Genomic DNA, 144,179 nt, shown 5'->3' with positions numbered 1-144,179 from the left:
AATTCTTCCAGTTTTCCTTTTGTTTAGCATAACGTTGGCTATTCTTGGTCTTTTATAATTCCATATAAATTACAGGATAGGTTTTTCTATTTCTGTAAAGAATTTCATTGTTATTTTGATAGAAATTGCATTGACTCTGTAAATTGCTTTGGGTAGGATGGACATTTTAACAATATTGGTTCCTCCAGTTTGTGAACATGCAAGATCTTTTAATTTTTTTGTGTCCCTTTCAATTTCTTTCATCAGTGGTTTATAGTTTTTATTATAGTGATTTTTTCAGTTTTTTGGCTAAGTTAATTCCTAGGTATTTAACTTTATTTGTGGCTCTTGTAAATGGGATAACTTGTTTGATTTCTTTTTCAAGTTGTTTCCTATTGGCATATAGAATGCTACTGATTTTTGTATATTGACTTTGTATCTTATAACTTTACTGAATTTGTTTATCAGTTCTACAACTTATTTTGTTGAGTGTTTAGGTTTTTCCAAATGTAAGATCATATCATCTGTAAAAAAGGATAATCTGACTCTTAAATTCCAATTTGGATGCCCTTTATTTTTTTCTTGTTTGATGGCTCTAGCTAGGCTTTCCAATACTATGTTGAATAACAGAGGTGAAAATGGGCATCCTTGTCATTTGTCAGATCTTAGAGGAAAGGATTTCAGTTTTTTCCCATTCAGTATGATACCTGTTGTGTCCTATATGGCTGTTATTATGTTGAGGTATGTTTCTTCTAGCCGCATTTTTGTAGGGTTTTTAATCATGAAAGTATGTTGAATTTTATCAAGTGCTTTTTCAGCATTAATTGAATGATCTTTCTAATGTATTGATGACTTTGGTTTGCTAATATTTTGTTGAGCATTTTAACATCAATATTCATTAGGAATATTTCCCTGTTTTTCAAATATATGTTTTGGTATTCGGTTAATACTGGCCTCATAGAATGAGTTTGCAAGTATTTTCTCCTATATATTTCAGAGTACTTTGAGTATTGGTATTAGTTCTTCTTTAAATGTTTGGTAGAATTCAGCAATTAAGTCATCTGGTCTTTAATTTTTCTTTACTGGGAAAATTTTTATTTTGGCTTTGATGTTGTTATGTGTTACTACTCTGCTCGGGTTTTGAATGTATTCCCATTTTAATCTTTGCAGGTCATATGTCTCAAAGAATTTGTCCATTTCTCCTAGATTTTCCAATTTATTGGCATATAGTTGCTCATAGTAGCCAGTAATGATTCTTTGAATTTCTGCCATATCAGTTGTAATGGGTCCTTTTTCATCTCTGGTTTTATTCATTTGGATTATCTCTCTTTTTTCTTAGTCTAGATAAATGTTTGTTCATTTTGTTTAACTTTTCAAAAAGTCAGCTTTTGTTTCATTAATATTTTGTACTTTTTTCATTTCAATTTCATTTTTTTATCTTTATTATTTTTTCATCAACTAATTTTGCGTTTGGTTTGCTTTTGCTTTTCTAGTCCTTTAAGATGCATTACTAGGTTGCTTATTTGAAGTTTTCCTCTTTTTAGATGTAGACACTTATAGCTATAAACTTCCCTCATAATACTACTTTTGCTATATCCCATAGGTTTTGGTATGCCATGTTTCCACTATCATTTGTTTCAAGAAATTTCTCAATTACTTCCTTAAATTCCTCATTGACCTGCTGGTCATTTAGGAGCATAATGTTTATTTTGCATGTATTTGTATAATTTTCAAAATTCATCTTATTATTGCTTTATAGTTTTACTCCATTTTGGTCACAGGAGATGCTATATATTATTTCATTTTTTTTGAATGTCATAAGACTTGTTTTGAGACATAACATATGGTCTATCCTTAAGAATGATTCATGTGCTGAGAAAAAGAGTGTGTCTTCTGCAGCCATTGGATAAAATCTTCTGTAAATATCTATTAGATCCATTTGGTCTACAGGGCAGATTAAGGCCTGTGCTTCCTTGTTAATTTTCTGTCCAGAAGAGCTGTTCTATGCTGAAAGCAGGGTGTTGAAATCTCTAGTTATTATTATATTAGAATCTGTCACATTCTTTGGCTGTAATATTTGCTTTATATATCGGTGCTCCAGTGTTGGGTGTATATATATTTAAAATTGCTATATCTTCTTGCTGAATTGACCCCTTTATCAAATATAGTGACCTTCTCTGTCTGTTTTTATAGTTTTTGTCTTAATATCTATTTTGTCTGATATAGATTAGACATAGCTATTCCTGTTCTTTTTTGGTTTCCATTGGCATGGAATATCTATTTTCATCCCTTTGTTTTCAGTCTATGTGTGTCTTTATACTTGAAGTGTGTTTCTTGTAGGCAATAGATAAATGGGTCTTGTTTGTTTCATAAATGGGTCTTGTTTGTTTCATCCATTCAGCCAGTCTATGTCTTTTGATAGGAGAATTTAGTCCATTGGCATTCAATGTTATTACGGACAAGTAAGAACTTACTCCTGCCATTTTCTTTCTACTCATTTTGTGGTCTTCTCTTCCTTCTTTCTTCCCTTCCTGTCTTCCTTTAGTAAAGGTGTTTTTCTCTGGTTATATGATTTAGTTTATTGCTTTTTATTTTTGTGTATCTTGCAAATGCTATTTTATAACCAATTATTTTAAGCTGATAACAACTTAACACTGTTTGCATAAACAAACACACAGACACACAAAAAGAAAACTAATACTCTATGCCTTAAATTTGTCCCCCCACTTTTTTACTTTGCATTGTTTCTATTTATATCTTAGTGTACTGTAGTGTCTTGAAAAGTTATTGTAGTTATTCTTTTTTATTGGTTTATTGTTAATTCTTTCTTCTTAGGATAAAGGTAGTTTACATACTGCAGTTACAGTGTTAAAATGGTCTGTGTTTTTCCGTGTACTTACTATTACCAGTAAGTTTTGTACCTTCAGGTGATCATTTATTTATTGCTTATTAATGTACTTTTTTCTGGTTGAAGTACTCCGTTTAGCATTTCTTGTAGGATGGGCCTAATATTAGTGAAATCTCTCAGCTTTTATTTGCCTGGAAAAGTATTTCTCCTTTATGTGTGAAGGATATTTTTAGTACATATACTATTATACCATTCTAGGGTAAAAGTTTGTTCTCTTCATGTGTTAGTCTGTTCTCATTCTGCTAATAAAGACATACCCAAGACTGGGTGATTTACAAAGGAAAGAGGTTTAATTGTCTCATAGTTCAGCATGACTGGGGAGGCATCATGAAACTTACAATCATGGTGGAAGTAGAAACAAGCATGTCCTTCTTCACATGGTGGCTGCAAGGAGAAACGGATAGCAAAAGTGGGGAAAGCCCCTTATAAAACCATCAGCTCTTGTGAGAACTCACTTACTATCATGAGAATGGTGTGAGGGAAACCAACCCAATGATTAAATTACCCCTCACTAGGTCCCTCCCACAACACATGGGGATTATGGAAACTACAATTCAAGATGAGATTTGGGTGGAGACACGGTCAAACTATATGATTCCACCCCTGGTACCTTCCAAATCTCATGTCCTCACATTTCAAAACACAATCATGTCCTTCCAACAGTCCCCCAAAGTCTTAACTTATTCTGTCATTAACTTGAAAGTCCAAGTCCAAAGTCTCATCTGAGACACGGCAAGTCCCTTCCACCTATGAGCCTGTAAAATCAAAAGCAAATTAGTCACTTCCTAGATACAGTGTGGGTACGTGCATTGGGTAAATATGCACATTCCAAATCAGAGAAATTGGCTAAAACAAAGGGCCAGCTGGCCCCATGCAAATTGGAAATTCAATAGAGCAGTCATTAAGTCCTAAAGTTTTTAAATGATCTTCTTTGACTCCATGTCTCACATCCAGGTCACACTGATGCAAGAGGTGGGCTCCCATGGCCTTGGACAGCTCCACCCCTGTGGCATTGCAGGGTACAGCTCCCCTTCTGGCTGCTTTCATGGGCTGGCTTTGAGTGTCTGTGGCTTTTCCAGGCACACGGTACAAGCTGTTGCTGAATTTACCATTCTGGGGTCTGGAGGACGGTGGACCTCTTCTCTCAGCTCCACTAGTCAATGCCCCAGTGTTAACTCTGTGTGGGGGCTCTGACCCCACATTTCCTTTCTGTACTGCCCTAGCAGTGACTCTCCATGAGAGCTCTGCCCCTTTAGCAAACTTCTACCTGGACATCCAGTCGTTTCCGTACATCCTCTGAAATCTAAGCAGAGGTTTCCAAACCTCGATTTTTGACTTCTGTGCACCTGCAGGCTCAACACCATGTGGAAGCTGCCAAGGCTTGGGACTTGTACACTCTGACAAAATGGCCCAAGCTGTATGTTGGCCCCTTTTAGCCATGGCAGGAGCTGCAGTGGCTGGGACACAGGGCACCATGTCTCAAGGCTGCAGAGAGCAGGGGGACCCTGGGTTTGGCCCAGGGAACTATTTTTCTCTCCTAGGCCTCCAGACCTCTGATGGGAGGGGCTGCCATGAAGGTCTCTGACATGTCCTGGAGACATTTTCCCCATTGTCTTGGTGATTAACATTTGGCTCCTAGTTACTTATACAAATTTCTGCAGCTGCTTTGAATTTCTCCCCAGAAAATGGATTTTTCTTTTCTATTGCATCATTAGGCTGCAAATTTTCCAAACCTTTATGCTCTGTTTCCTCTTGAATGCTTTGTCACTAAGAAATCTCTTCTGCCAGATACTCTAAATCATCTCTCTCAAGCTAAAAGTTCCACAGATCTGTAGGGCAGGGGCAAAATGCTGCCAGTCTCTGCATAGCAAGAGTGACTTTACTCCAGTTTCCAACACGTTCCTCATCTCTATCTGAGGCCACCTCAGCATGGACTTCATTGTCCAAATCACTGTCATCATTTTGGTCAAATCATTCGGTTTTTGTTATGTGAGAAGTATGGCAGATGTTAGGGAAGTTCCATGGGTTACTGCTGGGACAAGTCTCTAGGAACTTCCAGACTTTCCCACATTTTCCTGTCTGTTTTGTGTGTCCTGTAAACTGTTCCAATCTCTGCCTGTTACCCAGTTCCAAAGTCACTTCCTCATTTTGGGGCATCCTTATAGCAGCATCTCACTCTTGGCACCAATTTACTCTTTTAGTTCATTCTCATACTGCTAATAAAGACATACCGCAAAGTGGGTAATTTATAAAGAAAAGAGGTTTAATTGACTCACATTTCAGTATGACTGGGGAGGCCTCAGGAAACCTACAATCATGGTGGAAGGGGAAGCAAACACATCCTTCTTCGCATGGTGGCAGCAAGCAAAAATGGCAAGCAAAAGGGAAAAATAGCCCCTTATAAAACCATCAGACCTCATGAGAACTCAGTCACTGTCATGGGAACAGCATGAGGGTAACCTCCCCCATGATTAAATTACCTCCCACTGGGTCCCTCCCACGACATGTGGGGATTATGGGAACTATAATTCAAACTGAGATTTAGGTAGGGACACTGCCAAACCATATCACTTCAGCACTTTAAATATGTCATGCCACTGTCTCCTGGGCTGTAAGGTTTTCACTGAAATGTTTGCTGCCAGACACATTGGAGCTCCATTGTATGTTATTCGTTTATTTTATCTTGCTGCTTTTAGGATCCCTTCTTTATCCTTGACCATCGTGAGTTTGATTATTAAATGCCTTGGAGTAGTCTTTGGGTTAAATCTGTTTGGTGTTCTATAACCTTCATATACTTGGGTATTAATATCTTTCTCTAGGTTTGGGACGTTCTCTGTTATTATCCCTTTGAGTAAACTTTCGACACCTATGTCTCCCTTTACTTCCATTTTAAAGCTAGTAACTATTAGATTTGCTATTTTGAGCCTATTTTCTTTTAGCTCCTATAGTTGTGCTTTATTGTTTTTCCTTATTTTCTTTTGTCTCCTCTGACTGTGTATTTTCAATTTGCCTGTCTTCAAGCTTACTAATTCTTTCTTCTGGTTGATTGATTCTGCTGTTAAAAGATTCTGAATTTATTCTTCAGTATGCTAACTGCATTTTTTTTTCAGTCCCGAATTGTTGCTTGATTGTTTGCAGTTATTTCAATATATTTGTTAAATTTATCTGATAGAATTCTGAATTCTTTCTCTGTGTTATCTTGAATTTCCTAGAGTTTCCTAAACCCAGCTATTTTGAATAGCTTTCTCTGTCTGAAAAGCAACATATCTGTTTCTTCATGGTTGGTCCCTCATGCCTTATTTAATTCATTTGGCGAGGAAATATTTTCCTGGATCATTTTTATCCTTTTAGACATTCATCTGTGTCTGGGCATCAAAGAGTTAGGTATTTATTGTTGTCTTCTCAGTTTGAGCTTGTTTGCACCCATTCTTCTTGGGAACACTTTCCAGATATTCAAAAGGACTTAGGTTTTGTGATTTAAGCTGTTTCTGTTTTAGTGGGGACCCCAAGTCCAGTAATGCTGTGGTTCTTCCAGATTCTTAGATGTACCACCTTGATAGTCTTGAACAAGTTCTTGAAGAATTCTCTGGATTACACAGGAGAGATGTTTGTTCTCTTCCCTTACTTTCTGCCAAACAATCAAAGTTTCTTTTCCTGTACCGAGTTGCCTGGAGTTATGAGTGGGATGACACAAGCACCTCTGTGACTACCACCCGTAGGATTGTGCTGCGTCAGACCTGAAACCAGCACAGCACTGAGTCTCACCTGAGACCTGCTGTAATCACTCCCTGGCTACTGCTCGTTTGTTCAAACTTCTGGGACTCTACAGTTAGCAGGTGGCAAAGCTAGTCAGGCCTATGTCCTTCCCTTCAGGGTAACAAATTCCACGAGGCCTTAGGATGGTCAAGAGGTACTGTCCAGAAACCAGGGACTAAAGTCATAAACCTTAGAAATCTAACCTGTGTTCTATTGTATTGTGGCTGATTGACACTCAAACAACAAGATACAGTCCTTCCTATTTCTCTTTCCCCTTTCCAAAGGCAGAGGATCCTTACCCCATGGCCATTGCCACCTTACACCCACAGGGAGTACTGCAAGACTACTGCCAATCTCCCCTTATGTCCCAAGGGCTCTTCAGTCAACTTGTGGTGAATGCTGCCAGGCCTGAGTCTCATCTTTTAGGGAAACGGGCTCCCTTCTGGCTGAGGGCATGTCCAGAAATGCCATCCAAGAGCCAAGTCCCGGAACTGGGGACCCCAAGTGCCTGTTTGGTACTCTACCACCATGTGGCTGAGCTGGTACCTAACGTGCAAGACAAAGTCCTCTTTACTTTTCCCTGAACTTTTTTTCAAGTGAAAGGAGTCTTACCCTGTAGCCATTATAGCTGGAAATGCGCTGAGCCTCATCTGAAGCCACCAAGACTCAGAGGCTCACCCAAGGCCCTCAACATAGTACCTGGGTATCACTGCTGGTTATTCAGGACTCAAGGACGCTTCGATTAGCAGGTGATGAATTATGCCAGGACTGAGTTCTTCCTTCCAAGGCAGTGGGTTCTTTTTTGGCCTAGTGTGTGTCTAGAAATATCATCCAGGGACTAGAGTCTGGAAAGGGAATCTCATGACTCTGATGGGTGCCCTATCCTGTTGTGGCTGAGCTGATATCCAAGATACGAGACAAAGTTCTCCCCACTCTTTCATCTCTTTTCCTCAAGCAGAAAGAAGGGGTCTCTTGGAGTCATGAGTTATGCATCCTGGGGTTTGGGGAAGAGTGATGGCAGCACTCTCTTAGCCATCCCAGATAGTGTCTCAGTAGTACACAAACCCCCCAAATCCACTGGCTCTGGGTCCATTTCAAGACTAGGACTCCCTTAGGTGTTGTAGCCCTCATGGTATAGACTGCCTGTCAAGTTTATATGAGGCCCTGAAGCACTTTAGCCCGTGATGTCAAGACTTGCGAGCACTCAATTTGGAATGGGTGTCAGCTGAGTTTGGTCCAGTTTTACTTTCTGCTATAACAAGGTCTCCACTGAGTTCAGTGCCTCACAATTGGTATGTTCTCTCTCCTCTAGCATTCAGAAATGGTCTCTGCACCATGCCACCACTTCTGGATAATGGGGGAGTGTGTAGCCAGTAATTTAAGACTTTTTCTCACCACTTCAGTGTCTCTTTCAGTGATATGAAGTTGATCTACCTACCAAGGGGTGGAGAGGGAATGATTGGTGGAGCTTTCTATTCTGCATTTTTGCCCCACCCCTCCTCTAATTTGTTTTAAAATGTTTAGTGCACTTGCTAGGACTTCCAGTAAAATGCTGAATAGAAATATTAATACTAGGAATTATTGTTTTGATCCTGATATTTAAGAGTATAATGTTCCACTCTTAAGTTTGTTCTAAGCTTAGTTATTATAGATATTTTCATCAGTTAAAAATGTTTCTTTCTATTTCTACCCTAATTTTTTTGTGAACAGCTGTTGAATGTTCTTCAGTTTTATTCACATGTTGATATATTCATATTATTTTCTTCATAAATGTTATAATGTAATGAAACATATTACATCTTACTATATTGATCAATAGAGTTTCTAATATTCACCCAATCTTTTGATCTGAGAATAAATCTAACATGGTCATAATGTATCATTTTTAAAATTGTATTATTGTTTTGTTTGGCTAATATTTTAAGATTTTCCCATTATATAAATAAGTAAAATGGGCTTCTACCTTTTCTTTTTCAAACTGTCTTTACTTTGATATCCAGGTCCACCTAGGTTATAACATTGGTTGTGGAGTTTTCCTTCTTTTTGCTGTTGTGGAAAAGCTTATCTGATATTATAATTATTTGGTACTTTATCATTTGATAGAACTTGTCAGGGAAGTCATCAAACCTTGGAGTTTTATTGTGGAAAGGCATTTATCTTGCATTATTTTTAAAATAAGTGACTGCAAGCCTATTCTGGTTTTCTGTTGATTTTCACAGGGAAGATTGTTCAGGATATCCAATTTATCATATTATGGGAAAAAGAAGTCACTTCCCTACCTAGAAAGTAATGCCTCCTCTTCCCCACTGAGAATCACTTATCTAATGTAAATCATTTGTATCCCTATAAATGAGTTCATACCTACCCTTATATTGAGGAATCTGAAACTTTGGCAGTGTATTAACTTGTGCATGGTGTTGGAATAGACCATGTGTTTCTTGACTTTTAATCTATTGTTCTAGGTCCCAGTGATTTTTTCAAAAAACTTTTGTTTTTCTTTGATTAAGAAAGTTTTTCATTTTCTATCTTTAGTCACAGAATGTAAAGGTGTGGCACAAATTAACAGAAAATTTTAGCCTAAGTTGTAAAATAATTCTTCCTTTTATCTACTGTTGTGAAGTGGAAAAACTTTATTTCTTAAACTTTCCGTTACAATGAAGAAAGCTTCATAGTGAAGAAAACTTCTTACTCCTTTTCAGGAAAGGAAGATTAGCTTAATTTTACTGTTAAGTTTGAATAAACAGAGCCTTTACATCCCTAGCATTTCCTCTATTATTTTCTTAGAAGTGAACATATCTACAGAGAGCAGGTTTTCTACTCTCATCCTTCAAATATTCTAAAGGGGCCTGCTCCTGTGAGGGAAATGTATGCTAGTGTAACAGCACCAAGACTGGGTAGAGAAACTTGTCTAATTCAATAATAGGAAATCAACTTGATGACAGATATAAGCTACATTTTTCAATATAAGCTGTAATAGTAACAAAAGTAACATTTTGAGTGCTATCTGTCTTACAATCATTTCTCTTCACATGTTCAGATTGTGGACAGAAAAATGCAAACTAGAGCTTTCTTCAACCCCAATTTTGGTGTGTTAGACTGAGATCCCAGAGAAATTTTGGGACAACAGAATTGTCGACCAAAATAACATATTTATAACAAGGTAGACAACTTTGGCTTTAAACTTCAGTGTGTCGACTGGACATTTTACTTTGGCAGCTTGTAATGGCTTTTATTGGGACACCTTTTTTAATGATCCCCACCTTCTAATATTCATACCCTTGCGTATTCCCTCATTGCATGATTTTGAGCTGCACCTAGCAATTATAGATATAGAAAAAGTGATAGGACGTCATTTCTGTGATTAGGTTACAAAAGCATGTGGCTTTTATTTTGCTAGCATTTTCCCTATTGGTTGTTGTCTTGCATGTTTTGAGAAGCAAGCTCCCATGTTGGGGAGGTCCACATGGCAAGAAATTGAGGGAAACTTTCATTTAACAATCAGCAAGTAACTGAAGCCTTGATTCCAACAGCTGACAAAGAACTGAATGATGCCAATGACTATATGAGTGAACATGGAAATGGATGCTTCCTTAGTTAAACTTTCAGATGAGACCACAGCTTCATTCAGCATCTTGATTGCATTTTTGTGGGACACCCTGAGACAGATGACCCACTCAAGCCATGCCTGGGTTCCTGCTAAGCAGAAACTGTAATATAATAAATGGACTGAATTTAAGCCAAAAATCCAAGAATAATTTGTTAAGCAAAAATGCATGTTGAGTTCCATGAGTCACCACAGTTTAGGCAGCTTTATCCAGATGCAAGATATGCTTTTTATTAAAATAGCAGCCTTGAGTGAAAAGTGAGTCTTTTCCACCTTAAGGAAAATCAAGCATTTCCACAAAGTCAGGTGTTGGCAGCAATGTGAGGCCAGCCACAAGCCTCAACCAAGAAGCAGGCCAGGGAGATTTAGTCTGATATGGTATACTACAGATGGTCTTGGTCAAATGGCAATGGTGGGAGCTTTGCAGTCTATGCCTATTTGACTCTGAAGTATGCAAACATTGGCTAGAGCACATGTATGGGGCTTCATGTGATCTTCAGCAGATGCATGAGTATTGCAGAGGCCTTAGTAAGAAAGAACAGCTGAATCAAGAATTCAAAGTAAAAGAGAGTCTTTCTGGATATCATTTGTTTAGACAAAGATTATCGACTTCTATTGCATTGTTTCTCAGCTCTTTACAAACAAGTATATTAAATGCATATGCATTTCAGAAGACTAGTGTGTTTTATTCTAACTTTAAGGTGCTAGTACCAAACTCATGGAGGCTAGAGTGCCACACTGACTTCTCCAAATTGTTTTCTGTACGTGGGGTTAAGAAGGAAAGTGTGATAGTGGTAACCTTGAATTCATATATTGGGCCCACACTAAAACTCAATTGCTATCTTCCCATCAAATTGTCTTACGTTGAGTCTAGATGTATTATTTTCTTACATTTAAATTATGACTTTAGATTACAGACACAACTTGAGACTTTACCTGAAGAAAAGTGGTAGGTTTTTTTACTAAACCAACAAGTGAATTAAAAAGAAAGCATGCCATCATAGTTTGAGCTAGAGAAACAAATTAATGAAATGATTAAAAATAAAAATATATGAGGGAAACTAATAAAGCTCATTCCTGAGATTGTGTCTATAGGAATTAGAGTTGTTTAGGAAATCAAGAAGTATTTAGAGTGATTTGAAAAGTGTGCTTGAATTTTAATAACAGAATAAGGGCAATAGAAGAATAAAAATAAGTAAAAGATTTACTTAGAAGGTAGATAAAGCTCATAGCATAACAGACCCTATTTTTGTGAAAGGAAAACTGAATTCTCAATGGCCAGAATAAAATGATATAAGAGGGAAATAAAGATTGCTTCATATCTAACTTCTCTGCACAGCAAATTTCTGAAGTAGAAAGTACCCAAGTTTTAACCAGACCAGAAAGAGTGACTAGATCCCAGTAAAATCTAGTAGAGGAAAAGATGAATGTTTTCAGACAACAATCAGGTGTGATTCCCCAGTAGGGGGCCAGAATCCAGGAGATTATTGAAAGGTTGCAGATAAAGAATCTGGGTGGAAGGTGGGAAGAGTAATTGGGGAAAGCAATTTACAGTTAAGGACAGCTACACCAAGTGATTACAGAAAATCTGGACATTTTTGATGAGACAAAAGTAGAAAGATCTGTGTAAAATAGTATTAAAGAATCATTAGTGGAGTTTCAAGGCAGCACACTTATTTGAGGTAAAAATTTAGTTATAACATGTATTCCAAGAGAAGAAGCTTGAGAAATTTAATGAATTAGGACTCAAAAGAAATGTATATAAAAAATGAGACATGTTAAAGGGGATTGAAATAGGATAATGATAGTTCAAGTTCAGACCTGGGTTAGACATTGATCTGATGGGAGAACGTCTCTTGAGTACTGTTATTTAAGTGTAGAAGGTGGAAGTGGACATGATTTGTCTAAAGAGTAGATGCATTTGACAGGCCCAACTTTTGTTGATTTCATATCTTTCACTATGTGAAAAATGAAATCTAGATGAATATGTTATTAAAACAAATATTTGTACCAGAAATCAAATAGAAAACAACAGAAAAGAGAACGCCTAAATTCAATAAAAAAATACCAGTTCTGTATATGTTAGAAAAGAAAATGGACCAATTTAAGAAGCAGGTTAAATTGAGTCTTACTGAAAGGCATAGAGAAACAACAGAGGGAAATATAACCGGGTCATATTCTGCCCCTGAAAAAAAAAAAAGGAAATGTTAGACATAAATGTATTTGTGTCTTAGAAGATTCAAAGGCAGAGGAAAGACATTGACTTAGGAAGCATACAAGAGGGTTGCTAGTCAAGCTTAGAAGTGCTAACATTAAGGGCTTGGGTTTTTATATCATGCATGGACAGAAAATTAAGCCTTAATCCTCCATGAGGTGAGCGCTTGGACCCAAGACTCCCGAATAAAACTGAATTTTGAAGAGTTGTACTGTAAGTGACAGGGAAACTAGAAACGTTTTTCCCAATGCTCCTGAGAGAGTGCAAAATTACTTGCCTTACCTTACCTTAGACTCTTGGCGGAAAAATGTACTATACACTGACAAACTGAAACTATAAAGATGATCTGCATATGCTAACTACATACACTACTAAAGAGCGAACGTACTGTTTCCCTAAAGTTAGAGAGTCACCAAAATTTTAAAAAAAATACGTAGAGATAAATCTCAGGTCAGACATATCTCAAGGACATATGGAAGAAGAAGCTACACTCATTTCCCATAAATTTTCTATAGAAAAATTATCCCTGCTGAAAATGAGCTCAAAACAAGGAAACAAAAAATGACAATACACACAGAGCAATAACATATCTTCAGTTAAAGTCAGCAGTCACAACAAATTAGGAGGATAAGCACAGAACATGAGATAATAGGTCATCTGAAAAAACATAAATTAAGTGCAGGTTAATAAAAAAATTAAAAAGAAACCACATGGAAAGAAGAAAACATTGTGAAAAAATAATAGTTAAATTTGAAATAAAATACTACATAGAATGTTAAAAAAATGAGATTCAGTGGACAAGCAAAATAGAAAAAGCTAAATAGAAAACTATTTAATCAGAAGGTGGATAATAGAAAATGACCCACAGTGCATCACAGAGACATGAAAATATGAAATATATGAAAGAAGTTGAAGAGATATGGAAAATAGATGGGAAAATTATAACATACCTAATAGCTCCATAAGGAGAGAAAAACTAGAATGGATTAAGGATAGAAGGGTGCTTAATAGAATCAAATAGTTCTAAAAGGTATCTATTATTTTGGAGGAACTTAAAGGTGTGCATTAGCTTTAAATATTTAAGGTAAAATATGACTGTTAAAAATTTTAGATTAAGCACAAAAAAATTCAGAAGCTTATTAAATGGCTATAAACTAAGGGAAGAGAAAAAAGGGCCTGAACAAAGCTTGATCAATTCAATAGAAGGCATAAAGGAGGAAAACAACAATAAAAAGGATAGCATGAAAAATAAAAATTACAAAATCAAGTTGGAAAAATAAATCAAAATATGTCATTAATGAATATGTATAAATGCATTTATACAGATATAAGACAGATCATCAGGTGGATAAAGAAACAGTATCCAGTTATATACTGTTTATAAATGACACACTTAAACTTTAAAACCGTTGAAAGGTTGAAAACAAATGGATGGAAAATATTTTTAAAATTATGATAAAGCTACAAGAAGAAGTTGACAAATCCATTACCATCACGAAATATTGTAATGTTCTTCTCTAATTGAATGATCAAGTATTTTAAAAACATTGAATCAACCAAATCTTAACCACATTTTAAAGAGTTTTATTTAATGCATATACATATAATCCTATATCCAGCAATTAGGAAATATACATTATTTTCAAACACACATGGAACTTTTATAAATATTGACCAAATATTAGGCCATATCAAGTCTCAACGCACAACAAATGTATTCTCTGACCATAATGCACTTACATTTGAAATCAAAAATAAAAATATGACCAGCTTACTGTTACTCATTTGAAAAGAAAACACTTCTAAATAATTCATGGGTGAAAGGAAATATCCTATAAGGAATAAGAAAAATGTAATTTTAAAACAATAATAATACTCGACATCTAACTTTGTGGAAATGAAAACTGTACTCAAAAGGGAGTGGATAACTTTAAGTGTATGCAACAGAAAGTAAGTTTTAAATCAGAGAATTAATCATGCAATTCAAGAGGTTAGAAAAACAGTATGAAAATAAACTGAAAGAAAAAGGACTAAAATGATGACAGAGCAAGAATTTAGAATGTGATTAATACAAATTAAAAAGAGGATGAGCAAAATAAAAGTATATATTTGAAAATAGTAGTAAAATAGACATTTTGAAATATTGATGAAGAAAAAAGAGAAGTCACTGAAGAGCGGTATAAAAATAATTAAGAAACATAGGTATAAATAAATCACAGTTGTTTAAAATAAGAGGATAATGCTATGGGAAGTTTTTGCCGGTTTATTTGAAAATATACACAAAATGTACAAATGTATAGAATATTTTATATTTTGAAACCAAATCAAGAAAAAATAGGAACCGAGTGAATCCATGAGAGAGTCATCAGAAACTCTCCAAAGAAAACCCTCGAGGCCTACCAAAGTTTTAATGAACATTTAATTCTTATCTTCTGAACATGGTTTTAAAGCATGTAAAAAAAAGAAGGAACTTTTTACGACTCATTTATGAAACTATTATAACCTACAGATAAAAGCCAAAATGAGACCAACCTAGTTTATGAAAACAGATGCAGACCTTTTAGTAAAATATTAGTAATCTAGCTGCATTAATATATTTAAAAACATATCCTAAGTGAGGTTTAACCCAAGAATATAGAAATTTTTAATATTAAGACAAATGTTATTGTCTTTTTATTCTCTAAATATGGCTTATCAGATACACAGGGAAGATTCTTGGTGTAGAACATCTAAAATTTATGGAAGGTAGATAAAATTCATTTGTAAATACATGGTTGATGGATCAGAAAGTAAGTGAAATCTGTTAAGGCTAGATGAGAAAATACAGTTTTAGAGAGGAAAGGAAGCAGTGGAGCATGCATTTGTCTCTGGAGCTTCTGATTTCTGGAAATAAAATTTGGGTTAAAATGTGCATGTTCTCACTTATACATGGGAGATAGACAATGGGTATACGTGAAAATACAGAGTAAAATAATGGACATTAGAGACGCCAAAACATAGGAACAAGGGAGGGGTGTAAGGGTTGAAAATTTATCTATTGGGTACAATGTTCACTATTCAAGTGATGGGTATATTAAAGGCCCAGACTTCGCTACTATGCAGTGTATTCATGTAACAAAACTGCACTCGTACCCCGTAAATCTATAAATATAAAAAATAAATTTAAAAAGAACTTGATGAAAATAAATCATGTCATGCAGATTTAGAAAAACTGCGTCTATCGAAGTTAACATATATAGAATAAACAACATATCCGCTTATTATTTTTAAAGAAATAAAAGGAAGTATTAAGCGTATAACAAAGGAGTAGGTGACTTTAGAAAAATGACTACGCAGATTTGAAGAACGAGATAGGACTCCAGAAATACACCCATGTATATATGTACATATGAAATTAGAAATTCAATGAACTAGTTAAATCACTGATTAGGCGCAGAAACTATAAAAAGCTGCAGATTAGATATGAAAATCATGAGACAATGCAGTAGATAGAAAAAATGATGGAAATATGAAAGAGAGATTAAGGGTCATAAATGCTAGAGTGAGAAGATTCAATACACATCTAATTTGAGAAACAGAAAAAGATAATAGATAAGTTGGGGAGAGGCAATATTTGAAAAATAATTGATCATTTTTTAGAATTGATAAGAACTGTGAATCTTCAGTTTCAAAGTTTCAAAAAGGCTAATGGATTCCAAGAAGAATAAATGAAGAGAAATCCACAATTTGACATTTGATACTGAAACTTCAGGATACTAAGGAAAACAATGAAGAAGCCAGGGAGGCAAAAAAAAAAAAAAAAAAGTTAGGGCAATAAGATTGTCAGATGACTTCTCGATAGCAGCACTGTAAGCTAGAAAGCAGTGCAATAATATCTAAAGAGTTAAGAGTCAAGACAATATATAACTGTCGACTTAGAATTTTATACCTAAGCAAAAGAATCTCTGAAACATTGTAGCAGAATAGAGGTATATTCCAACAAACATAAGATTTGAAGTTTACTAATAACTCTTTTTCCCTAAGGGAACTTCTACGGGCTTGTCTTTATGAGGGAAAGTGATCCCAGAAGGAAGGACAAGTATCAAAGAAACAGTTATAAGGGAATAATAAACATAGGCATAAAACTAAACAAACTTTGACCATCTAAAACAATAGTAAGCAAATAGTTTTTTTCTGGAGTTAACCACGCCCCCAAATTTCAGTGGCTTACAGCACAAAATATTTATTTCTCCTTTGCAAGTCCATGAGTGTTTGAACCTATGCTCCTTATGTCTTCTCTTTCTAGAACACCAGCTGAAAAATAGCTCCTATCTTGGACATGCTAGTCTCATAGTGGAGGGCAGGGGAGAGAAAATCAAACAATGTGATTGCATGTAAAAGATCTTCTGTCAACTTGCATGTTATCACTTCTGCTAAAATTCCATTTACCAAAGAAGTATCATGCAAAATCCTCACACTGTGGCAGCAAATAATATTTTATCATTTATTCAATTTTCTTCATGTTTTAATTGCATAATTTAAAAATAAAATGTGCATTTTTTGTTTTATTAATTTTACTTTATCCTATGATATGTAGAATGAAGTCATGATATGTGTGCAAGAATGGAGGTCAGGAAGTCTGATGTATTACCTCAGTATCATTACTGGATAACTTGGTTAAGCATTTTAATCTTTCTGTACCTGAAACCGGTTTTTTCTCTTGAAATCACTCAAGTGAGATGTTTGTCATCAAAGAAAACTAGGGAGTCTTCTCTGGTCCCCAGATTAAACAAATAGACAAACAGTACAAACAGTCAAATGAAAAAATGGAAAAAAGATTACCAGCCAATATAAATGTTAATTGACTAAGTGCTCAGAATATAACCAGAAATATTTACTGGATAAGCAACAAGGATTACTAGTAGACTACACAGCAGGTACACAGTTTTATAATAAAGCCATGCTTGTAAAATATTTCACACTCTGTTGACTTGTTAACAGAGAATTTCACACTTCATTGAAAAGTCATTAAGACAATTACCAGGTCATTAGTGTACACTTTAAGTCTAAGCTTTTAAATTTTATTCTATAAAGAATTCCTTTTGACAGACAGTTTAGCTCTTAGCATGTGCTGAGTCAGGATGAGATCTGCACCATCTTTTCTACCCACTAACAGCTAGCCTTTAGAGACTGCTGAAGGAGTCTTTCTGGGACTTGTTCAGAAAATCCAGGAAATGTATTTAACTGTTTATGACTTGCAGATACATTCAAGTTTCCTAAACGGAAATCCCTATAATCTGGTACACTGGATTTCTGGCCTAGTGAGACTCCTCAGTGACTGTTAATGTATTTTAAAATATCGATTATCAATGTTATTTTTAACATATAAAATTGTAAAGAAAAAAACTTTATAATTTAATTGCCCATATAGCTTATCTTAATACAGTGTCATTTATTTATTTTTAATTGACACATGATTAATATGTAATTCATAATTGTACACATTTATGGGGTACAGTGTGATATTTCAATACATGCATACAATGTATAATGATCAAATCAGGGTAATTAACAATTACCCCAAACCTTTATCACTTTTTAAAGTATATATCATTCAAAATCGTCTCTCCTAGGGTTTTGAAAAAGTACAGTAAATTATAGTTGACCTAGCCACCCTACAGTGTTATCCGAAGCTAGAATTTATTTCTCCTATTTAGAGTAATTTTGTATCCATTAACCAATCTCTGTCTTTTCTCCCTCCCTCTCTCTTTCCAAGCCTCTAGCAACCATAATTCTACTCTATGAGATCAACTTTTTTTAGCTTCTACATATGAGTGAAAACAGGTGCTATTTATCTTACTGTGCCTTACTTATTTCACTTAATATAATGTCCTCTGGGCTCATACAGGTTGCTGTGAATGACAGGATTTCATTCTATTTATGGCTGAGTAGTATTCCATTATGTATACATACCAAATTTTCTTTATCCATTCACCCATTGATAGATAATCAGGTTGATTCTATATTCTGGTTATTGGGAATAGTGCTGCAATAAACATGGGGGTATAGGTATCTCTTTGATACATAGTTTTCTTTGCCTTTGGATAAATGCCCAGTAATGGGATTGCTGGATTATATGGTAGTTCTATTTTTAATTTTTTGAAGACTCTTTCTACTGTTTTCTATGTTGCCTGTGCTAATTCGCATTCCCACCAACAGTATATGAGGTTCCTCCTCTACATCCTTCCCAGCATTTGTTATTTTTAAATCTTTTTGGATATAGACATTCTAACTGTGGTAAAATGATATCTCATTGTGATTTTGATTTGCGTTTTCCCTGATGACTACTGATGTTGAGCATTTTTTTCATATTTTTTTGGCCAATTGTATGTTTTCTTTTGAGAAAAGTCTGTTCAGATAGAATTATTTTTTAAAGCATTACAAACATATGGTGAGAAAATTTTGTGTATATAATATTTTTTAACTTTTTACAAAACTATATATGGCATTTTACATACTGATTTTCACATTGCACAAGGTATCAAAATTATCTTGAAAATTGTTCTATATCAGTATATACATATATTTGTATTTAATAGCTGATTATCATTTTACTTTACAAACTGATCTCACAAAAACAGCACCAAAGGGATAGTCCTAAACCATTCATGAGAAGTTCACCCTCATGATCCAACTACCTACCACCAGGCCCCACCTCTAATACTGGGGACTACAATTCAACATGAAATTTGGTGAGACATAGATCCAAACCATAACAAAGACATAGATCCATATCGTAACGTATTTAATGATTCCACTGTTGATAAATACTTAGATGGCTTGTCATTATGAATAATACTGCAATGAATATGCTTATACATGTATATTTTGATGTACTTTTATAAGTATATTTATATATTCTTCAGTTGTTGATGTGTCCTCTAGGCCCAACAGATGATGATAAGTTTTGTCATGTGTATAAGGAAATTACAAAGACACATTTGGAGCAGCACAAAAGTAAGATGACATTCTTTATAGAGAAAGAAAAATGCGTACACATTCAAGCCAGAAAGCATTAAGATAGAGTTTCTATTATACTTTTGTGTCATCTTGCAAGATTTCTTAGTGTTGTTAGGCAGGTGAAACTTTACCTGTGATGGCTTCTTTCTACTGAAATATAAAACTTGCTGAATCAAAGCTATAGTACTTGCTAATCTGTGTGAAGAGTGAGTTTTGTATTTATAAAAAAAACTATATTTATATTTTTCAAAGACTATATCCAGTAGAAACATAGTAAGAGTAAAGTGTGCTTGTAATGAATTTATGCCACCACTCCCTTACTAATGTTTTAATGTTTTCCAAGTGTTAGCCTTTCCAAACACCAAAAAATGTCTTTAAGGTGTTCCCATATACAAATGTTGGGTGAACTGTGTTGCTTTCTAGACCTCTTTTAACTCTGATCTTAATTTCCAAAGCAAAGTACTACTTGGAAAATTAGAAGAAGAGATGAGGCTGGGATTTGTTGATGACACAGTCCTAGCTAACTGTGACAGTATACTAAAAAATAGTAGCCATCATTTATTTGTTGAATATTTCAAAATTATACCATTTGAATAAGCTGAAAGGATACTATGAGTGGGTAGCTTATTTTTGGAGGGATTGCCTTCTTTTAAGTAAAGGATCTTGGTGTAGAAAATGTTCTGAAAAATTTTAAAATATGTATTCTGAATTCTCTCAGTCTTGCAAGTACACCCCAGGATCCAAAGTATTGACTACTTTCCAGCTTAAAAGCCCTTACTTTAGTAATGAGCAAAGAGTTCAAAGAAAACTCTACCAGAAAATGAGGTTAGAAATGAAAGATTGTTTGTACAGTTCTCGTGATATTTTGGGGATCTGTGACTTATCACAGTTTAGTCTGTATCTGAATGGGAATAGACCTCAGTTGCAAGAGATCATATTGACTCTAGCAGAATGCCCCAGAACTCCTGATTTATGACACTACCATGTAGCCACTCACTGAGCTGAACACAACCTTGCTTGTTGACCCAGCACACAGCTAGCCCTGTATGATCTGGGTAGTTATAAGAAGCTGCCCACAATTTAGCATCTAGTGGTTCATGAAAAAATCTGCTGCTGTTAGGAAAAACTTATTCAGCCCTGCAATAAATAAATAAATAAGTAAGTAAATAAATAAATAAATAAATAAATAAATAAATAAATAAATAAAACAGGGAAGCCTGGGGATACAGCACTACTCAAAAGCACTGAGTAGAGAAAATTATGCTTTTTGTTCTTCGTGGCTGTAGTGCAATTCTTATTTTTCTTCTGACACAGCTACAGACATGTATATGAGGTCGTTGTAAGTGACCTAAGGTGACCAAAACAACTATCTGTATAATCTTACTACTTTCTGTGTTATTGTTCTATATTAACACACAATTCTCTGTCCCTTTTTCCGTTTCCACCCTCAGAGTTTCCAGTTATTCCTTCTGGGTGGTGGTGATATAGGTGTGCGGTACTATGTGGCACTAATGTATAGGTAAGTTTGTCCTACAGCACATACTTCTTTTGGTCCCTGCTAGGTACTGCCACCAACTTCCTTTAGCATGAAGACCAGTGTCATGCTATATTATGGAAAGAAACCTGCACTCTAGACCTTGAAGTTGTTTTATTTCATTTAAAGTCACATGAAACAAATATCCTTTGTGACCAAAAATCATGCCAAGAAACTATTACTGCAAAATGATTGGCTGACCGTCTCTGAACCCAGACATAGGATATACTTCTGTAAAATTGTAATTTGAAATAACCTGAAAATTAGACTGAACGAGGGAAATACTACATCCTGTGAGAGTGCTATAACAAAAAACAAACTTTTTTTCCAAGTGTTTGAAATGCTAAACCAGTTACTACATATGGTCAGTGCAATAATTAGTCACTAACAGGGATATCTTCTGTAATAGAACAGTTGACCGTTAACAGATGAGCTTACTTACACTATGCAGAACTCAAGAATAGAATCTAAATATTAATCACATGAAATATAAAATCCTTTCCTTTTTAAAATTTTTAAATTTTAGGGGTACATAGTAGGTGTATATATTTATGGAGTATATGAGATATTTTGATATTGGCATGCAATATGTAATAATCACATCAGGGTAAATGGGATATCCACCACCACCTCAAGGATTTATCATTTGTGTTACAATTTTTTTTATAAGTAACATGCCCATATATTTTAATTTAAAGTGTATGTTGATTAATTAAATTTACTTATTTGATTTTTATTATTGTGACTACCTACCTATTACTTATACTTAAGTAATTTTTAAAATAAATTAGGTGCTTGTGCCTTAGGGTATAGAGCAGTTAATATAGTTAAACACAGTCAATCCAATAAAAGCATACTGCAGTGTTTAAGTATTAAAATTCTATATGGAACCTGTTTTGTTCTGAGGCGGAGGTAGGGAAAAAGATTGCATAGATATGGTCGTTTACCAGTAAACGTGTCAAAAACAATAAACAGTGACTACAATTTTCACCTATATAGTATCTTAGAGTTTATGAAGCTCTTTATCTTATTTTTGTCTTTTTACCCAAATGTGAACTTAAAAATAGTTTTGTCTAATTATCTCAAGGAATAGTTTAAAATTAAAATACATCTTCTACTACATTATGAATATTAGTAAAATATTGCATTTTCCCAGGAGGCCTAATGTGACCGCTCTATGGAAAATAATCAACTGCTCCTTTCCTGAGGTGTAAACCTGGAACATCTTAGTGTGAGTGCTAACTTGACCAAACTATCAAAATTCATGAGGAAAGAAACACTGTCTTAATCCGCTAAGGAACATTATCTTTTATTAGTTTTAGATCTAATTCCTAGATAAATCTAGTTAGATTTAGAATTTACTAGGACATAAATCCGTCAAACATAGTTGTATCTTGATAAACATTTAGAAGGCTTCAGCTAGATCTCTTGGGACTCAGGGGTCTAAATTGTGGTGCAAAGCTGGCTGGGCTTTATAATTATGGTTCCAGTTACTGTCTTTTGTCTTCCAGCAGCAGAACTTACTTTTCCCCTTAAATACAATAGATTCAGGTTTTTAAAGATGGATTTCTGTTGGATTTTGGTTGAGAGGGAATATGTGTTCCTTGAATATACTTAATTTTTAAACAAAATCTTGATTATAAATATAGTCCTTAATGTCAGTGGGCCACATATAGGACAGTAGTCCCCTAAGATTATAATGGAGCTGGGGAATTTCTACTGCCCTACTGCCTAGTTATGTTGTAGCTATCATAACACTATAGCACAACCACTTAATTTTTAAATAAATTTAGTAGCCTAAGTGTACAGTGTTTATAAATTCTGCAGTACTGTACAGTGATGTCATAGCCCTTCACATTCACTCACCACTCACTCACTGACTTACCCGGAGCAACTTTCATTCTGCAAGCTCCTATTCTGGTAAGTGCTTTATACAGGTGTATCAGTTTTTATCTTTTATACCATATCTTTACTATACCTTTTCTATATTTAGATATGTTTGGACACACAAATACTATTGTGTTACATTTGCCTCTGTTATTCAGTACAGTCACATGCTGTACAGGTATGTCGCCTAGGAGCAATAGGCTATACCATATATCCTAGGTGTGTAGTAGGTTGTATCATCTAGTTTTGTGTAAGTACACTCTATGATATTTGCACAACAGTGAAATCACTTAACGACATACTTCTCAGAACGTATCCTCATTGTTAAGCAATGCATGACTGAGTTATATTCCATCAATATACTAACTCAAATTATCCTTATAGCTACTGGGATGCCATTCACAATTATTGGGTTTTGATTAAAAGTTAATAACCATTTCTTTGTTGTAAAGATCTAGCTCAGAAACACACTCATAACCTAATTTGTTTCCCCAGGGTGTATATGTTGAGGAAGAAAGAGAGGAATAAAAAAAATCAAAAATTGAAAAGACCCTAGAGGGTATATATTAGAGCTTGGTTTGACATACATTATTGTACCAATACAATTCACATGGGAAGCTAATGTGAATCTGCTATCAAGAATCTTAAGAAGTAATGAGGTGCTTGTTGCTCTTGGGACTCAATTCCACATATTGAGGAAGTGCCTCTTTATATGTGGACATGTCCAGAGAAATCCTCATTGTGGTATGCCTTTGTAAGTAGTCTCTTGGATTGTTTTGGATATCTGTAGTCAAGGTCTTTCAGCCCTACTTCTGTATTTTGTTGTTCTCTTCATTCCAATTCATGGTTAGTATCTTCTGATGATCCTGCAAACTCTCTTTTTGTCTCCCATAATCTATGAAATTGGAATGGGGAGGACATTAGAATAGCAGAGGAATCTTAAAGAAACTTGTCAATTCCCCCATCATTATTTTTAGTGATATTCTGTTTTAAGACTACCACATTTTAATTTTATACCCTTCTGGAGCCTTATCAAATGAGTATAAATGGTTGAATAACTATGTTAATCAATTTTCTCACCACCCAATGAGTATTCAGACAGGAATAGTTCAGTTATGCAAGTTCAGATATTCCAAGGACTTTAGCTTTTTGCTAATAGTTGTTTATGTAAGAGATTTCATTTATTCTCAATCACCTACATTTAAAATTCATTTTCCTGTCTAAGGACATAATTAGAAAAGAAATTGAAGTGTTTGCTAGTTTTATTCATAATTTATTTTGAAAATGTCTTCATTTGCTGGCAGAATTTTTTCCTCATGTATATCCTTAGTTTTTATTGTTGCAATATTACCGATCTTCAATGTTTACTGAGAATCTATATTACATTTTGCAAAATACTAACACATATAAAGACAAGTTCATGCATTTGTGTAGATTTTATCTTACAAATCTTGGTAATAAGTAAGTTGCTTTTGGACTTAATTGTGATAGATAAAAGGGCCTAAATGTAAGGTGAGCTTTCTGATAATTTTATGTATTCATTTTATTAAACCTTTTTTTTTTTTGGTTTCTTTTGTTTGACTAGATATTTTTCTTTTCTTGTTTTACTTTATAATACAGTATACTTTATTACTGTTCTTAATTTATACTTAGAGATGTACTAGTAAAATATGAATAGCATGATCTTTGGTAGCAAACAAATCTGTGTGCAAATTCTGGCTCTAAAGATTATGGAATGTATGGCTTAGTGTAATTATTTAATTTCTATAAATTCTTATTTTTACCTGTAAATAAAATAGTATTACTTCTCTCTTGCAGGGCTATTGTGGATATGTAATAGAATAATATACTTAGAATATCTGGCATGATATCTAGCATAGATGAGAAAATTTAAAAAACTGTTAGATATTACTGTATCATTCTTTCCATCCTGACTTGTTTTTTTTTTAAATTTTCAGAATTTCAAATTCATTGTATTACGTGCCACCACATATAATAACATTAATTATAAGTATATAGCTTCATAAAATCTTACAATCATATACAGTGATTTTGCATCACATTTCTATTATGTCAAAAGTTCTCTTGTGCTCCTTTGCAGTCAATATCTTCCCTAAAGCTGTGTGCCTTACAATTGTAGACCCACTTTTTGTCACTATGTATTTTTTAAAGAATTTAATTTAGGAGAATTTATACAGTATATAGGCTTTTGTGTCTGCCTTATTTCGCACACCATGGTCCTATTGAGGTTAATCTATGTTATAGCATGTGTCAGTAGTCAAGCTCTTTTAACTGCTGAATAGCGTTTTATTGTAGAGTTATACAATTCTTTTCTTAATGTAGGCATTTATCACTAAAAAGTCCCTCTTAGAACTGCTTTTGCTGCATCTGGCAAGGTTTAGTGTATTGTATTTTTGTATTTGTCTCAAGATTATTTTTTATTTCCCTTTCTGATTTCTTCTCTGAAAAATTTGTTGTTCAGGGATGTGTTATATAATTTTCACATACTTGTGAATTTTTCAAAATTTCTCCTGTTATTCAGAAAAGATGCTTGATATAATAATTTCAATCTTCTTAAATTTGTTAAGACTTTTTTATAGCCTAACATTTGATCCTGTAGAATATTTTATGTGCACTTGAGAAGAATGTGTTTTCTGCTCCTGTTGGATGGAATGTTCTTTAAGTTCATTAGTTTCATTTCATCTGTAGTGGTATTCATGTCCACTGATTGCTTATTGATTTTTTGTGTGGATAATCTATCATTTGCTGAAAGTGGAGTACTGTGGTCACCTTTAATATTTATTTTATATATTCAGGTTCTCCAATGTTGAATGGAAATATATTTACAATTGTTATATCCTCTTGGTGAACTGACCACTTTATCATTATATAGTGATGTTTTGGTATTTTTTCATAGATTTTGACTGAAAGTCTGTTTTGTCAGATATAAGTGTAGCCATCTCTTATCTCTGTTTCATTTTCATGCAATATCTTTTTTTATCCCTTCACTTGGAGACTATGTGTATTCTTTTTTTTCCTTGCTTTTTAAAAATTATACTTTAAGTTCCAGGGTACATGTGCACAACATGCAGGTTTGTTACATATGTATACTTGTGCCATGTTGGTGTGCTGAATCTATTAACTCATCATTTACATTAGGTATATCTCCTAATGCTATCCCTCCCCCCTCCCCCTACCCCACAACAGGCCCCAGTGTGTGATGTTCCCCACCCTGTGTCCAAGTGTTCTCATTGTTCAATTCCCACCTATGAGTGAGAACATGTGGTGTTTGGTTTTCTGTCCTTGTGATAGTTTGCTCAAAATGATGGTTTCCTGCTTCATCCATGTCCCTACAAAGGACATGAACTCATCCTTTTTTATGGCTACATAGAATTCCATGGTGTATATGTGCCACATTTTCTTAATCCAGTCTATCATTGATGGACATTTGGGTTGGTTCCAAGTCTTTGCTATTGTGAATAGTGCTGCAATAAACATACATGTGCATGTGTCTTTATAGCAGAATGATTTATAACCCTTTGGGCATATCCCCAGTAATGAGATGGCTGGGTCAAATGGTATTTCTAGTTCTAGATCCTTGAGGAATCGCCACACTGTTTTCCACAATGGTTGAACTAGTTTACAGTCCCACCAACAGTGTAAAAGTGTTCCTGTTTCTCCACATCCTCTCCAGCACCTGTTGTTTCCTGACTTTTTAATGATTGCCATTCTAACTGGTGTGAGATGGTATCTCATTGTGGTTTTGATTTGCATTTCTCTGATGGCGAGTGATGATGAGCATTTTTTCATGTGTCTGTTGGCTGCATAAATGTCTTCTTTTGAGAAGTGTCTGTTCATATCCTTCACCCACTTTTTGATGGGATTGTTTGATTTTTTCTTGTAGATTTGTTTAACTTCTTTGTAGATTATGGATATTAGCCCTTTGTCAGATAGCAAGATTGTAAAAATTTTCTTCCATCCTTTAGATTGCCTGTTCACTCTGACGGTGGTTTCTTTTGCTGTGCAGAAGCTCTTTAGTTTAATTAGATCCCATTTGTCAATTTTGGCTTTTGTTGCCATTGCTTTTGGTGTTTTAGACATGAAATCCTTGCCCATGCCTATGTCCTGAATGGTATTGCCCACGTTTTCTTCTAGGGTTTTTATGGTTTTAGGTCTAACATTTGAGTCTTTAATCCATCTTGAATTAATTTTTGTATAAGTTGTAAGGAAGGGATCCAGTTTCAGCTTTCTACATATGGCTAGGCAGTTTTCCCAGCACCATTTATTAAATAGGGAATCCTTTCCCCGTTTCTTGTTTTTGTCAGATTTGTCAAAGGTCAGATGGTTGTAGATGTTTGGTATTATTTCTGAGGGCTCTGTTCTGTTTCATTGGTCTGTATGTCTGTTTTGGTACCAGTACCATGCTGTTTTGTTTACTGTAGCCTTGTGGTATAGTTTGAAGTCAGGTAGCATGATGCCTCTAGCTTTGTTCTTTTGGCTTAGGATTGTCTTGACAATGTGGGCTCATTTTTGGTTACGTATGAACTTTAAATTCTTTTTTTCCAATTCTGTGAAGTAAGTCATTGGTAACTTGATGGGAATGGCATTGAATCTATAAATTACCTTGGGCAGTATGGCCATTTTCTCGATGTTGATTCTTCCTATCCGTGAGCATGGAATGTTCTTCCATTTGTTTGTGTCCTCTTTTATTTCGTTGAGCAGTGTATTGTAGTTCTCCTTGAAGAGGTTCTTCACATCCCTTGTAAGTTAGATTCCTAGGTATTTTCTTCTCTTTGAAGCAGTTGTGAATGGGAGTTCACTCATGATTTGGCTCTGTTTGTCTGTTATTGGTGTATAGGAATGCTTGTGATTTTTGCACGTTGATTTCGTATCCTGAGACTTTGCTGAAGTTGCTTATCAGCTTAAGGAGATTTTGGGCTGAGATGATGGGTTTTTCTAAATATATAATCATGTCATCTGAAAACAGGGACAATTTGACTTCCTCTTTTCCTAACTGAATACCCTTTATTTCTTTCTCCTGCCTGATTGCCCTGACCAGAACTTCCAACACTATGTTGAATAGGAATGGTGAGAGAGGGCTTCCCTGTCTTGTGCCAGTTTTCAAAGGGAATGCCTCCAGTGTTTGCCCATTCATTATGATATTGGCTGTGGGTTTGTCATAAATAGCTCTTATTATTTTTAGAAACATCCCATCAATACCTAGTTTATTGAGAGTTTTTCACATGAAGGGCTGTTGAATTTTGTCAAAGGCCTTTTCTGCATCTATTGAGATAATCATGTGGTTTTTGTCTTTGGTTCTGTTTATATAATCGATTACATTTATTGATTCGCATATGTTGAACCAGCCTTGCATCCCAGGGATGAAGCCCACTTGTTCGTAGTGGATAAGCTTTTTGATGTGCTGCTGGATTTGGTTTGCCAGTATTTTATTGAGGATTTTTGCATCGATGTTCATAAGGGATATTCGTCTAATGTCCCTGAGACTATGTGTATTCTTAAAGCTAAAATGAGTCTTTTGTAGACAGCATACTGTTGGGTCTCATTTTTTAAATCAACTTACATTTGAAGTAATTATTAATAAGTGAGGACTTACTGTTGCCATTTTGTTAATTATTTTCTGACGATTTGGTAGTTTATTCCTTTCTTTCTTGTACATTGTCTTCCTTTGTGGTTTGATAATTTTTATATTGGTATACTTTGATTTTTTTCTCTGTCTTTTGTGTATTTACTAGAGGTATTTCCTTTGTGGTTATCATGAGGTTTACATACAACATTTCATAGTTGTTACACTCTATTTTAAGCCGACAACAACTTAACTTAAATCCTGTACATTTTTACTTTTCCCTCTTCTCTGCATAGTATGCTATTAATATCACACTTTACATCTTTTTCATATTATGTATTGTCTTGTCTTTTTCTGCTGCTGTTACAAAATACCACAGACTGAGTAATATATAAACAACAGAAATTTATTTCTTACAGTTCTGGAGGCTGGGAAATCCAAGATTAAGGCACTAGTATTGGTGTGTGGTGAGGAGTACTCTCTGCTTCTAAGATGATACATTGTCACGGTATCCTCACATGGAGGAAGGTGGAAGAATAAGAGAACTCTCTCTTCAATCTTGATCCCTTTTACAACAATGTTAATCCCATTCGTGAGGAGAAAAGCCCTCATGGCCATAGCACCTACCAAAGGCTATATCTCTTAATACTGTTGCACTGGGGATAAAGTTTCAACAAAAATTTTGGGAAGGACACCATCATTCAAACCATAGGATGTATCCATTCACAAATTGTTTTACTAGACTTTTTAATAATTTCGTTTTTTAGCTTATGTACTGGTGATTTTGTACCACCATTATTATATTGAAATATACCAAATTTGATTATATATTTCCCTTTATCAGTGAGCTTTATGCTTTCATGTTTTTATGCTGTTACTTAGTGTCCTTTCATTTCAATTCAAATAACTCCCTTTAGCATTTTTTGTAAGGCAGGTCTAGGAGTTTTGTTTTTATGTGAACGTCTTTATTTCTTCTTCATTTCTGAAGAACCACTAGCTGTGTATAGTATTACTGGTTGACAGTTCTGTGTCATGATGTGGTTTTATTCATGGTTTTTATATTTGTGTTTCATTGAGCCATTGATCTCTTTAGATTTATATTTTTCATCAAATTTGGGAAAATACTGTCCATTTTTCTTCAAGTATTTCTTTGACCTTCACTGTCTTTCCTCTGTTTGGGACTCTAATATGTATGTTAGGCTACTTGATATTGTTCCATAGGTAACTAATGCTTTGTTCATTATTTTCCCAGTCATTTTGTCTTTGTGCTTTGTTTCAGACCATTTCTATTGCTATGTCTTCAAGTTCACTTATATTTTATTCTACTGTTTCATCTGCTTTTAATTCTATCCAGTGTACTTTTCATTTCAAATATTATATTTTTATTCTATTCATGTCTTTAAAAGGCTTTAATATTTATCCTCATGATACTCACATTTTTCTCTGTCTTCTTGAATACTTGGATCATATTTATATTAGCTGTTTTAATATTCTTATTGAAGAGTTCTATAATCACCATAATTTCTGTGTTTGTTTATATTGATTGATTTTTCTCCTTGTTATAGGTCAGACTTTTCTGGGTTTTTTTTCCTGCTTTTTAACTTTCAATTGGGTGACAGATATTGTGAACTTTACATTGCTGGGTGCTGGATTTTGTTATATTTCTTTAAATAATGGTGAACTTTGGTCTGGTATGCAAAGTCCTTGAGTTTAGTTTAATCATTTTGAGGTGTGCTTCTTATCTTTGTTAAAGCAGATTATTTCCATCTTTCATTCCAGAGCTCATTTAGCCCCCATACTAAGACTTTCCCCTTCCAAAGACTCTACTTGATGCTACCTGATTGCAAGATCTTCTAATTCTGAAGATTTTGAACATATATTGTCCTCAGCTTATGTGTGAGCTCTGAGAATGGTTCAGTCTAATACTTTACAACAATTCTTTCTCTGGACTGAAGTAGTTTTTTTCTTATGCATGCACAAAGCAGTATGAAGGCAAAGACTCACAGAGACCCGTCTGGAGGTCTTCAAAGTGCTCTCTCTCTCTCTCTGTGCAGTTTCCTTTTCTCAAGTACTCTATTCCTAAAATTCTAGCTATCTTGACTTCTCTTGACCCTAATATCCTTCTAATCAACCCAGTGAAATTGCCTTGCTATGTAAAGGTTATCACTCTGTATTAGACCATTTAAACACTGCTGATAAAGACATACCCAAGATTGGGTAAATTACAAAGAAAAAGAGGTTTAAAGGACATACATCTACATGGTTGGGGAGACCTCACAATCGTGGTGGAAGGCAAGGAGGAGCAAGTCATGTCTTACATGGATGGCAGCAGGCAAAGAGAAAGCTTGTGCAGGGAAACTTCCCCTTATAAAACCATCAGATCTCATGAGACTTATTCAGTATCATGCGAACAACATGGGAAAGACCTGCCTCCAGGATTCAGTTACCTCCCACTGGGTTCCTCGAACAACACATGGAAATTTAATGAGATTTGTGTGGGGACACAGCCAAACCATATCACACTCTGTGTGCTGCAGCCTGGAAATAGCCTTCAAATAATCATAAGGTTCACCTCATGGATTTCACTGCTCTGAGAGGTCATTGTCCTATGCTTCTTGTTGTTTAAGTTGAAAGACAATTGTTCATATATTTTTGCTCAGATTTTCTAGTTGATTAGTGAAGGATAGTAAACTCAGTAGATCTCCAGGCACACACATACCCTCACTCATACACACATGTTTTTTTCCTGTTAGTCTTTTTAGGAAATTTTGAAAGTCTTGTTTACCTTTGCGTTCCATAGACTGTCAGAAAGAGACAAGTCTAGAAGATTGAATGAAAAGAAAATATCTGAGAGGAAAGAAAAGAACCAAAAAAAGTGATATGAAATTCCAGTGAATCTAAAGTTTAATGACATAAAAGTCTTGTTACTAAAGATATATAAGGAGTTAAGAATAAGGAGAAATACAAAATAACTTAAAGTTTATGAAACTGATAGAACTGTAATAATTGTAGTGCCACCAACCATAAAGAAAATATTAGAATGGAGAAAAGGTCTTGAGAGAAATATTAGGTCTGGTTTGGGATATTTTATATAAAGAGAGTTAAAATTACATTCAGAGGAGACCAGGCACGATGGCGGATGGGAGGCAGGATGGAATTGGAGCTCCAGACAAAGCATCATGCGGAAACTTGCATTGTGAATTTTAGCTCCAGATTGATTGCAGGAACAAACCAGCAATCCTTAGAGGACCCACAGACCCTCTGAAGGAAGTGGACTGCTCCTGCAGGACCTGGGAGATACCCCAAATACTGTGAGTGCTCCACCTCTGGAAGTAGGAAAGGGAGAAGCCCCTCTTCTGAACACACACCCTACTGGAGAACCTGAAGGTCTGTTTGTGAGAGAAGTTCCCAACTTTATCTGGAGCTGAGTCGAGTTAGAGAGCCAAGAAGAGTGAATGCAGGGGTAGAGGAAGCAGCAGAAAGGCCCTGGGAGCTTGCTGGATCCCCAAGCAGACCATTACTGCTTGGCACCACAGGGATCTATCAGGATGGTGGCCAGAGGAGCAGGGGGTAAAACTCCACAGGGAGAAGGACTTCTCTAGCTGAACTTTGTAACAATTTGAATGGGGCATGAAGCCTCCTGGCCAGAATCTGGGGGAGGGCATGACTCTGACTTGCAGTCTTCACAGGTGGGAGAAGAACTAAAACCCTTTTCTTTTGCAGCTGGGAGGCAGGAAGCCTCTGGCAAGTTTTCAAACCCGACTCACCCTCCACCTAGAAACAGACTCAGGGTTGTTATGGGGCGCATGGTGGGAGTGAGACCAGCCCTTCAGTTTGTATGGGAGCTGGGTGAGGCCTGTGACCGCTGGCTTTCCCCCACTTCCCTGACAGCTTACATGACTCAGCAGAGGCAGCCATAATCCTCCTAGGTACACAACTCCAGTGACCTATTCCCCACAGCTGCCGCAGCAAGACCCACCCAAGGAGAGTCTGAGCTCAGACACACCTAGCCCCGTCTCCACCTGATGGTCCTTCCCTACCTACTTTGGTAATGAAAGACAAAGGGCAGCTAGTCTTGGGAGTTCTAGGGCCCTGCTCACCCAGTCCCTCTCCACACTACTACAGCTGATTCTTTCTGGAAAGCACCACCTCCTGGCAGGAGGCCAACCAGCACAAAAATAGAGCATTAAATCACCAAAGCTAAGAACCCCCATGGAGTCCATTGCACCCTCCACCACCTCCACCAGAACAGGCGCTGGTATCCATGGCTGAGAGACCCATAGATGATTCACATCACAGGAGTCTGTGCAGACAACCCCCAGTACCAGCCTGGAGCCGGGTACACTCACTGGGTGGTTAGACCCAGAAGAGAGGCAACAATCACTGCACTTTGGCTCACAGGAAACCACATCCACAGGAAAAGGGGGAAAGTACTACATCAAGGGAACATCCTGTGGTACAAAAAAATAAGAACAACAGCCTTCAGCCCTCGATCCTCCCTCTGACAGAGCCTACCCAAATGAGAAGGAACCAGGAAACCAACCCTGGTAATATGACAAAACAAGGCTCATCAGCATCCCCAAAAATCACACTAGTTCACCAGCAATGGATCCAAACCAAGAAGAAATCCCCGATTTACCTGAAAAAGAATTCAGGAGGTTAGTTACTAAGCTAATCAGGGAGGGACCAAAGAAAGGCAAAGCCTAATGCAAGGAAATCCAACAAATGATACAAGAAGAGAAGGGAGAAATATTCAAGGAAATAGATAGCTTAAAGAAAAAACAAAAAATTCAGGAAACTTTGGACACACTTTTAGAAATGTGAAATTCTCTGGAAAGTCTCAGCAATAGAATTGAACAAGTAGAAGAAAGAAATTCAGAGTTCGAAGACAAGGTCTTTGAATTAACTCAATCCAACAAAGACAAGGAAAAATAATAAGAAAATATGAACAAAGCCTCCAAGAAGCCTGGGATTATGTTAAACAGCCAAACCTAAGGATAATCGGTGTACCTGAGGAAGAAGACAATTCTAAAAGCTTGGAAAACATAGTTGGAATAATTGAGGAAAACTTCCTTGGCCTTGCTAGAGACCTAGACATGCAAATACACGAAGCATAAAGAACACCTGAGAAATTAATCACAAAAAGATCTTCGCCTAGGCACATTGTCATCAGGTTATACAAAGTTAGGACAAAGGAAAGAATCTTAAGAGTTGTGAGACAGAAGCACCAGGTAACCTATAAAGGAAAACTTATCAGATTAACAGCAGAATTCTCAGCAGAAACCCTACAAGCTAGAAGGGATTGGGGCCCTATCTTCAGCCTCCTCAAGCAAAACAATTATTAGCCAAGAATTTTGTATCTAGCAAAACTAAGCATCATATATGAAGGAAAGATACAGTCATTTTCAGATGAACAAATGCTGAGAGAATTTGCCATTATCAAGCCACCACTACAAGAACTGCTACAAGATACTCTAAATCTTGAAACAAATCCTGGAAACACGTCAAAACAGAACTTCTTTAAAGCACAGATCTCACAGGACCTATAAAAGAAAAATACAAGTTAAAAAGCAAAAACAAAAAATATACACAGAAAACAAAGAGCATGACGAATGCAATGGTACCTCATATTTCAACACTAACATTGATTGTAAATGGCCTAAATGCTCCACTTAAAAGGTATGCAATAGCAGAATGGATAAGAACTCACCAACCAACTACCTGCTGCCTTCAGGAGACTCACCTAACACATAAGGACTCACATAAACTTAAAGTAAAGGGGTGGGAAAAGGCATTTCAGGCAAATTGACACCAAAAGCAAGCAGGGGTAGCTATTCCAGTATCAGACAAAACAAATTTTAAAGCAACAGCAGCTGAAAGAGACAAAGAGGGACATTACATAATGGTAAAAGGCCTTGTCCAATAGGAAAATACTACAATACTGACCAAATACGCACCAAACACTGGAGCGCCCAAATTTGTAAAACAATTAATAGACCTAAGAAATGAAATAGACAGCAACACAATAATAGTGGGGGACTTCAGTACTCCACTGACAGCACTAGACAGATCGTCAAGACAGAAAGACAACAAACAATGGATTTAAACTATACCTTGGAACAAATGGGCTTAACAGATATATACAGAACATTTCATCCAAGAACTGCAGAATACATATTCTATTCAACAGTGAATGGAACTTTCTCCAAGATACACCATATGATAGGCCATAAAACCATTTGTTTCAATAAATTTTTCAATTTTCTTCTTAATTTTTTCATCGACCCACTGATCATTCAGGAGCATACTATTTAATTTCCATGTATTTTTATAGTCTCCAAAGTTCCTTTTGTTGTTCATTTCTTGTTTAGTTCCATTGTGTTCAGAGAAGTTGCTTGATATTATTTCAATTTTTGGACTGTTTTGAGATGTGTGTTTTGACATAACATATGGTCTGTCCCTGAGAATGATCCGTGTGCCAAGGGAAAAAAAATGTGTATTCTCTGGCACTTGGATAAAATGTTCTGCAAAAACATATTGGATCCATTTGTTTTATAGTGAAGGTTAAGTCTGAATTTTTGTTTTTGTTGTTGATTTTCTGCCTGGAAGATCTGCCCAATCCTGAAGTGGCGTGTTGAAGTTTCCAGCTATTATTGTACTGGGGCCTATCTCTTTATTTCTAATAATATTTGCTTCACATATCTTGGTGCTCCAGTGTTGGGTGTATTTATATTTACACTTGTAATATCCACTTGCTGAATTGACCCCTTTATCATTATATAGTGACTTTCTTTGTCTCTTCTTATAGTTTTTATCTTGAAATATACTTGGACTGATATAAGTATATCTACTCATTCTCTTTTATGGTTTCCATTGTCATGGAATATCTTTTTACATCCCTTTATTTTCAGTCTATGTGTGTTTTTATATGTGAAGTGTGTTTCTTGTAGGCAATAGATGGATCATGTTTTTTTAAAAAATTTGTTCAGCCTCTCCATTTGTTTTAATTGGAGAGTTTAGTCAATTTACACTTAATAGTATTTGTGATAAGTAAGGACTTTTATTGATGGACATTTAGGTAAATTTTGTGTCTTTGCTATTGTGAATAATGCTGCAATGAACATACATACGCATGTGTCTTTAAAATTGAGAGATTTATATTCCTTTGGGTGTATACTCAATGATGGGATTGCTGGGTCAAATGGCATTTCTGTCTTGATAGATATTTGAGGAATCACCACGCTGTCTTCCACAAAGTTTGAACTAATTCAACACTCCCACCAACAGTGTAAAAGTGTTCATTTTTCTCCACAACCTCACCAGCATCTGTTTCTTTCTTTCTTTTTTTTTTTTTTTTGGACATTTTAATAATAGCCATTCTGACTGGTGTGAGAATCTCATTGTGGTTTTGATTTGCATTTCTCTAATCATCAGTGATGTGGAGCTTTTCTTCATGTTTGTTGGCCACATGAATGTCTTCTTTTAAGGAATATTTTTTCATGTCCTTTGCCTACTTTTTAGTGGGTTTGTTTGCTTTTTATTGTAAATTTGTTTAAGTTCCTTATAGATGCTTAATACTAGACCTTGGTTGGAGGCATAGTTTGCGAAAATTTTCTCCCATTCTGTAGGTTGTTTGTTTATATTTTCTTTTTGTGTGCAAAAGCTCTTTAGCTTGATTATATCACATTTGTCAATTTTTGCTTGTGTTGCAATTTCTTTTGGTGTCTTTGTCATGAAATCTTTGCCCATGCCTCTGTCCTGAATGATGTTGCCACGGTTGTCTTCCAGGATTTTTATAGTTCAGGGTTTTACGTTTAAGTTTTTAATTTATCTTGAGTTAATTTTTGTATATGGTGTAAGGAAGGGGCACGCTTTCAATCTTCTGCATATGGCTAGCCAGTTATTTCAAAACCATGTATTGAATAGGGAATCATTTTCCCATTGCTTGTTTCTGTCAGGTTTGTCGAAGATCAGATAGCTGTAGGTGCGCCCTCTTATATCTGGGTTCTCTATTCTGATCCATTGTTCTATGAGTCTGATATTATACCAGTACTATGCTGTTTTGGTTACTGTAGCCTTCTAGTATAGTTTAAAGTTGGGTACCATGATGCCTCCAGCTCTTTTCTTTTTCTTAGAATTGCCTTGGTTATTTGGATTTTTTGTTCCATGTGAATTTTAAAATAGTCTTTTTCTAGTTATTTGAAGAATGTCAATGATAGCTTAATAGTAAAAGCATTGAATCTATAAATTGATTTGGGCAGTATGGCCATTTTCTCTATATTGATTATTCCTCTCCATGAGCATGAACTGTTTTTCCATTTGTTTTTGTCATCTCTGATTTCTTTTAACAGTGGTTTGTGGTTCTGCTTGTAGAGATATTTGACCTTTCTGGTTAGCTGTATTTCTTGGTACTTTTTTTTTTTTTTTGCCACAGTTGTGAATGGGGGTGCATTCTTGCTTTGGCTCTTGTCTTGACTGTTGTTGTTGTGTAAGAATGACAGTGATTTTTGCACAGTAATATTTTATCCCAAGATTGCTGAAGTTGTTTATCAGCTTAAGAATCTTTTGGGCTGAGACTACAGGGTTTTCTAGATAATTGGATTATGTCATCTGCAAACGGGATAGATTACTTCTTCTTTTACTATTTTAATGCCTTTATTTCTTTCTCTTGCCTAATTACTCTGGCCAGCACATCCAATACTACATTGAATAAGATTGATAAGAGAGTGCACCCTTGACTCATGCCAGTTTTCAATGGGAATGTTTCTGGCTTCTGCTCATTCGGTATGATGTTGGCTGTGGGTTTGTCACACATGGCTCTTATTATTTTGAGGTATGGTCCATCAATACCTAGTTTGTTGAGAGTTTTTAGTATAAAGGACTGTTGAATTTTATCAAAAGCCTTCTCCGTGTCTATTGAGATAATTCAACAGTGCATGGAACTTTCTCCCAGATAGACCATATGATAGGCCATAAAAGGTGACTTAATAAATTTATGAAAATTGAAATTCTATCAGGCACTCTCTCAGACTACAGTGGAATAAAATTGGAAATCAACTCCAAAAGATCCCTTCAAAACCATGCAAATACATGGAAAGTAAATAACTTGCTCCTGAATGAGCATTAGGTAAAAAAAAAAATCAAGATGAAAATTTAAAAATTTTTTGAACTGAATGACAATAATGACACAACCTATCAAAACCTCTGGGATACAGCTAAGGCGGTGCTAAGAAGAAAAGTTCATAACCCCAAACACCTTCATCAAAAAGTCTGAAAAAGCACAAATAAACAATCTAAGGTCACACCTCAAGGAACTAGAGAAACAAGAAGAAACCAAGCCCAAACCCAGCAGAAGAAAGGAAATAACCAAGATCAGACCAGAACTAAATGAAATTGAGACAAACAAAAAAGTACAAAAGATAAACACAAAGCTGATTCTTTGAAAAGATAAATAAATTTGATAAACCATTAGCAAGATTAACCAATAAAAGAAAAGAGAAAATCCAAAGAACCTCACTGAGAAATGAAACAGGAAATATTACAACTGACACCACTGAAGTACAAAAGATCATTCAAGGCTACTATGTATACCTTTGTACACATAAACTAGAAAACCTAGAAGAGATAGATAAATTCCTGGAAAATTATAATCCTCCTAGCTTAAATCAGGAAAAATTAGATACTCTGAACAGACCAATAACTAGCAGTGAGATTGAAATGGTAATTTAAAAATTACCAACAAAAAAAAGTCCAGGACCAGATGGATTCACAGCAGAATTCTACCAGACATTCAAAAAAGAATTGGTACCAATCCTTTTGACACTATTCCACAAGACAGAGAAAGAAGGAACCCTCCCTAATTCATTATATGAAGCCAGCATCACCCTAATACCAAAACCAGGAAAGGACACAACCAAAAAACAAAACTACAGATTGATATGCTTGATGAATATAGATGCTAAAATCCTTAACAAAACACCAGCTAACCGAATCCAACAACATAGAGAAAGGCTAATTCACCATGATCAAGTGAGTTTCATACCAGGGATGCAGGGATAGTTTAACGTATATAAGTCAATAAATGTGATATACCATATAAAGAGACTTAAAAATCACATGATCATCTCAATAGATGCAGAAAAAGCATTCGACAAAATCCAGCATCGCTTTATGATTAAAACTCTAAGCAAAATTGGCATACAAGGGACATACCTTAATGTAATTAAAGCCCTCTATGACAAACCCACAGCCAACATAATACTGCACGAGGAAAAGTCGAAAGCATTCCTTCTGAGAATGGGAACAAGACAAGGATGCCCACTCTCACCTCCTTTTCAACATAGCCCTGGAGATTCTAGCCAGAGCAATCTGACAAGAGAAATAAATTAAGGGCATCCAATTTGGTAAAGAGGAAGTCAAACTGTCCCTGTTTGCTGATCATTTATCTTGAAAACCCTAATGACTCCCCCAGAAAACTCCTAAAACTGATAAAATAATTCAGCAGTTTCTGAATGCAAGATTAATGTACACAAATCAGTAGGTCTTCTATATACCAACAGCAACCAAACAGAATCAAGTCAATAACTCAGCCCGTTTTACACCTGCTGCCAAAAAAAAAAAACAAAAACAAAAACAAAAACAAAAAACAACTTAGGAATATACCTAAGCAAGGAGTTGAAAGACCTCTACAAGCAAAACTGCAAAATACTGCTGAAGGAAATCATAGAAGACACAAACAAGTGGAAACACATCCCATGCTCATGGATGGGTAGAATCAATATTGTGAAAATGACCATACTACCAAAAGCAATCTGCAAATTCAGTGCAATCCCCATCAAAATACCACCATCACTCTTCACAGAATTAGAAAAAACCATTCTAAAAATCACATGGAACCAAGAAGAATCCGCATAACTAAAGCAAGACTAAGCAAAAAGAATAAATCTGGAGACATCACACTACCTGATTTCAAACTATACTATAAGGCAATAGTCACCAAAACTGTGGTACTGCTATAAAAATAAGCACATCGTTGAATGGGACAGAATAGAGAACCCAGAAATAAACCCAAATAATAAAGCCAACTGATCTTTGAAAAGCAAACAAAAACATCAAGTGGGGAAAGGAGACCATTCTCAAAAAATTGTGCTGGGACAATTAGCTAGCCACATGTAGGAGAAAGAAACTGGATCCTCATCTCTCACCTTACACAAAAATCAACTCAAGATGGATTAAGGACTTAAAACTAAGACCTAAAACTCTAAAAATTCCAGAAGATAACATTGGAAAAACCCTTATAGACATTGGCTTAAGCAAGGATTTCATGACCCAAAAACCCCAAAACAAATGCAATAAAAACGAAGATAAATAGCTGGGATCTAATTAAACTAAAGAGCTTTTGCATGGCAAAAGGAACAGCCAACAGAATAAACAGACAACCCACAGAGTGAGAGAAAATCTTCACAATGTATACATCTGACCAAGGACTAATATCCAGAATCAACAACAAATTCAAACAAATTAACAAGAAAAAAACAATTCCACCAAAAAGTGGGCTAAGGACATGAATAGACAGTTCTCAAAAGAAGATATACAAATGGCCAAGAAATATATGACAAAAGGCTCAACATCACTAATGATCAGGGAAATGCAAATCAAATCCACAATGCAGTACAGCCTTACTCCTGCAAGAATGGCCATAATCAAAAAATCAAAAAACAGTAGATGTTGGTGTGGATGCGGCGATCAGGGAACACTTCTACACTGCTGGTGGGAATGTAAACTAGCACAGCTGCTATGGAAAATGGTGTGGAGATTCCTTAAGGAACTAAAAGTAGAACTACCATTTGATCCAGCAATCCAACTCCTGGAAGAAAAGAAGTCATTATTTGAAAAAGATACTTGCACACACATGTTTATAGCAGCATACTTCACAATGGCAAAATCGTGGAACCAACCCAAATGCCCATCAATCAATGAGTGGATAAAAAAAGTTATGTATATATTTATATGTATATATATTTATATTATATATATTTGTGTATATAATATATAATATATATTTATATATGTATTTTTGGTATATTTATCATCTATATATATCATCTATATCATATATATATGATGGAATACAACTCAGCCATAAAAAGAAATGGATTAATAGCATGTTCAATGACCTGGATTAGATTGAAGACTATTATTCTAAGTGAAATAACTCAGGAATGGAAATCCAAACATCATATGTTTTGACTGATGTGTGGGAGCTAAGCTATGAGGACACAACGGTATAAGAATGATACAATGGACGTTGGGGACTTGGGGGAAAGAATGAGAAAGTGGCGAGGGATAAAAGACAACAAATATGGTGCAGCGTGTACTACTTGGGTAATGGGCGCACCAAAATCTCACAAATCACCACTAAAGAACTTACTCATGTAACCAAATACCACCTGTACTCCAATAACTTAAGGAAAAATAAAATAAAATAATAAAACTTTTAAAAAGTATGCTTAAGAGTTGATAGGCTATTAAAATGTATAAGTAATATAAAAATTTAAAACAGCATGAATTATTCTTTCAAATTTGATTTCCTTATATAATATGACATGAAATACAAAGTTTTTTATAATTTATTTTGAGTTTTAAGAAGTATTAAAAGATCTAGTAGTCTGTTGAAATAAAACATGTTAAATGGTATACAATTTTTTTAAAAATAAAAATAAAATGACATTCAAACAATGTAGTCTTATTGACAATGGTAAATACAGGCCTGACAGAGATTTTTAATAGAAGAGCTCTGGTGATAGATGCTAGTGTTAATCAGATTAAATGATGTGTCTTTGTTACATCTGATTTAAGTTTCGGGGCCTAGATAGAGATGGTAATTAGGCTGCTTGTAAATAGCTTTTATTACTATGCTTTGACAGTTCTGATTCAGCTCATGGGTAAATTTCTGAAGTGTAAAAATACAAAAATGAAAATAACATGCATACGTAGGTGTGTGTTATAGATAAACTTGGATTTATTGCTGAATATATAATTATTGTTGTATATATACTCAGTACTGTATTATAAATATATGCATACATAATTGCATATATGTGTGAGTCTTCAAAATATTTGAAATAATAATTTGTAGTTGTTTAAGATTTTGAAGGCATTTTCTCCAAACTGGTTCAGTCACTCACAGGTACTCTTGGTCTTAAAGGTAATTACAGAATCCTGTGTTGAAGACACCCACAGTTCTGCCATTAGAACTGCAAGGATATTTGTAAGTAATTTATCCAGCACCTGCAGTGTTGATGAACCAGGTTGTAAAGTTGTATTTTATGCCTTATGTCACAAACCAACTAAACTTTGTTAGCACACCGACTTCCATTTCTCTCACTTTTCTTCTTACCCAAAGAACTTAGAGGTCCTAAAAGCTACTTTGAGAATCAGAAATTAATATCTTTTATATGTCTGGTTTCTCATTTATCCCTATGCTCTTAATACAAATTTTGTAGAATATGAAAACAAAATATAAGACCATTTGTGTATGTATGTGTGTGTGCATGTCTATTGTGGGGGGATGTGAAATGGAGAAGAGCATTCTTCTTCTCCCCCTTCCTTTCTTATCAAGCAAATATCTATCTTAATAATGTCAATTTGAGTTTTACCTCCTCAATACTCCAGCCCTCAAACTTGCATGTTTAGGAATTTATTATAACATGTATTGACTGGACAATAGAGTTTAATATTTGATCATATTCTGTCTGGTGTTATGTTTTGTTCCAGTTTTATTTATTTTGTCTCCTGAATAAAAATCGTATCTTCTTGATTTAAGGGACCATGTCATTAACTCTTTTATCATCTATATAAACATATACACTTTACTGTCTTAGATGATATTAATGTGTTTCTTAACACATTAATGTGTTAAGATACAATTGATTCAATTGTTTACTCCCACATCTTAGGCTATTTATCACTATAAATAATTTACTGATTTATCCATCTTTTTGATTTTTGATGAGAAAAATGTTTCTATATGACTTTTACTAGATTAAACATTTTCCAACCTTCCAAACCAAGCTCAGATATTATTGTGACATTGACCCAAATAAGTCTTCCTTACTGGATTTTTTTTTTTTTTTTTTTTTTTTTTTTTTTGAGACAGAGTCTCGCTCTGTCGCCCAGGCTGGAGTGCAGTGGCCGGATCTCAGCTCACTGCAAGCTCTGCCTCCCGGGTTTACGCCATTCTCCTGCCTCAGCCTCCCAAGTAGCTGGGACTACAGGTGTCCGCCACCATGCCCGGCTAATTATTTTTTGTATTTTTAGTAGAGTCGGGGTTTCACCGTGTTAGCCAGGATGGTCTCCACCTCCTGACCTCGTGATATGCCCTCCTTGGCCTCCCAAAGTGCTGGGATTACAGGCTGAGCCACCATGCCTGGCTTCTAACTTCTTTTTCTATCACTGAAAGATACTAAAATCTTCGTAGAAGTTCAGCCTATTAAGCTATTCTCTCCTCTTAGTCAAAGTGTGTTTTTATAACTTTTATTGTATGTACGAAACTCCACAAGATGATACTTCCTTGTAATTCTGCAATTTTCCCTTGATATATTTTGCCTGACCCTCTAAAATGTAGTCCATTCTTAAGGTAAACTTTTAACAAAATTACCATGGGCTAGATCTAGGGTCAGTTATATTCATCAAAGCCTTTGAAAGCACAGCTCAGTTTCTTAGAAGAGGGAATTAAGATATTTAAATACTGTCATTGATACAATAAAACAGTACAACAGTAGGAAATCTACACCAAAACCCAGTAGTAATCCCACTGGACATATTTAGAGTACCAAATTTCAGAATGGCAGACTATTTTACTGAGACCTAAATGTAAATGAGAAGAAACATTTGTGGTGTGTTTTTTCCTTCCCTGATAAACAAATTCATTGTAGTTGCAGGATACAAAATTAACATACAAAAATCAGTAGCATTTCTATATGCCAATAGTAAAAAATCTGAAAAGGAAATGTTTTAAAAACTAATCTGATTTACAGTAACTACAAACAAAATTAAATGTCTTGGAATTAACCAAAGAAGTGAGAGATCTCTGTAATTAAACTATAAACACTAATGCAAGAAATTGAAGAGGACGACAAAAAATGGAAAATATTGCATGTTCATGGATTGGAAGAATAAATCTTGTTAAAATGTCCATACTACTGTAAGCAAACTACAGATTCAATACAATCCCTATCAAAATATCAATGACATTTTTTACAGAAACAGAAAAATCTATCCTGAAATGTATATGAAACCACAAAAGGCCCCGAATAGCCAAAGCTATCTTGAGAAAAAAGAACAAAACTGGAGGAATCATATTACCTGACTTCAAATTATACTACAGAGCTATAGTTACCAAAGCAGCATGTTAATGGCATAAAACCAGACACACAGACCAATGGAACAGTGTAGAGAACCCAGAAACAAATACACCTAAAGTGAACTCATTTTTTACAAAGGTTCTAAGAACATACACTGGGGGAAAACAGTCTCTTAAATAAATGGTGCTAGAAAAACTGGATACCCATATGCAGAAGAATGAAACTAGACCTCTATCTCTTGCCTTACACAAAATTCAAATCAAAATGGATCAAACGCTTACATCTAAGGCATCAAACTATGAAACTACTGAAAGAAAACATTGGGGAAAATCTCCAGGACATTTATGGGGGCAAAAATTTCTTGACAAACACTACAGAAGCATAGGAAATAATTTTAAAAAAAAGGACAAATGGAATCACATCAAGTTAAGAAAACCTTCTGCACAGCAAAAGACACAATCAACAAAGTGAAAAGACAACCTACAGAATGGGAGTAAATATTTGCATGCTACTCATGTGACTAGGGACTAATAAGAATATATAAGAAGCTCAAACAACTCCATAGGAAAAAATATAATAATTTGATTAAAATATGGGCCAAAGATTTGAACAGACATTTCTCCAAAGAAGAAATAAGAGTAGCAAATGGGCATATGAAAAGGTGCTTAGCATCACTGATCCTCAGAGAAATGCAAATCAAAATTACAAGGAGATTTCTCCTCACCTCAGTTAAAATGGCTTACATCGACAAGACAGGCAATAACAAATGCTGGCAAGGATACGGAAACACCCACATACTGTTGGTGTAAATGTAAATTGGCACAGTGACTATGGAGAACAGTTTGAAGGTTGCTCAAAAAAACTAAAACTAGAGCTACCATATGATACAGTATTTCCACTGCTGGATATATAACCAAAAGAAAGGCAATCAATATATCAAAGGCACTCCCATGTTTGTTGCTGCACTGTTCACAATAGCAATGATGTGGAAACCACCTAAATGTCCATCAAGAGATGTATGAATAAAGAATATACGGTACTTATACACAATAGAGTATATTCAGTCACAAAAGTGAATGAGATCCTGTCATTTGCAACAACATGGATGGAACTGGAGATTATTTTGTTAAGTGAAGTAAGCCAGGTACAGGGAGACAAATATTGTATGTTCTCATTATTTTGGGAATCTAAAAATAAAAAGAAAATGCCCATAGACATAGAGAATAGAAGGATGATTATCAGAGGCTGGGAAGGGTAGTAGGGGGTTGGCAGGAAGGTGGGGATGGTTAGTGGGTCATTTGGAGCAAAAAGGCACTCTGGCTTTTTGAGATTTCAGGGTTCTTGTACTGTTTCTTTCTCATTTTTGTGGACTTCTCTGTCTTCAATTTTGGACTTTGCCAACCTTTGAATGTTTTTTTCCTTTATCATATTTGATGACCTCGAGGTTTTGATTGTGGTACAAGGTAGATTTAGCTGACTGGCTTTGTTTCTGGAAGATTTTCAGGGGCCAACACTCAGCTTCCAACTCCTGGACTATGTGCTCTAACTCTGGGGGAATTGTATTGGACTCTGACTTTGTTATCTGGTTCCTTTAGGTTTGCAACCCACAACACTGAGGAGAGGTGGTGAGGTGCAGCAGCTTCAGCAGAGTGCTAGCAGGTGCTGGGGTGCCTACCTCCCTGTAGGTGTTCACTATAGTGTTGGAGGCAATGCAGCTGTGGGGATCATGGGGCCCTTGCTTGAGACTGTGTACATGGTTGTGCTGGATGTGGTGGTGATTTTGGGGTGGAGTGCTGGTCAGCACAGGTCTGGGTGCCTTGTCTACCCCACAAGCAGGAGTGATCACTCAATGTGGGGTAGGATCTGCTGTTCTCTGTGCAGTGTTAGCTCAATGACAGGGTGCTAGCAGGGGCAGGGCTTGCTGTCCCTGTACCCGCCAAGACGTTGTCTGTAATGGTGGTTGTGGGGAATGGGATGTGGACTGCACTCCCATATCCTAGTGGGACAAAGAAAGCAAAACCCGCCAGTGCAGATACACACCAGAATAGTGATGTGGGGAGTTGCCATGTGCCCTGGGAAAGCTGCATTATGGGGAGGGGGCAAGTGGGCTGGCATGTTGCCATAGAGACCACCTCACTGGAGCTCTCCACTGGTCAGGCAGAATCTATCAGTGCAGAAAATATGGCGTAGGCCCTCATGGCATCCAAGACTGCCTTGAAAGCAGGCGGGCCAGGCTGGGCCCCAGGAGAGGCCAGCAGACTAAGGGGCTCTCAATCAGACCAGCCATGTCTGATGGGTAAGACTGCCCTGCAGAGATCAGGTCTGACAGTTCCCCTAGGGCTAAAGTCTTCTATGGGGTCAAATCAAGAATAGGGGGATGACTGTTCCTGGCCATGCTCTGCTACCGACATTCCTGCAAGAAATCCTCTGGGCTCCACATCAGCTGACTTGCTGCCCTTACCACTTCTCTAAGCAGCTCTCTCTGACAACTCACGTGTCTGTGAAGGTTGAGGGGTCTCCTCCTGTCAGGGTTTCAGAGGCCCATGGTGAGAGCTGGCTGGTCCTTGACAGTTCAACTCACTCGTACTCCTGGAGCTGTTGTGGTTCAAAAGTAAGTCCCAGTGCACAGTAGCCCCATGCAGTGTTTCCAGCGTTCTCTCTCTTCAGTCCGGCTTCTGTGTCTTTCCTCCCTCCACTCTTAGCACCTTTACTCTGAAGATCTGTTAAAAGCACGCTAGTTGTCGCAGTCCCTCAGTGGGAGCTGTTCCACCTGGCTGTGTCTAGTGGGCCCTCTTGCCCTTCCTTTAGTATGTTGTTTCTTTTTATATCATACTGTACTGTGTATGTCTTGAAAAGTTGTAGTTATTATTTTTGATTGACTCATCATTTATTCTTTCTACTAAGCACAAGAGTAGTTGACACACCACGGTTAAATGTTATGATATTGTGTCTTTTTCTGTATACTTACTATTATCAATGAATTTTTTTTACCTTCAGGTGATAATTTATTGCTTATTAAATTTTTTTTTTTCTGATTTAAGTACTCCCGTTAGCATTTCTCATAGGACAGGTCTAGTGTTGATGAAATTGAACTTTTGTTTGTCTGAGAAGGTCTTTATTTCTCCTTCATGTTTCAAGGATATTTTCACTAGATACTCTATTCTAGGGTAAAAGGTTTTTTTCATCAGCACTTTAAATATGTCATTCCACTCTCTCCTGGTCTGTAAGTCTTCCACTGAAAAATCTGCTGCAAGATGCTTTGACACTTCATTGTATGCTATTTGTTTATTTGTTTCTTCTGTTGCTTTTAAAATCCTTTCTTTATCCTATACAATTGGGAGACTGATTAATAAATTTCTTCAGTTATTCTTCTGTGGGTTAAATCTGCTTTGTGTTCTATAACCTTCTTGCACTTGGATATTGATATCTTTCTCTAGGTTGTGAATAGGTTGTGAAAAATCTCTGTTATTATCCTTTTGAATAAAGTTTCTACCTCATATTTAAGGGAAATATTTTTTAGATTTACCCTTTTGAGATGACGTTCTAGATCCTGTAGGTGTGCTTCATGTTTATTTTTGTTCTTTTGTCTCCTCTGACTGTATTTTTAAATGGCCTGTCTTCAAGCTCACTAATTCATTTTTCTGCTTTATCCATTCTGCTCTGAGAAGACTCTGATGTATTTTTCAGTATATCAATTGCATTTTTCAACTCCAGAATTTTTGCTTTATTCTTTTTAATTATTTTAACCTCTTTGTTAAATGTATCTGGTAGAATTCTGAATTCCTTCTCTGTGTTATCTTGAATTTCTTTGAGTTTCTCAACACAGCTATTTTGAATTCACTGTCTGAAATGTCACATGTCTCTGTTTCTCCAGGATTGGTCCCTAGTGCCTTATTTAGTTCATTGGATGAGGTCAGGTTTTTCCGGATTGTGTTGATGCTAGCAGATGTTCTTTAGTGTCTGGGGGTTGAAGATTTAGGTATTCATTTTAAACTTCATGCCTGGACCTGTTTGTAGTTATCCTTTTTGGGAAAACTTTCCAGATATTTGGAAGGACTTGGGTGTTGTGATCAAAACTCTATCTGCTTTAAGGGGCACCCCAAGCCCAGTAAACCTGTGGTTCTTGAAGATTTGTAGAGGTACCAACTTGATGGTATTGGACAAGATTCTTGAGAATTCTCTGGATTAACAGGCAGAGACTCTTGCTCTCTTCCCTTACTTTCTCTCAAACAAATAGCTTCTGTCTCTCTGTTCTGTACCTCCTAAATCTTGGGGTAGAGTGACACAAGCACCCCTGTGGCCACCACCACTATTACTGGGTCTCACCTAAGGCCTGCTGTAATCACTCCCTGGCTACAATCTGTGCTTGCTCTAGGCCCTTGGGCTCTACAATCATTAGGGGGCCAAATCAGCCACGTGTATGTCCTTATCTTGAGGGTGGCAAGTTCCCCCAGGCTCTGGATGGGTCCAGAAGTGCCCTTTAAGAGTCAGAGACTAGAATCAAAAAAACCTAGAATTCTACCTGGTGTTCTTTTGTACTATGGCTGAGCTGTGGCACTCAAACCACAGGATGCACTTTCTCTTACTCTTCTCTCCTTTTTCCAAAGGCAGAGGAACCTCTCTTCATAGCCATCACCACCACAGGCTATGAGGAATACTGCCAGACCACTGCTGATGCATTGTTAAGGACCAAAATCTCTCAAGTCAGCTTGTGGTGAATGCTACCTGGCCTGGGACTCACTCTTCAGGGCAGTGGGCTCGCCTCTGGCCCAGGGCAGGTTCAGAGATGTCATTTAAGAGTCAATTCCTGGAATCAGGGACCACGTTAACCGACTTGGTGCTGTACCCTTCTTTGGCCATGCTGATACCTGAAGCCAGCAGGTCTCAGACAGAGGCTCACCCAAGGTCCTTGACATAGTACCTAGTTATCACTGCTGTTTATTCTGGGCCCACGGACTCTTCAGTTAGCAGGTGATGCATGATGCCGGAACTGAGTCCTTCCCTTCAATGCAGCGGGTTTCCTTCTGGCCCAGGTTGGTCTAGAAATGTCATCTGGGAGCTAGGGCCTTCAAGAGAGACCTCATAAGTCCTACCAGTGCCCTATTCTGCTGTGGCTGTACTGGTATCCAAAATGCAAGAAAAAGTCCTCCCGTCTCTTTTTTCTTATCTCCTCAAGCAGAAGGAATGGGTCTCTTTTGGAGCTGTGAGCTGAGCAGACTGGGGTTAGGGGAGGGATGATGCCAGCACTCTTTTGACTGCCTCAATCCAGGATGTCAGTAGGTCACATCTCCCTCCCCCCAGTCCACTGTCTCTGGGCCCAATTCAGCACTAGGACTTTCCTACGAGTTGCAGTCCTTGTGGCCTAGCCTGCCTTTCAGGTTCACTTAGAGACTCAGAGCAGCTTACCACTTTGTGGAAAGGTTTGTGGGAACTCAAGTTGTGACCACTGGGATCAGAAATTCCCCTTTGACTAAGGCTGGTTTAAATGCTCCCTCTGTAGCAGGTCTCATCTGAATTTGATCTGGTTTTGCTTTCTGCTCTAACTGAACAGCACTGAGTTCAGTGCCTCACAATTGCCATTGTCTTTGTCCCCCAGCATCCAGAGACACTCTCTGCACCACACCATCACTGTCAGGGGGTCGGGGGGAGTGGTCCTGAGGTGGGTGGGGAAGTGGTGATATTTGCAATTCAAAACTATTTTTTTCTATCTATCCAGTGCCTCTTTCAATGAAAGGAATTTAAAACCAGGTACTATGAGGTTTCATCCGATTTTTGGTTCTTATGAAAGTTCCCCCTCACCCCCCACATAGATAGTTGTTAGATTGGTGTCCTTGCAGGGGGGATGATCTCTGGAGTGTTCTATTCCACCATCTTGCCCTGCTTCCCTCTTCTCAACATTACATTTTATTAAATGCTAAACATTGCATGTAGGGTAGAAATATTTTAAGGTAATTGTGATTTTTAATTGCAGAAAAACAATCCAAGTCAAAAATCAATCTGTTGAAAAGTGACATAAATTCTCGGAGTAGTTGACAGTCATGTTATCTCTGAGACATTCCAGGACTAGTGAATTTCCTCTTTTTGTACCAACTTGTTTTTAAAGACACATGCGTGCATGTGTTTACTGCAGCACTGTTCACAATAGCAAAGACTTGGAACCAACCCAGATGCCCATCAATGATAGACTGAATAAAGAAAATGTAGCACATATACACCATGGAATATTATGCAGCCATAAAAAAGGATGAGTTCATGTCCTTTGCAGGGACATGGATGAAGCTAGAAACCATCATTCTCAGCAAACTGACACAAGAACAGAAAACCAAACACTGAATGTTCTCACTCATCAGTGGGAACTGAGCAATGAGAACTCATGGACACAAGGAGGGGAACATCACACACCAGGGCCTGTCGGGGGGTGGGGGGTTAGGGGAGGGATAGCATTAGGAGAAATAGCTAATGTAGATGATGGGTTGATGGGTGCAGCAAACCACCATGGCATGTGTATACCTATGTAACAAACCTGCACGTTCTGCACGTGTATCCCAGAACTTAAAGTCTAATAATAATAATAATAATAATAATAATAATAAAACATTGAGGTGTGACTTGGGAGTGTTCTATTCATCATATTGTTACCTAGATACTTTTTTATTGTGTTATTGTTTTATAGGCCCTATGAGTTTTGTGCGTCCAAAAAATAAAAAATAAATAAAAAATAAAAAAAAACTTGAAGTAGTTTTGACTTTCTTGAAATTTTTTACATTAAATTGCTTGAGTGCCTTATAATAATTTCCTTTTAAAATTGCTGTATTATAGCCTATCCATTCTTTTTGTTGTTGTTTTTTTAATATCAAGTTTTCCATGTGTCTTTTTTTGTCGTTTGGCAGGAGTAAGGCTTTTTTGTTGTTGTTGTTCGTGTATTTATGCTTTTTCCCCGTTTCTTTCCATAACTGGGCACTCTGGAGCCATTGGAAAACTTGTTCTGTGCTGGAAACTTAGCATATAAATCAGTTTTTGACATTTTAATGGTATTCACTTTAAGGTATGAATGAAAGTTTGCCACTAAGCCTGCTCTTATATTAAAAATTGTTTTCACTTAGGTAGCAGGTCTTGACCAAAGATCTGAAATTATGATAGAGAGTTAAACGTTAAATGCCTAACACTGATGTAATAGGTAAGGTTGATTATGGCCAAATGTGTATTATTACTCTATGGCAGAGCTTTAGAAACAATCTAGGGGTCTTTAATTCCAGACTAAGCTCCAAACATTGACTAGTTCAGGAATTCAGTTCAACATTTAAAAAATAAATCCAAATTATAATCTTAAATTATTTCATTATTTACATAATTAAAATTTAGCAGGCATGTATTGAGTACTGATTATGTGGCAATTGGTGTATTAGGCACAATGGGATGTGGAAAAATTCAAATACAATTAAGTTACTCTCACCAATGTACTCACATCCTGTTCTCAGCAAAAACAACTCATGACATGCCAAAAAGTGACCACATGCCTTTATTTGTAAACTAACAAATTATTATGCTAACCCCATTTCAAAGCCTCTAGTAAAAGGTTAAATATAGTCAGACATAGGAAATTCAGCTTCAGGAAAGCTAAAGATTACATGTTATTGTTCCTGACCTCTATAGTTGGCAGCGTTGATTGAGAGAGCAGAGCTGACGCAGACAATGTGAAGTCAAATAAAGAGGTAAGAAATCTGTTTTTAACACTAGTAAATGATATATGAAAATCATCTAAGACTTAAAATGTTGGTTCCTATGATATTTTGATCTATGAAATGATTTTTTAAAGATAAAACTGTTTGTACAAAAAAAAAAGAAGCTGATTGATTAAAAAAACTTGGCGAGGTACAAATAATAGATCAGAGAACAGTGATTAAAGCAATTGAAAAATTTGTTGCAGATATAAATTAAATAAATATTTGTGTTAGTCACCAAAGATAAGTGTCAAAAAGTAAGTGATCTAAAATTTACTTCTTTTTCTAAGTACAAAGTAGGTACTCTATGTTTTAATGATGACCACTTAAAAACGGCCATTTAAAATATGCTTAATTATAAATATAACAGCACATATGAAAGTGTTAAGGAAACTATAAAGTTCTATGTGTATGCCTGACATTTTATATATTAAGCACTGTACATTTATATGATGCATATTATTGGAGAGGAAATTTGAGATAAGTTATGAGAGAAAATGAGTGGACACTTTAACTTGTAACCACCAGTACTGGTTTCTGTAGGCTTGTAAGATGAAGAGAGACTTGATTATGTAAATAATAAAATGGTAAAGATATGATTTTTTTAGATGGCTGGATGTTGGTAACACACTATTGAGCAAAGATTATTAGGCATAAATCAGATTAAATCCTCAAGTTTAATTTTTTATTTCTATTTTGAATGTATAGAATTACAAATCTGTACTTTATAATGATATTAAAACAGTTTTTACTCTTCATATTTTACCATTTGTCTTCTAGGGGAAATGCTAGGCCTGATAAAGGGACAGCTTCAGTATTTTGAAAACTTTCCATAGCAATGGTTCAAAGATATTCATTCTACATACTGGGTTTTGGATAGTAAAATAGCAGTAAGTTTGAATTTTTTCCTTCCTATTTTCCTTAAATTAGATTGTCTAATTTCTATTGACAGAACCCCACCAAAAGAAATATCCTCCATCTTTCTGGGCTCATATTGTATCAAATCAAACTGTCTTACAAAAGGAGGAAAAAGGAGTAGACTCACTAATTCTCTGCTCTCCAGACTTCTTCATTATATCTTGTTTTATCTTTCAAGTTTGAGGAAAGAGAGAAGAGAGAGGTCTTTTTTTCCTTAAGGGTAAATGACGGCAGGCACGAGAAAAAGGGACTTTTCTCTGTGTGATATATGATAAGAAATAGGGAAATAAAAGCAGCTGCCACAGGACAAATGTTATAATTAGGTTCTATTATATTTAGAGCTGATCAATATGATTTCATTTGTTTTCAGTCATGCTTTGTACGAACATTTGCGGATTAGAATTTGAGGTTTAGCTAGTTTATTGGTTATATTGTGAAGCATGATCAATCTTACTACAGGCAATTATAGCTCTCTCAGTTGTTGGAATCAATACTAATAATGATACTTTGCATTCATATAATAGTTTATGGTTTACAAACCAGTTTCTTACAATTATCACATCCAGAATCATCACAATGGTAAAAGAAGTAGGCATAGTACAGTCAAATAGTGTTCAAAGGCCTTAGGAGTCATAGATCTAGGATAGAATATTGGCTCTGCTTGCTTTAAGTAACTTTGAGTAAATTACTTAATCTTTTTTAACCCCTGTTTCTTGTATTTTGTAAAATATAAGTGATAATTGAAAATCCATTTAATGCAGTTGTTATGAAGAGCCCATTGTCTCATATATTTATAGCCATCTGTTTTCAAAGAAGTTGGTGTGTATTTCAGAGTTAACCAAGCAAACTTTCTAAAATCTCCATCTATGTATGAAACATTGGAGGGTCCCAGAGGTTATGACTTGCCTGATGTGCAGACAGAACATGAAATTATGTTCTGACTTTAATTACAAAGCTTTAAACTACATCACACTGCCTGTGTAGAGATTCTATAGTTTAGAAAATGGTTAATTAAATGTAGAAATTATTTCATTTAGTGTGATTTACTTTTCTCATATTATATTGTTTTGTTTCAATCAGCCACATGTAAGATTTTTCTTCTTTTATTTGAGTATTATAAATCATGGCTGAATTTTCTGCAGCTCTAAACAACCAACAGAGTGCAGTGGAAGTGGTGCCTGCTGACTTCTGAGGCTAGGTCATAAAAGGTAATGAGGCTTTTGCTTTGTTTGCTGGAACACTTGCACTTAAGAGTCTCGAGCTGTGATGTAGGAGATCTGACTACTGTAAGATCCCATGTTATGTAGCCTAAGCCACATGCAGCGGTCATGTGTAGGCACTTTGGTTGAAAGTGGCTGTTGACCTTAGCCTTATAGCTGTTTCTGCCAAGGTACCAGACATGTGAGTGGTGCCATCTTGGATCCTTTAGGCCAGTCCATCTGCCATCTGAGTACATGAATAATTTTGATGGAGGCCAACAAAAAACAGAAAACTTGTCCAACTGGGCCTTGCCAGAATTCCCAACTTACAGAATCAGTGAGGGTCTATCTTGCTGTTTAATCCCCTAAATTTTGGAGTGGTTAGTTACACAGCAATAGATAATTGAAACAGGCTCTTTCTATATGCAATTATTTCTTCATGGGATGCTTTTGTCCCCTCTGTCACTTTTAGCACTTTAATCTCTTTAACAGGGATATAAGATGAATTCATAGTCACATTCTTATTATCTTAAAGGAAAGCCAAGCAAAGAAGGAGAAGTCTCACTGAGACAATGAGAAGTGCAAAGGAATGGAGACATAATTGCAGAACATAGATGATATTATAGACATTACATAACAAAAGAAGAAAATAATGCAACAAGAGAAAATTTGAATTATAGAATCATTTGGAAACAAACCAGAAAAGATGAAAGTTGGGAATGACGTAATGAAACATTTTGCAGTTTCAATAAAGTTGTCCTTTTTTTTTTTTTTTTTTTTTGAAGATTGAAATAGTGAGAATGTTGGATGAGGCAGAAGCCTATGACCACAGTATAGTTCTTCCATGGTCTAGTTAGACAATTCAGAACATAATAAAAATAATAATGATAACTAATATATACTGAGAATACTTAATACACGTTTATTTAATCTTCATGCCAAGTCTGCCAGGTAGGTAGGTATATTGTTGGTATCATCTCCTACTTTAAAAACACGAAGGCTAACACTCAACAAGGTTAGGGAACATACGCACAGTTTCAGAATCTGATTCCAAAGTTTAAGGCTTTTCCAGTCACAGCCACAGAATAGGCCAGTTAGCTTTTTTTCTGTTTTTTGTTTGTTTGTTTGTTTGGGGGGTGTGTGTGTGTGTGTGTGTGTGTGTGTGTTTGAGATGGAGTTTGGCTCTTGTTGCCCAGGCTGGAGTGCAATGGTGCTATCTTGGCTTATCGCAATCTCCACCTCCCGGGTTCAAGCGATTCTCCTGCCTCAGCCTCCCGAGTAGCTGGGATTACAGGCATGCACCACCACGCCCAGCTAATTTTTTCTGTTTTTAGTAGAGACGGGGTTTCTCCATGTTGGTCAGGCTGGTCTCAAACTCCCAACCTCAGGTGATCCGCCCACCTTAGCCTCCCAAAGTGCTGGGATTAGAGGCATGAGCCACCACACCCGGTCAGCTTTTTTTTTTTTCTAATTTTTATTTTATCTTCCACAGTCATGTGAATGACCTCGAAAGGCACAGAAGAGTGTAAGGAGAACTGCCTAGAGAAGGTAGGTAGCTAAATGTAAACCTATTCACAAAAGCGTCACAAATATATCTATTTTTTTATTCCAGACCTATAAAACTGTCTCCCCCAAGGTTCTATAAACATTATTCAGTTCTCCAGGATTCCAAAAATAAAAGATACTTAACATGCTACACAAAAGAAAAGAGGGCTGCCTTATTTTCAGGAAATTGCTGTTATGATTTGCAATCTGAGGTCCATAAGTTTGCTGTGTTCATGTTTCCAATTTGCAGCCTATTTATTTGAAAGTTGCTGTTGGGAATGTTTGTATTTATAGTCTACTCCTAGTGGGCTGAATTCTCAATTTGCCATGTATATGTTTCCAAATTCAGTATACATTTGTAAATTTCCTATTTTGCTGAATCCAAGCCTGTAACTGTAGTTGGTTTGCAGATGAAGGCATTGGCTGGTGGAGGAGTTTGAAATAAGAGATCAATAAAATGTGGTGTGCAGCACACATTTTTTTGAAGGTCCAGTGCTGGAATTCTCAGTCATGTTTGTTTTCATATAGAAATGTGAGCTACAGGGAAGAAATGAAATGCCATATTTCTTGAAACTCAAGCAAATATGTAATGGCCACATCTTTTTTATTTTATGGCAGAAGTAGCAGGAACACTTTAGTTAGGTTTACCAAAATATCTTTTCTGCTTTTAAATTACCCTTTGGTATAGTGGCTTTCAAACATTTTTTTTCAAATATACTTTTTCCTTTTAAGTTTAGTTGACACCTAATAATTATACACATTTGTGGGATACAGAGTGATATTTTGATACGTGTATACAATATGTAATGATCAAATCGGGATAATTAGCATATGTATCACCTGAAACATTTATCATTTCTTTATGTTGTGGATATTCAAAATCCTATCTTCTAGCTTTTTGAAAATATACAATAAATTATAGTTAACCATATTCATCCTACAGAACTCATTTCTCCATGTTTAAAAAATCATGACCCATGTGAAAAAATAAATCTGAACTCAAGACTCAGTACATCAGCACATATATAGCTAAAATAAAGATTTTGGCAACAATTATTCCCTTACTGATATATCCTGTTCTAGTCTATTCCATTCTGCTCTTTTATACTCAACTTTATATTTTATTCTAGTCTTGTCTAGTCCAGTCTGTTTTATTTCAAGAGAATATGCTACTACAACCTAGGAAGAAAATTTAATGACCCTTATTTATTGGTCTCCCTCCCCCTACAATCTCAGAAGCAGTGCTTTATTGATGAAAGAGCACCTGCCAGTTGACTTATAACAGAAGGTAGGCCAGAATAAGATGAGAGCAGTAGAAAGACACCTAAAGATTCTATTTTTTAAATGTGACAAAATTAATAAAGATGAATGGTTGTCACCATTTGTAATGCAATAATATGTGAAAATAATCATTTGTGGATTTTAGATTATTTCAGTTGGACTAGCTTCAAGGAAACATTGGAATACATGTAATATATCTTTAATAAAAGATCAGTGTTTGTGGTCACTTAGCTTATTTCTTCTGATTTTAAAAGTAATACATATTCACTTACAGATAATTTGGAATGTACAAAATGTTATAAGGCAGAAAATGAAAACCACCTGTAATACCACCACATATTGGTAAGATTTAATAATACTTTAATGTATCTCTTTACCATTTTGTTCATTATTTTTTGCTATATACATTTTTTTCTTTCAATAAATTGAGGTCACATCATATGTAATCTATTTTTAATTTAAAATTGTATCATAAAAATTTCCTTGACATTAGATATTTTTTGAAAAATAATTTTAATGTAAACAATATATTGTAGTACAAATACATAGTATAGTTTATTTATCTGGTTCTTTTTTGTTACATCTTTAAGTTGTTTTTATTTGATCACTTGTATCTTATTATAAATAATGCCGTATTGAACATTATTGCACATATATCCTAGGTGATTGCTCCGACTTTTGAACTTTTAGTAAATTTTCTGGGATGTAGAATTAATGAGTTAATCAACACAGTGATTTTTATGCCTACTTAATAATGTTGTCAAATTTCTTTCCAGAGAGCCTATACCAACTTATGTTCCACAAACAATGTATCAGAATACTTTTGATGTTGCTTCCTCTTTAAAAAATAATGGTATTATCTTAAGAAAATGGCCAATTTAATACTTCTTACTTTTACTTTTTTCTGTTTTACAAAGTTTTACAATTATATTTGTAACAATATTTTTATAATTATAAAATTGGTGAACATTACATTTGATTTATTCTTATGTAAGTTGAATTATTTAGCATTTTTACTACATTCTCTCAGCACTTGCCAATGTATGCCAATATAATTTATGATTATAGATTTAAATTATAATTATTACTTAATTATTCACTTTATTTCTTGTAATTAATTTTGTTTATAAGTATATAAATATGTCTTTATAAGTTTAATTACTATGAATGATTACCACAAGCCTATCCTTGAGTTCTTATTTTCAGTTATGGGGTACTTTTAAAAATATATGTATATTCTTGACTCACATATTAGAATCTTTTTGAAACAAATTTTAGTTACTGGTTATTCCCTTACATCCATTGGACTATTGCATCACAAAAAACTATAGTTTCCTTAAGGAACTTAACAAGAAGTACTTAAGGGGACCTTCTAGGGGTAACATCTCTGACTTTAAAAGCTAATAGAATGGTAGAGAGTGGCCAACAGTTTCTAGTCCATATACCCATCTTTGAGTCACTAATGTGGCAGTATAGAATGAGAGTAAGCCAAGTCTTTTCTTATCTACACTTATTTGGTCATGCCACTATTACAAATGTTTAACATCTTAAGATACTAAGACCTTTTGCCTCTTAGTCTTGCTCATCTACTAAAAGTAACTCTTAGGGCTGTTTAAATTCTACATCGTGCTCTGTGTTTTCACAGAAATTTAAATGGGAAGATAGAGTAATGCAAATCAGATATCACCATCATAACTTAGAATGGCCATTTATTTGTTTGAACTACAGAGTTTAATAACGTTCAAGGACTATCTTGTAGCATTAGAAGGCTTACTATGTTTGTTATGTATTTTGGGTGTATGTGTTTTTAATATATGTATTGAGTGTGTGTGTATGTTTTATATCTACAGCATGAAACCAAATAGAGTTCTCTATTAACGCATCATTTCCAAATTATTTTACTATTTTAAAAAGTGATGGTAGTCGGTTTTAAATATTGAATAATTTTGTTCAATTTACCATAAATGGACTATCACAATGCATAGTGGGAAATGTGGTGATGTGAATTTTATACAATATTTTGCTCTGTTGGATACATCAGCTAATATAGCCCTCCTGTTACTTGAATACAGCATGAAGATGAAATATAAGTTGCACATTTCTCTTTAAATCAATGCTAACCCCGAAAGACAGTTTTTTTGCAAAAACTGTTTCAGAGATATGTTTGAACAAATGGCATAATAGGTTGCTACTCAATTGTTATCTTAAGGTATTTCAGAAGATAAACTGGTTTATACATTTAAATCACTTGTGATGAATTAATGAAGCTCAAGTGATTTTGAACACAACAGATGGTAAGAATAAGCAAAATCAAATACTTTTTATTCACTATATGCACAATGTGTAATGCAATGTTAGTAGTAAGCAAATGTAAATAATTGAAAAAGAAAAGCATCAGGGTACCAATGCTTTTTGAATTCTTATAATGTTCTAGATGTATATCTCAATTCATTTAAGATGTAAGGAAAAACATTTTATTGGAAAGGACCTAGCATACTTTTGGTCCCATCCCTATTTTCAGTTACAGAATAATATACTACCCCTTTCACATACTTTTAGTTGGTAATTTTACATTAATAACTATCAAATGAACATTTACATTCAAGATATGGTTAAAAGAAATTGTCATGTAAATTGTATTTATTTTTTTGAAATAAGATATGTAGAGTTTTTAAGTACCAAAAACATATTCTAATTATTTTTACAGGCTTGATAGTTAAAGCTAGGTGTGCTGTTCTCGTTGAATCACTAATAGATATAGAAACTGATACTTCATTAATTATGATAAAGTAGGTACTTTTCCTGGGCTAAATGAAATTAGAAGTTAAGTTCAAAGAAAAGCAAACTGTTTCTGTAAATAATATATAGGCCCACTTCTACCAAATTTGAAAATCCTTGTTTTTTGTATCATGATGAAAATTATTTTCTATAAAATACTGAAATCTGCAGAAAATTCCTAAAAAAAAAAACCCTGGAGTCTGGTAAACATTTCTGGATTGTAGTCAACTACTTACCTCTGCTTCCTTCTCACACCTCACTAAAATGGCAGTGACGAAAGACCATACAGGACATAAACCACTTAGGAAATGAGAACAGAAAAGAAGACGGAAACAGCAAAATTTGTGAATCTGGTAGTCATATGATTTAGCAAACCAGAGAAAGCTGAAACTTAAGCCAGGAAGTGATGGGGTAGCATGAAAGCAATTCAGTGGGAGAAAGGCAATGTGTGACCACAGAACCACAGAAATGCTCAAAGCATTGGAATAAGAACATTTGATGTGGAAGAAGTATTGGCTATAGATCCCAGGTACCCTCCCTACTCCACATATTTGAAAGATTGCCTCTTCTAAACTGCAAGAAGAATGAAGGCTTGCTCTCAAGACTTGAACTGGAGAGACTCAGGACTTGAGAATTCCTAGTACAGCAGAATGCAAAGACATTGGTTACAGAGGAATTAGGTAAAAATGATGAGGACACAAGTCCTTTTCGCCATTAAGACTCAAGAATTCTGGCAGACAGGCTTATGCCATCCAGGCCAGGAATTAGAAGATTATACTGTGGAGAAACTCAATAACCTAAGAGAAGAAATATACAGTTGCTGACTCTTGGGAATTCCCAAAAGAAATATCTCAATCATATTGTCATACATGAAGCCATCCATTTATTAATTCATCAAAGCATCATCTATGCACAAATTTCTGATTAGTATTTTATGCACTCACTCTTAAATGTGAGTGTAGAGCCATAGTCACTAGATATGTGAGGAAAACCTGTAGCAAGAAACACAGAACAAAATAATACAAAAGGTAACAGAAATTTATTTTTTTTTAAAAAAAAGAGAGACAATGTAGAGCATAGAAAAAACACTTATTTAAAAAGCATTATTGCTATCCTTACAAGTATAGGAAAAAAGAACAGAAGGCTATAAGAAGGAAAAATTAAGATGATTCAAAGGAGTTCTTGAAATACACAAAATGTGACAATAGAAGTTAAAAATTTAACAGAAGCATTAGAAAGTAACTTTGAGACTTGTCTATGGAAACATTGCAAGTTATGATATAATAACAGGCCAATGCCTTCAAAGTTTTGAGGGATTAAAAAAAAGTAACTTGAATTTTATACCTAACCTATTAATCAAATGTTAGAATAGAAGAAAAGTGTGCCCAGATATTCAAGGTATCACATTTTTGGCTCCCATATACTATTCTCAGGAATCTGCTAGAGATTGTGATCCTTCTCCGAAGCTGAGAGAATTATCTAAAAAGAGTAAAACCTAAGATATAAAAAATCCAACATAGAAAATAAGAATGGGTATTCCTAGAATTACGTTTAAAGGAGACATAAAAGACAAATAGGTTATGCAATAGACTTACTGAACCTCCAGCCCAAAGTGAAGCAGAGGATGAAAGATTCTTGAAAAACTGCCTTTAAGACAAGTAATTAAATGTATAAATGACATAATGAGCTAAAAGAATTGAAAGAATTACATCTCTGGTGGAGAGTTTGGAGATAAGTTAGATAAAAGTATGTAAAAAAACTTGCAAATAAATAAATGGAAGTATTAAATCTAGAGATAACAATAGGAAATGCAAAATTCTATTAATATATATTTGTTTATAGTAATATAAACAATGAAAAGTGTTTTTTTAATTATTATTTTTAACCAGGAAATCTATTGAGAGTACAGGGAAGGAGAAGAGTGTATGTGAGTGTGTATGTGTGTGCATAGGTTCATACGTGCATATGTGTTCACACGTGATTAGAGGATGTGAAGAATGTAAATCTTTGTCTTCCATTGAATAAAGTCAATATATAATTTTTTAAAACCAAAAGCCCAGAGATAACAGTTTGAGCATGGTATTTAGAAGCATAATTTTGTTTTTCTCAAAGATTGCAGATTAGACACTTTTAGCATGGCTCAGCTAAAAATAGCAAGATAGTGTATAAAGATCAATTATGTGACTTTTAATTCAGGAAGGAAAATGGGAGTCCACCAGCATCATGAAGGACAACTCAGATCCTGGGGAGGAGAACATGGGCAAACAGCCCTGTGACAGTACCTGGCTGGTAAAAGTGAGTGAAGTCCCAATACACAACAGAGGCAGAGAGCCTCCCTCTGTGACTCACCTTTCCACTGGAGATCTGAGCAACCCAGGCTGAGGGAGAGCACGTTGTTCTTCCTAAACCCTGGAGCTTGTTTGAGGAGAGGCATGGAGATGTTCTGAAGGAAAGACGCCAGTAATAGCTGCAGGCATTTTCCCTGACCCAGGATGGAAAGCAGGATCCCATTTCTAACCCAGGCACATACAAAATCACCCATTCTTTGGTGACCTGGCAGCATGACTGTGCAAGCATTTTAGTCTCAGGCCAGACATTGGAGTCTCTACTTTTGAATGAGTTAGGGGCCTCTACAACCAGAACTATGGAAAGTGCCTCAGCAGTAGGCACTGGAATTGTACTGTCTCCCAATGCCTACCCGGGGTGGGAGGAGAGCTGCTACAGCTACAGTTTCTCCTGGGTGATGAGACTTGCAGCCAGGGCCAGCCTGGTGACCTGGAACTGGCCTGTGTGTGTCATTGCCAGGTGCCTAGTCTGCTTCCCCGAGATAGTGATGCTGCAAGGCCCTATCTGCCCTACCCCCCAAACAAAAATTCAGGCACTCAGAATGCCTGATTGCCTGGAACAGCAGCCTGAGCTGCTTCACCTATAATGGACATGGATTGTGGTACAACAAGTCCTCTCTACTCCATGCCCAGGTAGATCTCTAGGTATTCAGAGCACTCCCTCATCTGGATCATCCTGAGCCACTCGACACTTCTTGTGCATAGATCATGGTGTGGTGGGGCTCTCTCTACTCTACATGTAGACAGATCTTCAGGCATTTGGAGCACCTGCTTGCATGAACTAGAAGCCTGAGGCACCCCACCCTTCCTGTGGAGAGATACTGTGCAGAGGCGTCCCATTCTGCTTTATGTCTAGGCAGGCCTTCAGGCATTCAGAGCGCACACTCACCTTTTTCAGCAGCCTGAGCTGCCCCACTCTTCCTGCACATAGACAGTGGTGCAGTGGGGCCCTCTCCACTCCATGCCCAGGCAGTTCTCCAGGCATTCAAAGTGTCTGCTCAGCTGGATTAACTCCCTGAGCTGCCCCACCTTTCCTGCCCAGACATTTGGGTGCAGGAGGGCCCTCTCTGTTTCAAACCACTCAGATATCCAAGCATTCAGAGCACCTGCTTGTCTGGTTCAGCAGCCTGAACTCCACCCCTCCTGTGAAGATATCTGGGTACAGGGGGCCTCTCTCTGCTCCATGCCCAGGCAGATCTCCAGGCTTCTGAAGCACTCACTCTCCTGGATTAGGAGTTTAGGCTGCCCCCTATTCCAGTGCAGAGAACTTGGGGCCAAGGAGGTTTCCCACCTCCATGATTAGGCACACATCTAGGTACTTGGTGACTGGTCATTGGATTGTCCCTTGGCACCAGTGCTTGTTCCTGCCATCTTGGAATTTGTAGTTAGACCTGCCCAGTCTTTTCCTGCCCTGTCCATCTTACCCCCTACCTCTCCAGGGCTGAGGAGGGGGCTCTGACCACTGTCCACACCATGAATCAGTTCATTCTCTGAGACAACAGAGAACTTCTCCCGGTAAACAATGATCAAGTATACATGCAGCCACATTGGTCAAAACTGGCTCTTACCCATAAGCACCATCTACTGGCTTGTAGGTTGAATTGAACAGCCCAGTATAAAACCCATCTCCAGAAGTGCATAGGGCTACAGAAGAAAACCCAAAAGACCCTACCCAGAATTCTCTAGAGTCACAGCCCCCAGGGAGGAGTGCAAACAGGAAGGGAAAGAAAAAAATATATATTATAGAGAAATAAAAATAAAAATTTAGGCATGAATGAAAATAAATAGAAAACCCACAAATGCTAGGATCTCCAGATGAGGAAGAACTAGCACAAGAATTCTGGCATCATAAAGAATCTGAATGTAGTGACATGACCAAAGGATAATACCAGCTCTCCAGCAAAGGTCCCTAACCAATATAGAAACCGATGGTGCTGGGAAAACTGGCAAGTCACATTTAGAAGAATAAAACTAGATCTCCATCTCTCACTTTATTAAAAAAATCAACTCTAGATGCCTCAAAGACTTAAATCTAAGACCTGAAGCAATAAAAATTCTAGAAGATAGCATTGGAAAAACTCTCCTGAACATTAGCTTAGGCAAGGAATTCATGATTAAGACCCCAAAAGCAAATGCAAATAAATAAATATATAAATAAATGGAACCTAATTAAACTAAAAAAGCTTCTGCATGGCAAAAGAATTAATCAGTAGAGTATACAGACAACACACAGAGTGGGAGAAAATATTCACAAACTGTGCATCTGACAGAGGATTTGTATCCAGAATCTACAAGGAACTCAAACAAATCAGAAAAAAATCTCATCAAAGAATGGGTAAACTACATGAATAGAATTTCTGAAAAGAAGATATACAAACAACCAATAAACATATGAAAAAATGCTCAACATCAGTAATCGTCAGGGAAATGCAAATTAAAACCACAATGAGATACCACCATATTCCTGCAAGAATGGCCATAATTAAAAAGTCAAAAAAACAATAAAGGCTGACGTTGGTGTGGTGAAAAGAGAACACTTTTACACTGCTGGTGGGAATGTAAATTAGTACAACCACTACGGAAAACAAAATGAAGATTCCTTAAAGAACCAAAAGTAGAACTACCATTCAATTCAGGTATTCCACTACTGGATATCTACCCAAAGGAAAAGTCATTATATGAAAAAGACTCATGCACATGCATGTTTATTCCAGCACAATTCACAATTGCAAAGATATGCAAGCAACATAAGTACCCATCAACCAACAAATGGATAAAGAAAATGTGGTATATACACCATAAAATACTACTCAGCAATAAAAAGGAACAAAATAATTTTTTTTTGCAGCAACTTGGATGGAATTGGAGGTCATTATTCTAAGTGAAGTAACTTGGGAATGGACAACCAAATAGCATATCTTCTCACTTACAAGTGGGAGCTAAGCTATGAGGACATAAAAGCATAAGAGTAATATAATGGACTCCAGGAGCTTGGGGGGTAAAAGTTGGGAGGGGTGAGGGATAAAAGACTACATAATGGGTGCCGGGCATGGTGGCTCACGCCTTAATCCTGGCACTTTGGAAGGCCGACGCGGGCGGATCATGAAGTCAGGAGTTCGAAACCAGCCTGACCAACATAGTGAAACCCCATCTTTACTAAAAATCAAAAAAAAAAAAAAGCCAGACGTGCTGGTGCATACCTGTAATCCCAGCTACTCAGGAGGCTGAGGCAGACGAATCACTTGAACCCATGAGGGAGAGGTTGCAGTGAGCCAAGATCGCACCACTGCACTCCAGCCTGGGTGACAGAGTGAGACTCTCAAAAAAAACCCCGAAAAACTGCCTATTGGGTACCGTGTACACTGCCTGGGTGACAGATACACTAAAATGTCAGCGATCACCACTAAAGAACCTATCCATTTGACTAAAAACCACCTGTACTCAAAAATCACTTGAAATAAAAAATTTTTAAAAAAGAATTCAAAGTGTAAATTGCAAGGAATTTCATTGAGATCTAAGACAATTTTGAAAATCAAAACAAGGACACTTCTAAAGCAATCTGGAAAATGAAGGAAAAGGTAAACATCTTAAAAAGAAATCAGTCAGAGATTCTGGAATAATAAAAAAAAACTCGCTTAAAGAATTTCAAAATACAGTTGAAATCTTTATCAAGTGACTGAACCAAGCAGAAAAATAATTCCAGAGCTTGAAGACTGGTTTTTCAAATTAATCTAGTCAGACAAAAATAAAGAAAAGAGAATTTAAAAAATAAAGTATTTGAGAAATATGGGATTATGTAAATAATTAAACTTATGAACTATTGGTATTTCTGAAGGAGATGGGAAAAAATAAGACAACCTGAAAATCATATTTGAGGGAATAATTCAAGAAAATTTTCTTATCTCACTAGAGAGGTAGACATCCCGATATAATGAATCCAGAGATCCATTGCAAGATACTTTACAAAAGGAACATCACCAACACAACAGTCTGTATATAGTCAACAGACTGTTTGATATGGTTTGGCTGTATCCCCACCCACATCTCATCTTGAATTATAGCTCTCATAATCCCCATGTGTTTTGTGAGGACCTGGTGGAAGGTAATTGAATCATTGGGGCAGGTTTTTCCTGTGTTGTTCTCGTGATAGTGAATAAATCTAATGAAATCTGATGGTTTTATAATGGGTAGTCCTCCTGCATACTATCTCTTGCCTGCCACCATTTAAGACATGCCTTTACTCCTCCTTTACCTTCTGCCATAATTGTGAGGCATCTGCAGCAATGTGAAACTGTGAGTCCATTTAACTTCTTTCTCTTTATAAATTGCCCAGTCTTAGGTATGTCTTTATTAGCAGCATGAGAACAGACTAATATACTGTTCAAGTCAATGCTAAAGACAAAATCTTAAAGTCAACTAGAGAATAAGGTAAGATCACATATACAATGAACCCCATCAGGCTACAAGCATACTTCTCAGCAGAAGCCTTACAAACCAGGTGAGATTGGTAGCTTCTTTTCAGAATTCTTAAAGAAAAGAAATTCCGACCAAGAATCTCATGTCCTGCCAAACTAAGCTTTATAACGAAAGGAGAGATAAAGTTTTTTCCAAACAAGTAAGCACTAAGGGAATTTATTGTCACTGAACCAACATTACAAGAGACCCTTAAGGAAGTTCTAAACATGGAAATGAAAAAAAAAGGATACCTGCTACCACAACAACACACTTAAGTACATAGCTCACAGACTCTATAAAGCAACCACACAATAGAAACTACAACCAGCTAACAATTTTATGATAGAATCAAAACCTCATATATCAATATCCTTGAATGTAAATTGTCTAAACATCCCACTTAAAAAGCATAGAGTGGCCAGTTGGATTAAAAAAAAAAGACCCATCCATCTGCTGTCTTCAAGAGACCTATCTCAGTAGTAATGACACCCATAGCCTCAAAGTAAAGAGTAGGATAAAGGATTATTATGCAAATGGAACACAAAAACATCAAGAGTAGATATTCTTATATCAGAAGAAATAGACTTCAAAACAACAACAGTATAAAAAGACAAAAAAGGGCATCGCATAATGATAAAGGGTTCAATTCAACAAGTAGACTTAACTATTCTAAATATATGTGCACCCAACATTGGCACACTCAGATTCATAAAACAATACTTTGAGATCTACAGAAAGACTTAGGTAACCACATAATAATAATGGGAGACTTCAACACCCCACTGACAGCATTAGACATTAAGGCATCAAGGCAGAAAACTAAAAAGAAATAATGGATTTAAATTTGACACTTGACCAATTGAACTTAATAGATATCTACAGAATACTCCACACAACAACCAAATAATACACATTCTTCTCATCTGCACACAGAATATACTCTAAGATCGACCACATTATCAGCCAGAAAGTAAGTCTCAATAAATTAAAAAAAAATTCCAATGATGCTCATGGAAAACAGTGGAATAAAATTAAAGTCACTACTAACAAGATCTCTCAAAAACCACACAATTACACAGAAATTAAACAACTTTCTCCTGAATGACTTTTAGGTAAACGATAACATTAAGGAAGAAGTCAGAAAATTATTTGAAATAAATAAAAACAGAGACACAACCTACCCAAACCTCAGGAATGCAGCAAAAGCAGTGTTAAGAGGAAAGTTTATAGCACTATTCACCTATCTTAAAAAGTTAGAAAATCTCAAAAATTAACAATCAAACACACCTAGAGGAACTAGAGAAATAAGAGTAAACTAGCCCCAAAGCTAGCAGAAGAAAATAAATAACTAAAATCAGAGCAGGCCTGTATGAAATTGAGACATGTAAATCCATACAAAGAGTTAACAAAACTAAAAGTTGTTTCTTTGAAAGGATAAACAAGACCAATATACCACTAGCTAGATTAACAAAGGAAAAAAGAGAGATCCAAATAAGCACAAGCACATATGACAAAGATGTATGTCATTACCACTGCTCCCACAGAAATACAAAAGATCCTTAAGAGTCTATGGTGAACACCTGTATGCACACAAACTGAAAAATCTAAAGAAAATGAAGAAATTTTTGGAAATGCACAATCTCCCATGATAAAATTAGGAAGAAATTGACACCCTGACCAGAATAATTTTGAGTTCCAAAATTGAATGAGCCATAAAAAAATCCTACCAACCAAGAAAAGCCAAGGAACAAATGCATTCGCAGCCAAATTCAACAAGATATATGAAGAAGAACTAGTACCAATACTACTGAAACTATTCCAAAAAATCAGGGAAGGTGGATTCTTCCCTTACTCATTCTGTGAAGCCAGCATCACCCTGATACCAAAACCTGAGAAAAACAAAATTAAAACAAAACAAAACTACAGGCCAATATTCCTTTTGAATGTACATAAAAACATCCTTAACAAAATACTAACTGAATCCAGCATCATATAAAATAGTTAGTTAACTTGATCGAGTAGTCTTTATTCCTGGGATGTAAGATTGGTTCAACATATGCAAATCACTAAATATGATTCAGTACATAAATAGAATTAAAAACAAAAACAATATGATCATCTCAATAGTTGAAGAAAAAAAGTGTAACATTCCTTGATGATAACAACTCGCAAGAAACTAAGCATTTAAGGACCATACCTCAAAATAATAAGAGCCATCTATGACAGACCCACAGTCAACATCATAATAAATAGGCAAAACATGGAAGCATCCCCCCCAAGAACCCACAAGACAAGAATGCCCACTCTGACTCTTATTCAACATAATACTGGAAGTCCTTGCTAGAACAATCAAACAAGAGAAAAGAGAGAGAAAAAAAAAATCCAAATAGAAAAAAAAAAGAAGTCAGGCCATGTCTCTTTGCTGACAATATAATCCTATACCTAGAAAACCCTAATGACTCCATGGAAAGGATCCTGGAACTGGTAGATATCTTCAGTAAAGTGTCAGGATACAAAATCAACATATAAAGTTCAGCAGTTTATTTTTATAAACCAATAACATTCAAGCTGAAAGCCAAATCAAGAATACATTCCCACTTACAATAACTGCCAAAATATATATATAGGAATACATCTAACCAAGGAGGTGAAAGATTTCTACAAGGAGAACTACAAAATACTGCTGAAAATAGTCCCAGATTATACAAACAAATGAAAAATGTTCCATTTTCATGGATTGAAAGAATCAATATTATTAAAATGGCCACACTGACCAAAACAAGCTAAAAATTTCACACTGTGTCTATCAAGCTACCAACATCATTTTTCTCAGAACTCAAAAAAAAAACTATTATAAAATTCATGTGGAACCAAAAAGAGCCCAAATAACCAAAACAATTCTAAGAAAAAGAAGGAAATCAGAGGCCTCACATTACCTGACTTCAGACTATACTGTAAGGCTACAGTAACCAAAAGAGCATGGTGCTGCTACAAAAATATACACATAGACCAATGGAACAGAATACAGAACCCAGAAATAAATCCACATGACTACAGCCATCTGATCTTCCACAAAGTTAACACAAATAAGCAATGGGGAAAGCACTCCCTATTCAATAAATGGTTCTGGGATTGCTGGCTAGCCATATGCAGAAGATTGAAATTTAACCATATACAGAAATTACCTCAAAGTGGATCAAATATTTAAAATTACAACTTCAAACTATAAGAATCCTGGAGGAAAACCTAGGAGACACCATTCTGGATATTAGTCTTGGGAAACAATTTATCACTTACATCCTCAAAAACAATTGCAACAAAAGCAAAATTTGACAAGTGGGACCTAATTAAACTAAAGACTTTCTGCACAGCAAAATAAACTACCAAAAGAGTAAACAGACAAACTACACAATGGTAGAAAATATTTGCAATCCAATATTTGCAATCCATGTAGCTGACAAAGGTCTAATATCCAGAATCTGTAAGTCATGTAAACAATTGAACAAGGAATTAAAAAAATTAAAAATGGGCAAAAGACATGACCACACATTTCTCAAAAGAAAAAATACAAGTGGCCAACAAACAACACTCATCATCAGAGAAATACAAATCACAACCACGATGACATACCATCTCACACCAGTCAGAATGGCTATTACTAAAAATTCCAGAAATAACAGATGCTAGCCAAGCTGTGAAGAAAACGGAATGGTTATACACTATTGTTGGGAATGTACATTAGTTCAACCACTTTGGAAAGCAGTTTGAAAATTTCTCAAAGAACCTAAAACAGAACTACTATTCAACCAGGCAATCCCATTACTGGGTTTACATATAAAAGAAAACAAATTGTTTTACTAAAAAGACACATGAACTCACATGTTCATTGCAGCCCTATTCACAATTGCAAAGACATGGAATCAACCTAGTTGCCCATCAATGGTTAACTGAATAAAAGAAATGTGGTGTAAATACACCATGGAATACCATGTAGCCATAAAAATGAATGAAATATTGTCCTTTACAATAACATGAATGCAGCTGAGAGTCATTATCCTAAGCCGTTTAATGCAGGAACAGAAAAGTAAATATCCTGTGCTCCCACCTTTAAGTTGGAGGTAAAAATAAGTACTTACGGACATAAAGTTGGCAACAATAGACACTGAGAATTGCCAGAGTGTAAAGGAAGAAGAGGAGTCAGGGGTTCAAAAACTGACTGTTGTGTAATATGCTCACTACCTGGGTGACTGGATCAATTATACCCCAATCCTCAGCATCATGCAATGTACCCAGGTAATGAACCTGCACATGTATCCCCTGAATCTAAAAAGATGTAATTATTAAAGAAATAATTTGGAAAAGCAGTCTTTAATTTTGATATGGGTCCCACTGTGTGAGTTAAATGATAAATATGCATAAACCAAACAAAAAAGAAGTATAGTAATACATGCCGGAAGACACAGCTAAAAGAATAGACAGTTGTTTCCTCTGGGAGAGGGAATACAGGATGGAGAGAGGTGGAGTAGGGTACATTGCTTTTTATTATAAGCCTTTTATAAATATTCAAAGAAAAAATATGTACATGGATTATGCTGATAACAATTTATAAATAAACACACATAGGAGGGTGCATCTGGTAACTTCTAGGTTAGTATCTTTCACACCATATTGTTGTCTTCAGCCTTCATTTATTCTTTCGATATATATTTTGACAATTTACAACATGTCCAGCCCTGTCCTAAATTTTGGGAGATCAGCAATTTGTAAAAATCTCAATTTTTATAGGCCTCATTGATGAAGCATTATCTATGCTTCTCTATTGCTCTTCTTCACAAGCAAACATTCTGCACGGTAGAGAATCTGGAGTGTTTCATATACAACATATAAATGGATAGTCAGTTAAGGAACAAGACACTGTCTAAAATTCCCTAAAAATTAAATGAAATAGATTACTTCAAAGAAAAAAATAATGTCAAATTAATTTATTTTCTTGGTAAGAGAAAAGAATTCCCATGGACATTCAGGAGGAATCTCAAGGGAACGCAAGGAACCAAAACAATTTTGAAAAAGATGAACAAAGTTAAAGGACTCACACTTTGCAATTTCAAAACATATAACAAAGCTATAGTAACAAAATGGTGTGTCACTAGGAGAATACCACCCAGGCCAAGGCCATGGGAATCAAATAGACAACAAACAAATGATCTTCCATGAGGATACCAAGACCAGTCAATGGAGAAATGACAATCTCTTCAAAAAGTGATGTTGAAAACACTGGGTATCCACATGCTAAAGAATGCAGCTGGACTCTTATTTTTACACATAAAAATTAACTCAAAATGGATTAAAGACTTAAATGTAAGATCTGAAACTACAAAACTCCTAAAAGAAAACATAGAAGACAGTTTCATAACATTGGATTTGATAATGATTTCTTTGATATGATACCAAAAGCACAAGCAACAAAAACAAAAATAGACAAGTAGGACTACCTCAAACTAAAAATATTCTGCATAGGAAAGGAAACAATCAACAGATTGAAAAAGCAACCTACAAAATGGGAGAAAATGTTTGCAAATCATAAATCTGGTAAAAATTAATATCCAGAATATAAAGAGCTCTTACAACTCAATAGCAAAAAATTTTAAATATCTTTATTTTTAAATGTGTAAAGGACTTGTATAAATATATCTCCAAGGATGATATGCAAATGACCAATAAGCATATTAAAAGATCCTCAACATCACTGGAGTAAATGCAAATCAAAACCAATGTGATATCACCTCACATCTATCAAGGTGGCTACTATTAAAAAATTCCAGAAAGTAACAAATAGTGATGAGGATGTGGAGTAGTTGTAATCTTTATGCACTGTTGATGGAAGGGTGAAATGGTGCAACTGCTATGGAAAACCTTATGGAGGTTCCTAAAACAATAAAAAATGGAACTATCCTTTGATACAGTAATCCTGCTTATGAGTTTATATCAAAAGAATTGAAAGCAGGATATTAAAGAGAAATTTGTGTACCCATGTTCATAGCAGCACTGTTCACAAAAGCAACGATATGTAAGCAACCCACGTGTCCATCCATGGGCGAATGGATAAACAAATTGTGGTATGTACATACAATGGGATATCATTCAACCTCAAAAAGAAAAGAAACCCTGACAGATGGACAGATACTAGAATATAGATGAACCTTGAGAATATTGTGATCGATTAAATAAGCCTGTCACACAAAGAAAAATACTGTATGATTCTACTTATATGAGATATCTAAAGTAGTCAGATTCATAGAAACAGAAAGTAAAGTGGTTGCCTCTCCCTTTGGGGAGAAGAAAAAGGACAGTTGTTTGATTAATATAGGGTTTCAGATTTGCAAAATGAAAAAGTTCTAGAGATCTGTTTTATAGCAATATGAATATACTTAACACCACTGAACTGTATATTTAAAATGGTCAAGATGGTAAACTTTATGTGTTTTTTTTCCCTCAACATGGCCTCAAAAGGTGAGAACAATTGTGTTTTAACTTGGGCTTTAAAAATATTATTACATATGCTGAATATGTATGGATGCATGATAATAACTGCCCTCTTTTGGGTATATTCACTTTTAGTTAAGAAAATATATCTACCTTTTGTGAAGCCATTGAATCTTGAGAAATTTTATAGCAAAGTACTCAAGCTGTTAAGAAACAATCAAATATTCATGGCTTTGTTGTTCTAGCAGCTGAGAAGTAGAGATGAAATGGAAGAGTGGGATCTGGATCTTGGATTGTAAGAAAGACTAAGATCTTTTCTGAGGTTCTCAGGACAGAGTAATGACTACAAAGCAACTCTCATGAGAATTTTGCCTGTTGATTCCATGGTCAGTAAAGGCAATTTAGTCAGAGAACTGGTATAAAGTCATTATCACCCTTCTGTCCTCCAAAGTTATATGGTATTATATATACTCTGCTTGCAATATAAATAATATTCAAACATCACATTCACATCTGTCTTTGTATCATCTTCACTGTCTCATGCATGGAAGGTGCCCAATAAATATTTATTTTATACATGAATGCTTGAATTGTTGGTTTTTAAAATGCTGAAGAAGTTTTATTCTAAAGAGAACACTGCATTAGAAGTCAGACAGTCATGATATTCATCCAGGCTGTCTAATGATCCAGCCATGACAGTCATTTGAATTTGGGCAATTAATCACCCCCTCTACCCTTTGAATAAAATAGCAATTAACTGTAATATGTTGTTACTAAAAATAGCAACAACAATGATAAAGTTGGAAAATGATTTGATGCATTTTGAAACTATGACAATATAAAATATAGTATGGCATTATTTTTGAGAATTCGCTACATGCCATGTTCTATACCAGGTGCTGTGAGGGATAAAAAGAAAGCATGATCTTTTGCCATGCATTCAGAAAGCAAAGCACTCATTTATTTAATTTTGAAGAACTGCCTTTTTTGCTTTTTAAAAAATAGATTAGTGACAGAAAATTAGATAGATGGACACAGTTAGATATTAAATAGCTAGCTCCAGTGATAGGTTTGACAGACATGTTCAAATAGATTGCTGACATCGTCTTGCCAGTCAGTAAATCTTTTGGTAAGTTTGTTTTGTTTTGTTTAAGCAAATAGAAAGTGCTGTGAATTGCTACTGGCTTTAATAAGATGGTAGGTCAGTTTAGCTGATAATTGGAGAGACTAACCACACTATTCCATAAGAACTAGAAAGGGGCTCCAAGACTTGAAATTGAAATCCTGAGACGTACATCATACATCTTGAAGTCTAAATATGTGTATTGTTGTAGTTGATATAATATGCCAATGACATTTTAAAATGTATTTTTGTCATGTTGAAGTGCACCTTTAGATCACATCCTGCATCATTCAAGTTCCTCAGCAAGACAGAGTTTCATAGCTTACAGTTTGTATACTATCCCCAATAGGCCAGTGATGAGCTGGGCTCTGTGTGGGTGTTCTCCATGATCTAGAGTTTCTTTAAGCACGTGAATGAGAATAACACTTTGAACTAAAACATTCTGGAGAGCTGCTATAGACTAATAAGAAGACTAATAAGAAGGAATGCAAATACTGTTTAACATGGCTAATTTCTTTGATTTTTGGAACATTTTTAGTAGGCATCTGTCCTAATAGAGCTGGTGAGTAAGAAATGGGGAAAGAAGAGCTGTCATCAGTGAAACACCTGCAGTTAGAGGCATCCTGAGTACTAGGATGATCAGTAGCTTATCCAGCTGATTAGTAGGTTGAGAGTTGTAGAGGGAGGATAACAAGGGGCTCACAATGACTTGATGAAACCAGCACTGTGTCCCAGTCACAAACTAAGATGTTTAAATAATGAATTGCTGGAGATCAAGTGGAAGGCTGCAGGAGAGAAGTAATGCTTCTGTAAAGGACATTAAGTCAATCTAGTTTTCTCAGTATTCAGTGGGTCTAAGGTCAAATCAATTCAGGAAGACCATCAGAAATCCCCCATATGTTGACCATATTACTGCAACTCTGCACAGAGTTGCCTACAGTGTATGTTATTATTTCAGCTTTTCTTCAGATAAAATAAAACAGTAACCCTTCTTCCCAACATTTCTCCAACCTGATGTAAATAAAAGCTCTGTTTATCCACTTAGTGCATTTTCTGTAGCAATACTTTTGACAGCATTGTCTGCCACATCACTTATTTTGTCCCACTGAGAAAACACAATCAAGAATGTCTTTGAGAGGCTATTCCATGAACTGTCCTTTCTTTCTGATAATGATCAAGAGCTCAATTTTCACTTTGATTTCTGAGTTTAAAAGTAAACTTGGGATTCAGTATAGCAGTGATAATCCTGATTATTTATTTTTCTGTTGTACCCTCAGAGTAGATATTCCTGTTATTTGAACTGCCTATTTCCTTATTCCTCATGCACGATTCATTTTTAGAACATGATATTGTATATATTTATGTTATAAAAAGACTTAAATATTTTAAAATGCAGTGTAGTTATAAGTAAATACTTTCTTAAAAATGTCAAGTGACATAATTTGGCAAGGGAATAATATGTTAATGGGAAAATAATTAAAAACAGCCGATTGTGGTAGACTTGGTATTCTACAAATGTATTCATGATCCCAAACAACAACAGCAACAAAAGCCTTGAAGCTTAAACCATACATCAAATCAGTAATTTAATATTTGTTCTTCCAGTTGTTTTTTCTTTATTTTAATATTTAAAATCACGTTATGTAGTAATGCAATCACATTATAGAAATTTAGGACACTAGAGATAATAAATTGTGTTTCTAACTTTGTGAATTATTTGTTCATGTCTTTCACTCTTTTATAAGCTGAGGTGATAGTATTTTTATATTTAAATTGTTCTTAAAATCATATTCTAAGATAAAAAATGTAAGTGAAACAAGTGAAACACTTTTTGCATATCTTTTTTGCAGCAAATATTGTTCCCAGTCAGTCATTTATTTGCCTCCTTTTACTCTTTTTTATTTGACTATAGTTTATTCCATATTCAAATAAGTACATCTTTTTATTCATCCAGCAGTTTATTTCCTCAAAGCACTGTTCTAGCCAATGTCATGGATCACAGAAAGAGTTAAAATCTGATCACCATACTATCAGAGCATGTTAGAATCAGAGCTAATGTAATGTTGAATACAGAAGGTCCTTTTACCTTAGGATTTCAAAGTCATAGGATTTGAAAACCATAAAGTCATAAAATTGTGTAATCACTGAGTGACCGTAGTGCCCTATAAACCTCCCGTAACCAACTGAAATGTAGAATTTGAGTTATATGGTTTGGATACTTGTCCTCCCACACATTAAAATGTAACCCTCAATGTTGGAAGTGGGGCCTGGTTGGAGGTGTTTGGGTCATGGGATTGGATCCCTCATGGCTTGGTGCTGTTCTTATTATATTGAGTGAGTTATCATGAGATCTGCTGTTTAAAAGCATGTAGGACCCCCACCCACTTGCTCCTGCTCTCACCATGTGATTTTCCTGCTCCTGCTTTGCCTTATGCCATGAATAAATGCTCCCTGAGGCTTCCTGAGAAGGTGAGCACATAACGGCCTTATGCTTTCCATACAACCTGCTATAAATCATAAATTTCCTTTCTTTATAAATTACCTAGTCTCAGGTATTCCTTTACAGCAATGCAAAAATTGTCTGACACAGAAAATTGGTACTGGGAATGGAGTATTGCTATAAAGATTTCTGAAAATGTGGAAATAACTTTGGAACTGTGTAATGGGCAGAGGTTTGAAAAGTTTGGAGGGCTCAGGAGAAGACATAAACATGAGGGAAAGTTTGGAACTTCTCAGAGACTGGTTAAATGGTTGTGACCGAAATGCTGATAGTGATATGCACAGTGAAGTCCTGGCTGACAAGGTCTCAGATGAAAATAAGACAGTTTTTAGGAACTGGAGCAAAGGTCACCCTTTGTATGCCTTAGCAAAGAACTTGGCTTTATTGTGTTCATGCCCTAGTGTTCCATAGAACTTTGGACTTAAGCATGATGACTGAAGCTATCTGGCAGAAAAAATGTCTAATCAGATAAGTGTTCAAGATTGTGCCTGGCTGCTTCTAACAACCTATTCTCCAATGTGGGAGCAAATAAATGAATTAAAGTTGGAATGTATAATTAAAAGAGAAGCAGAGTGCAAAAGTTTGGAAAATTTGCAACTTCGCCACATGGCAGAGAAAGAAAAAGCATTATCAAGAGCAGAATTCAAGTGGGCTGTGGAGCAACAACTTGCTAGAGATATTAGCGTGATTTGGAGGAGCCAAGTGCTATTGTCCAAGACAATGAGAAAAGGCCCTGAAGACATTTCAGTGATCTTCAAGGCAGCCCTTCCCACCACAGGTGCAGAGGACTAGAAGAAAAGAATAGTTTTGTGGGCAAGGCCCTAGGCCCTATTGCTCTGCACAGACTCTGGACACTGCTCCCTGCATTCAGGCTGCTCCAACTCCAACCTCAGCTCAGAGGGCCTCAGATATAGCTCGGGATGCTGTATCAGAGGTCAAAAGCCATGAGCCTTTGTGGCTGCTATGTGATGTTAATCCTGTAGGTGTGCAAAGTGCAACTGTTTAGGAGGCTTAGCACTCTCCACCTAGATTTCAGATGATATATGAGAAAGCCAGGTGCCCAGACAGAAGCCTGCTGCAGGCGTGGAGTCCTCACAGAGAGCTTCAACTAGGGCAGTATGAAGGAGAAATGTGGGGTTAAAGACCCAACACACACTCCCCACTGGGGTACTGCCTAGTCAAGATGTAAGAAGTGTCCCACTGTCTTCCAGACCCCAGAATGGTAGGTACATAAACAGCTTACATCCTCCATCTAGAAAAGCTGCAGAAACTCAACTCTGAAAGCAGTCTCAGTATTTGTACCCTGCAAAGCTATAGGGGCAGAGCTGCCAGAGACCTTGGGAGCCCACCACTCACACCAGAGTTCCCTGGATGTGGGATAACATAGTCAAAGGAGATTATTTTCGAGCTGTGAGATTTAATGACTGTCCTCCTGGGTTATAGATTGGATTGGGGCATGTTACTGGTTTCTTTTAGCTAATTTCTCCCTTTTAGAATGGGAATTTTTCCAATACCTGTATCCCCATTGTATCTTGGGAGTAAATAATTTGCTTTAATTTTACAGGCTCAAAGGTGGAAGGAATTCATCTCCAGATAAGACTTTGGACTTGGGACTTTTGAGTTAATGCTGAAATGAGTTAAGACTTTGGGAGACTATGAAACTTAGTTTGGCTGGATATGAAATTCTGGGTTGAAATTTCTTTTCTTTAAGAATATTGAATATTGGCCCCCACTCTCTTCTGGCTTGTAGAGTTTCTGCCGAGAGATCTGCTGTTAGTCTGATGGGCTTCCCTTTGTGTGTAACCCGACCTTTCTCTCTGGCTGCCCTTAACATTTTTTCCTTCATTTCAACTTTGGTGAATCTGACAATTATGTGTCTTGGAGTTGCTCTTCTCGAGGAGTATCTTTGTGGTGGTCTCTGTATTTCCTGAATTTGAGTGTTGGCCTGCCTTACTAGGTTGGGGAAGTTCTCCTGGATGAGATCCTGCAGAGTGTTTTCCAACTTGGTTCCATTTTCCCCATCACTTTCAGGCACACCAATCAGACGTAGATTTGGTCTTTTCACATAATCCCATATTTCTTGGAGACTTTGTTCATTTCTTTTTCCTCTTTTTTCTCTACACTTCTCTTCTCACTTCATTTCATTCATTTGATCTTCAATTGCTGATACTCTTTCTTCCAGTTGATCGAGTCAGTTACTGAAGCTTGTGCATTTGTCACGTAGTTCTCATGTTATGGTTTTCATCTCTATCAGTTCTTTTAAGGTCTTCTCTGCATTGATTATTCTAGTTATCCATTCATTCATTCTTTTTTCAAGGTTTTTAGTTTCTTTGCGCTGGTTACGTAGTTCCTCCTTTAGTTCTGAGAAGTTTGATCGACTGAAGCCTTCTTCTCTCAACTTGTCAAAGTCATTCTCCGTCTAGCTTTGTTCCATTGCTGGTGATGAGCTGCATTCCTTTGGAGAGGGAAATGTGCTCTTATTTTTTGAATTTCCAGCTTTTCTGTCTTGCTTTTTCCCATCTTTGTTGTTTTATCTGCCTTTGGTCTTTGATGATGGTGATGTACTGATGGGGTTTTGGTGTGGGTGTCCATTCTGTTTGTTAGTTTTCCTTCTAACATTCAGGACCCTCAGCTGTAGGTCTGTTGGAGATTGCTTGAGGTTCCCTCCAGACCCTGTTTGCCTGGGTATCAGCAGCAGAGGCTGCAGAAGATAGAATATTGCTGAACAGCGAGTGCTGCTCTCTGATTCTTGCTCTGGAAGCTTCGTCTCAGGGGTGTACCCCACTGTGTGAAGTGTCGGTCTGCACCTAGTGGGGGATGTCTCCCAGTGAGGCTACTCAGGGGTCAGGGACCCACTTGAGCAGGCAGTCTGTCCGTTCTCAGATCTCAACCTCCATGCCGGGAGATCCACTGCTGTCTTCAAAGCTGTCAGACAGCTGTCAGACTTCACCCAGAAGTGGAGCTGTGGTTGGCTCCACCCAGTTCAAGCTTCCCTGAGGCTTTGTTTACCTACTTAAGCCTCAGCAATGGTGGGCACCCCTCCCCCAGTCTCATTGCTGCCTTGCAGTTAGATCTCAGACTGCTGTGCTAGCAATGAGGGAGGCTCCGTGGGCGTGGGACCCTCCAGGCCAGGTGTGCGATATAATCCCCTGGTGTGCCGTTTGCTAAGACCCTTGATAAAGCGCAGTATTAGGGTGGGAGTTACCCGATTTTCCAGGTGTTGTGTGTCTCAGTTTCCCTTGGCTAGGAAAAGGGATTACCTCCCCCCTTGCGCTTCCCAGGTGAGGCGATGCCTCGCCCTGTTTCAGCTCTCACTGATCAGACTGCACCAGCACCGACTGTGCAGCACTCCCCAGTGAGATGAACCCGGTACCTCAGTTGAAAATGCAGAAATCGCCCATCTTCTGTGTCGCTCGCACTGGGAGCTGGAGGCTGGAGCTGTTCCTATTCTGCCATCTTGCTGCCCCCCCAAAATTATTAGTATTAGCTAATTCATTTGTTAGAAGTTATTAATATTCTTTGTGTCAGTTGATGAACTCCTTTACTCATTTCTGATTTTGTCTGTGTGCAAATTATCTAATATTTTCCTAATGAATTTACCAGAGATTATCTATTTTACTCTCCCCTTCCCTCACTCCCTACCTTCTCTCCCTTCTCCCTTCCCTTTCCTTCCTTTCCCTTCCCTTCCCTTCCTTTCCCTTCCCTTTTGTTCCCTTCTCTTCCCTTCCATTCCTCTTCCTTCCTTCCCTCCCCCCCTTCCTCCCTCTCTGCCTTCCTCTACTCCTTTCTTCTCTCATCTTTTTGGAGAACTGGATTTGGATTTATTAATGAGTTTGACACCTTTCTATGATTTTGTTTTTCTATCTTCCTCAGTGAAGGGTTATTTTATTTATCTTTATTCTTTTTTATTTAATATTTAATGCATTTAAATATATGAATATACTTCTGAATAACACTTTGGATCTATCATATACGTTTTGCTTCATAGCATTCTGATTTTCTAGATTAGTTGTAGTTGCATTTTTAAATTTTTTTCTTTTATTCATTAGTTTTTTTTGGAGAGAGATACTTAATATGGCTTGATCATTTTGTACTTTCTTGAACTCAACGAAATTTTCTTTTGGATTTTGTATAGTTTCAGTTTCAAAACTTACTGCATGAATGTTTGAAAGGAGGATTAATTAGCTGTAGGCTATATAATTCAATCTTTTAAATTGTATTTATTGCCTCTGTGTCTTTATTTGTAGACATTTCCGTTGTGATAAAAGTAATATATACCTTCTTCATAAATTTTTAAGTGTAAAGTGTTGATAACTATTCACACGATGTTTCACAGAAGCTCCCTAGAACTCTTTTAACTTGCATGATTGAAACTTGATATCCATTGGACGCTGACTCTCAATTTTCCCCTCCCCCAGCTTCTGCAAATCACTATTCTACTTTTTGCTGTCATAAGTTTTACTACATTATATATCTCATTATGAATGGAATCATGTGGTACTTGTCCTTTTGAGACTGACTTATTTTATTTAGCCTAATATCCTTAAGGTTTATACATGTTGTAATATAAGACAAGGTTTTCTTCTTTTTATGGCTGCCTAGTCCATTGTACATATATATCAAATTTTCTTCGTCTATTCACCAATCAATGGACTTTTAAGTTGGTTTACTGTTTGACTATTGTGATTAATGCTTTAATGTACTCTGCAACTGTATTATTACCTCAAAAAAACCTGTGGTTGTTTCAAATTGTTACAGGGCAAATATCTCTAAGAACTTGATTGCAGTTCTTTTAGATATATACCCAGAAGTGAGGTTACTGGATCATCTCTTTATTCTAATTTTAATTCTTTGAGGAATCACCATACTGTTTTCTGTAGTGACTACACAATTTTACATTCCAACAAACAGTGTGCAAGGGCTCCAATTTCTCCACATCCTCATCAACATTTCATTTCTGTTTTCTTTATTTCTATTTTTTAAATGGTCGTACTAACAGGTGGGAAGTGATATCTTATTGTGGTTTTTATTTGCATTTCCCTGATCATTTAATGGTATTGAGCATCTTTTCATGTACCATATACCTGTCATGCATTTGTATGTCTTCTTTGGGGAAATGCAAATTCAAGTCCTTTGCCTATTTTAAATCAGTTTATTTGTTTTTGTGCCATAAAGTCGTATGTGTTGTTTATGTATTTGTAATATTAACTCCTTATCATACATATGGTTTGTAATATTGCCTTCCATTTTATAACTTGGCTTTTCATTCTTTTGATTGTTTCCTTTTCTGTTCAGAAATTTTTAGTTTGATGTAGTCCCATTTATTTAGATTTTTGCTTTTGTTTCCTGTGCTTATGATGCCATATCTAACAAATCACTGTCAATCCAGTGTCAGAAAGCTTTTCCCCTATATTTTCACCTAGCAGTTTTACAGATTCAGTTATTACATTTAAACCTATATTTTGAATTGATTTTTGTGTACAGACTGAAACTATGGGTACAATTTTATTCTTTTGCATGTGGTAGCCCAGTGTTCTCAGAACCACTTGCTAAAGAGACTGTCCTTTCCCTATTGTGTTTCCTTGGCACTGAAGTTAAAGACAAGTGGACCATATATGTGTAGTTTTATTTGTGGGTTCTGTATTCTGTTTTATTGGCCTCTGTGTCTGTCTTTATGCCAGTACCATACTGTTTTTCTTACTGTGGGTTTGTAATATGTTTTAAAATCAGGAACTGTGATTTGGTCTCCCTCTTTGATCTTCCTTCTCAATATAGTTTTGACTATTTGGTGTCCTTTTGGGTTTCATTTACATTTTAGCATTGCTTTTTTCTATGTCTGTAATAATTGTCATGGAGATTTTGATAGGGATTGCATTGAATATGTAGCTCACTTTGGGCAGTATGGGCATATTAACAATACTATATCTTCCAATCCATGTTCATGGGGTGTCTTTCCATTTATTTGTGTCTTTAATTTCTTTCAGCAGTGTTTCAAATTTCTAAGTGTATAAGTTTTTTTTTTTTTTTTTTTTTTTTTCCGGTGAGTTAAGTTTATTCCTAAGTATTTTATATATTTTTGATGACATTGTAAATAAATTTTTTCTCAGTTTCCTTTTTGGATTTTTGGTTGTTAATGGATAGTAATGCAATTAATTTTTGAAGGTTGACTTTTTATCCTGCAACTTTATTAGTTCTAAGAACTTTCTTTGTGGAATCTTTAGTGGTTTTAAATATATGATCATGTCATCTGTGAACAGAGATAGTTTCACTTCTCCTTTTCTGATCTAGATGTCTTTTATTTCTTTTTCTGGCCTAATTCCTCTTGCTAGAACTTTCTATGCTGCATTATAGAAGTGGCAAGAGTGGACATACTCATTTTATTTTGTGTCTTAGAGGTAAAGCTTTCAGTGTTAACTAAGTATAGCATTAGCTGTGGTCTTTTCTCTATGACTTTTATTATGTTGAGGTAATTTCCTTCTATTCCTAGAGGGTTGAGTGTCTTTATCATGAAAGGGTGTTAATTCATGTCACTTCATTTTTCTGTACTTATTTAGATGATCTTGTGATTCTTATTCTTTATCCTGTTAATGTGGTATACCACACATGTTGTGGTATATCACAACATGTATAACATAATTTTATATGTTGAACCATCCTTGGATCTGAGGAATAAATCTCACATGATCATGGTATATAATTTCTTATGTAGAGATGAATTCAATTTTCTAGTATTTTGTTGATAAATTTTGCATTTATGTTTCCTCATCAGGCATACTGGATTGTAACTTTTTTATTGTATTGTCATTTTCTGGCTTTAGTATGAGGGTAATACATCAGAAAACGATTTTGGAAATGTTACTTCCTCTATAATTTTTTGAGAAAGTTTGAAGATTAGTGCTAATTATTTAAATGTTTAATAGATTTTACCAATGAATCCTTCTTGTCCTGGCTTTTATTTATTGGGAGATTTTTGGTTATTGATTCAACCTCCTTATTACATATAGGTCTTTATGGATTTTCTATTTCTTCATGATTCAGTCTTGATAGGTAATATGTTTCTGGGAATTTACAAATTTGTTCTGGAATAACCAGTTTTATGACATATAATTATTCATTATTTCCATCCCCTGAAAAATTATCCACTGAGTTACAAAGTTACAAAAAAATCCAATTATATACTTTAAGCTATTTTAAAATGTATCATTAAGTTTTTATTGACTTTAGTCACCCTTTTGTGCTATCAAAGAGTAGGTCATATTTATTCTATTTTTTTGTAACCATTAATCATCCCCAGCTCCTCCCGAGTTTCCCAATACCCTTCACAGCCTCCAGTGACCATCCTTCTACTCACTACATTCATGAGTTCAATGCTTTGATTTTTAGATCCCACAAATAAGTGAGAACATGCCATGTTTGTCTTTCTGTGCCTGGCTTATTTTACTTAATGTTATGATCTCCAGTTCCATCCATGTTGTTGTAAATGGCTGGATTTCATCTTTTTTATAGCTGAATAGTACTCCATTGTGTATATGTACCATATTTTCTTTATCTATTCTTCTGTTGATGGGCACTTAGGTTGCTTCCAAATCTTAGCTATTGTAAACACTGCTACAGCAAATGTAGGAGTGGAGATACCTCTTTGATATACTAATTTCTTTTCTTTGGGGAATATACCCAGCAGTGGGATTACTGGATCACATGGTAGCTCAGATTTTAGTTTTTTGAGCAACCTCCAAACTCCATAGTGGTTGTATTAACTTATATTCTCACGAACAGTGTACAAGGGTTCCCTTTTCTCCACATTCTTTCCAGCATTTGTTATTATCTTTTATATGTGAGCCATTTTAGTTGGGGTAAAGTTATATCTCACTGTAGTTTTGATTTGTATTCCTCTGACCAATGATGTTGAGTACCTTTTAATATGCCTATTTGCCATTTGTACATCTTTTTTTTGTGAAAATTCATTCAAATATTTTGTCCATTTTTGATCAAATTATTAGATTTTTTTTTCCTACAGTTGCTTGAGCTCCTTATATATTCTGGTTATTAATCCCTTGTCAGAGGAGTGGTTTGTAAGTATTTTCTCTCATTCTGTCTGTTATCTCTTTGCTTATTGATTGTTTCATTTGCTGGGCAGAAGCTTTTTAGCTTGATGTGATCCCATTTGTCCATATTTGCTTTGGTTGCCTATGGTTTTGAGGTATTACTCAAGAAATCTTTGCCCACTCCAATGTCCTTGAGAGTTTCTTCAATGTTTTCTTGTAGTAATTTTATAGTATGATGTCTTAGATTTAAGTGTTTCATCCATTTTGATTTGATTTTTCTATATGGCAACACATAGAGACCTAATTTTATTTTTTTGCCTATGGATATCCAGGTTTTGCAGCACCATTTATTGAAGAGACTGTCTTTTTCCCAGTGTGTGGTCTTGTCAACTTTGGTAAAAATAAATTAACTATAGTTGTATGGATTTGTTTCTGGTGGGTTCTCTATTCTGTTCTATTGATCTATGTATCTATTTTTATGCCAGTACCATGCTGCATTGGTTACTATAGCTCTGTAGTATAATTTGAAGTCATGTAGTATGATTTATCTCTTATTGTTCTTTTTTTGCTTGGGATAGCTTTGGCTATTCTGGATCTCTTGTTATTCCATATAAATGTTAGGATAGTTTTTTTTTTTTTATTTCTGTGAAGAATGTCAGTTGACATATTAATAAGAATTGCATTAAATCTGTGAATTGCTTTGTGTAGTATGGACATTTTAATAATATAGATTCTTCCAATCCATGAACATGAAATGTTTTTCCATGTTTTGGTGTCCTCTTCAGTTTCTTCCATCATTGTTTATAATTTTCATTATAGATATCTTTTCTTCTTTGGTAAATTCTAAGGCATTTGATTACATTTGTGGTTATTGTAAATGAGATTTTTTTTAATATTTATTTTTCACTTTATTCACTGTTGACTTATAGAAATGCTACTGATTTTTGTATTTTGATTTTGTATCCTGAAACTTTACTCAATTTGTTGATTACTTCTAATCATTTTCTTGTGGAATATTTGGTGTTTCTGAATATAAGATCATATCATCAGCTAACAAAGATAATTTGACTTCTTTCTTTCCAATTTGGATGCCCTTTTTATCTTTCTCTTGTCTGATTGCTCTATCTAGGACTTCCAGTACTATGTTGAACATTGGTGACAGTGGGTAGCCTTGTGTTCTAGATTTTAGAGGAAACTTTTTCAGTTTTTCCCCATTCAGTATGATAGGAACTGTGTGTCTGTTGTATATCAGTTTTATTATGTTAAGGTTCCCTCTGGGCCCATTTTTTGAGGATTTTTATCATAAAGACATGTCAAAATTTGTCAAATGTATTTTCAGCATCAATTTATAAGATTATGTGGTTTTTATCCTTTATTATGTTGATATGAGGTATCACACTGATTGCTTTGTGAATGTTGTACCATCCTTGCATCCCAGGGATAAATGTCACCTGGTCATGAATTATCTTTCTAATGTATTGTTGAATTTGGCTTGCTAGTATTTTGTTGAGAATGTTTGCATGAATATTCATCAGAAATGTTGGTCAGTAGTTTTCTTTATATGATATGTCCTTGTCTAATTTGGGTATCAGAGTAATACTGGCCTTGTAGAATAAGTTTGAAAGTATTCTCTCCTCTTCAATTTTTTGAAATATTTTAAGTATAACTGGTGTTAGTTCTTCTTTAAATGTTTGGTAAAATTTGGCAATGTATCCAATGGATCTTTAGTTTTTCTTTACTTGAAAACATTTTATTATGGCTTTGATCCTGTTACTGCTCATTGGTCTGTTCAGGTTATGGATTTCTTCCTGAATCAATCTTGGTAGGTTTTATGTATTTCAGATTTAGTCCATTTCTTCTAGATTTTGCAATTTATTTATTTATTTATTTTATTTATTTTTTTTTTTTTTGAGACGGAGTCTCGCTCTGTCTCCCGGGCTGGAGTTGCAGTGGCTGGATCTCAGCTCACTGCAAGCTCCGCCTCCCGGGTTCACGCCATTCTCCTGCCTCAGCCTCCCGAGTAGCTGGGACTACAATTTATTAGCACATAATTGTTCTTAGTAACCACCAATGATCCTTTGGATTTCTGCAGTATCAGTTGTATTGTCTCCTTTTCCTTTCAGATTTTATTTATTTGAAACCTCTCTCTTTATTCCTTAGTCTGGCTAAAGGTTTGTCAGTTTTGTTTAACTTTTTTTAAAAAAACACAAATTTTTGTTTTATTGATCTTTTGTATTTTTTATTTCAATTTTATTTATTTCTTCTCTGATCTTCATTATTTCTTTTCTTCTACTTATTTTGGGCTTGGTTTGATCTTACCATTGTAGTTTTTAAAGATGCGTCATTAGATTGTTCATTTGAAGTTTTTCCTTTTTTTAATTTAGGCACTTAGGGCTATAAACTTCACTCTGATTACTGCTTTTGCTGCATCCCATAGGTTTAGATATGTTGTGTTTCCATTATCTTTTTTTTTCAAGAAACTTTGCAATTTCCTTCTTAATTTCTTCATTGAACCACTGATTATTCTGGAGGATATTGTTTAATTTGCATGTATTTGTAAAGTTTCCAAAATTCTTCTTATTATTAATTTTTATTCTTACTACATTGTGGTCAGAGAAGATGCTTCCTGTTATTTTAATTTATTTGAATGTTTGAAGACTCGTTTTGTGACCTAACATATGGTCTATCCTTGAGAATGATCCATGTCCTGAGCAAAATAATGTGAATTCTACAGCTGTTGGATAAAGTGTTCTATAAATATTTATTAGATCCATTTGGTCTGCAGTGCAGATTAAATTTGATTTTTCTTTGTTGATTTTCTGTCTGGAAGATCTTTCCAATGCTGAAAGTGAGATGTTGAAGTCTCCAGCTATTACCGTATCAGGGCCTATCTCTTACTTTAGCTCTAATAATATTTCCTTTATATATCTGGGTGCTCCATTGTTGGGTACATATATATTTAAAATTGTGATATCTTTCTGAATTGACCCCGTTATCATTACACAGTGATCTTCTTTGTAGCATCTTATAGTTTTTCTTGTGAAAACTATTTTGTCTAAGCATAGTGAGTCTCGCTTTTCTTTTCTTTTCTTTTTTTTTTGAATTCCATTGCAATGCAATATCCATTTTCGTCTCTTTATTTTCAGTCCATTTGTGTCTTTATAGGTGAAGTGTGTTTCTTAAAGGCAACAAATCAGTGGCTCTTTCTTCATTCATTCAACTTCTCTATATCTTTTGATTGGAGAGTTTAGTCCATTTACATTCAATGTTATTATTGATAAATAAGGACTTGCACTTGCCATTTTTATTTGTTTTCTGTTTTTTTTTGTTTTTGGTGATCTTCTCTTCCTTTTTTTCTTTCTTTTCTTTGTTTAGTGAAGGTGATTTTCTCTGGTGACATGATTTAGTTTCTTTCTTTTTATTTTTCTGTTTTCATTGTATGTTTTTTGGTTAGCGGTTACCATGAGGTTTGCAAATACTAACCTTAGCACATTGCATAATCAGACAAATAAAAAGAAATTTTTAAAATGTATGCATTAACTTCATTCCACCCCAATTGTTAACTTTTTGTTCTTTCTATTTCTATCTTATCATACTGACTAAATCTTGACAACTTGTTAAAGTGATTATTTTTTAGTGGTTCATTATTTAGTCTTTTTACTTAGGATAAGAGTAGTTTACACACCACAGTTATGGTTTTATTATTATTATATATTGTTATATTATATATTATTATTGTTAAAAACACATTCTGTGTTTTTCTGTGTACTTACTATTACTGGTAAGTTTTGTAACTTCGTGTGATTATTTATTGCTCAATAATGTCCCTCTCTGATTGAAATATTCCCTTTTGTATTTCTAGTATTTCTTGTAGGCCAGATCTGGTATTGATGAAATTATTCAGCTTTGGTGTGTCTAGGAAAGTCTGTATTTCTCCTTCACTTTTTAAGGATATGTTCACTACACATACTATTCTGGGGTTACTTTTTTTCCTTCCGCACTTTAAATATGTTATGCCACTCACTTCTTTACTGTAAGGTTTTCACTGGAAAGTCTGCTGCCAGACATATTGGAGATCCATTGCATGTTATTTGTTTCTTTTCTCTTGCTGCTTTTTAGGATTATTTCTTTTTCCTTGACCTTTGGGAGTTTGATTAATAAATACCTTGAAGTAGTAATCTTTGGGTTAAATCTGCTTGGTGTTCTATAACCTTCTTGCACTTGTATGTTGATGTCTTTTTTGAAGTTTTGGAGTTCTCTGCCATTTTCCCTTTGAATAAACTTTCTACCCTGGTTTTTTTCTCTATGTTCCCTTTAAGTCCAATAACTCTTATATTTGGTATTTTGAGGTTATTTTATTGCTCCTCTAGGCATGCTTCATTGTATTTTATTCTTCTTTTCTGACCGTGTATTTTCAAATAGCTTGCCTTCAAGCTCACTAACTCTTCTTCTTGATCAATTCTGCTGTTAGAGAACTCTGATCCATTCTTCCATTAGCCAATTGAAGTTTTCAGATTCAGAATTCTTGCTTGATTCTATTTAATTATTTTAATCTCTTTGTTAAATTTATCTGGTACAATTCTGAATTCCTTCTATTTGTTATATTGAATTTCTTTGAGTTTCCTCAACACAGCTGTTTTGAATTCTCTGTCTGAAAGGTCACATATATCTGTTTCTCCAGAATTAGTTCCTTGTGTCTTATTTGGTTCATTTAATGAGGTAATGTTTTCCTCGATGGTGTTAATACTTGTATATGTTCTTCAGTGTCTAGGCATTGAAGAGTTCAGTATTTATTGTAGTCTTCACTCCATGGGCTTATTTGTTGCCATGTTCCTTGGGAAGGCTTTTCAGATATTTAAAAGGACTTGGATGTTGTGATCTAAAGTTTATGTATTTTAGGGAGCATCTCAAAAACGATAACATTGTGATTTTTAGAGACTCATAAAGGTACTACCATGATGGTCCTGAACATGACCCGGGATAATTATCAGGATTACCAGGGAAAGACTCTTGTTCTCATTCTTTACTTTCTCCCAAATGTACAGTGTCTCTCTATGTTCTCAGTCACCAAAAGCTGGGGTTAGTATAACACAAGCACTTCTGTGTCCCACACATAAACGACTGCACTGAGTCAGACCAGAAGCCACTGCAGCACTGGGTCTACCCCAAGGCCTGCTGTAACCACTCTCTGGGTACTGCCTATGTTCATTAAAGGCCCTGCTGCTCTACAGTCAGATCATGGCAACGCCAGCCAGGCCTGTGTTCTACCCTTCATGGTGGCAAGGTCCATCAAGTCCTTTGTAGGGGGTCCAAAAGTGCTGTCCAGGTGTCAGGGACTAGAGTAAAAAAATCTTAAGTTTACCTGGTGTTCTATTGTGTTGCAGCTTAACTGGCACTCGAACCACACAATGCACCACTTCTTTCTATTCTTTCCCCTTTCCAAAGGTAGAGGCACCTCACCCCATAGCCACCACCACCTCAGGCCACAAGTAGTACTGCCAGAAAACCACTGATGTTCACGTAAGGCTCAAGGTCTCTTCAGTCAGCTTGTCATGAATTTTGCTTGGCCTAGGACTCGCCCTTCAAGGCAGTGGACTTGTCTCTGGCCTGGGGCAGTTCCAAAATGCCATCTGTATTAGTCTGTTCTCACATTGCTATAAAGAACTGATTGGAATTGGGTAATTTATAAAGGAAAGAGGTTTAATAGACTCATAGTTCCACATGATAGGGTGGCCAAAGGAAACTTACAATCATGGCAGAGGGGAAGCAAACACACCTTTCTTCACATGATCCAGGAAGGAGAATTGCCAGGCAAAGAGGGAAAAACCTTTTATAAAACCATCAGCTCTCATGAGAACGTATTCACTGTCATGAGAACAGCAGCAAGAAGTAACCTCTCCCATGATTCAATTACCTTCTAGTGGCTCCCTCACATGGCACATGGGGATTATGGGAACTTCCATTCAAGATGAGATCTGTGTAGGGACACAGCTAACCCACATTATTCTGCTCCTGGTTCCTCCCAAATCTTATGTCTTCACAATTCAAAACACAATCATGCCCTTCTAACAGTCCCCTAAAGTCTTAACTCATTCTAGCAATTTATGAAGAAAAGAGGTCTAATTGATCACAGTTCTGCAGGCTTAACAGGAAGCATGACAGGAAGGCCTCAGGACATTTAGCATCTTCTTTACATGGTAGCAGGAGAGAGAGGAGGGAAGTGCTACACACTTTGAAAACATCAGATCTTGTGATAACTTACTATCATGAGAACAGCATGGAGAAATCTACTGCCATAATCCAATCACCTCCCACCAGCTCCCCCAAACTAGCATTGGGAATTACCATTCAGTGTTAGATTTGGGTGGATACACATAGCCAAACCATATCACTTTACCCCTCCCCACTCCCAAATCTCATGCCGTTTTAAATTTCAAAACACAGTCATGCATTCCCAATAGTTCCACAAAGTCTTAACTCATTCCATCATTAACCCAAAAGTCCAAGTCCAGAGTCTCATCTGAGACAAAACAAGTCCTTTCTCCCTATGAGCCTGTAAAATCAAAGGCAAGTTAGTTACTTGCTAAATACAATGGGGGTACAGGCATAGGGTAAACACACCTGCTCCAAATGGGAAAAATTGGCCAAAACAAAGGGACTACAGGCCTCATGAAATCCAAAATCAAGGAGGGCAGTCATTAAACGTTAAAGTTCCAAAATAATCTCCTTTGACTCCATGTCTCACATCCATGTCATACTGATGCAACAGGTGGCCTCCTGTAGCCTTGGGCAACTCCACCCCTATGGCTTTGCAGGGTACAGTCCCCCTCCTAGATGGTTTTACAGAGTGGTGTTGAGTGTTTATGGCTTTTCCAGGTACATCGTGCAAGCTGTCAGTGAATTTACCATTCTGGAGCCTGGAGGATGGTGGCACTCTTCTCGCACCATTAGGCAGTGCTCCAGTGGGGACTCTGTGTGGGAGCTCCAGTCCCACATTTTCCTTCTGCACTGCCCTAGCAGAAGGCTCTGCCCCTGCAGCAAACATCTGCCTAGACATCCAGGCTTTTCCATACATCCTCTGAAATCTATGCAGAGGTTTCCAAACCTCAACTCCTGACTTCTGTGCACCCACAGGCTCAACACCACATGGAAGCTTCCAAGGCTTGGGGCTTGCACCCTCTGAAGCAACAGTCTGAGCTGTATATTGGCCCCTTTTAGACATGGTTAGAGCTGAAGCAGCTGGGATTCAGGGCACCGTGTCCCAAGGCTGCATACAGTAGGGGTCTGTGGGTCCAGCCCAGGAAACCATTTTTCCCTAGTAGACCTCCTCACCTGTGATGGGAGGAGCTGCTGAGATGGTCTCTGACATGCCCTAATGGCATTTTCACCATTGTCTTGGTGATTAGCATTCAGCTCCTCATTACATATGCAAATTTCTGCAGGAGGCTTAAATTTTTCCCCAGAAAATGGATTTTTCTTTTCTATCACATCATCAGGCTGCAAGTTTTCCAAACTTTAATGCTCTGCTTCCCTTTTAAACATAAATTCCAATTCCAAACCATATCTTTGTGAATATATAAAACTGAATGCTTTTAGCAGCACCCAAGTCACTTCTTGAATTCTTTGCTTCTTAGAAATGTATTCCGCCAGATACCCTAAATCATCTCTCTCAAGTTCAAAGTTCCACAGATCTCTAGGGCAGGAGCAAAATGCTGCCAGTCTCCTTGCTAAAGCATAGCCAGAGTCACCTTTATTCCAGTTCCCAACAAGTTTCTCATCTCCATCTGATACCACCTCAACCTGGAATTCATTGTCCATATTACCATCAGCATTTTGGTCAAACCCATTCAAGAAGTCTCTAGGAAGTACTAAACTTTTCCACATCTTCCTGTCTTCCTAGCCTTCCAAACTGTTCCAACCTTTTCCTGTTACTCAGTTCCAAACTTGCTTCCAAATTTTTGCATATCTGTATAGCAGCACACCACTAGCCAGTACCAATTTACTGTATTAGTCCATTCTCATGCTGTTATAAAGAACTGTTCAAGACTGGGTAATTTATAAAGGAAAGAAGTTTAATTGACTCACAGTTCTGCATGTCTGGGGAGGCCTCAGCAAACTTACAATCATGACAGAAGTGGGAGCAATTATGTCCTTCATATTATGGCAGGACGAAGTGCCAATCACAGAGGGGAAAGCCCCTAATAAAACCATCAGATCACATAAGAACTCACTCATTATCACAAGAAGAGCAGCATGGGGGTAACTGCCCCCATGATTCAATTACCTCCCTCTAGGTCTCTCCCACAACATGTGGGGATTATGGGAACTACAAGTTAAGATGAGATTTTGGTGGGTCCACAGCCAAACCCTGTCACCATCCAAGAGTCAAGTTTTAGAAACAGGGACCCAAAGATCCCACTTGGTTCTTTATCACCCTGTGGCTGTGCTGGTACCTAAGATGCAAGACAAAGTCCCTTTTGCTTTTCTCTCTGCTTTTCTCAGTCTGAAGGAGTTTTGCCTTGTAGCTACCATAGCTGGAAATGTCCCAAGTCTCACCTGAATCCAGCGAGTCTCAGAGATTCACCTAAGGGCCTCAATGTAATACCTACATATCACTGCTGGTTATTCAGGGACAAAGGTCTCTTCAGTTAGCAGGGGATGAAGGCTGCCAGGACTGTGTGTATTCTTTCAAGGCATCAGTTTTTCTTCTGGCCCAGGTTGTTTCTAGAAATTTCATCTGGGAGCTAGGGCTTAGAATGGGGACCTCACAGTTGACCAGTGCCTTATCTTGCTGTGGCTGGGCTGGGATCCTAGAGGTGAACCACAGTCTTCCCAATTCTTCCTTCTCTCCTCCTGGAGCAGAAGGAAGGGGTGTCTTTTGGAGTTGTGGTTTGTGCAGCCTGGGCTTAGGAGAGGGGTGATGCCAGCACTCCCTTGAATACCCCAGCTTGCGTCTCATTATGTCATGTGCTCCCATATTCCACTATCTCTGCACCTACTTGAGTACTAGGAATAACCTAAGAGTTGCAGTCCTTATGGTTTAGACTGCCTTTAAATTTTACTTTTAGGCACATAGTGCCATAGCCCTCGGTGGCAAGGTTGGCAGGCACCCAAGTTCAGATGACTGGGATCAGTAATTCCTCTCAGGTGAGGGCTGGTTTAAGTGTTTACTCCATGGGTGAGCATCAACTGAATTTGGTCCAGTTTATTTTTCTGCTCTAACAGGACAGTACTGAATTCATTGCATCACAATTGCTGTGCTGTCCCTCCCCCAGCACCTGGATATGCTCTCTACACCATGCTGCTGCTGCTACCAGGTACAGGGGAGAGGTGGCGTTGGTGATTCAGAACTGTCGTTTTTTATTTTTATCTCTTCAGTGCCACATCTTCCAATGAATATAATATCAGTGCAAATTGTAAGAGATTAGAAAAATAAATGGATAAATTCCTGGACACATACACCCTCCCAAGATTGAACCAGGAAGAAATTGAATTTCTGAACACATAAATAATGAGTTCTGAAATTGAGGCAGTAATAAATAGCTTTATCAATCAAAAAAATCCCAGGACCAGATGGATTCACAACTGAATTCTACCAGATGTACAAAGAAGAGCTGGTACCATTCCTACTGAAACAATTCCAAAAAATCTAGGAGGAGGGATTCCTCCCTAACTCATTCTATGAAGCCAGCATCATCCTGATACCAAAACCTGGCAGAGGTACAACAAACAGCAGTGACAACAACAACAAAACTTTAGGCTAATATCTTTGATGAACATTGATGCAAAAATCCTCAACATAATACTAGCAAACTAAATCCAGCAGCACATCAAAAAGCTTACCCACCACAATCAAGAGGTGGGTAGTCCCAAGATGGAAGGTTGGTTCAACATATGCAAATAAGGAAATATGATTCATCATAGAAACAGAAATAAAGAAATAAAAACACATTATTATCTCAATAGATGCAAAAAATGCTTTCAAAAAATTCAACATCCCTCCATGTTAAAAACTCTCAATAAACTGGGTACTGAAAGAACATACCTCAAAATAATAAGAGCCATATGTGACAAACCCACAGCCAACATCTTACTGAATGGGGAAAAGCTGGAAGCATTTTTCTTGAAAACCAACACAAGACAAGAATGCCCTCTGTTACCACTCCTATTCAACATAATATTGAAAGCTCTGGCCAGGGGAATCAGGCAAGAGAAAAAAAGAACATTTAAATAAGAGAGGAAGGACACTTAGATAAGAGAGGAAGTCAAGCTATCTCTTTTTCTGGATGACATGAATATATGTATTATATAAATTCATGAACATAGATGCAAAAAATCCTCAACATAATCCAGCAGCACATCAAAAAGTTTACCCACCACAATAATATATTATATATTATATATTATATACACACACACACACACACACACATTTATTAGCCACAACCTTCTTAAGCTGATAAACAGCTTCAGCAAAATCTCAGGATACAAAATCAATGTGTAAAAATTGTTAACATTCCTACATACCAATAATAGTCAAGCCAAGGACCAAATCATGAACAAACTCCCATCACAATTGCCAGAAAAAAAGAAAAATACACCTAGGAAGATGGCTAATAATGAAGGTGAAAGATCTCTACAATGAGATCTACAAACCACTGCTCAAAGAAATCAGAGATAATACAAATGGAAAAACATTTCATGCTCATGGATAGGAAGAATCAACATTGTTAGAATGGCCATAGTGCCCAAAGGAATTTATAGATTCAATGCTATTCCCAACAAACTACTATTGGCATTCTTCACAGAACTACAGAAAACTATTTTGAAATTCAATATGCAACCAAAAATGAGCCTGAATAGCCAAAGCAATCCTAAGCAAAAAAGAACAAAGTTGGAGGCGTCACCCTACCTGACTTCAAACTATACTACAGGGCTACAGTAACTAAAACAGCATGGTACTGGAACAAGAACAGCACATAAACCAATGGAACAGAATTAAGAACCCAGAAATAAGACCACACACCTGCAACTATCTGATATTTGACAAACCTGATGAAAACAAGCAATGGGGGAATGATACCATATTCAATAAAGGTGCTGGGATAACTGGCTAGCCATGTGCAGAAAATTAAAACTGGACCTCTTCTGTATACCATTTACAAAATTAACTCAAGATGGTTTAAAGACTTAAATATAAAAACCAAAACTATAAAAACCCTGAATGGTAACCTAAGCAATGCCATTCAGGACATAGGAAGAGACAAAGATTTTATGATGAAGTCACCAAAAGCAATTGCAACAAAAAGAAAAATTCACAAATGAGATCTAATTAAACTAAGGAGCCTCTGCACACCTAAAGAAACTATCAATAGAGTAAACAGACAACTTACAGGATGGAAAAGAATTTTTGCAAACTGTGCATCTGGCAATGGTCTAATATCCAGCATCTATAAGGAGTTTAAGCAAATTTATAAAAATAAAACAAACAACCCCATTAAAAAGTGGGCAAAAGACACGAACAGACAGTTTTCAAGAGAAGACATACATGTGGCCAATAATTACATGAAAAAAAAATCTCAACATCACTGATCATTAGAGAAATGCAAATTAAAATCACAATGAGATACCATCTCACATCAGTCAGAATGGCTATTACTATGAAGTCAAAAAATAACAGATGCTAGTGAGGATGTGGAGAAAAAAGAATGCTTATACACTATTGGTGTAAGTGTAAATTAGTTCAACCATTGTGGAAGACAGTGTGTAGATTCCTCAAAGACTTAAAGACAGAAATACCTTGCAACCTGGCAATCCCATTACTGGGTATATAGCCAGATAATATAACATCATTCTATTATAAAGACACACACATACATACGTTCATTGCAGCACTATTCCCAGTAGCAAAGACATGGAATCAACCTAAATCCCCATCACTGATGGACTGGATAAAGAAAATGTTGTACCTATACACTATGAAATACCATGCAGCCATAAAAAAGAACAGGATCATGTCCTTTGCAGCAACATGTATGGAGCTGGAGGCCGTTACCTTCAGCAAACTGATGCTGGTATAGGAAACTAAATACCACCTATTCTCACTTATAAGTGGGGACTAAATGATGAGAACACATGAACGCATAGATGAGAATACCACACACTTGGTCTTATTTGAGGGTAGAGGGAGAGGATCATGAAAAATAACTAATAGGTACTAGGCTTAATACCAGCGTGTTAGTTTTTCAATGTTTGTTTTATATATTTATGTGCTCTGACATTAAGTATATACATAGTTATAATTGTCTTATCTTCCTGTCTAATTGACTATTTTATCATTATATAATATCCTTCTTTATCTTTGGGAATTTTACCTTAAAGCCTACGTTTTTCTGATGTAACTGTGGCTACTATTGCTCTCTTTTGTGCACCATTTGCAGAAAATGTCATTTACAATCCTTGTACCTTCAGCCTATATGTGTCCTTACATCTGAAGTGACTCTCATGTAAACAGCATGTAGTTAGATTATGTTTTATTGTTCATCCAGCCACTCTGTCTTTTGATTGGGTAATTTAGTAAATTTTCATTTAAAGTAATTATTGATAGGGAAAGACTTCCAACTGCCATTTTGATAATTGTTTTCTGTTTGTATTGTAGGCCTTTTGTCCCCCTTTGCTCTCTTTTTGTCTTATTTTGTACTTCATTGAACTTTTTGTAACATGATTTGGCTCATTTTTCATTTTTATTTGTATATCTTCTATTTGTTTTTTCTTTGTAATTACCACATGGCTTATGTAAAATATGTTATAGTTATAACATTCTATTTTTAGCTAATAACAACTTCAATTGCATACAAAAGTTCTACGCTTTTACCTCACCATAAACATTTTATGTTATTGATATAATACATTATATCTTTTTATATTCTGTATTAACACATTTTTATAATTCTTTTTCTTGCATTTGCCTTTTACCTTCTAAACCAGAATTAAAAGTGATTTACATACCACTATTATATTATTACAATATTCTTGATTTGTCTATATATTCAACTTAACTAGCCAGCTTTATATTTTCATATGCTTTTGTGTTGCTGATTAGTACCTTTTTATTTCAACTTGAAAGACGTCTTTTAGCATTTCTTATAATGCAGATCTGGCAATGATGAAGTCCCTCAGCTTTTGTCTGTCTGAGGAAGTCTTTATGTCTGCTTCATTTTGAAGGACAATTTTGTCAGTTATAGTATTCTTCACTGACAGATTTTTATTAGCAATTTGAGTATGTTATCCCAACTTTTTCTGGCATTCAATGTGTCTGTTGCAAAATCTGCAGATAGTCTTATGACGATTCCCTTGTCTTTCAGTTTGGACAAATTTATTATAATGTTTCTCAGTGTGTGCTACTTTGGTTTCATTGTATTTGGAGTTCTTGGGAGTTTTGTTCATTATTTCTTTCAATAGGTGCTCTGCTCCCTTTCTCTCCCATTTTCCTTCTGTTATTTTCTTAATGTTTATATTTGTTCACTTGGTAATACCCTATAAGTCCTTCAGGATTTCTGCACATTTTTTTTCCTTTTGCTCTTATGACTGGGTAATTTCCAATAACCTGTCTTCAAGTTTGCTGATTTTCTTCAGCTTGGTCAAATCTGCTGTTGATCCCTTCTAGTGAACTTGTCAGTTCATTTATTGCATTCTTCAGCTCCAAAATTTCTGTTTGGATCCTTTAAATATTTTTATCTCTGTTGAAATTCTCATTTTGTTTATGCATCATTTTACTGTGTTCATTTTTCCTCTTTATAAAGGTTATCTAAAATTCTTTTGTCAGGTAGTTCATATGCATCTATTTTTTAGTGTTAGTGTTGGAGATTTATTTTGTTCTTTAGATTATATCATTTCTCCCTGTTTCATCAGGTTTCTCAGAATTTTGTGTTGGTGTTAATGCATTTGAAGAACATCCTCCTCTCAGTCTGTATAGACGATCTTCTTCCTACTGGAAAAGCCTTTACCAATCAGCCTGGCTAGAGATTCTGGGGGCCTTTCAAAACTTTTCTGTGGATATGTATTATCTGAGATCATGTACGTAGATTCCTAGTTAGAGGGATTTGCTGATTTCTTTACTTTCAAGTGCATATAGTCTCTTTTTCCTTCTGGTGTCTGCTGTATGTCAGCTCCTCTAAAGCTGTAGCATATGACCTATTTCTTTTCCTCAGCTGCCCTTAGACATCTAGGGTATACTGGGTCCTGTCAGTGCCCAGAGTTGGGTTAGATAGGAACCATTTCCTCAGGCTGCCCACTAAAAAACCTGATACAATGGCTATATATTGTACTCTTTTCTTTCCTGCTGAGGGAGGGGTCCCCAATCTGTATCAGCTTCTGTCTACTTATTCTATGGGTCTTCTGAAATAGTCGTACTCCAAACAACTATTTTTATGTTGTTCTTACTGCGCCCCCCCACCCCAGTCATCTGGAATAATTAGATCCCATTGGCACTTCCAGACAGGCAAGACACCAACGAGTACCCCAGGCAGTTCCCACTCCCTAGAAAGTCAGAATATTAAACATATGGTGCAGTCTTTTCTTTCTCTTCCAAGGGAGAGGCCAGGAACCTGGAATTTTCTCCCAGTTGTGTCATGCTGTTGAGGGGAGACTAACATGAGGAGGTGCCACAAAATTTATTTCTGGATTTGTAATTATTGTCTCCATACCAGGAAAGAGAGGCTCAGGCTTTCTATTTTGCCATCCTGTCATTTTAATTAGCCTTAAAAACTGATAACCATGTATTAATGTGTGACAGTAAAATGAAGTCTTCATTAATTTTTAAAATTTTTAACTATTTTTCAGTTTTTGCTTTACGTATTTTGATGCTAAGTTTTTTGGATCAATAAGATTCATTGTAGAATTGAATTCTTAGCAACATAAAATGACCATAAAACTGAATGCCTTATTTAGTTTCATCTTATGTTTTACTTTGTAAACTATTAATATTTTAAGTGTTTTTCTTTTTGTCATTGCCTAGTGTATATTTTTCTATTTGTTAATTTATAATCTTACTAAATTTTTTTCATAATTTTCAGTTTTATGTTTTAAGTAGTATAGAGTCCTAACATTTTTTCTATTTCTGAGTATTTACATTTCAATAGAGATTTATTCTCCTTATATTTATTTTTACAACTAATATACTCGATTATACTTTGTATTTTGAAATCAGAATAAATGTTTAGTTCTTGAATTTTAATTTTTGTCTCTGACGTCAATTGTCTTTGAGATATTTCTCATATATTCTCTGAAATATGCCATAACAAAAGTGATTTGTGTTGCTTTTTTATGTTTGACTTCATATACTGTTGTTATTGACTTTTATTCTCAAACTTTTGTAAAAAACATGTTTTTACAGAGTTATACATGAACATAGGGAACCATCGACTAGCTTCGAGTCAATTTTTGAAATTATATACAAGAGTATATAATATGAATATATGTTTATGAATAATTATTTTATTAACTCCTGAAACGTGACCACAATCCCCAAAATATTAAGAATTGCTGCTCAAAGTATTGTGTCAATGTCTTCTTCTTGTATGAGGAGGAATGTTCTTCATATTACTGATTTGATTTTATCCTGTGTTTATTCTGTTCATATTGCATCTATTTGCTACCTATAATACGAATTTTAAAATTTCTATTATAATCTGCACTTCCGTGTATTATTTTACTATTTTAGTCAAATTTCTTTGCCTTTCTACTTTAATGCTGGTCTATTCTCTTCTTAAATCTCTGTAAGAAACTCTATTTTATTGTCTACCACTGAGGATAATAAGCATATATATTCTAAAACATTCATGCACTTCTTATCACGAAAATATTTTGAGACCTATGTTTTCTTCTGAGTTACTATGGTAAAGTTTCCTTTCTCTCTTGCTTCCAAATCTTTTCAGAAGCTCCGTATCAGTTTTTAAAAATTCATGCTTGGTTCGGTAGATGTGAATCTAAGCATGATGTTTATTAGAAGATAGGATAAATGTGGTTTCTCTAATTTCCTTTACTGTCTATTTAGGGGCTGGCATCTTCCTCATTTCACAGCTAGACAAGACATTAAGTTCACTCAGGCCATAGATCAATTTGCAATGTATTTATTTATTTGGATCATATTAAAATAAATTTGGATAATATCTAGTTATAGCTCCCTTTTTTTTTTCACTAAACTTGAGAATAAGATGTCATTTTAAATTAAACAGTGTTTGCAAATCTTCATCCACATTACAAAGTCTCTCAGTGTTATTCCAATCTTCTTCCTCATTTTCAATATTCTCCTTGTAATCACATTCCAGTATGCAATTGCCTTAATCCATTTCTCCTGTACTTCTCCAAACAAGATTCCAGTATATGGGGGTTCTGAATGAAAGTAGAAACTAACTAGGGCATGGCACAAGTGAATTCTAGCTCTGATTAGCTTAAATATACTTTCCATACAACTGGAAAATAACCACCTGCATTTCTGGTCAGTTTAGTACTTCTGTCCCAGAGTTAGGTAAAATATTAAAGGTGAGTCAAATTTCTGTGTGTGTGTGTGTGTGTGCGTGTGCGTGCGCACGTGCGTGTGTGATCTCCAATGCTCTGTTTCAGGGGGTTGAGAGTAAGGTACTGGTTACTTTTAGCTCATTCTCATTAATGACATAGTTAATTGAAAGTATGTCTAGGCCGTGACCAAGGCTCTTGTATTTCTCATTATCATTTGGTTTTCTTCCATTTGTGTTAATAATGTTTTGATGGTGTAACTAGACATAATTACCTGAATGCTATGCAAACATAAAACTTTTCCTGAAATGTCTCTGATTATCATTCCATTTATGTTATTTAATTTGTATTTGTCATTTTGTTTTGAATGTATATATGTTAAGCCTCAAGTCTTTATGTTGCAGATCAATTTAGCCATTAATGCTGTACTGCAGTTTGTAAAATTTCTTAATTTTTTGTCTTCTTAAACCTTGTCATTAATTTCTTGAGATATTTCAGATTATTTACGTTTCTATGTGAAATAATATATTACAATTAGTTCTCCATTTTTCTGGAATTCCCACAACCTTATTTTTGACAATTTTCAGAATGACTTATTTGTTTATACATCATTAACTGATTTATTGGTCCATGAGGACTACTCCAACCCACTCAAAAACATAAAAACAGAAATAAAATCTACAAAACAACCGTAAAATAATAACGACAAAATGCCAAATTGGGTGATATTAAAAATGTGATAATAGCAACTTAGAGAGGATCTGCCTCTTGTCAAATAATAGACCTTATTTGATCATCATAGGCAATATATAAGGTAGGTACTATTATTGAGTACTTTACAGCCAAAGGGAGGTGTAACAATATTAAGTACCCTTCCTCAGTTTATGCAGCAAGTAAATGACAGAAGTAGGATTCAAACTCAAATTGTGTGGCTCTTGAATCTACACTCTTAACCACTACACTACACAGAGTCTCATTACATTTTATTTCTCCTCGCTTTTCTGAGACTAACAGTCTCAAATTTATAAAATAGCTACATAGAATATTATTTTATATAAGTTTTCCTTTGATATTTCGTACACATAGATATGTGAAGTGGTATATGTAGTTGCTGCTGTGTGGTGGTATGGGACAGGGCTGACATTGACTGGGATTTAAATAAATATGTAGTTCATTTTTGGAGTCCTATGGTATTTATATGAAATAGACCAATTAAAATGATATCAGACATTGTGCTAGGCGTTGGAGATACACTTGTTTACCAAAAATGTTTATTCCCTGATATTATGAAGGTTTTAGTCTTATAAAGTAGACATTGAACAAATTGTTTTACATATTTCATAAGGTGAGTTCAAGGGCACAAAGTTATTTTAAGTACTGGGTCAATACTTTTAAGTACTGGGTCTAAAGAAGCCGTATAAAAAGGAAGACTACCTATCTCAGGGCTCAGGAAGATTTTCATCGTGAAATGATGTCAATCATGAAAAGTGAGCAAGAGTTAACCAGGAGAATGTTGTGGAAGTTCCAAGTAAAGAGAACAGAATGTTCACAGTTCATGTGGCTGGGAAAAGCATGATACATTCCAAAGACCATACAAAGATCACTATGGCCTGAGTAGAGAAAGCAAGATAGAAAGAGGCCTAAAATACAATTCCGAAGATAGTAATTCTAATGTTTTGGGCCTTGTATGCCATGTTAAAAAATTTGACTTTATCCAGAGGGCAATGAGAAACATAGTAAGACTATAGGGAGAGAAATGGAGAAATGACGTGTTAACATTTGTCTTTTGGAAAAACGGTCGTATGAGATATTACAACTGTCACTAGTGAGAAGGAAGAAAGAGAAGTACCACTGGAACTGTTTGGATCCTAGAGATAAAACAAAGGTTATAAAACCATGGTTCAATTTTTTTTTGTTGTTTGTTTTTTGAGACGGAGTCTCGCTCTGTCGCCCAGGCTGGAGTGCAGTGGCCGGATCTCAGCTCACTGCAAGCTCCGCCTCCCGGGTTTACGCCATTCTCCTGCCTCAGCCTCCCGAGTAGCTGGGACTACAGGGGCCCGCCACCTCGCCCGGCTAGTTTTTTGTATTTTTTAGTGGAGACGGGGTTTCACCATGTTAGCCCATGTTGGGATGGTCTCGATCTCCTGACCTCGTGATCCGCCCGTCTGGGCCTCCCAAAGTGCTGGGATTACAGGCTTGAGCCACCGCTCCCGGCCAAAACCATGGTTCAATTTTAGAGAACACAGAGAAAAATTTTTATGCCAGACGAAACTATTCTAGTAAAATTGTAATTCCGCCCATGGATTTCAGGTAACATGCCGGTATCATGTGTAAATAATAAGCTACTGATATCCTTCTAGGAATGTAAGTAAACAGATATCATGTTATAGTCCATAGTGAAGATATAACTATAGCATTGCCAAGTGAATAGTGAGGAGAAAATATGCTATAACCTTATGTAATCACTTGCACATCATTTATTTGGATGCAGTGGAGTTAAAAATCAAAATTAAAATGTTGGTTACTAGAAGTTGACTGCACCCATGACACATGTAGATCTTGTTAGCCTTACACGTTTTTATTCTTGTATTCACCAAGCCAGAAGGTCAGTGGCCTAAAATCAGTTTTCTGTATCAGCAATCCAGTCACATCTTGAGCAGTAAAACCTTAAATTTTCAAATGCTGCCTTCTAGAGGTTCTCGAGGGACTTCATTACTTAGAATGATGCAATCATTCAGTCAAGCCCTTAGGGCCTGAGAGTGATGGGGAAAAAATACCCAACTAACCTACTGAGTCCTTCAGCTGCCATTCTTAGACTGGCACCATGAAATATTCCAGGTAGAATAACTGTCCTACGACCACAGAAACTTTACCACATTAACAGTGTGAACTCAGCTCATATGAGGGCTGAAGGAAGTGGCTGTGCTTAATGTGTGGCAGCCGAAACTTTCAGATTCCCTCCTGAGAGCCCTTGATAATAGTAATAAGTATAATGAAACTAACAACTATACATATAAATTCCTTCTGAGAAAAACTATAGATTTGTGTAAAATTATTCCTAGGCATTTAACCATGTATGAGATAGAAATGTCTGACTATAATGATTTCTTATAGACGTGATGGTAACTTTCAGCTAAGCAGTTAAGACTATATATTTCCTCAATGGCTTTTCTACATACCATATATTGAAATGTACATTAAAAGTCAATCTTAGTTTATCAGCATCAGCAAAGAGGAATTGGTTGCATTAAAAACCCGGTATCTTTCAGAGTTTATACTATGTTGAATATATGTCTCATTAAAATATACATTGCCAATAACCTGATTGGGTACAGGCAGATACACATATTAAACACTAAATACAGGAGGTCTGAAGGTGCCTGAGCAGCGCTTACATTTAAAAAACAATTTCTTTGTATTTTTAGTACTTAGCATAGAGTCAGACAAATAGAAGACATTCAACAGAATTTTGATGGAGAGTACATGAATAATTGAACAAATAAATAAATGAACAAATAAATAAATGATTGAACTGCCTGAAATGATTTTCTGCATTCTCAAATGTCATTTTTAAACAAAATATAAGGAAAGATGTTGGAAGTTTAGTCCAGCTGGGCTGGGTCTAATAGATATATTTTTCCTTTTTTTCTGTTTGGTATCTTCTAACCTAAGAGATAATGGATGCAGCATAAATTGATATGGAGGCTGGGAATTTGTTTGGGCTGACAGAGAACAGGGAAGGAGGGCCTTAGTAATATTTTTATGCCTTTTGACATTATGTGACCACAGCAATATTTGAATCAATTCTAATTTTAAGTACATCAGCCAGAGCATGTTTTGGGGAATTAGAAAGCAGCACAAGTTCTCTCCCCTCCAATAAATCTACTTAGCGATGTGGGATGATCTCAGTATCACTTGTATAAACTTGTTTTTATTATAAGTGAGGTTTTCCAAACTCATTTTTAGACAGGGATTCCCTTTTGGATTAGAAGAAAATTTTAAGCAGTCACCTCTAAAGCCTTTAACGTTATTTGATCAAGTACAACTATCTGACATCAACAAGGATAACAGAAAAAGCTTAAAAGATTCGCTGATTATTATGAAACACATTCTTAGTGTGACTTCTAAGGCAAAACTTACTAATATATGGATTGCTATGCCTTTTACCATATTTCATACACATGGAAGGCAATAATAAATATTTGTGATTTAAAATGTTGGTGTTTTCTGTTCATCATATGGTAAGACAGTACTTACGAAAGACATAGAGTTTTAGGCTTTAGAAGAATTGTGGCTACCTCAAAGTGAGTATGATCCAAAGCATCCACACATTTGCTATCTAAGAATAGATGGGCTCTCTTCTCCCAATTTTGTCAGTTGACCCATGGATAAACCTTGTAGGGTCCACAAATAATATATCTTGGTGACTGTTAACCACATAGGACTCGAAGATGATCACAAATCTAGTCAGAGAACTCTCTGAGGAAGCAGATTACACTTTTTGAGATTTCATGTATTCAATCAGATGCAAAGTAGAGGCCATGGATTGGGATCTGCAACCCTCATTTCCCACAGAATATTTTTAATTCATGGACTTATAAATTCAGGGACCATGAGCAGTATCTGAGGTCCTTTGATCTGAGGCTGGAGCCAGAGCAGCTGGGATGTGGTAAGCAGTGTCCCAAGGCTGCACAGGATAGTTAGGCCCTGGGCCTGGCCCAGGAAACCATATTTCCCTCCTAGGCCTCTGCTCCTATAGTGGGAGGGGCTGTCTCAATAATCTCTAAAATGCCTTGAGGTCTTTCCCATTGTCTTGGATATTAGTACTTGGCTCCCTTTTAGTTATGCAAATATATCTAGCAAGTGGTTGCTGGAGAGCTTGCTTTAATTCCTCTCCAAAAAAGTCTTTCTCTTATTCTGCCACATGGCCAGACTGCAAATTTTCCAAACTTTTATACTCTGTTTCCCTTTTAAATATAAGTTCAAAGTTTAAGTCATTCCTTTGCTCCTGCATCTGAGCATAGATTCTTACAAGCAGGCAAGCCATATCTTGAACACTTTGCTGCTTAGAAATTTTTTTCTCCCTCATACCCTAAATTATTACTATGGAGTTCAAACTTCCACAGATCCCTAGGGCATGAACAGAATGCAGCTATAACACATGTGAGCTTTGCTCCAATTCCCAATAAGTTCCTCATTTCCATCTGAGAACTTGGCAGCCTGGACTTCACTGTCGATATCACTATCAGCATTTTGGTCACTACCATTGAACCAGTCTCTAAAAAGTTCTGAACTTCATCTTCCTGTGTTCTGAGTCCACCAACCTCTGCTCATTACCCAGTTCCAAAGTTGCCTTCACATCATCAGGTACCTTTACTGCAATTCCCTACTCCTCAGTACCAATTTTCTATATTAGGTTGTTCTTGCACTGCTATAAAGGTGTATTAGTGCATTTTCACACTGCTGATAAAGACATACCCGAGACTGGGAAGAAAAAGAGGTTTAATTGGACTTACAGTTCCACATGGCTGGGGAAGCCTCAGTGTCAGGCTTCTGAGCCCAAGCCTGCACGTATACAACTAGATGGCCTGAAGTAACTGAAGAATCACAAAATAAATGAAAATGGCCATTCCTGCCTTAACTGATGACATTACCTTGTGAAATTCCTTCTCCTGGCTCAGAAGCTCTCCCACTGAGCACCTTGAGACCCTCACCCCTGCCTGCCAGAGAACAACCCCCTTTGACTGTAATTTTCCACTACCTACCCAAATCTAATAAAACAGCCCCACCCCTATCTCCCTTCACTCACTCGCTTTTCGGACTCAGCCCACCTGCACCCAGGTGATTAAAAAGCTTTATTGCTCACACAAAACCTGTTTGGTGGTCTCTTCACATGGACGTGCGTGACACTCACAATCATGGCGGGGGGTGAAAGGCACTTCTTACATGGCAGTGGCAAGAGAAAAATGAGGAATAAGCAAAAGCAGAAGCCCCTGATAAACCCATGAGATCTTGTGAGACTTAATTCATTATCACAAGAATAGCACAGGAAAGACCAGCCCCCATGATTCAATTATGTCCCCTTGGGTCCCTCATCCAACATGTGGTAATTTTTGGAGATATAATTCAAGTTGAGATTTGGATGGGGACACAGCCAAACCATATTGAAAGGAATACCTGTGACTGGGTAATTTATAAAGAAAAGAGGATAAATTGGCTTATGGTTCTGCAGGCTTTATGGGAAACATAGCACTGGCATTGGCTTGGAATCTGCGGAAGTGTCAGGAAGCTTACATTTATGGTGGAAGGCAAGGGGGGGGAGCAAGCATATCACATGGCCAGAACAGAAGCCAGAGAGTAAAGAGGGAGGTGCCACATACTTTTAAATGACCAGATGTTGTATAAACTCAGAGCAAGAGCTCACTTATCATCAAGAGGATGGTCCAAGCCATTCATGAGAAATCCACCCCCATGATCAAAATACCTCTTGCTAGGCTCCATCTCCAACTCTGGGGATTACATTTCAACATGAGATTTGGGCAGGGACAAATATTCAAACTATATCACCAGCTGATTTAAATTTTTTTTTTTTTTGTAGAGATGGTGTCTCACTATGTTGCCCAGGCTTGTCTTGGCCTCCATATGTATGAGGCTCAAGTGATCCTCTGACCTTGGTGTCCCAATGTACTGGCATTACAGGCATGTGCCACTGCATCTGGCAGCCCTACATCCTACGAGATGTTGTTTTCAATGTTTTAATATCTGGTCCATGCTGAAGGTAGATAATGGTGAGAAGAATCTTATATGCATGGATATGTATTCGTGCGTAGCTGTATGTAAAGCAAACCGTTGCATAAAACTATTTTGAACCTGAAAAGTATTATAAACATTTGAAAATACAGAAATCCAAAGGAGAAAACTTGTACATGCACACACAGATTTTTGTTGTCATCGTAGCATGCAGAACTTCTATCTATTTAGAAATAGTTGTTTTAAAAAATCCTTTAGAAATATGAATTCTGGACAGCTGCTCTATAGCAATGATGGTGCTAAATTAAAATGACAGTCTGAACACCCATTCACAAGACCCAGACCAAAATAGCATTGCAATACAGAAGCAGGAATGACTAAATGTTAGGAAAGACAAATTTTCACATTTTAAGAAAAAAAAAAAATTCATTATTTAGGAGCCAGTTTCTCTTTCCAGACTATGCCTCCTGAATCTTGTCTCTGAGGAGCATCTACAGACTCTGTGAAAGGTATATTGGGGCTTATTTTTGGTAGAGTGATAGAAAATTCAAAGGAATGTAAGGAATATGAATAAGGAAAAGCTGGATTGGAACACATATTGAAATCTATGAACCTGAGTGTAGGATACTCATAGATTTATATCAGCTGAATGAAGGCAAAAGGAAAAGGATAGATGTAATATAAAAATGGTTGGATACTACAAGTCACCAGGCCAGATGAAGAAAATGCATAGTACAGACATAATGAGGATGACAAAACTAGCAGCAAGACATATTAGAGCCGTAAGGGCATACATGAATTGTCTGCATCTAATGGAAGCTGTCTTCACTAAAATTAGAATATGGCAAGATATGCTGGAGTTTTCAAAAATGAAAATCTGAACTCTTCAGTTTTCATGAGTCTACCCAGAAGTGGGCGTGATCACACACCCACCCAGGAATATTTAGATGTTGAGGCAAATGGAACAACACACTCGACTATGAATTTGAATAAAATACATTTAGTAGTCACAACAAGCTGAAGTGGAAGGGCTAACTCAGAGGTGCAGTGAGAATGCAAGCAAAGGTAGTGAATTGGAGGTGCCTTCTGACTTCTATTGTTATTAGGGGGTGAAGCTGGTATGGGAGACTCCTAATGCTCAGATAGAGGTTGTGCTAGCTAAAATTCCTCCTATCATGCAGAGGCTGAGTGAGTCTTCTTATCTAGGTTGTTGGGGAGGCAAGACAGAGGAGTGGGGATCTAAAAGTTCTCAGTGGCCAAACATAAAAAAATCGAGCAAATCTTTGGCCCACTTTTTAATAAGGTTTTTAATTTTTGATTGTTGAATTGTTTAAGTTCCTTATAGACCCTGAATATTAGATCTTTATTAGATGCATAGTTTGTGAATATTTTCTCCAATTCTCTAGATTTTCTGTTTGCTGTTGATAGTTTCCTTTACTGTGCAGAATCTCTTTAATTTAATTAAGTCCTGCTTGTCAATTTTTGTTTTAAATGAAATTGCTTTTGAGGACTTATTATAAATTATTTCCCAATACTAATGTTCAGAATGATGTTTCTTAGGTTTTTTTCTATGATTCTTATAATTTGAAGTCTTATATTTAAATCTTTATTCCATCTTGAGTTAATTTTTGTATATGGTGAAAAGTTGGGGTGAAGTTTCTTTCTTTTGCATATGGCTAGCCAGTTATCTCAGTGCCATTTATTTACAGGGAGTTCCTTCCTCATTGCTTATTTGTGTCAACTTTGTCAAAGATCAGATGGCTGTAGGCATGAGGTTTTATTTCTGAGTTTTCTGTCCTGTTCCATTGGTCTACATTTTCATTTTTGTACCAATATCATGCTGTTTTGGTTACTGTAGCCTTATAGTATAGTTTGAAGTTGGGTAATGTGATGCCTCTGGCTTTGTTCTTTTTGTTTAGGATGGCTTTGACTATTAGGGCACTTTTCTGGTTCCATATGAATTTTAGAATAGCTTTTTCTAGTTCTTTAAAAAGTGACATTGGTAGTTTGGTAGAAATAGTGCTGAAACTGTAGATTGCTTTGGGCAGTAGGGCCCTTTTAATTTAATTTAACATTGATTCTTCCAATTCATAAGCATGGAATGTTTTGCATTTTTGTTTGGGTCATATATTATTTCTTTCAGCAGAGCTTTGTAGTTCTTCTTGTAGAGATCTTTCACTTCTCAAAAGAAGTCAGATAAGAGGCCATCAAATGTATGAAATAAAGTGCTCCACATCATTAATCATCAGAGAAATGTAAATCAAAAACATAATAAGATACCATCTCACCCCAATCAGAATGGCTATTATTAAAAAGTCAAAAAACAGCAGATGCTGGCCAGGCTGCAGAGAAAAGGGAATGCTTATACATTGTTTGTGGGAATGTAAATTAGTTCAAACACTGTGTAAAGCTGTGTAATAGTTTGGCGATATCTCAAAGAATGTAATACAGACCTACAATTTGACACAGCAGTCTTATTACTGGTTATTTATCCAAAAGAAAACAAATCATTCCACTGAAATGGCACTTGCACTTGTATTGCAGCACTATTCACAATAGCAAAGACATATAATTAACCTAAGTGCTAATCAATGGTGTATCAGATAAAGAAAATGTGGCACATATACACCATGGAATACTACACAGCAATATAAAGCAATGAAATCATGTCCTTTGCAGCAACATGGGTGGAGCTGGAGGCCATTATCCTAAGCAAATTAACACAGAAACAGAAAACCAAAAAACTCATATGCTCACTGATAAGTGATAGTTAAACATTAAGAACTCATGAACATAAAGGCAGCAACAATAGATACTAGGAACTATTAGAGGGAGAAGGAAGGGAAGGGGAAAACAATTGAACAACTAACTATTGGGTATTATACTCATTACCTCAGTGATGGAATCATTGATAGGCCAAATCTCATCATCACACAATGTACTCATGTGACACACCTGCACCTGTACTCCTGAATCTAAAATAAAAATTGAAATTGTTAAAAAATGGGAAAATAAAAGTCACTATGAAAATTTTTAAAACAAGAAGTCTCGAATTTAAAGTGTTTTGAGTATAACTTAAATATTAAAACAGACAAATGTGTGTACAAGTTAATACATTTTAACATTGCTTTAATGGGGTAAAACATGTAATAAAATGCATCACTTTTGAAAAGATGTACATCCAAGTAATTACCAACTCTGTTCAAAATATAAAACATATTCATCACCTGAGAAAGCTCCCTCTTGTTCTTTCCAATTAATTATTTTCACCTAAGCAACTGCTATTTTAATTTCTGTCACCATATATGGTTTTGCTTATTCCTGAACTTAATATGAATATAAGCAAACATTAAATACTCTTTTGTGTCCAAATCCTATTGCTTAACATAATGCTTTTGAGATTACCCTGATATTTTTGCATATATGAAGAGTTTGCTACTTTTTACTGGTGAATAGTATTCCTTGTATGAATATACCATTTTTTAAATTATCTTACTGATGGAAATTTGGGTTGTTTTCAGTTTTTTGCTATTATGGATAAAGCAACTATAAAAGTATATTCTTATTAAAAGTAGAGCAAGACTTTTTATTAAACCCCCAAAATACATGTTTATAAATGATTTGAGAGCAATTGACCTTTTGCCCTTTGATTTTTAGATAAAACTCAAGAGTCTTGGATTGGTTAGCCAGGAGATGTTGAAAATGAAAGCAACCAGAATAAGAAAACTTGAAATTATACCATTTAGGGTTAAATACATTGCATCTTTATTGTAGGAAGAGAAGATTTAGTGGCTGCATGATACCTCTTTCCAAATATTTAGTGGGATATTCTTTGGAAGAAGGAGTAAACTTCTTCTGTCACCCTAGAGAATAGTCTTTGGACCAATGAGTCAGAGGGCAAATTTAGACTTACAAGAAAGATCAGTAATAATAATTATAATTGAGATGTAATTGGCTGCCTATGATGGTAAAGTGTTCTTCATCCCAAAGCATATTCAAGCTGAGATGGGCTGACCACCTGTTAGGAATGTTTTAGAATCAAATCATTGTTTGAATGGATAGTTGAGCAAAGTGAAGTCTAGGGTGTCTACTAAGAGAATTCTCTAATCTTGTGTGTGTATTATTCTTTTTCCTGATAAGTCTCCTCATGGATCCGATGACATTGCAGTTAATATTTTAATGACATCGATGGATAAATAAGAGCCATATAGTGCAATGCCCTATTTCTTCTACTTCTGAGGAAGTTTCCACTGTCAGCTGTATAACCAAATCAACTAGATTGTTGTTTTGAGCTACGAGCCAGGGATAGAGGAGGAGCAGAAAAAGTATCAAAATAAGCTGTAGTGCTCATTTATACCCGTTGTAAATTAATTATTAGAATAATTTTTACTTGAGAACTGACTTTAGTGGAAAAAATTGGCAAGGACAGGAGAAAAGTTAAGTGCCCAAAGGTAGGAGAAAAGAAGACAAAAGAGAGTCCGGGCGCGGCGGCTTAAGCCTGTAATCCCAGCACTTTGGGAGGCCGAGGTGGGTGGATCACCTGAGGTCGGGAGTTTGAGACTAGCCTGACCAACATGGAGAAACCCCGTTTCTACTAAAAATAGAAAAAATTAGACGGTGTGGTGGTGCATGCCTGTAATCCCAGCTGCTCGGGAGGCTGAGGCAGGAGAATCGCTTGAACCCGGGATGTGGAGGTTGCCGTGAGCCGAGATCGCGCCATTGCACTCCAGCCTGGGCAATAAGAGCATAACTGTATCTCAAAAAAAAAAGAAAAAGAAAAAAGACAGAAAAGAAAATGCTGGCAATTTCAGAGGCGAACTATGCTTACCCATTTGTCAGAATGTCTGTGGATAAGCAGCTGTCATATGCTTGGTTCCTCATCAGAAGGCTGAATCTTCTACAATTTCCAGCTTCTTAATCATTTTTACTCTGGTATTTGACACTTCCCTTTGTTTTTCATTCCATTCACTATTAATATGGTGTGTGCATCACTGACAACCTTCTGAGATCCAGCTCTGATTTGGTACAACCCTGCCACAACAAATCCCTCAAAGGCTCCTAATTATCTACTGAACTGAATTAAAAACTCATTGTTTGGTGTACAAGACTATCTATGGTTTTGCTTCCATTGCTCATTCTAATGTTATAGCTCATGGCTTACCTTCATCTCTATGCCCCTCATTCCAGTTGAACTGCAGGTTGCTTCCTATAAACTCGATGTACTTTACTAACTCTATACATTTGTTCCTGCTATTCTACCCATTTTTGTCTCTGTGTATAAAATTTTTACCCATATTCTATAAAAGCTATCTGAAATACTACTTTGCCACCTCTGCCTTCGAGGTAACAATATTTACTCCTCTATCTGATCAATTAGGATACTATTTTTGCATCTCTTTTACATTAGTTATGTTTTTTCCTTTGTGATTTGCCTTTTAGTATTAAGTTGAACTTTATGAAATCATTAACATTCAACCATTTTGGCTCACATAAGGAGCATTTATGTGGTTCAATCTAAGTAATATATGACTTATCTCTCCTAATAGACTATAAGCTCCTTGAATCTCCCAAAGTGCCTACCAAATGCCTCCTATAATCTTCTTCTCCAGCATAATACTGTTTGTTGAAATGAATGACTAAATTATGTTCAAATTGAATCTCAATATTTAAGAATTCTTTGGTTGAGTCATTTATGTGGGAGTTTTTTATCCTCAAGATTTGTAACTAAAGAGCCTCCCATAAAAAGGCTCTGGATAAACCTTGACTGAATCAGAAAAGACAATTCTATGCATCACTTAGTAGAGTTATATAATCATTAAAGGTAAATTCAACTTTAGGATTTTATGATTTTAGTTGCAAAATGCTCTTGGTGCATAATTTGCTGTCTCACGAGTATATTTCAACTGGATTTTATATCCCATACAACATTCCTGTTCTTTCAGGATTTGTGATATAGAGCTTTCTCCAAGAGGCAAGATTCACCTCAATTCTAAGCACAAACTGGGAATTTCTTTATATTTATTCCCTTTGTATTTGCTATAGTGATCAGCATCCATTTCCTGATGCAACCCTCCATCTTAGTTGTATTTGTTTTTCAACTACTTAGGCCAGTGTGTCTATCCACAAAGACTTCAAATTTGTTTTTAACTCTTCTCTGTACTTTTAATACCTAACACAGTGCCTGGCACATCATAGGCCCTCAGTTAATTAATGCTTGCTAAAAGGAGGAAGAAAAAAAGTAAGTGAACATAGTGAAACCCTGTCTCTACAAAAAGTACAAAAAATGGCTGGGTGTGGTGGCATGCACCTTTAGTCCCAGCTACTTTCGGGTCTGGGTTGGGAGAATTGCTTGAGCCTGGGAGATGGAGGTTCCAGTAAACCGAGTTTGCACCACTGTACTCCAGCCTGGGCGATAGAATGTGACTCGGTGTCAAAAGCAAACAAACAAATACAAAAACACATGATTAAAAAGAAAAACAATCTCCCTTGGGAGAAAAAAATAAATTTGTGTCAATTAATCTTTTTTACTTCAGGTTAAAGGAAATTCCTCAAAAAGGGCATACCCCAGCCACTGGAGTGGCAATTCCAACAATGTAGATTAAACACACAGGCTCAGGATTTTTAAGTCAGCACCTCCAGTTTGCTTGAAATGGAGCTCTGCAAGCAGAAAAGATGCACAGCATGTGTATAGGATATGAAACTATCCTACTGAGATTTTATGGCTCAGTGACATTACTTATCTTACATTATAAGATTAGAAAAGATCTTATAGGCTGCAAAACAAGAGTGTTCTACTTTCCTCTTTATGAAATTATGAATTGCTACTTTTTAAAGTGTCTCCACTACTGATAGGTAATATTATGCTCATTTTTTCCAGCCTGGGTAAGATAGACGTGATACATCTATCAATAAAGAAACTCAAAGAAAATATGGAAGCAATGGATCTTAGTCCTTTATACCAAGAGTTGCAATCTTTCCTTTTAATCAAGTAGACTCTAACTTCGTAGACCAGACCCAATTCTTCAGCTTTTCTCATCCCACCGTGTTGGAATCTGTATTGTATCTTATCAAGGTAAGTTCATGTCACACTGGCCTTCAGGCATTAGTGTATCCCAGAAATAGGAATATAAACCAGAATTGAAGAGGCATAACAGAGTCCAGAGCCAGAACAAAGAGATGTTGACAGTATTGGAACATAAGAAAAATAAAATAATAGAGTTTGAGATGAGGTTAGAAGTCAATACTAGTCAGGGACCCAAAAGCAAGAAAAACATACAAGCCAGATACTATATTCAAGAAATAGGTTAAAACACTGTAAATAATCTGTGGAACATTCATAAAGTACCAAAAATGGAAATTGACATAAAATTTGCCTCCAAAGTAAGTTTTACTATAGCCTATAACAATGACCAGTTTACCTATGGTGAACAAGGCCCAAAAGTCTTAACTGTGCAGTGACTTGTCACACGTGAAAGAGATTTGGTTTGTTCCACAAATACATAAGTCCATTGTGTTATCCACTTACCCTCCTGACATTCGCCTTAAATCTGGGCCTTCATAGATTCACTGGTCTATGTATACTTTATTTTGGTCTCTCAGATGAAGAATAAATAGGGCTGAAAACCAGAGCTAGTTACTCCCTCCCCTTCCTCAAATCAAGACTACCCAGGAGATTATAGGGCCTATCTACCATATACCAGGAGTGACATAAAATAACTTATTAAGAGCTGTCTATCCCAGAAAAGGAACAGAAATGTGTCCTTCATCCACATTAGCTTTCAGAAGGGTGATAATAGCCTAGGCTCCATCTCATAGCTTGAAGTAAGAAAGGAAACATAATTTTTTGAGTTTCCATCATGTGGTAGGCACTGTGTCAAGCCTATTCGAATGTATTATCTCATTCAAGCTTCACGAACAGCCTGTCAAACTCCATATTAATACGAATTAAATGTATTGTTTCATAATTGCTTTCATAGTGCTCATTGTCTCTAAGTCACTTTGCGATGGGCAATATTTACAAATCTTTAAAAAACAAGATTTAGATTAGCCTTGGGAACATGAAATGATGCTGCAAATACAACATTGTTGCATTCCTTTAATGTTCTCATAAATGCTGCTAAGAGTAACAGAAGTTTGGGATAATTATTGTAGTAGGCTATATCCAATAATGTTAGAGGATTTCACAAATTCAGTTACTGCCAGTAAATGTTTGTAATTATTTTTTTGCATTGCAGTCATTTACTTGGAGCTAAACATTTTTATCATGATATATTATAGATAGAGACCAGAACTTTAGAGAGATGTATAGGTTTGTCTGTAGGTATATATAAACACACATACTAACCAACACTTAAGCATAATATTCCCTTTCCGGAACAAACCAATGATGACATTTTTGCCCAATCCTGGCCACCCCAAAATATACACTAAAGAAAAACACCAGATGTGCAATTGCATCAAATCTCCAACTCAGTTTAGATTTTACAAAGTACTTGACATACTGCAATTTCTCATGCTTGGTACATTGCAATTTCTGATACATATTACCTGAGCATTAATAAATACTTGTTATATGTTCTGAAGAACTGGAATAAAAGGCATGAGCCATTTTTACTCTTATTCCTTTTGTTTTGTCATAATTGTTTATCTAATTATGTTGAAATGGGTGCTGAAGGTAATGGTTTGTGGAAAGTATCGAAGAAGAAAAGTTCCAGAAAAATGTTAAATTGTTCTTTTTTTTTTAATTGACTGAATGTCAGGGTTGCCTTTGGGGTATATTTTGCTTGCGCATGTTTATCCTGAAAAACCACATGACTATGTAAATTGAAGGAAGAATATAGCCCTTGAAGAGTTGAGGTAGGATCCTCAACTTAGTGCTTATGCTATCAAATTTTCCATTCGTCTCAGAATTTACCTCATGATTGGTGATTGGTTTAGTTTTCAGAATCCCTCTCTAGTATTCTGTTAGCAAAGATCTCTGCAGCACTTTAGCCAATGAGTGTCTTAGACTGATGTGCTTTGAACTGCAGCTTTCTCCTAGGAAGGGAGGTGATGCCACATAATGACTGAGAGTGCAAGCTCTGAACGAACTTGGACTTAATCCATTTCTAGACCATTTACCAGCTGTGTGACCCTGGGAAAATTAAGCTGTTTGTGATTCAGTTTCCTTATCTGTATAATATGATGAAAAATAGTAAATGTCTCATAGAGTTGTGACTTTGAAATGAAAGAATCCATACAAATTATTCGGCACAATGCATGGCACTCATTGTATATGGAAGTGAGTGAGATCACCCATGTAAGGAAAGATGTGTATATTATTTCTTTAAGAATAAGTATTTCTTTAATAGACGCAGTTTTGTGGGGAGTAAGAGAGATCTGAGGGCAGGGATTCAGTCTGGGGCAAGAGAATAGGCTAACTGGAAGGGATTGCATTAAAGTCCTATTTTAATGTCCTTATTAAAGGTATTGTATTCTCTTAGATATGTTATCAAGTACATAGGTTAGAGTAGAATTAATTTGCCTTCATTTTTACCCCTTGGTTCTTCATATAGCATTATGCATTCTATGGGTGTTCAGCAAATGTTATGATGATAGAAAAATGGAAATTAGAAGGAGAGTACTTGGGTGTACTGCAAGAAATAACTCATAATACATGGCCAATAGTTGAATCCCAGAGGTTATGACTTTGAAGCCATCATAAATGTATTATATTAAAATAACTTTTCTCTGAAGGAGAAAATGTTGCTTTGCTCTGTAGAGGAGCACATATTTCAACCTCTGCATGACAGTAAGCACTAGTTAAAAAAAAACAAAAGTTATGTGATTTCTATTGGTGAACTGGATTGAAAATCACAGTTATTTGTTACCACTGTCTGATAATTTGTAGTTTTAGGAAGAAGATGCATTGAACACTGAGAACAAGTTTGCAATTCTTTTAGCACAGATGTCTTTTGATCTTTCTTCCCCCTGTTGGAATATATCCCACAAGGACTATTAGTTGCAAAAGAAAAACTATTTGCGAATAACAACAGATTAAAAGCAAAAATAAAAATTATAGCTACGTTCTTTAAAAAGGCCCTCTTATAGCTCATTTTCAGATGTTCAATGTGAAATTTTCCAGAAAATGAAAGAATAACTGACAGCTCTGTATCTGTAACATTGTCAACTCTAGGGATATTTATGCATATATTAAATTTTAGAACACTTTGAATATCTTGTGTAATTTGCATCATGAGAACTGCTTCAGCTGTAAGCCCTTGTAATATTGATTTTGCTATTCTATTAATCTATATTAATAGAGAAAAATATGGGTGATACCTATATCTTCAAATATGATTAGTATGTCTGTTGTTTTCATCAACTTAATGTTGAAGTTCTTTCATATATTCAGTATTACTACAGGTTAATAATATTTCAACTTGATATCTGATCCTGGAAAAATAACCTGTCATTGTTCAGTGACCCTGCTGACCGTAAAAGAATCTCTTTCAATTAAAGAAATAGACTGTCTCTTCCATTGACCTAGTCTAAAAGTAGGCCTTTGAAAGTACATTCACTCATTTATTAATCTAATACATATTTATTTATCTCCAGCCATGTTTAAATCATACTTTTCGGTAAACGAGTAACTCTAATTCAAGTCAGAATGTGCTAACTCCTATAAAAGTGGTACAAATGGAATGCTATTCGAGTGAAGAAAGAGTAGTGATTACATTAGGAAAGGCTTCAATGAGAGTAGATTTAGAACTTCCTCCTAAATTTCTATAGAATAAAATGTATTATTATTGGAATAAATAATTATTTTAGTTTGAATTAATTAAGAGTAACATCCTCTGGGAGACTGAATAGACAGTCAAAATGAAATCATGGAAAGGTTTGACTAAGGAATGTGAACTTCGTTAAATTAGTAATGAAGGACTACTGAATATGGGGGGATTGTTGGAATAAAAATGTAGACCAACGTCGTGGCAATGGAAATGAAAAGACATGGAAAAGATAATTAATATTTAGAGGAATATGAGGGGTAAAAGAGACTGCAGTTAACAAAAAAAGCCTCTATTTCTCTTATAACTGATCAAAACTTATCTCCCCTTCTGCTAGTGTCTTAGACTATCTGGTAAACCCTCTTTTTAACACTGCAGTACAATATCCAATGTTGCCCTGTGAATGTAGGGAAGACGAAGTTTCTAAACTGTTTGGCTATTAATTTTAAAAGAGAAACAAATGACTATCACCTGAGAAAGCCAAGCTTTCTTTGTGATATTCTGATGATCTTGCTCAATGATGCATTTTTTTCTCTTGTAGCTTGTTGGCTTTAAAAATGGTTTATTATTTTATTTCTATGTAATAAATGAGCAGAAACATTTTAGGTACTATAATCTTTATTACTTTCTAGAGGACTCTTAGCAAAAGAGATTATATAAAAGAACCAAGCAACAAGAAATAGTAGAAAATGCCACTTTTTTCCCCTCAGTAAAGGCCAAAATGGCAGAAATATAATCAAATCAAATGGCATGACTTCAAATTATGTGCCTCCTAAATAAAACTTTATATCCTTCTTCCTCCAACAGCAGGTCACAACCTCTTCATTTCCTTTCACTTCATTAAAAAGCCCTCAACATGCAGCCAGGTGTCCCTTTTGTTCAGCAGTTCGTTAAAGTACAGTCGCTTAACCACAGGGACTGAGAAATGCATTGTTAGGCCATTTCATCATTGTGAGAACCTCACAGAATGTACTTACCCAAATCTGGATTGTATAGCCCACTAAACTCCTAGGCTATATGGTATATAGCCTATTGCTCCTATGCTACAAACCTTTATGGCATATTACTGTACTGAGTACTGTAGGCAGTTGTAACATAATGGTCAATATTTGCATGTCTAAGCATATCTAAACCTAGAAAAGGTACGGTAAAACTACGGTATAAAAAATAGAGAATGATACACCTTTGCAGGACACTTCATGAATGAAGCTTGCAGGACTGGAAATTGTTCCAGGTGAGTCAGTGAGTGAGTGCTGAGTGAACATGAAGGCCTAGGACATTACTTTACACTACTGTAGACTTTATAAATATTGTATACCTATGCTACACTAAATTTATGAGTCTTTCTTCAATAATAAATTAACCTTAGCCTACTGTAATGTTTTTGTTTTACACATTTTTAATTTTTTAAAATTTGTTGGCTTTTGTAACAACACTTAGCTTAAAACGCAAACACATTGTACAGCTGTACCAAAATATTTTCTTTATATCCTTATTTTTAAGCATTCTTCTATTTTTAATTCTTAATTTCTTTTCACTTTTTCAACTTTTTTTTGTTGTTGTTAAAAACTAAGACACAAAGACACATATATTAGCCTAGGCCTACACAGGGTCAAGATCATCAATATCACTGTCTTTCACCTCTACACCTTATCCCATTAGAAGGTCTTCAGGGCATGGAGTTTTCATGTCCTATGATAATAATGTCTTCTTCTGGAATAATTCCTGAAGGTCCTGTCTGAAGCTGTTTTACAGTTAATTTTCTTTTATAAGTAGAACAGGTACACTCTAATATAATGGTAAAAAGTATAGTATAGCAAACTCATAAACCAATAACATAGTTGTTTATCATCATTAAGTACTATGTACTGTACATAATTGTATGTGCTATACTTTTATATGACTTGCAGCACAGTAGGTTTGTTTTTACCAGCATTACCACAAACATGAGTTGTATAACATGAGCATTACCTTGCAGTACCATGTTACAATGGCTACAATGTCAGTAGGTAATAGGAGTTTTTCAACCCCATTATAATCTTATGGGATCACCTACATATATGTGGTCCATTATTAACTGAAATGTCATTATGTGGCACGAGGCTGTACTGGAATTTGCTGAGGGATGTTAATTCTGCTTTTGGACATAATCAAATCATCCCTCTTACTCTCTAACTCATTGCTTAATAAGAGTGTCAATATATACGCTTGAAAAGCCAGTGCACAGTTGAGGATTTTCTAGTCCAGAATGATGCACCAAGAGTACATGAAATTCTGGGGTTTTCTGGAGGGTTTTAAATATTTTTAGTTATGAAGGCCAAACTCTGCAAGTTATAGGGGCATGGACTCACTACAACCCAGCAGTTATACTATATTTCTACTGCTGAAGTACTAAATGACAAATTGAAAGGCTTGCTTAGTGTTGTCGCTAAGTTGCATTTTCCCTTGTGCATATTCAGCAGTACCAGGAGACCAATATCTATTTCACACTCCAGTTCAGAGCAGCCTAGCACATCCTACTCCCTCCACCTGTGAAATGTGTTGCTTTGGTTGGTGCTTTGTGATTTTGTACCATGGATTACTTATGCCAATGTTGGGTGTTGCCTCTAGTTCCTACCAAGGTTCCCTTAAACCCATTGCTCCTTTTTTTTTTATTTTAACATAATTACCTTGACTTCTGGTGAAAGGGCTATAATTCACATAGCTAGTAAAGTTGTTAAGATATGGTATAATATTTATCCATCTTCATTAAATAGAGAGAAAAATAATAGGGTTGTTTAATGGGCAAGCTCGTTGCAGCCACTTTCCCAAGAAAAATGCATTTATTTACCTTTGCCTCAGTGATTTAGACATGGAAAAACAGTAGAGAAGGTAGAGAGACAAAAAAGAGTAAGATGTGAATCAAGAAGTGAAGGGATTTTTCAGTTACATTCCCAGCCCATGGAAACTGGGTGGTGATGGGCAATATTGTCAAAGGAAAAGTGATATGAGACAAAACTGACATAGGAATTAGGTATAAACATTCAAAATGACCAGATGGGACTCCAGTATGGGAACAGCAATTATTGTTTTTAGCTCCCCATCATCTAAACTAATTCCTGAGGCAATTGTTTAATTGGTAGTGTCCAGTTACCAATTTTTTTTTTTTTTTTTTCACAGAGTCTCACTTTGTCACCCAGGCTGAAGTGCAGTGCTGTGAACTTGGCTCACTGCAACCTCTGCCTCCCAGGTTCAAGCAGTTCTCCTCCCTCAGCCTACAGATTAGTTGGGATTACAGGCATGCACCACCACATCTAACTAATTTTTGTATTTTTAGTAGAGATGGGGTTTTGTCATGTCGCCCAGAGTGGTCTCAAACTCCTGGCCTCATGTGATCTGCCTGCCTTGGCCTCCCAAAGTGTAGGGGGATTACAGGCAGAAACCACCGTGCCCATCCCCAAATTGTTGATAGCAGCAGCAAGCTGTGGTATCTGTGCTCAGTGATAGCAGCAGTGGTATCTTCATGGTATCAGTTGTGCAGCATGATTTTTGGTGGTATTCCTGATGGGCAGTCTCCAAACCTAGCACTCCATTTTGTTCTTAGATTAATCAGAGTTGACACATGTTTTTCTGGAAGGGAGAAGGGACTAAAAAGAGTCTTCTATGTGGTCTGCCTCATGTAATTCAGGCTTAGAAGGAAGGACTTCTCCAGTTAATGGAGGGATTGTTCTTCATTAGTTACTCACATTTTCACACAATTCCATCATTCAGAACAATATTTCTTTTGCTATCTAGTTACGTTCCATATTTTGTACCCTAGCAATGAGTGGGGGAGTAGGAAGTCTCTAAGAAACCCGATAAAAAGAAACACATAAAATGTTTAATCCATCTGACACTCAACAAAGTGAACAAAAATAAGCAATGGGGAAAGGACTCCTTATTTAATAAATGGCTAGCCATATGCAGAAGGATGAAGCTGGACCTCTACCTCTCACCATAGACAAAAATGAACTCAAGATGGATTAAATATTAAATGTAAACCTCAAACTATCAGAACCCTGGAAAAAAACCTAGGAAACATCATTCTGGATTTTGGCCTTGGAAACTAATTTATTACTAAGTCCTCAAAAGCAACTGCAACAAAAGCAAAAATTGGCAAGTGGCACCTAATTAAATAAAGGACTTTTGCACAACAAAAGAAACTATCAAGAGTAAACAGGTAACTTACAGATTTGGAGAAAATATTTGCAAACTATGCATCCAACAAATGCCTAATAGCCAGAATCTATAAAGAATTTAATTCAACAAGCATAAAACAAATAACCCCATTAAAAAATGGGCAAAAGACAGGAACAGACACTTCTGAAAAGAAGATAAACAAGTGGCCAAGAAACATGAAAAATATGCTTTATGTCACTGCTCATTAAAGAAACATAAATCAAAACCACAATAAGATACTGTCTCATACCAGTCAGAATGGCAATTATTAAAATGTCAAAAAGCAACAGATGCTCACCAGGCTGTGAATAAAAGGGACTGTTTATACACTATTGGTGGGAATGTAAATTAATTCATCCATTGCGGAAAGCAGTTTGGCAATTTCTCCAAGAACGCAAGACAGAACTACCATTAGACCCAGAAATCTCATTACTGGGTATACATCCAAAAGAAAACAAACAGTTCTACCAAAAAGAAATATGCACTCTTCTGTTCATCACAGTGCTATTCACAATAGAAAAGACATAGAATCAACCTCGGTGTTGATCAATGGTGGGCTAGATAGAGAAAATGTGATACATATATACCATGGATTACTGCATAGCCATAAAAATAATGAAATTATTATGTCCTTTATAACAACATGGATGGGGCTAGAGGTCATTATCATAAACAAATTAACATAGAAACAGAAAAGCAAGTACTGCATGTTCTCACTTGTGAGTAGGAGCTAAACATCTGGTATTTAGGGACATAAAGATGGCAACAATAGATACTGGGTACTGCTAGAGGGCAGAAAGAGGAATGTAGCAAGGATTGAAAAACTAACTTTTGGATACTATGCTCAATACCTGAGTGACATGATCATTCATACCCTAAACCTCAGCATCAGGCAATATACCCAGGTAACATACCCAGGTAACAAACATGCACATGTACCTCCTAAATCTAAAATAAAATTTGAAAAAATAATGTTCATTTATCCTCAGCCTGAAGTTAGGAAACACTGATCTGGAATAATACTAATGAATTGTAATAATAATTATGTTATGAATATCAGCAATAGGTACAAAAGAGCTAATATTTATTGTGTATTTCCAGCTATTAGAACAGTCAGTGTCTTTTACTTGCTTGTCACTTTTAACAACAACTTTAAGAGGTAGGTTCTGTTATCTATTTATAGATGAGGAAACTGCAGGTTCAAAAAGTTAAGGAACTGACTCAGAGTTACTAAGTGGAGAAGCTAGAGTTAGACAGTAGATCTGTTTGATTTGAAAATCCAAGCTTCTGACAACTCTACCATCTTCAAATAAGAAGGATAGTAATGTGTTTTGTTATGTGTATGTGTCTTATAATACATGTTTTAGAGGAAATATTAGGTAGAGGTAAAAGAATAAGGGGAAGTAGAAATGAAACTAGTAGTTTTATGTGCCAGTCACCTGTTGCTTTACATCTTTATCTCATTTTATCTTTACAACACACCAGAGAATTATAATATACACTATTTTTTAGAAAACTGGGGTTCAGAGAAATAAAGTAACCCGCCTAAGGACACAGAGCCCATAAGTAATTAAGCCAGAACACACACTCTTGTACGTCTGAATAAAATAGAAAACGCTGGTTATTACTAGTCTTCATAAATGTTTTATCTCTCGTTTGTCTACCTTGAGAAATTGCTCAGGTTATCAAGAAAGCCAGCCTTGTTAATGCATAAATCTGCTTGGTTTTTTTTGAACCAGAAATGGAATTTATTTATTTATTAATTTTTCCTTTTTACTAAATACCAGGATATTCTGGGGTAGGTAAGGTGTCAAATATGATAGCAATTTTGCCTTATTATAAAATAAAAAATAAGTAATACAGAGTTTAGGGTATTCTTTTGGTTATAATGCATTTTTTAACTTTTATTTTAAGTTGAGTGTTGCATGGGCAGGTTTGTTACATAGGTAAACTTGCGTCATGGGGGTTTGTTGTGCAGATTACTTCATCACAAAGGTATTAAGCATAGTACCCATTGGTTATTTTTCCTGATCCTCCCCTTCCTCTCACCCTCCACCCTCCATTAGGCCCTTGTGGGTGTTTTCCCCCTCTATGTGTGGATGTGTTCTCACAATTTAGCTTCCACTTATAAGTGAGAACATGCAGTATTTGGTTTTCTGTACCTGTGTTAGTTTGCTATGGATAATGACCTCCAGCTCCATCCACGTCCTTGCAAAGAACATGATCTCGTTATTTTTATTGCTGCATAGTATTCCAAGGTGTGGTGTATATGTACCACAGTTTCTTTAAAAGGTCTGTCATTGATGGGCATTTATGTTGATTCCATGTTTTTACTATTGTGAATGGTGTTGTAATGAACATACGCAGGCATGTGTCTTTATAACAGAATAATTTATATTCCTTTAGGTATATACCCAGTAATGGGATTGCTGGGTCTCATGGTATTTCTGTCTTTAGGTGTTTGAGGAATCACCACACTGTTTTCCGCAATGCTTGAACTAATTTACACTTCCACCAACAGGGCATAAGCATTCCTTTTTCTCCACAACCTTGCCAGTATCTGTTATCTTTTGACTTTTTAATAATAGCTATTCTGAGTGTTGTGAGATGATATCTCATTGTAGTTTTGCTTTGCATTTCTGTAATGATGAGTGATGTTGAGCTTTTCTTCATATGATTGTTGGCTGAATGTATGTCTTCTTTTGAAATGTGTCTCTTCACATAATTTGCCCACTTTTCAATGGAATTGCTTTTTTCTTGTAAATTTGTTTAAGCTTGCTATAGATTCTGGATAATAGACCATTGTCAGATGCATAGTTTGCAAAATTTTTTTCCCATCCTGTAGGTTGTTTGTTTACTCTGTTGATAGTTTATTTTGCTGTGCACAAGCTCTTTAGTTTAATGAGATCCCATTTGTCAATTCTTGCTTTTGTTGCAATTGCTTTTGGTGTCTTCATCATGAAATCTTTGCCCATGTCGATGTCCTTAATGGTATTGCCTGGGTTGTCTTCCAGGGTTTTTATAGTTTGGGGTTTTACATTTAAGTCTTTAGTCTATCTTGAGTTAATTTTTATTTATGGTGTAAGGAGAGGGTCCAGTTTTAATCATCTGCATATGACATTAGGAGTTATTCCAGCACTATTTATTGAATAGGGAATTGTTTCCCCATTGCTTGTTTTTGTCAGGTTTGTCAAAGATCAGATAGTTGTAGGTGTGTGGTCTTGTTTCTGGGTTCTCTATTCTATTCCATTGCTCTATGTGTCTGTTTTTGTACCTGTACCATGTTGTTTCATTTACTGTAGCCTTGTAGTATGGTTTGAAGTCTGGTAGTGTGACGTCTCCAGCATTGTTCTGTTTGCTTAGGACTGCCTTGGCTATTTGAGCTCTTTTTTGGTGCCATGTGAATTTTAAAATAGTTTTCTCTATTTCTGGGAAGAATGTCAATGGTAGTTTAATAGGAATAGCATCAAATCTGTAAACTGCTTTGGGCATTATTGCCATTTTCATGATACTGATTCTTCCTATCCATGAGCATGGAATGTATTTCCATTTGTTTGTGTCCTGTCTTATTTCCTTGAGCAGTAGTTTGTAGTTCTCCTTGAAGAGGTACTTCATGCCCCTTGTAAGTTGTATTCCTAGGTATTTTATTATTTTTATGGCAGTTGTGAATTGGAGTACATTCCTGATTTGGCTTTGGGTTAACTGTTGTGGGTGTATAGGAATACTAGAGATATTTGCACATTGATTTTGTATCCTGAGACTTTGCTGAGGTTGTTTATAAGCTTAAGAAGCTTTTGGGCTGAGACTATGAGGTTTTCTATATATAGAATTATGTCATCTGCAGACAGGGATAGTTTGACTTCCTTTCTTGGTATTTGGATGCCTTTTATTTCTTTCTCTTACTTGGTTGCCCTGGCAATAACTTTCAATACTATGTTGAATAGGAGTGGTGAGAGAGAGCATCATTTTCTTGTGCAGGTTTGCAAGGGGAATGCTTCCAGCTCTTGCCTATTCAGTATGATATTGTCTGTGGATTTGTCACATATGTCTCTTATTATTTTGAGGTGTGTTCATTCAATACCTAGTTTATTGATAGTTTTTAACACAAAGGAGTGTTGAATTTTATCAAAAGCCTTTTCTGCACCTATAGAGAAAATTTTGTGGTTTTTATATTTAGTTCTGTTTAAGTGATGAATCCCATTTCTTGATTTGCATATTTTGAACCAACCTTGCATCCCAGGGATAAAGCCTACTTGATCTTGTTGCATAAACTTTTTTTTTTTTTTTTTTTCCCCCAGATGGAGTTTCAATCTCGTTGCCCAGGCTGGAGTGCAGTGGTGCAATCTTGACTCACTGCAACCTTCACCTCCTGAATTTAAGGGATTCTCCTGCCTCAGCCTCCGGAGTAGCTGGAATTACAGGTACCGGCCACCACACCTGGCTAATTTTTTTGTATTTTTAGTAGAGATGGGGTTTCACCATGTTGGGCAGGCTGGTCTCGAACTCCTGACCTCAGGTGATCTGCCCGCCTCGGCCTCTCAAAGTGCTGGGATTACAGGTGTGAGCCACTGCACCCAGCCTGCAAAAACTTTGATATACTGCTGGATTCAGTTTGCCAGTATTTTTTTGAGGATTTTTGCATCAATGTTCGTCAAGGATATTGTCCTGAAGTTTTCTTTTTTTGTTGTATCTCTGTCAGGTTTTGGTATCAGGATGATGCTGGCCTCATAGAATGAGTTAAGGAGCATTTCATCCTTTTCAATTTTTTAGAATAGTTTCAGTAGGAATGGTACAAGCTATTCTTTGTACATCTGTTAGAATTAAGCTGTTAATCTGTGTGGTCGTGTGCTTTTTTTGTTTGGTAGGCTATTTATGACTGCCTCAATTTCAGAGCTCATTATTGATCTGTTCCGGGATTTAATTTATTCGTGGTTCAGCCTTGGTTAATTTATTCGTGGTTCAGCCTTGGGAGTGTGTATGTGTCCAGTAATTTCTTCATTTCTTGTAGATTTTCTAGTTTTTGTGCATAGAGGTGTTCATAACATTCCCTGATGGTTGTTTATATTTCTGTGGAGTCAGTGGTAATAGCCCCCTTTTTGTTTCTGATTATGTTTATTTGAATCCTCTCTCTCTTTTCTTCTTTATTAGTCTAGTTAGCTGTCTATTTTATTAGGTTTTTGCAAAAAAAAAAAAAAAACCCAGCTCTTGATTTCATTTATCTTTTGAATGATCTTTCATGTCTCTATCTCCTTCAGTTCAGCTCCAATTTTGATTATTTCTTATCTTCTGGTAGCTTTGGAATTTGTTTGTCCTTGGTTTTCTAGTTCTTTTACTTGTGACGTGAGCTTGTTAACTTGAGATCTTTCTTTCTTTTTGATGTGATCATTTAGTGCTGTAAATTTCCCTCTTAATACTGCTTTAGCTGAATCCTCTTGTTTTATCTGTTCTCAATAGTTTCAAATAATTTGTTGATTTCTGCCTCAAATTCATCATTTACCCAGAAGTCATTCATGAACAGATTATTCAATTTCCATGTAATAGTATTTTGAGTGAATTTCTTAGTCTTGACTTCTTTTTTAAAATCTGTTCTTCATTATTATTATTTATTTTTTCCATAGGTTATTAGGGTACATGTGGTGTTTGGTTACATGAGTAAGTTCTTTAGTCGTGATTTGTGAGATTTTGGTGCACCCATCACCCAAACAGTATACAGGACACCCTATTTGTAGTATTTTATTCCTCTCCCCCCCACCCTTCCCCCCAAGTCCCCAAAGTCCATTTTATCATTCTTATGCATCTGCATTCTCATAGCTTAGCTCTCACATATCAGTGAGAACATACAATGTTTGGTTCTCAATTCATGAGTTACTTCACTTGTAATAATAGTCTCCAGTCTCATCCAGGTCACTGCAGATGCCATTAATTCATTCCTTTTTATGGCTGAGTAGTATTCCATCATATATATATATGTGATGGAATATATATATATACAGTTTCTTTATCCACTCATTGATTGATGGGCATTTGGGTTGGTTCCACTACTTAGCAATTGTGAATTGTGCTGCTATAAGCATGTGTGTGCAAGTATCTTTTTTGTATAATGACTTCTTTTCCTCTGGGTAGATACCCAGTAGTGGGATTCCTGGATCAAATAGTAGTTCTAATTTCAGTTGTTTAAGGAATCTCTACACTGTTTTTCGTAGTCGTTTGTACTAGTTTACATTCCTACCAGTAGTGTAGAAGTGTTCCCTGATCACCACGTGCACACCAACATCTACTTTTTAAAAGTTTTTTTGATTGTGGCCATTCTTGCAGGAGTAAGTGATATCACATTGTGGTTTTGATTTGCATTTCCCTGATCATTAGTGGTGCTAAGCATTTTTTCATATACTTGTTGGCAATCTACAAATGCAACACAATCTCCATCAAAATACCACCATCATTATTCACAGAATTAGAAAAAAACAATTCTAAAATTCATGTGGAACCAAAAAAGAGCCCGCACAGCCAAAGCAAATCTAAGCAAAGAGAACAAATCTAGAGGCATCACACTGCCTGATTTCAAAGTAAGCTATAAGGCCGTAGTCATCAAAACAGCATGGTACTGGTATAAAAATAGGCACATAGACCAATGGAACAGTATAGAGAAAACAGAAATAAACCCAAATACCTACAGCCAACTGATCTTTGACAAAGCAAACAAAAAATAAAGTGGGGAAGCAATCCCCTTTTCAACAAATGGTGCTGGGATAATTGACTAACCATATGTGGGAGAATGAAACTGGATCCTCATCTCTCACCTTATACAAAAATCAATTCAAGTTGGATTAAAGACTTAAATCTAAGACCTGAAACTATAAAAATGCTTGAAGATAACATTGGAAAACCCCTTCTAGGTATTGACTTAGGCAAGGATTTCATGACCAAGGACCCAAAAACAAATGCAATAAAAACAAAGATAAATAGCTAGGACTTAATTGGACTAAAGAGTGTTTGCATGGCAAAAGGAACAATCAGCAGAGTAAACAGGCAACCCACAGAGTGGGAGAAAATCTTCACAATCTGTACATCTGACAAAGGACTAATATCCAGAATCTACAATGAACTAAAATCAGCAAGAATAACAACAATTCATCAAAATTGGGCTAAGGATATGAATAGACAGTTCTCAAAAGAAGAAATACAAATGGCCAACAAACATATGAAAAAATGCTTAGTCTTGATTTCTAATTTGATTGTGCTGTGGTCCATGAGACTGTTTGTTATGACTTCAGTACTTATGCATTTGCTGAAAAGTGTTTTACTTCTGATAGTTTCATCAATTTTAGAGTATGTTCCATTTGGCGATGAGACGAATGTATGTTCTGTTGTTTTTAGGTGGAGTTCTTTAGATATCTGTGAGGTCCATTTGATCCAGTGTGAGTTCAGGTCCTGAATATCTTTGTTAATTTTCCGTCTCCATGATCTGTCTAATATTGTCAATGAAGAGTTAAAATTTCTCACCCCTATAACATTGGAGTCTGTCTCTTTAAAGGTCTCTAAGAACTTGCTTTATGAATCTGAGTGCTCCTGCGTTGGGTGCATATATATTTAGAATAGTTAGATCTTCTTGTTGAATTGAACCCCTTAAAATTATGTAATACCTTTTTTTCTCTTTTTAAATCTTTGTTGGTTTAAAGTCTGTTTTGTAAGAAACTAGGATTACAACCCCTTCTTTTTTCTGTTTTTTATTTGCTTGGCAGATTTTTCTCTGTTCCTTTATTTTGAGCCTATTTGAGTCATTGCATGTGAGATGAATCTTTTGAAGACAGCAGGTTGGGTTGTGGTTCTTTATTGAGCTCACCATACTGTGTCTTTTAATTGGGGCATTTAGCCCATTTACGTTTAAAGTTAGTATTGATATGCGTGGATTTGATCTTATCATCATGATGTTAGCTGGTTATTTTGCAGACTTGTTTATGTCGTAGCTTTATAGTGTCACTGGTCTGTGTACTTACGTGTGTTTTTGTAGTGGCTGGTAATGGTCCTTACCATATTTGGTACTTCCTTCAGGAGCTCTTGTAAGGCAGATCTGGTGGTAATAAATTCTCTCAGAATTTGCTTGTCTGAAAAGGGTTTTACTTCTCCTTTGCTTATGACACTTAGTTTGGCCAAATATAAAATTCTGTGTTGAAATTTCTTTTCCTTAAGAATGTTGAATATTGTCGCCAATCATTTCTGGTTTGTAAGGTTTTAGCTGAGAGATCTATTGTTAGTCGGATGGGCTTCCATTTTTAGGTGACCAGACCTTTTTCTCTAGCTGCCTTTAAAATTTTTTCTTTCATTTTGACGTTGGCAAATCTGATGATTTTGTGTCTTGGGAATGATCTAGTGGAATATATTACTGGGGTTCACTGCATTTTCTGAATTTGAATGTTGACCTCACTAGCTAGGTTGGGGAATTTCGTATGGGTGATATCCTGAAATACGTTTTCCAGATTGGTTCCATTCTCTCCATCTCTTTCAGGTATACCAATCAGTCATAGATTCAGTCTCTTTAAATAATTTCATATTTCTCTGTGGTTTTGTTCATTCCTTTTCATTCTTTTTTTTCTCTGTTCTCGTCTGGCTGTCTCGTTTCAGGGCAATATGCAAGCTCAGAGATTCTTTCCTCCACTTTGTCTATTCTGCTATCAATACTTGTGATTGCATTATGAAATTATTGTAGCATGTTTTTTAGCTCTATCAGGTCAGTTGTGTCCTTCTCTATACTGGCTCTTTTGTCCACCAGCTTCTGCAATGTTTTCTCATGATTTTTAATTTCCTTGTATTGGGTTACAATGTACTCCAGTAACTCAGTGAACTTTGTTCCAATTTGTATTCTGACTTCTACTTTTATCCTTTCAGCCATCTCAGCATAAGCCCAGTTGCGAACCCTTCCTGGAGATCCCTTCCTGGAGAAATGTGGTCATTTGGAGGAAAGAAGGCACTCTGGCTTTTTGAGTTTTCAGTATTCTTGTGCTGATTCTTTCTCATCTTTGTGGGCTTATCTACCCTCAATCTTCGTGATTGCTGAACTTTGGAAATTTTTTTTCCTTTTATTCTATTTGATGACCTTGAGAGTTTGATTGTGGTATAAGGTGGATTCAGCCAACTTACTTCATTTCTGGAAGATTTTAGGGGGCCAACATTCAGCTCCCAACTCCTGGACTTTGTGCTCTAACTCTGGGGGACTTGTATTGGGCCCTGACTCTTTTCTCTGGCTCCTCAAGTTTTGGTGTCTACTGCGCTGGGGGGACTGAGATGTGGCAGCAGCAGTAGAGTGCCAGCAGATGCAGGGGTGCCTCCCTGCGGACGTTAATCACAGTGGCAGAATCAAGGCAGTTAGCAGAAAATAGGGCAGGAGGGGGTCTCCTGCTGGAGACTGTGTGCACTGTTGCAATGGAGGTGGTGTTGGCTTGAAGTAGGGTGCTGTCCAGCGTAGGTCTTGGTGCCTTCTCTGTGCCCTGCAAGCAGGAGGGATGATTCAGGGTGTGGGAGGATTCCCTGTTCTCCGCACGGCATTAGTGCAAGGGCAGGATGCTGTCAGGGGTAGGTTTTGCTGGCTCTGTGTCTAACAAGGCTCCGTCTGCAATGTTGGTTGTTGGGGGTTAGGGGGACATACTGCACTCCTGCGTACTCGTGGGGCAAATAAAATAAATCTTGTTCATGCAGGCATGTGCCAGCAAAGTGATGTGGGGGGTTGCTGTGGGCTTGGGGAAGCTGCAGTATGGAGAGGTAGTATGCAGTCTGGTGCGTGGCCATAGGGGCTGCCTCACTGGAGCTCTCCACCAGTCAGGCATGAACCACTGGTACAGAAGCTATGAGGTGGACCCCCAGGCACACAAGACTGCCCTGTAAGCAGACATGGCCAGGCTGGAGCCTTGGAAGAGGCTAGCAGACCAAGGAGTGCTCAGGTTGGACCAGCTCCATCTGATGTGCATGACCACCATGTGGACATCATGTCCAACAGTTCCCTTAGAACTAAAATCTGTTATGGAAGCAAGTTGAACCTAGAGGGATAGCCATGCTCCACTACAGATGCTCCCTCTTGGTTCTGCATCAGCTGGCTTGCTGCCTCTACCACTTTGCTCCTCTCCTGAGGACTCCACCTGAGAGAGATGTGGGTCAGCAATTGTTCAGAGCAATCAGCCCAGGATGGAGAGTCTGTGCTGTGGGCCCAAAGCCAGGGGTTTTCTGCCTGGTGATGAGCAGTGGGGGATGTTTGAGACTCATGGCAGATGGACTAACCTCCTCTCCTTGGGGCAATTGCAACTTGTTGGAGATGTGGGTAAGACACTTAGGGTCTTTGCTTCTTCGTTAGTCTGAGGGTAGTAAGGACAGTTCCACTGCAGAGACAGTGGCAAAGAGGCTGTCAGTTGCCCCTGGAGGCTCTGTCCAGGGAGTCGCCAAGTAGCTATTAGCTTCATATCTCTAGTAGGGGTATGGCTAGAGGCCCAGACCTGGAAGACCTGCCCAGTGAGGAGGTATGAGAGGGCCCCCATGTAAGAGTCTGGCCACTTTTCTGTAGGGCTTCGGTGGTATACTGGGGGTCTGCTCCATTCCCTAGTCTCCTGGGATTTTCCAGTACCTGGAGGTATCACCAGTGAAGACTACAAAATGGCAAAATGGCAGCCTGCTCTTCCCTGTGGGTGCTCTGTCCCAGGAAGGCACGGGTGTTGCTGGCCTGAACGCACCTGTAAGAGGTGGCAGAGGACCGCAGTTGGGAGGTCTCACCCAATCAGGAGGAACAGAGTTTAGGAACTGCTTAAAAAATTAGTCTGGCCACATTTTTGTAGAGCAGCTGTGCTGTGGTTGGGATTCACTTAGCTCCTGAGACACTCCAAAGCCAAAGGCTGGAGCAGCTAAGTCACCAAAACAGCAATGATGGTGGCCCGACCCTCTCCCTGGTAGCTCCAACCCAAGGAGGTCTAAAACCTCTGTCAGCCAGAGACCACCGATGGGGGTTGCTGAAGACCCCTGTTGGGAGAGTCCACTCGGTGAGGAGAAATGGGATCAGAGACCTGCTTTAAAAGCAGTCTGGCCATATTTCTATAGGGCAGCTGTGCTGTTCTGGATAATGCTTCCACCCTCAGTTGGCTTGGGCTCTCCAAAGCCTGAAAGCTGGAACAACTAAGTCATCCAAACAGCTCACAGGGAGCTCTCTGACTCTCCTCTGAGTACTCTGTCCCAGAGAGTTTTCAAATCTCTGTAGACTGGAGAAAACTAGTGGAGGTGGCTAAAGGCCCCGGTTGGGAGGCTCCACCCGGTGATGAGGAATGGAATCAGGGATGCACTTAAAGAAGCAGTCTGGCCACATTTCAGTAGAGCAGCTGTGCTGTGCTGGAGGATTCTTTCCATCCCTGGTCAGCTTGGAGTCACCAAAGCCTGAAGGCCATAACAGCTAAGTCATCCAAACAGCAAAGACCCCAGCCCACCACTCACCCTGGGAGCTCCATCCCATGGAGGCACAATACTGCTATCTGTAGCTGACTGGAATTCCAGACGGGTGGGTCTTATTCGGTGAGGTGCTATGGAAGTGGTACCCATAGACCATTGCTGCTTGACCTTCTGGATTCAGCCTCTTTCCTAGGGATATGTATGGGGGTCTAACCTCCCACTTTGCCCTTTTCCAGAGTTGCAGTTACTTTTGCTGGGAAGCCTGGAATGCAAGAGCATCTAAAACTTCCAGATCTCTGTGCATGCCTGAGCGGCTGCTCTGCCAAAACTCCACACAGCTCTGGGTGGCAGACTAAAGGCCCCGGTGGAGTGGGTTCACAAAGAGATCTCTTGATCTGAGGGTTGCAAAGATCTGTGGGAGAAGCATGCATTCTTGGGGACACACATTCATTCACCACTTCCCTGGGTGGGGAGGTTCCTTTGGGTCCCTGTCACTCCCAGGTGGGCCATCATCCTGCGGTGCTTTTCTCTATTCTCCATGGGTCAAGCTCTTTCTTTGATTAGTCCCCATGTATGTACCTGGATGATTCCGTTGAAGTTGCTATATTTACTTGCCCCTTCCACTCTTCTCTGTGAGAGCCACACACACTAGCTGCTTTTAGTCGGCCATCTTAGCCACCTCTCTTGTTAATTGTTTTCTGGTTGTTTTGTAGATCCTTTGTTCCTTTCTTCCTCTCTTGCTCTCTTTCTTTGTGATTAGGTGATTTTCTCTAGTTGTATGCTTTGATTTCTTGTCCTTTATTTATAAACTTTATTTTAACCTTCATACTAAATTTATAAATAATTTATGCACCACCTTTACAGTATTAGACTCTTCTGAATTTGACCTTGTACTGACTTTTTACTAGTGAGTTTTACACTTTCACATGTTTTAGTGTTACTATTTAGCATTCTCTTAAAATTAAACTTGAAGAATTCTCTTTAGCATTTGTTGAAAAACAGGTGTGGTGGTGATGATATCCTTCAGCTTTTGTTTGGGAAACTGTTTATTTCTCCTTTATTTCTGAAGAACAGCTTTTCCAGAGAAAGTATTTTTGTTGGCAGGGTTTTTTTTCTTCATCATTTTGAATATATCATCTCTCACTCTCTTGTTCTGCAAGGTTTCTGCTATGAAATCCACTGTGGGTTACCTCCCTGTGCCAAAGTGAGCAGTAGCCAACACATCAGGGTGGGAGTCTTATTACAAAACTGAGGGTGATGAAGAAGCAACAGAAGAAGAGGACCTTGAAGCAAGTGGAGACTAGAAATATTCAGGAAGAGATAGTTTAATTTTTTTTGGTTGATACCTCCAGGGCTATGTTTACATCTCAGAGTGAAGATGAGTTGACTCCTTTTGACATGAGCATCTAGTGTATCCAAAGTGTGTACATGAGTAAGATCATAAGCAGTGATCAAGATCTCTATGATACCGAAAAAGACAAAAATTCAGTGAATTTTAAAAACATTCACATCTTACAGGAGTTGGATAATCCAGGTGCAAAACAAATTCTAAAGCTTGACCAGTTTAAGGGGCAGCAGGGACAAAAATGTTTCCAAGGCCTGATGGGCCATGGATCTGACTACTCATTCAGTGAAGTTCTGTGGGTCTGTGCCAAACTCTTTAGTGATGTCCAGTTCAAGATGAGTCATAAGAAAATCATGCTGTTCACCAACGAAGACAACCCCCGTGGCAATGACAGTGTTAAGGCCTGCCAGGCCAGTACCAAAGCCGATGATCTCCGAGATATAGGCATCTTCTTTGACTTGATGCACCTGAAGAAACCTGGGGGCTTTAACATATCCTTGTTCTACAGAGATATCATCAGCATAGCAAAGAATGAGGACTTCATCCTTTGAGGAATCCAATTCACTTTGAGAAATCCAGCAAGCTAGAAGACTTGTTGCAGAAGGTTTGTGCCAAGGAGGCCAGGAAATGAGCACTCAGCAGGTTAAAGCTGAAGCTCAACAAAGACATAGTGATCTCTGTGGGCATTTATAATCTGGTCCAGAAGGCTCTCAAGCCTCCTCCAATAAAACTCTATCGGAAAACAAATGAACCAGTGAAAACCAAGTACCAGACATTTAATATAAATACTGGTAATTTGCTTCTGCCTAGCGATACCAAGAGGCCTCAGATCTATGGGAGTCATCAGATTATACTGGAGAAAGAGGAAACAGAAGAGCTAAAATGGTTTGATGAACCAGCTTTGATGCTCATGGTTTTCAAGCCCTTGGTAATGCTGAAGAAGCACCATTACCTGAGGCCCTCCTTGTTCACGTACCCTGAGGAGTCGCTGGTGAATGGGAGTTCAACCCTGTTCAGTGCTCTGCTCATCGAGTGTCTGGAGAAGGTGGTCATAGCATTGTGCAGATACACACCCTGCAGGAACATCCCCCCTTATTTTGTGGCTTTGGTGTCACAGGAAGAGGAGTTGGATGACCAGAAAATTCAGGTGACTACTCCAGGTTTCCAGCTAGTCTTTTTACCCTTTGCTGATAATTAAAGGAAGGTGCCCTTTACTGAAAAAGTCATGGCAACCCCAGAGCAGGTGGGCAAGATGAAGGCTATCGTTCAGAAGCTCTGCTTCACATACAGAAGTGACAGCTTTGAGAACCCCGTGCTGCAGCAGCACTTCACGAACCTGGAGTCCTTTACCTTGTATTTGATGGAGGCTGAACAAGCAGTGGACCTTACATTACCCAAGGTTGAAGAAATGAATAAAATACTGGGCTCCATGGTGAAAGAGTTTAAGGAACTTGGCTACTCAGCAGATTATAATCCTGAAGGGAAAATTACCAAGAGAAAACGCAATAATGAAGTTTCCAGAAGCAAAAGGCCCAAGCGGAGTATTCAGAAGACGAGCTGAAGACCCACATCAGCAAGGGCACATTGGGAAACTTCACTGGGCCTATAATGAAAGAGGCCTGACTGAAGTACTGGCTGAAGAAGCAGGAGCTGCTGGAAGTCCTCACCAAGCACTTCCAGGACTGTCCAGAGGCCACGCCTCCGGCCACCCTTCCACACTGTGACCAGGCTGCCTGGCCTTGTTCTCAGCCAGTTAAAACATGTTTCTCCTGAGATAGGAAGAGTCTGCCCAACAGAAATCGAGGGACTTTACGTTTATGAGGCTTTCTGTTGTCATGGTGATGGTGTAGCCCTCCCACTTTGCTGTTCCTTACTCTACTGCCAGAATAAAGAGCTCCAGCTTTGTGCTATTAAAAAAAAAAATTGTTAGCTTTATTGGAATTTCCTCATACATGGTATGTTTCTTTTCTTGTGCTGTTTCTAGAATCTTTTCTTTGAATTTGATATTTCATAGTTCGATTCTTTTGATTCTGTTTTTTTCTTGTTTGGTTTGAATATAATTGGAAACTTTTGACCTTCCTGTACCTGGATATGTACATCTTTCTACAGATTTGGAAAGTTTTCTACTATTACTTCTTTAAACACATTTTCTGACCCATTCTCTGTCTCTCCTTTTTATTTTAGTCCTGTAATCTGAACATTTGCTCTTGTTGTTGTATTATAAGTCTCATAAGCTTTCCTAATTTGTTTTTATCCTTTTTTTCTCCTCTGATTATGTATCTTCAAATAACCTGTGTTCAGGTTCACAGACTTTTTCTTTTGCTTGAACAGTTCTACTGTTGACACTCTATCACATTTTTCATTTTGTTCTTTTTATTTCTGGCTTGAGAATTTGTTTGATTTTTAAAATAATTTCAATCTCTCTGTTGAATTTGTAATTTTGATCATTTATTGTTTTCCTGTTTTGTTGAATTGTTCCTCTGTATTTTCTTGAAGTTCACTGAGCTTCCTTAAAACAATTATTTTGATCATGTTGTCAGGCAGTTTATACATCTCCATTTCATTTGGGTTGGTTATTGGCACTTTATTTTGTTCATTTGGTAATATAGTTTCCCTGACTTTTTCTGATCCTTGTGGTCCTGCACTGGTATCTGCACATTTTAAAAAGTTGGAACTTTTTCAGTCTTTGCAGATGGACATCATCTGGGAAAGTCATTCACCAATCAGCACATCCAGAGATTCTGGGAAGGCTGTATGGTGGGGTCTGTGGGTGGACTGACTGTTGAAGTATTTGGATGGTCTGGGCTGATACCTGAGTCAGAGGTAGGCAGTTATTGTGCCTGCATCCACAGGATTGGACATGGAGCCTGAATTCTCTAGGTTGGTCCTGTTGATTGAGTCCATGGTGGGTGATCCTGGAGCCTGGGTCTGTGAGGGAATGCCTGAAACCTGGGTTCAGTGAGATGGGCCTGAAGTTGGAGTTTACAGGGATAGGCCTTGGTTCTGGGTCCATAGGGAGCTTGTCTGTAGCATGGCTTGTCTGTTGCATGTGGTTGAGTCTTCTGCCTGAGTCTGAGGGAGCTGGTCTGAAGCCTGAGTCTACAGGGGCTGGTCTTTTGCTGGGGCAAGCCTTGAGCTTGAGTCCATGGCAGTAGGCCTGGGCCCTGGGTCCATGGGGTGGTCTGGAGCCTACTTTTGCAGGGGTGGACTGGAGTCGATCTGTGGAGGCTGGCTTGGCACAAAGGTCTACTGGAATGGGCCTGGATCCTGGATTCACTGGAGCCTGGGACTACTAGGACTAGCCGAGGGCCTGCAGCCTGCCTGGTGCTTGGGAAGTCATGGGGCCTGGGTTTGTGGGGGCTTGTCTGGATCCTGGCATCATTGGTGGTGATCCAGTTCCCAGCACCATGAGGACTGGCCTGGATCCTGAAGCTGTGGAGACTGGCCTGGGACCTTGTTATGTGAGATCTGGCCTGGAGGCTATGTGTGGGTGCTGGCCTAGAACCTCAGCCCACAGGGATGAGAACATGGACCTATGGGGACTACTCTAGAGACTTGGTATGGATGTGGTGGTCTGGAGGTTAGATCTTCAAGGGCTAACCTGGATCCTTGGGATATTGGGGCCAAACTGGAACCTGAGTCCACAGGGGTGGTTTTGGAGCTTGGCTTTTGAAGAGGCTGGCCTAGCACTGCAATTTATTGGAATGAGCTTGCACCTTGGGTCGGTTGAAGCATGGGGACACAGGAGATGGCCTGAAGAGTGGTGTTGCAGGGACTGGCCTGGCTCTAGGCAAACCTAGAGCCTCTGTCTGCAGGCGTTGGACTGATGTCTGAGGTCAGGGGTGCTTACATGGTGCTGGGGTGGGTCTGAAGCTCAAGGCCGTGTATTCCAACCTGACTCTGGGCTGGTCTGGAGCCTGTGGCTGCAGGGGCTAGCCTGGTTCTGAGTGGGCCTAGAGCCTGTATACAAAGGAACTGATGGGGAGGCTAAATTCACAGGTGCCAGCCTGATATCTAGGGCTGTGGGGGCCTTCCATGATGCTGGAATAGATATAAACTCTGAAATCACAGGGGCTGGCTGAGTGCTGGGGCTGGTCTGAAGCTGAGGGCTGCTAGGGTTGGCCTGGTAGTGGGGCGGGCCTAGAAGTTCAGCTCATGGATACTGGACTAGAGTCTGGGGCCATGAGGTCCTGGCACTGGGTTTTACTGTGGTGAGTCTTATATTAGAGTCTGAGGCAAAGTCCAATGCTCACTTCCTTCTTTCAAGAGGAGGGTGTCTCTAGCCTTGATGTGCTACCTGGGGTTGCGGAAGGGGTTATAATGATAATGCAAACTGTTGTTCCTATTATCTTGAATATGTTTTTCTTATTTCTTTACTATTCCCAGATGCTGTAATCTCTCACCTGGTTCCCTTAGCTCTTTGGAAGTTATTTTTGCATTTGTATGATTGTTTATACTGATGGTTTTGTGGGGAGACAAGTGATCGAATGTCCTTTTCGGCCATCTTGCCAACATCTGCTTCCAGATTCATTTCTAAACTTTAGAATTAACAAATGCAATATTCTTTTTTTCTCAAAGTCAAGGAATGAGTCATAAAAGACTATTTACACCATCTCTCTTGTGCATGCTCTCATTCTTCCCTCTGCTTGACTCCCTGGCTAAAGTGGAAGATATTATAATCCCATCTTTTTGCTTGATGTGTGCTCTGTTTTCACATCTGATGTTGGTTGATGTAATTGGAGAAGAGCTGTGTGATGATTTAAAGTGTTGATGCCTTGATTGAACCATCTTAAGGAAAAAAAGAGAGAGAAAAAAACAGACATAGGACACTCCTGAAGAAAATAATCATTATAAAGGCTTGCAAATTTGGGAATTATAGTTTTGTGGTTCAACTCACAGATTTGGCCATCTTGCCCTCAAGAATGAGAGCTAACATCTCTTAACCACCCACAAGTTAATGCTGAGAATTCTCTCATGTAATTCCTGAATAGCGTTCAAATCTGTTGGGTTTTGAAAGGTATAATTAAAACTTATTATTCTCTTTTTCTTTGTCTACCAGCTGTCAGATTACAGGAAGAAAGAAAACAAGATTTTTTTTTTTGCATTTAACCAGTGAAAATATTTGCTAGATTTAGATACAAATTTTCCCTTTATATATTAAGAAAAATTTTCATAGCTCTTTAAATAAAGGGATGATTGATTTACAGCTAGATAAAATTTTAAACATTTAAGCTGAGAAGATTTTCAATGATACCATTTTCTAAAAATGAATTTTTATGAATTAGCAAAGCTTGAAATTGGGGTGGAAACCTGTGAGATAGTTCTCACCCCTTTGCCATCAGGCCTAATATGTACCTATGTTAGCATATCATTATTACCACTTCATGTCCTTTTTATTTCTCCACGTTGTAAAACTCTTCTTTTGGAATTTTTGAATTTTTCCCCACTGATTGTGAGACATTAGAGATTTTGAAATGATTCAGTCTTACTGATTAATATTTTATTTTTAAATTTCTCCTACCAAAATGACAGGTTTAGTTTCCCTTTAGAAAATGACTGTCTTATAAACATTATACATGCAAAATGTTGCTTAATTAACCAACATTTATTGAGTATCAGATAATTTTAAAAGTTTCCTACTTGGGGGAGTGGGTCATGGAGAACCTCTGCTAGGGCAATGCAGAAGGGAAATGTGGAGTCAGAGAACCCACACAGAGTCCCTACTGGGACACCACCTTGTGGAGCTGAGAGAAGAGGCTACCGTCCTCCAGATGCTAGAATGATAGATCCACCAACAGCTTGCATCGTGCACCTGAAAATGTCACAGACACTCAATGTCAACCCATGAAAGCAGCCGGGAGGGAGGTTATACCTAACAATGCCACAGGGGTGGAGCTGCCCAAAACGATGAGAACCCACCTCTTATATCAGTGTGACCTGGATGTGAGACATGGACTCAAAGGAGAGCATTTTGGAGCTTTAAGATTTGACTGCCCCACTAGATTTTGGACTTGCATGGGGCCTGTAACCCCTTTGTTTTGGCCAATTTCTCCAATTTGGAATGGCTCTATTTACCCAATGCCTGTACTGCATTGTATTTAGGAAGTAACTAACTTGCTTTTGATTTTGCAGGCTCATAGGCAGAAGGGAATTGCCTTGCGTCGGATGAAACTTTGGACTGTGAACTTTTGAGTTAATGCTGAAATAAGGATTTGAGGGACTGTGGGGAAGACATGATTGTTTTGAAATGTGAGGGCATGAGATTTGGGAGGGGGGCAGAGGTGAAATGATATGGTTTGGTTGTGTCCTCAACCAAATCTCATGTTTAATTTCCATGTGTTGTGGGAGGAACACAGTGGGAGGTAACTCAGTCAATGGGGGCAGGTCTTTCCCATGCTGTTCTTGTGATAGTGAATACATCTCTCAAGATCTGATGGTTTTAAAAAGGGGAGTTTCCCTGCACAAACTCTCTTCTCATGTCTGCCACCTGTGCGAGACATGCCTTTTACCTTCTGCCATGATTGTGAGGACTCCCCAGCCACGTGGAACTGTTAAGTCCATAAACTTTTCTTTTGTAAATTGCCCAGTCTCAGATACGTCTTTAGCAGCAGCATGAAAACGGACTAATACAGGCTTGATGCCCACCAACACCATATATTAATGCATGCTCTAATATTTACTCTTCTTATTACCCTACCTTTTCCCCTTGCCCTTGCTATCCTGAAGTTGTACATTCCAATACTGTTAGTAGCATAGAGCACTTGCCTCAGACTTTACTTTCTGGGAACCCAGGCTAAGAAAGGGTATTGAAACAAAAACAATCAGACCTAATTTTTCTAAAAGTGCAGCAATCTTACACAGACTTCTAATTTTCCTGTAAATTAGATGAACATCTGTGGTGGTAATCAGGGTTGTTCATAACTATTCCAGACCTTATCATTCTCAGCACATGGTAGGATTGCACTTTTCAGTCCCCTTGAAGTTAAGCATGGCCATGTGACTGATTGTAGCTAATGAAATGTGAGCAGAACCAACATGTGTCTTTTCAAGGCAAACACTTTAATAGCCAGTGCATAATCTTCACATTTCCTTGCCTCTGTTACACTGTTGAAACAGAGTCTCTGTCAGCGTGGGTTCCTGAATGATTCCAAAAAGCAGAGCCTCCTTCTGACCTGTGTTGTATACATAGCATGAGCAAAAAATAAAACCTTTAATGTCTTAGGCCACAGAGCTTTGAGGTTTATTATTCCCCTCACTGTTCTTGTTTACTGATATAGCATCTTCCTTTCCCACACTAGAGGAGACCATACATCACATATAGAAATTTGATACCTTATTTTCTATGGCTCTATTTAAAAACACTGCTATTGTGATTCATGGTGAATTCTTTTCACCAGCTTGGGAAATTACTAGAATAAGCTACTCAAACCATTTCCATGGATGTCTCAAACAAAGAATACTGGAATATTGCTGGCATGAATGAATATTTTCTCAATCACTCTGAAATAGGCTTCTAAATTACTCTGTATTCCTCGACAAATTATTGACATTAAAGCCTCCATTAAAAGTAAAACCCAAAATTAGATTGTTTTTGGGCATGTCTTGATTTTCAATGCAAGAAAACTTACATGATAAAAGCACATGTAATAAAAAACAATTTCTTTGGGAGATGAAACTGTCAGATAGATCTCATGATTGCATTCAGATGAATGAAAGTCATTTATGCTGACAATGAAATGAATAAAAAGTTGCCTTCAGTGGGAGAATTAGTCCCACTTAAAATCTTATAGAAGGCTCAAATAATTTGAAATAAGATTTAATATCTTAATTTAGCAAAACACTTGTCTTACCTCATATTCATTGGTGCTGGTATTTATTTTTGACCCACATATAATTAATCAGATTAAGACTTTTTCTCTTTTGGCTTCCTCTGTCCTCCTTTGTCACCACTATTTAGCCTCCAAGTAGTTCAAAAGTACCCTACCACTTTCTTAAAAGAAAGTAATAGCAAACACTTTCATAGTACTTACTATGCTCCAGGCAGTATTTTAACCACACTTGAATACTCACAATAACCCTGTGAATTAGATATTAATATTATCTCCCTCCCCATTTTATAGTCATAGAAACTAAGGCTCAGAAATTTTGAGTCTCTGGTATAAAGTAGTCACATAGTTACTGTTTTAGTCCATTTAGTATTGTTTTCAAGGATTACCTGAGGTTGGGTAATTTATAAAGAAAATAACTTTATTTGGCTCATGTTGTGTATGCTGTACAAGAAGCATGGTGCCAGCATCTGCTTGGCTTCTGTTGAGGGACTCAGGCTGCTTCTACTCATGGCAGATGACAAAGTGGGGTCAACTGTGCAGAGATCACATGGTGAGATAGGAAGCAAGAGAAAGAGAGTGGAGGTGCCAGGCTCTTTTTAACAACCAGCTCTCACGGGAACTAATAGAGCAAGAACTCACTCATTACTTTGAGGACGACATCAAGCCATTCATGAGGAATCCACCCACATGACCCAAACAGCTCCAATTAGGCCTCATCTCCATCAATGGGGATTAAATTTCAGTGTGAGATATCGTGGGGTGGATGAATATCCAAACTATAGCATTTATTAAGTGAATAAGCCAGATTTGAAACTCAGACAGTGTGTTCTGTAACCATACTTATCATCCGTCCTCTAAGGGTTTTAATGTAAAAGCCAGAAGTAGCACAGCATGTTATCAAAGTGAGAAATCAATTTATTCCTGGGAATGCAAACTAAAAACCTTAATGGCCACGCATGTAGTGTGCCTGTGGAAAGTCTGGTACAGGTAGTAGGGACCAATGAGACCTGTGGTGAATGCTAGACTAAATGTCCTGCCTAAGTTTAGTCAAAAATGTAATTTTCAACCTCAGCTTTGTCTTCCAAATTTCATCTAATGAATGCCCATATTGTTGTCTTCAAGTGTACTCAGTCTA

The 144,179-nt window shown here is 36.7% G+C and overlaps 1 long non-coding RNA gene and 1 pseudogene across 1 annotated transcript; both read left to right on the top strand.

Annotated features, from left to right (window-relative positions):
- The first annotated feature begins 53,599 nt into the window (after positions 1-53,599).
- Positions 53,600-126,879, top strand: LOC126945283 (uncharacterized). The gene is made up of 5 exons (XR_007722391.1): positions 53,600-53,678; positions 55,162-55,217; positions 56,770-56,837; positions 114,367-114,561; positions 126,751-126,879. It is a non-coding gene; the product is annotated as an uncharacterized LOC126945283 (long non-coding RNA).
- Positions 126,880-135,127: 8,248 nt separating this feature from the next.
- LOC126945849 (X-ray repair cross-complementing protein 6-like) lies at positions 135,128-136,988 on the top strand (annotated as a pseudogene).
- The last annotated feature ends 7,191 nt before the right edge of the window (positions 136,989-144,179 follow it).

This window comes from Macaca thibetana, chromosome X, assembly GCF_024542745.1.
Source record: "Macaca thibetana thibetana isolate TM-01 chromosome X, ASM2454274v1, whole genome shotgun sequence".
NCBI lineage: Eukaryota > Metazoa > Chordata > Mammalia > Primates > Cercopithecidae > Macaca > Macaca thibetana.
This window is presented reverse-complemented; position numbering and strand designations above follow the sequence as displayed.